The 144,179-nt window shown below is 39.3% G+C and overlaps 3 protein-coding genes and 1 long non-coding RNA gene across 6 annotated transcripts; 2 read left to right on the top strand and 2 right to left on the bottom strand.

Annotated features, from left to right (window-relative positions):
- Window positions 1-51,866: 51,866 nt before the first annotated feature.
- Window positions 51,867-55,809, top strand: ankrd34c (ankyrin repeat domain 34C). Its single transcript, XM_063005307.1, has 2 exons — window positions 51,867-51,974; window positions 54,146-55,809. Exon 2 carries the CDS (start codon window positions 54,172-54,174, stop codon window positions 55,648-55,650), a length of 1,479 nt encoding a protein of 492 aa, XP_062861377.1. The 5' UTR covers window positions 51,867-51,974; window positions 54,146-54,171; the 3' UTR covers window positions 55,651-55,809.
- On the bottom strand, window positions 54,540-68,845 carry LOC134323690 (uncharacterized). The gene is made up of 3 exons (XR_010014080.1): window positions 68,768-68,845; window positions 68,014-68,132; window positions 54,540-54,590 (listed from the first exon to the last, which is right to left on the bottom strand). It is a non-coding gene; the product is annotated as an uncharacterized LOC134323690 (long non-coding RNA).
- On the top strand, window positions 67,941-91,254 carry idh2 (isocitrate dehydrogenase (NADP(+)) 2). 2 transcript variants are annotated; one of them, XM_063005308.1, is made up of 11 exons: window positions 67,957-68,134; window positions 72,166-72,257; window positions 73,895-74,060; window positions 75,785-75,945; window positions 76,088-76,231; window positions 82,759-82,895; window positions 83,015-83,166; window positions 83,365-83,477; window positions 90,174-90,271; window positions 90,491-90,583; window positions 90,869-91,254. In XM_063005308.1, exons 1-11 carry the CDS (start codon window positions 68,023-68,025, stop codon window positions 90,951-90,953), a joined length of 1,353 nt encoding a protein of 450 aa, XP_062861378.1. In that variant the 5' UTR covers window positions 67,957-68,022; the 3' UTR covers window positions 90,954-91,254. The 2 variants fall into 2 exon arrangements, with proteins under 2 accessions (XP_062861379.1, XP_062861378.1); XM_063005309.1 differs by lacking the exons at window positions 90,174-90,271; window positions 90,491-90,583; window positions 90,869-91,254 and adding an exon at window positions 84,730-85,010 and having other exon boundaries at window positions 67,941-68,134.
- Window positions 91,255-91,270: 16 nt separating this feature from the next.
- znf710a (zinc finger protein 710a) lies at window positions 91,271-110,975 on the bottom strand. Of its 2 annotated transcripts, none has more exons than XM_063005305.1 (5): window positions 110,920-110,975; window positions 102,575-104,116; window positions 100,202-100,393; window positions 99,931-100,105; window positions 91,271-92,795 (listed from the first exon to the last, which is right to left on the bottom strand). In XM_063005305.1, the coding sequence occupies exons 1-5, from the start codon at window positions 110,962-110,964 to the stop codon at window positions 92,632-92,634; spliced, it is 2,118 nt and encodes a 705-aa protein (XP_062861375.1). In that variant the 5' UTR covers window positions 110,965-110,975; the 3' UTR covers window positions 91,271-92,631. The 2 variants fall into 2 exon arrangements, with proteins under 2 accessions (XP_062861375.1, XP_062861376.1); XM_063005306.1 differs by having other exon boundaries at window positions 102,605-104,116.
- Between the last annotated feature and the right edge of the window lie 33,204 nt (window positions 110,976-144,179).

Here is a 144,179-nt window from a genome sequence, read left to right as displayed (position 1 = left end):
AGTAATTTTACTCGTATTTCAGTAAAAAATTTTTATTTACAATATTTGAGTACTCTCTCCACCTCTGCCCAGTACCTGAGTGTTTGGGATATTATTCAGAAAGCCCTTTCTATATATTCTGAGAGGAATTTGAACATGTTATCATTGTTCTTCTTATCATTATTAAATTTATCTCTCAGGTGTTTATACATTTCACATTCATAAATAAAGTGATCTAGATTTTATTCTTTTTGTTTACATCCTACACATCCTTCTGCTCTACCAAATCTCTCCGCCACTGAGCTAACTCTGGTGTCCATATTACTTCACCTCTCTTAATTCTTAATATCAAGTGCATTGTCTGTTTTATATATTTTAAATTCTTGCTCTTTTTGATTAAATTGTTCTTGGTAAATTTGTTTTCTTTAGCGATCGCACCTTTCTGTTCTCTGTATCTTGCACTGGCTGACAGGATGTATTTTCCTTCCACTTGGTGTCGCTCTGAATCACGTTTCAGCCCAGTGACGTTGCTAATACGTTGCTAAGTGAAAAAATAATGAGTTGCGCAAAGACTCGGCAAAACAGGTGCGAGTGAGAAAACCGCGCGGGCCGCAAAAACAATGAACTTTGACGTTAAGTCGGGGGCCACAAAATATCGGCCTGCGGGCCGCAATTGGCCCGCGGGCCGCGAGTTTGAGACCCCTGGTCTATACTAATCAAAAGCCTGAGAAAATAAATATGTTTTCAGTCTAGACTTAAACATTGAGACTGTGTCAGAATCCCGAACAGAGGCAGGAAGATTATTCCAAAGTTGTGGAGCTTTGTAAGAAAATGCTCTTCCACCAGCCGTGATCTTTTTAATTCTAGGAACTATAAGTAACCCTGCATCTTGTGAGCAAAGTGGACGCGCTGGGTTGTAGTGATTAATAAGTTCACTCAGATACTGTGGAGCCAGACCATGTAGCACTTTATAGGTTAGTAAAAGTATTTTGTAATCAATGCGGAATTTAACTGGCAGCCAGTGTAGAGATGATAAAACAGGACTAATATGATCAAATTTTCTAGTTCTAGTTAGCACTCGAGCTGCTGCATTTTGAACTAACTGGAGTTTGTGTATGGATCTACCAGAGCATCCAGTTAGAAGAGCATTACAATAATCTAACCGAGAAGTTATAAACGCATGGATCAGTTTTTCGGCGTCAATAACAGATAGTATATTTCTTATTTTAAAAATATTACGCAAATTATAGAAAGCAACTCTAGTAATATTATTAACGTGTGTATCAAAGGAGAGATCTGAATCTATTGTGACACCTACGTTTTTTACATCTGAGCTAGGAGTAACAGAGAAAGTGTTTAGGTTTAGCACCAGGTTAGACAACTTGTCTCTTGTAGCTTTAGAGCCAACAAGTAAAACCTCTGTTTTATCTGAATTAAGTAAAAGAAAATTACACGACATCCAGTTTTTTATGTCGTTTACACAATCTTCTATCTTACTGATTTAGTTATTGTCATTTGGTTTGGCTAATATATACAGCTGTGTGTCATCTGCATAGCAGTGAAAATTTATGCCATGTTTTTGAATAATTTCACCTAGTGGAAGCATATAGAGTGTAAATAATAGCGGTCCCAGTACCGACCCCTGTGGAACACCACCCTTTACTTTTGTAGTTTCCGAGCATTTATTATTTACATAAACAAATTGAGAGCGGTCAGTCAAATATGATTTGAACCAAGAGAGTGCGAGTCCTTTAACACCTATTGTATTTTCTAGCCTATCCAGTAAAATGTCATGATCGACAGTATCAAACGCTGCACTAAGATCTAATAGAACAAGAAAAGAGACACATCCATTATCAGAAGACATTAACAACTCGTTAACTACTCTAATTAATGCGGTTTCGGTACTATGGTTGGGTCTAAATCCAGATTGAAATTTTTCATGAATACAATTTTCATTCAAATAAGAACATGACTGTTTGGAAACTACTTTTTCTAATATCTTAGAGACAAAAGGAAGGTTTGAAATTGGCCTATAATTAGATAGTACATGTGGATCAAGATTAGGTTTTTTAATCAGGGGTTTAATAACAGCACTTTTAAACAATGTAGGTACGTACCCAAGGCTAAGGGATGCATTGATTAATGTAAGCAGGGGCTCTACAATAGCTGGGAGTAAATCTTTAAGTAAACGAGTTGGAACAGGATCGAGTATACACGATGATGACTTTGATGATTTAATCAATGCAGTTAGTTCATTTTGAGAGATTGGATTAAAGGAATTTAGTTGAATTACCTTGTTACTATTATCACCACTGCTGCTCAGAGTCCATACTTAACATTGGCAGGTGACACACTTTGACTCTAAAGTCGTATTTTTTTTATCATTAAAGAATTTTTAAAAAGCATCGCTGGTACAGTCGGGTGGTATATAGGATTCAGTTTCATTGACGTTTTTAGTTAATTTGGACACTGTCTCGAAAAGGAATCTAGGATTGTTCTTATTTTTCTCTATTAGGGACGAACATTATAACGATTTAGCTTTTATAAGGGCATGTTTATAGTCAGTTAGAGCATCGTTCCAAGCAATCTTATACACTTCCAGTGTAGTGTGACGCCACTTGCGTTCTAATTTTCGTGCTGCTTGTTTAAGTGCACATGTGTGGTCATTGTACCATGGAGCAAGTTTTTTCTCCCTAATCAGTTTAGTGGGTCTATGTTATCTAAGGTTGTGCGCAATACGGTCTCTAGGTGTTGAGTTGCCTGATCTAGTTCTTTAGGTTCTGATGCTGATATATTTGATAATTCTGGTAGGCAGTTTATGAACGCTGCTGCAGTTGCAAATACTCTCTCCTTATCCTTCCTGACTGATTCTTCTCTAGTTTTGCATTTTGCTACTGTCCTTGTCACTCACTACTGGTAGCATGAGGTGGTATCTGCAGCCCTTTCAGGTTACACAGGTAGTCCAGCTCATTCAGGATGGCACATCCATACATGCTGTAGCAAGAAGGTTTGCTGTGTCTCCCAGCACAGTCTCAAGAGCATGGAGAAGATACCGGGACACAGACCATTACACTAGGAGAGCAGGACAGGGCCATAGAAGGGCATCAACCCAGCAGCAGGACCGCTATCTGCTCCTTTGTGTGAGGAGAAAACAGGAAGAGCACTGCCAGAGCCCTACAAAGTGACCTCCAGTGGGCTACTGGTGTGCATGTTTCTGAACAAACTGTCAGAAACAGACTTTATGAGGGTGGCATGAGAGCCCAACGTCCTCTAGTGGGACCTGTAATCACAGCCTAGCACCGTGCAGCTCGATTGGCATTTGCCAGAGAACACCAGAATTGGCAGGTCCACCATTGGCACCCCGTTCTCTTCACAGATGAGAGCAGGTTCACACTTAGCAAATGTGACAGACGTGAAAGAGTCTGGAGACGCCATGGTGAACGTTATGCTGCCTGCAACATCACTGGGCATGACCGGTTTGGTGGTGGGTCAGTGATGATATGGGGAGGCATATCCTTGGAGGGTCACACAAACCTTCACGTGATAGCCAACCGTACCCTGAATGCTGTTAGGTCCCAAGATGAAATCCTCAGTGCCATTGTCAGACCTTACGCTGGTGCAGTGGGCCCTGGGTTCCTCCTGGTGCAAGACAATGCCCGGCCTCATGTGGCCAGAGTGTGTAGACAGTTTCTGGACTATGAAGGTATTGATGCCATTGACTGGCCCTCATGTTTCCCAGGCCTGAATCCAATTGAGACTGTCTAGGAGCTCACTGATGCCTTGATCCAGGTCTGGGAGGACATCCCCCAGGACACCATCCGCCGTCTTATCAGGAGCATGCCCAGACATTGCTGGGAGTGCATACAGGCACGTGGGGGCCATACACACTACTGAGTAACATGATGAGTTGGCGAAATTCACGGAACTTGGATAAGCGTATGATTTCAATCTTTTACTTAAATTTTCGGTATGAATTTGAGTCCAGCCCTCCATGGATTTTGGTTTCCATTGGCTCTTGTTATGTCATTTAGTTCTTAACTAATTACAAAATTTTAACCTGAATCTTTCATTTATCGAGATCTGGTGTGTGATTTAAGTGTTCCCTTAATTTTTTGAGCAGTGTATAAGCAGCAGAAATAATGCAGGGTTTTTATGCAGGGTTGCTGGACTTAATCTCCATGACAGGGTGAGGAGTTCGGCAGTCCGATGGAGCCTCAAAGTAGAGCTGCTGCTCATTTAGATTAAGAGGAGCTAGTTGATGTGGTTTGGGCATCTAAGAATGCCCCTTGTTGGCACCCACTAGAGCTGTTTTGATTAAAGATACCAGGGCAGTCCCAGTGTCCAGTGAAGTGATTATATATTAAAGTTGGCTTGGAAACATCCCCCAAAAAGAGTTTAAATCTGTGGCTGGGGATAGAGAAGTCTGGGCTGACCTTCTTAGCCTACTGCCACCAGGATACTCACCAGGAAAAAAAGATGGAAAATTAACTGAACTAACAGGACCTGTTATGTGTGGATATGACTATACAAAAGTGTATGAATAAATGTGTGGGTTTTTACTTTGTGTACCCTGGTTACCTTCCACTACACATATGTGAATTGGTTTTTGAAAATTACCAATTGGACTGAAAAAGTAACTTTAGCACTGTGAATAATCCACCTTGCTCTTAGTGTTACAGAGATGAACAGTGCAATGATAGGGTAATAAGGGTAATTAGGGTAATACGACATTTGTGTGCTAATATATTTAGAGTAATTGTCTGTGGGGAACAAAACTACACAAGCAATCAATATGATTTAAAAAAAAACACTGGTGACATACTGACCAACAATACTTCAGCCAAAAGATGAGTAAAAGTCATCAGCAAAAATATATCAGACTGATCAACTGTTGCCTCCATTCCACCGTTCCAACATATCATTTATATTGTGCTTTTGTGTATTAAATATATATATATATTAGGGCTGTCGAAGTAAACGCGATAATAACGCATTAACGCAATCTCAATTTAACACGATTAAAAAAATAGTGGAGTTAACGCGAATTCTATTTGGCCCTGCGAGTCATGCGTAGTTCATGTTGAGGCTTGCCACCGTTTTTCATTTGCGGTTTGTTAACATAATGTAACCGAGCGTCGTAGTGATGCACTCGCTTAATAAAGAAATAAATACACGGTATATTCACAAATTGTCAGGAGCATAGCACTTTATTAACTTCTTCTGTTACGGTACCGAATAGCGGACAGCTAGAGTCATCGCATTAGCCAAGCATGCTATTCCATGAACTATGGAAGCCCCAAAGGGTCAAAACACACTCACTTCGTGTAGAAACGTCCATCAAACCATTGTCACGATACAACCACAGAAAAGTCTGTTACAATAACTACGCCTTATCCCACCTGAAGCACCGCTGATCTACAATGTTTGCTGATGGAGAAATTTTAACCTACAATCTGACATATATACGAAGTCTAGGGTCTCTGCTGGATAGTATTACTGTATGTGAGTGAATAAAACTCCCTTACAGTTTTCTCTTGTCCCAGCAGTTTTTAACATAAGTACATTTAGCATAAAATGTGTTCACCATTTTAATTGTAACATTTCACTTAAAAATCCTTGTTTTCTTCTTTTTTTTAAAAATGTGATTAATCGCAATTAACTATATGAAATTCTGAGATTAATCGCGATTAAAAATTTTAATCGTTTGACAGCCCTAATATATATATATATATATATTTATGTTTTGTATACAGTATTACTCTACTGTACCTTTATTTTTTGGCAGATGTTTGATTCCTGAAGCATCATACCATAATCATGATTGCTAATTTACTTATCCTTCACAGTCATAAGTTAGAAGAGGTGTTACAGCTGTTTGTTTAAACAGCTTCAGAGTAATATGAAAAACACAAGCTGGTAACAGGCTCATCCAGCTGCACAAAGATGTGAAATGCACTTTACTGTTAAACGAGCAGAATTGCTTTCCTACATTATTTACAGAGTGGTCTTATACTACATTATGTTTTATATTTTGCCCTAGCACATTTGGTGCCTTAGGCGAGATGCACATAATTAAACCCCCACTCCACAGCACCTGACTGAAGCTAGACTTTTATATTCAGAAACTGCTAACATAACAATAATTACATTTAGGTATTGGGACTGTACTGTTCAAATCACTTTAATGCACAGCTACAATAACTATAGACTATAAAAAGTTCTCACAAATTAAAAATTGTACTATTACCAATGTACTACAACATAGGGAAACAATTTTGCTTAGACAGTTTACCTCCTAAATGGGCAGCACGGTGGCTCAGTGGGTAGCACTGTCACCTCACAGCAAGAAGGTCCTGGGTTCAATCCCCAGGTCTGGGTCCTTTCTGTGCAGAGTTTGCATGTTCTCCCTGTGTCTGCGTGGGTTTCCTCCGGGAGCTCCGGTTTCCTCCCACAGTCCAAAAACATGCAGTCAAGTTGGAGACACTGAATTGCCCTATAGGTGAATGGGTGTGTTTATGTGTATGTGTGTGTCTGCCCTGCCATGGACAGGCGTCCCGTCCAGGGTGTTACTGTGTGCCTTGCACCCATTGAAAAGCTGGGATAGGCTTCAGGAAACAGCTTACACATTTTTTTTATTATATAGGTATACATATACTGACACATAAAAATGTCAGTAAAATGCATGTCTCAGTGCAGAAACCTTCATTTTGTTCATAACAAAACCATTATGTTTAGCATTTTAAAAATGCTAGAATGATGTAGTGCAATAAATAACTACAAACAATTATGAGTGTAAAAGAAAGAGCAAAGAAAAAAGAAAAAAGAAGGCACAGCTGACTTCCTCCATCATTACTTACACCTGTAGGATGCAGTCTCCATAGCAACAGGATTTGGCAACAGCATGCTGAGCTGATATTTGAGGTGGTGATCTTAAACACCCTCCTGTCTCTACTTTTTACTGCAGTGTTGCTGGGAAAGGCAGAACTCACTGCGTAGCAGAGCTCTTGCTGCAACTGTATTAATAACACAAGAATTGACCTAATATTCATATTAGTGCCATGTTTTATATAAGCAGAAAACACAGCAATCCTTTTTAAAAATGCAACAGCCATTTGTTAGCACATCTAAAAAACATGATTTTGATACATATGCATGAATGATGCATATGCATATTGAGCAAAATTGTACGTGGTAAAAAAAAATGCTTGCAAAATACAAATTATTTTAAAAACAATTTAGCAAATCTTGCAAAATCTGCAGGGACAGACACTGAATAGCCTGCAGTTTCCACCAAAAAATCAAGAATACTGCAGTGTTTGCTAATTAACACCCCCAACTGAATTGTGTCAGTGGGCACAGTGAAATCAAACTGTTCTGTATACAAATGCATGCACGCATAAAATCCTATTATGACACAACTACAAGCCCTAAAATTTGCAGGAAATTATGCAAGAATGCCCATATATTTCACCTGACCATAGAGGTCATTGCAGTAATTGCTCTTACTTATAACGTCTATGCCAGTCAGTCTTTCCTATAGCTTACTCAGCTGCTTGGAGATGCAGCTTCATCGTTTGCTTGTTTAATGAGGCTGATGATCATGCAGCGACACATCAGTGCAATGAATTGCATTCGAGCACCACCTGGTGGAAAGGACCACTAGGCAAGCAATGTGAAAACGAGTCTGTGTTGTTTGGAAAATACTGTATTTTAGCCCTTAAAAATGATAACCAGCACAACACAACAGATCTTGTAATACCAGCTGCGCAGTTTGGTCATTATTTTACACCTAAATGGGCTTAAAAACACTGTTGCAGTGTTTTGTAGGAGCTTTTGTCCCTTACACTGTCTGACCAATTTCAACCTTTCATATAGTATTACACTGGACTTAAAAAAACAGTGCCAGTGAAGAATTTATTTATTTTTTAATCTTTTGAGGAGCCATGCCTTTTATTTTTCAATCACCCTTCCCTTCATCTTGCTGGACAAGCCATTTTGTTACAATTTTTATTTGCCATTTTAGGGGAGAACACAAGACCGATCTTCAGTTATTAGAATTGCTTAGTTGCAGTTATAACTGATAAAGGTGAAACAGTGCTATTACAAAACGTATTATTTTTTAAAAATATAATAATTTTATAAAAATAATATTATAAAATTACTATATTATAAAAAAAGGTAAAACGTTTTGTAAAAGGTAATGAAAAGAAGAATCTGTGATTTGTTCATTCTATTGAATGTCTATTTAACTGGTATATATACCGATCAACTTTATTGTATTTTGTAAATTTTGTAAACAAAAAACACTAAAAAGTTGGGACAGGCAAACTAAGAGTGAAAAGTTATTAGAATATGCAAGTTACAGCATTTACAATAAGCAGGTGAATTGGTAACAGGTGATGATATCATGATTGGGTATTAAAGGAGGATCAGTCTTTACAGTGGTGTAACTAGGAGCTCATATATACAGTGTATCACAAAAGTGAGTACACCCCTCACATTTCTGCAAATATTTTATTATATCTTTTCATGGGACAACACTATAGAAATAAAACTTGGATATAACTTAGAGTAGTCAGTGTACAACTTGTATAGCAGTGTAGATTTACTGTCTTCTGAAAATAACTCAACACACAGCCATTAATGTCTAAATGGCTGTCAACATAAGTGAGTACACCCCACAGTGAACATGTCCAAATTGTGCCCAAGGTGTCAATATTTTGTGTGACCACCATTATTATCCAGCACTGCCTTAACCCTCCTGGGCATGGAATTCACCAGAGCTGCACAGGTTGCTACTGGAATCCTCTTCCACTCCTCCATGATGACATCACGGAGCTGGTGGATGTTAGACACCTTGAACTCCTCCACCTTCCACTTGAGGATGTGCCACAGGTGCTCAATTGGGTTTAGTCCATCACCTTTACCTTCAGCTTCCTCAGCAAGGCAGTTGTCATCTTGGAGGTTGTGTTTGGGGTCATTATCCTGTTGGAAAACTGCCATGAGGCCCAGTTTTCGAAGGGAGGGGATCATGCTCTGTTTCAGAATGTCACAGTACATGTTGGAATTCATGTTTCCCTCAATGAACTGCAGCTCCCCAGTGCCAGCAACACTCATGCAGCCCAAGACCATGATGCTACCACCACCATGCTTGACTGTAGGCAAGATACAGTTGTCTTGGTACTTCTCACCAGGGAGCCGCCACACATGCTGGACACCATCTTAGCCAAACAAGTTTATCTTGGTCTCGTCAGACCACAGGGCATTCCAGTAATCCATGTTCTTGGACTGCTTGTCTTCAGCAAACTGTTTGCGGGCTTTCTTGTGCGTCAGCTTCCTTCTGGGATGACGACCATGCAGACTGAGTTGATGCAGTGTGCGGCGTATGGTCTGAGCACTGACAGGCTGACCTCCCACGTCTTCAACCTCTGCAGCAATGCTGGCAGCACTCATGTGTCTATTTTTTAAAGCCAACCTCTGGATATGACGCCGAACACGTGGACTCAACTTCTTTGGTCGACCCTGGCGAAGCCTGTTCCGAGTGGAACCTGTCCTGGAAAACCGCTGTATGACCTTGGCCACCATGCTGTAGCTCAGTTTCAGGGTGTTAGCAATCTTCTTATAGCCCAGGCCATCTTTGTGGAGAGCAACAATTCTATTTCTCACATCCTCAGAGAGTTCTTTGCCATGAGGTGCCATGTTGAATATCCAGTGGCCAGTATGAGAGAATTGTACCCAAAACACCCAAATTTAACAGCCCTGCTCCCCATTTACACCTGGGACCTTGACACATGACACCAGGGAGGGACAACGACACATTTGGGCACAATTTGGACATGTTCACTGTGGGGTGTACTCACTTATGTTGCCAGCTATTTAGACATTAATGGCTGTGTGTTGAGTTATTTTCAGAAGACAGTAAATCTACACTGCTATACAAGCTGTACACTGACTACTCTAAGTTATATCCAAGTTTCATGTCTATAGTGTTGTCCCATGAAAAGATATAATGAAATATTTGCAGAAATGTGAGGGGTGTACTCACTTTTGTGATACACTGTATATATATATATATATATATATATATATATATATATATATATATATATATATATATATATATACTGTATATATACACAGTGGGGGAAATAAGTATTTGATCCCCTGCTGATTTTGTAAGTTTACCCCCTTATTATGGAAGGTTTATTTTAACAGAGAGAGACAGAATATCAACAAAAAATCCAGAAAAAAAACATTAAATAAAAGTTATAAATTAATTTGTATTCAATTAAGGGAAATAAGTATTTGATCCCCTACCAACCAGCAAGAATTCTGACCCCCACAGACCGGTTATGTGCACAAAAGGCACACAAATTAGTCCTGTCCCTGTATAAAAGACTCCTGTCACAGAATCAGTTTCTTCCGTTCAAATCTCTCGACCACCATGGGCAAGACCAAAGAGCTATCAAAGGACGTCAGGGACAAGATTGTAGACCTGCACAAGGCTGGAATGGGCTACAAGACCATCAGCAAGAAGCTTGGTGAGAAAGAGACCACTGTTGGTGCGATAATTCGAAAATGGAAGAAATACAAGATCACAGTCAATCGCCCTCACTCTGGAGCTCCATGCAAGATCTCACCTGGTGGGGTAAGAATGATTCTGAGAAAGGTGAGGTCAGTCCAGAATTACACGGGAGGAGCTTGTCAATGATCTCAAGGGAGCTGGGAGCAGAGAAATGCTGGATATGACCCCAAGAACACCATCCCCACCGGGCATTTCTTTGCCTCCAAACACGGCGAGTGGAGTTGATGCCAAAGAGCTCAATTTTGGTCTCATCTGACCATATCACATTCTCCCAAGCTTTCTCTGAATCATTCAGGTGTTCATTGGCAAACTTCAGACGGGCCTGTACATGAGCCTTCTTGAGCAAAGGGACTTTGCGGGCACTGCAGGATCTCAATCCATTACGGCGAAGTGTGTTACTAATGGTTTTCTTGGTGACTGTGCTCCCAGCTCCCTTGAGATCATTGACAAGCTCCTCCCGTGTAATTCTGGGCTGACCTCACCTTTCTCAGAATCATTCTTACCCCACCAGGTGAGATCTGGCATGGAGCTCCAGAGTGAGGGTGATTGACTGTGATCTTGTATTTCTTCCATTTTCGAATTATAACAGTGGTCTCTTTCTCACCAAGCTTCTTGCTGATGGTCTTGTAGCCCATTCCAGCCTTGTGCAGGTCTACAATCTTGTCCCTGACGTCCTTTGATAGCTCTTTGGTCTTGCCCATGGTGGTCGAGAGATTTGAACGGAAGAAACTGATTCTGTGACAGGAGTCTTTTATACAGGGACAGGACTAATTTGTGTGCCTTTTGTGCACATAACCGGTCTGTGGGGGTCAGAATTCTTGCTGGTTGGTAGGGGATCAAATACTTATTTCCCTTAATTAAATACAAATTAATTTATAACTTTTATTTAATTTTTTTTTCTGGATTTTTTGTTGATATTCTGTCTCTCTCTGTTAAAATAAACCTTCCATAAAAATTATAGACTGTTCAAGTCTTTGTAAGGGGGTAAACTTACAAAATCAGCAGGGGATCAAATACTTATTTCCCCCACTGTATGGTTTAACTGCATATACAAATGCTATATCAGAATGAATTAAAGGTACTCATTCACTTTTAATATTTTACTTAACTAAAATACTGTAATATAATGATAATGACCTGGTGAGTGCAGCCAATGAAGGGGGTGGGGGGGTGGCAGTGCGGTGGGGGGTTTAGTTCATGTTGTGGAGGGCCCCCATCCACCATGGGCCTCAGTGCACCTGCCCCTCCGGTAGTTACGCCCCTGAGTCTTTACAAGCAAAGATGGGTCGTGGCTCACCGCTTTGTGCCAATTGCCAATCAGTTTAAAGAAAACTATATGTATAGAGCGGTATTGCAGAATGATCACTGACTAGAGCTCAGTCGTTTTTGTCTATGATACTAGACAATGTTTCATCAGTAAATATCAGCTACTGAATGAGTCTGCATTTAACCTTTTCATTCCATCATTAGAGCAGAGAATGAAAACACCTAAGATATAATTATTTACAGTTGGGAACAAAAAACAGGCAGTACTGTTTCATGTTGTTGTGCATGCATCATCCTGAGTAATGACTTTAATAATCAGAGGGATGGTTTGTCTGAAGCCTATCCCAGGCAGTAATAGGCCCTGAGGAATACCACATAGAAACAGAGCAAACTCCACACAGCAAGCATCAGCTGACAATTAAACACAGATCGTCAGATTATTTAAGCTTCTTATTGTTTATGTACCCTGAACACAACCTTGTTTTTATAATTATGTACAACTGTTAAATGAATAGCATTGGAAGTATGTCCTCAAACAGTAAGTTATGTTGTTATGGGCTAAATTTAAAATAAGAAGGAGGAAATAGAGGAAGAAAGAAAGCAACATAAAAAAAAAGAAAATATAACCCGTGGCCATAGCAACAAGTGTTGCTCATCTTAGCCAAAAAAAGAGTGCCAAAAAGCATGTGTAGGCAAATATGGCATGGTCTGTATTCTAACACAACAGAATTAGATGTGAAATGAGGAATGTAGCATAGCATGAGTAAAATGCAGTGCCTAATCACTCCCAACATTTTTTAATATCTGCTTTGGGTAAACAGTTGATGTTTAGTTATGGTTTTGCTAAAAAGTACTTCTCAGTTTATGATTTCTGATACCACCATCTTTTGTAAATAAACATACAGCACTGGAATCATGAAGACTGAGTATATTTCTATGTAAAGCTTTAACAGCCCACCACTCAGCTTGTCCCCGTTTCAGCAGCAAGGAATTGGCTTTTTTTCTATTTTATTTAAGCATTTTATCCCATTTTCACCCAATTTAGTGTAGTCAATTTGTCTTCCGCTGCTGGGGGATCCCTGATTGCAGTCGAGGAGGATATATTGCTGCTCACGCCTCCTCGGACCCGCGTGCAGCCCTTAGCGGAACCCTTTTTCACCCATGCATTCTGCACAGGCACCTCTCTATCTGCTAATCAGGGTCCTTACACAGCGTTTGAAGACCCCACCCACATAGTCCGGTCATCCCACCCTAGCAGAAACGTGCCTGCTGCAGGCACTGCCAATTATGCCCGCTAGATGGCGCCCAGCCGACTGGTAAGGAATTGACTATAGACTGGGCCTTTCCTCCCTCAAACATGGGCAATTGTGCCTGTTGAGCTAGTGCATTACAATGCACCACCCAGGTGCCATACCCAGAAACTGTAAACTACAAAATAATTTTAAAAGGCTTATAGAACATTTTCAGCTTTTGAAGTTTTTACCTACTTTTTTGTTTTAATAACACATATTTTTATGTATTTTAAAAAACTCTAAAAGTGAAGATGTTTTAGGCATGCAAAATGAATCTGAGGTATGCAAACAGTTTATCTAAAATAAACTGTCATCTTTTTAAGAATATTGCAAGACACCACTAATTACTGTCTTTTTGTAAAAAGTATTAAATTTTATGGTTTAATAGTCATTGAGGGAACATAGTGGTGATGTACAACACACGGGCTAAACATGACTGTCAAATTATATTAATGTGTCAAATCAAATTAGCAGTATAGTCCATACACTTATTTTACTAATTAACACATTTTTGCAAATGACAACACTGAGGGAACATTCATGTCATATATAAATGCAAACACAGGACAGCATACTTGTAATGGGTTGATTACCTAAGTTCATTACCTCACACAACAGGAAGCATAAATCAACCCGTTGAAGTTCTAAGCTCTCAGGATCTGTAGCACTCATCAGGGTTAATTCACTATAGCTGAATTTGGGCCTATATAAAAAAAAAGACCAGTCTGATGCTGAGTCATTTGAGTAAAGCTAAGTGGGTATTGTAGTCAGCCAGTGTAGCATCCTGCCTTCTTTTTAAAAAATAAAAAAGTGATTCTTGCCTTTTGCCAAAAACATTCTGATCCATTACCAATCACTAGAGATTGATTATCCTACTTCTAGTTTAAGTCTTGCTTGAAGCAATTGAATCCCTGTCTGATTCTTTTTCTTTTCCTTTTTTTGACAGGGCTAAAAGAGTAGTGTTTGGCTGCATTAATCTGTTGGTTTGTTGGTGGACCGAGTAGCTGTCAGATTGTTTTGGACAAAAAAAGCCAATATCTCTAGAACTATAAGGGAAGATTTGAGTATCCAATTTAATTAGAATATCTTAAGTATAATATTTTAATTACGGGGGTTCTTCAAAAAGTTTCTGCATTTTCTTAAAACTCTATTAATTTAAAATTTAGACATAAGTTGTTTATACTGTATATAAATGATATCTGTACAGTGTCTAAATTGTTCAAATTTGTTTTATTTGCTGATGATACTAATTGATATTGTAAGTTTGGAACAGCTTCTGAATACAGTGGAAAGTGAATTGAAAGTATTAAAGAAATGGTTTTATATTAACAGGTTATCATTGAATTTAAACAAAACAACATTTATACTGTTTGGAAATCGAAAAATCAAGAACAAAGTTAAAATTATGATCAATGATGTTGAAATAGAAAGGGTGTTTGAAAACAAATTTCTGGGTGTAATAATTAATCATAAATTATGCTGGAAACAGAACATAAATAATGTGAAAACAAAAAAGTCTAAAACTGTTGCAATATTGTATAAAACTAAAGATATTTTGAATCAAAATTCACTCTATATATTGTACTGTTCTTTCATTGTTCCATTTATGACTTACTGTGTGGAAGTATGGGGAAACACATACAAAACCAACACTAAACCAATATTCACGCTACAGAAGAAAGCTTTAAGAATTATAAATCCATCAGATTATTATGAACCAAACAACAAACTATGTATCAAATTGCATGTTTTAAAATTCAGTGATCTAGTCGACCTTAATACTGCACAGATAATGCACAAAGCACAAAATAATTTACTTCCCAACTGTATTCAGAGGTTGTTTGAAATCATAGAGAGCAAATAACAGTTCAACAGATAATTTTTTCAACATGGACTAGAAATTATTACTCGGTTTGTTCACTGAAAACATGACAGGTACAATTTTTGCATGTTTATACGTTAGGCAGAAAGTGCAGAGATCCTAACTGCAACATTTTTCTTTGCATAATTAAATGCAATTCCTTGGGCGTCTCTTTTGGTAAGAGGGAAACCTCTTTTGGAGAGAAGCTAGGTATTGCTTCCTTCCAGATGCATAGCCAGAGTCAGAAGCTTTGCTCCAATGTGTCTTTGTAAAGTGGTCCTTAATATGTTCCAAGACCTGCTTTCTCTCAACTGTTTCCTGATACTTATTAATGGCACTCCCCATTTTGTTCTTTTTTCAGTAATTATACTGACATCTTCATTCAGTTTGCTGTCTCTTCAGTTCTCTCTTCTTGTCTCTCTCCTGTGCCTGTCTTACTGCCATAGCTACTACTATCTATAATGTAAAAAAAAATCAAGGTTTGTAAACACACGCTGCAACCAGAGCTGGGATCTCGAATACATTGTATTGAATCTTAGCCCTGCCTTGCCGGCGGAGGATGAGCGGCCACATGAACAACGATTGGCCTGTTGTTCAGATGGGCGGCACTAAGCCGGATATGGGTCTCTCTCTGTCAGACTGGTGCAATTACGACCTCTGCTGGCTGATTAGAGACACCTACACAGAGATGAGGAAAGAGTGCTCTTAGGGTGTGTCTCTCCGTACACAACGCTAGGTGGCACAACACTCGTCAATGTGTGGGTGATAAGATGCATGTGGCCTGCTGCCCACGTGTCAGAGGGGGCGTGGGTTAGCTTCGATCTCCTCGGTCAGAGCAGGGATCGGCATAGGCGGAGAGCAAGCATGATGCAATTGGGCAATTGGACGCGCTAAAAGGGGGAGAAAAACGGGAGAAAATGCATAAAAAAAAAAAAAATAATAATAAAGAGCCAGTCAAAACATTGGACATGCTTTGTTGGTAAGCTTACTAATAATTGCCTAGTGATGAGTAAAATTTGCTATGTCATGTTCACCTACCATATGATTTCTCAGCCCTCTTACCGCCACTCTGGAAAAAAACAGCCCAGTTAACTATGTCTTACAACAGCATTTTTGGGACACTGTTATTTCTTTCCATTTGACATCAAGAATAAAGTTGTAATATAGAGAAATATAGAGATTTTATTCTCAAAGTCAAAATAAATTAGTGCAAAAGTTATGAAACATAAATTAAGACAATATTTCAGCCTTAGAAATGCAACCAACATATAGGAGGTTAACACCTGAAAAAAAAGCTCAGTTTTAAAGCAAATGCAAATCCTTCTTACAAATAATGGCTTTATCACACATGTTTCGTTCACATTGGGTGTGTTCGAAAACATAGTGAGCTCTCTACATAAACAGCATTTTACGTCATCCTATGCACGCTCCAGAGAAGTAGGCTGTTCGAATTCCTAGATGCCTTAAAATGCTGTCTAATAAGTCACCTTAAATCTTAACGGTATTTTGGCAGAATAACGAGGAAGCATCCGCAGGGAGGGAGATGTCAGTTGACATGCTAGCGCGCTGTGCCACCCCATCCCATTGGTTTGAATGGCATGATGCTAAATGTGTTAGCTTAGTAAGCGAAAACTGGTGGAATCGCTGTCTAAGTAGTGCGTTCGAATAACCTGTCAATGACTTTTTAGAATCCTCTCTACTTAGGCAGCTGCCTATGTAGGCAGTAAGACAGCAAGGCAGCTCACTAGGTTTTCGAACACACCTATTGTTTCATTCTGTTCTTTTATATTCTTAATTAAATAGAGTGGATGATTAAAGCAATTGTCTGCTTAATTCACATTTATAAGAACAGTCAGAGTAATTATACTTAAACGTGTGTTACATTTAAACATATCCTTGTAAAAGAATTACTATTAACAGTTTTGTTTAGGGGCGGCACGGTGGGTCAGTGGGTAGTGCTGTCACCTCACAGCAAGAAGGTTCTGGGTTTGATCCCCAGGCGGGGCGGTCCGGGTCCTTTCTGTGCAGAGTTTGCATGTTCTCCCCGTGTCTGCGTGGGTTTCCTCCGGGAGCTTCGATTTCCTCCCACAGTCCAAAAACATGCAGTCAGGTTAATTGGAAACAGTGAATTGCCCTCTAGGTGAATGGGTGTATGTGTGTGTGTCTGCCCTGCGATGAACTGGTGCCCCGTCCAGGGTGTTACTGTGTGCCTTGCGTCCATTGAAAAGCTGGGATAGGCTCCAGCACCACCACCACCCAATATTTAGACTTTAATATTAAAATAGTAACATTTTATTCTTTAGATATATTTAAGTTGAATATATAAAAAATTGTGGCCTTCAAACGCTGTTAGAGGACACATTAAACTAGGCAAAAATTTTTGAGTCTGAGGGCCAAGGATTAAGAGTCATGATTCACTGCTGGAGCACACACAAACAGAAACACACACACAGAGCTCTCATCTCAGTGATTACTGAGATGCTTAAGCAAATATACTGTCATCCATGTGAATGGAGGATCCATCCAGATCTGGATTAACTAATTTATTTTTATAAAGCAGTAGAGCGGAACCACACTAAGAAAACCAGGCTTTGCTAAACACACATTGAACCATGCATGCACTTCTGCCTCTGCTCCTGGACAATAGCATACAGAGGATATGTCACTGAAAATCAGGAGCCTGTAATGGCAGGCCATGCAGAAAGGCATGAAGGTAGTCCCTGCAAAGCAGCTCTTTTTTTAATCTGATTCACTGAGTACAATTCTCCCACATGTGTGTAATAAAGTTTCAGTGTCTGGGAATTAAAATGTAAACCTTTACTAGAATGTGATGTAGTTTGAAAAATTGCTGACTAAATCTTATCTTGTAAGATTATTAGGGTTCCTAATAGTACTCTAGTTTTCTCATTTATTCCAAAGCAGGCCTTTAGGGTGACTGACTACTCTAAAATGCCCTTAGGTGTAAGTGAACAAGAGGGTGAGTGTGCAGTTAGTACCGTGTGATAGATTTGCAACCTGTACAGTGTGCATTCCCACCTTGCGCCAGTGTTTACAGGTAGATTTATTAACTAATGCCAACCTAAGCAGATTAAAAAAAAAGATAAATGTCAAAGGCAATAATGGCAGAAAAATCACTATGATTTTACCTCATAAAATACCAGATGTATGTACATAAAAACAGAATCTACCTGCCAAATTAAACAGCCAGCTAGCTAATTGCTGAAAAATTATGTTAGCTCTTATATGTTACATAAACAATTGGTATTTAAGCGTTGGAGCTTGATTTACTGGTGTAACACAGTGTTCTCATATTTTTTGGACCTGTTGCAGCAAAGAAAGTGATTCTCTCGATGGAGTTGTTGTAGTCCAAATGAGAGCACACCTTTTTTAGTAAATAAATAACAGCATTGTCCATGCCTACCTGCTACTAATAAGCAAACTGCATCCTGGAAAGGCCCAAGTGAAGGATGCTTTACCAAGGTAGAGCAATACTAAAACAAATTTTTAAAAGGGGTTAAGAAAATCTAACTAGGCTGAATAGGAAGCTTCCCTTTCGAGTGAATTAATGCTCAACAGTGGTTATCAGTTTAAGAGAAACTGACAGACTAATCTTAGAATAAAGTAGTAATATTTTGAGAATAAAGTCAAAATATTTCAAATGTAAAGTCGAAATATAATGGCCAAGGGTGTGCAACAGGAAGATAGCAAGTAACCTTTTCATGTCAAAATGAGGGACGTTGAGAATAAAGTTATACTTTTGAAGTTTCACAAATAAAGAACTACTCAATCTGGCTGAATAGTATTGAATGGAGTCCAGTGCAGGATTCTTTTTTTTATTTTTTTTATGCATTTTCTCCCTTTTTAACGCGTCCAATTGCCCGATTGCGTCATGCTTCCTCTCCACCAATGCCGATCCCTGCTCTGATTGAGGAGAACGAAGCTAACCCATGCCCCCCCCGACACGTGGGTAGCATGCCGTATACATTTTATCACCTACACTTTGACGAGTGCAGTGCAGCTCAGCGTTGTGTATGGAGAGACACACCCTGAGAGCACTCTTTTCTCATCTCTGTGCAGGCGCCATCAATCAGCCAGCAGAGGTCGTAAATGCACCAGTCAAGAGAGAGAGAGACCCCATCCGGCTTAGTCATGCCCATCTGAACAATGCCAATCATTGTTCATGTGGCCGCTCAGCCTTAGACAGCAGGCAGATCTGAGATTCGATACAATGTATTCGAGATCCAGCTCTGGTTCCAGCGTGTGTTTTTACCGCTGAACCACCTTAGCGGCCCAGTGCAGGATTCTTAACCAAGGTAAAACAATACTAAAATATTTTTAATATGGGGACAAGAAAACCACACTAAATAGAAAAGTCCCCCCCCCCCCCCCCCCCCCCCCCCCTCCCTAAGTAAATTAATCAAGTTTTTGCAATCAGGACAATCTCAACCAGTCAGTTACACTCATAGTCACTTCAAAAGAAATTCAGAAGTCCTTTGCAAAGATGGGATAACTTTTATCTGAACAATCATCTCTGCAGTACTACTTATGGCAGAGTGGCACAATGGAAAGCACTTGATGATGGGTATATAACAGTCCACTTGGAGGACTCTGGCAACATGAGTAAAAGGATTATTTGGTCTGATGGGATAAAAAATTGATTAAGCACTATGTCTGTACATCAACTGGCTAATACCAGGCTAATACCTAGAGTAAAACCATCATCATACATGGGGCAGGAATTGGAGACTAATAAGAATTAAGGAACGTATGAGTGCAGCTAAATACAAGAACATCCTTGAAAAAATCTCTGGTGCACATGCAAAAGTCTGAAACATACAGCGAAAATGATACTGAAGTTGCCAAAAAAAGCCCAGACTTAAACCCCATGGAACATTTGTCGACAAACTGAAGATGACAGTTTTCCGATTATTACCATCCAATCTGATGGAGCTACAGAAGATCTGTCATGAAGAATGGGGAAAACTAAATAGGATAAACTGCCTCAATACAGGTGTGCAGCTTTAGAGATGTCTAAAAGACTTGCTGCTGATATTGTTGCCAGTTATATACATTTAAAATTAAATCCACAAGGCAATGATGTGTGCTAAAAGTTAAGAGTTCTGAATTCCTGCTGAATTCACTGTATACAAAAACAGTGTTATTTGGTTGGAAGAGTAATTATGTCATTTTTGTGCTTCTTTAAATTAACTGCCATCTTCTTCTGAATTATTTGGAATATCAATTGCAAGCCAGGTTTATATTTAACATTGGTGCCTTCAAAGGGGCATGCCATTAGGTAATGTGACTACTCTAAATTGCTACTGTGTGAATGATTAAATGAGCGTGTTACACCCGGCAATGGATTAATTTCTGGAAAAGTTTTCTTTACACAACCCTATCCGGGGTAAACCTTTGATATGTTTTATAACTGCTTTATCCAGGTTAGGGTCATTTTGGGTCCAGTTCCACTGGGAAACACTGCACACAAAGTAGGGACACGCTGGACAGGGCATCAATCCATCACAGGGCTTCTGCCACCCCCCTCTCCTCAGACATAGTCCATCTACATGTCTGTCTAGCCGATAGCAATGCTAAATTTGGAATCATTGGTGGGCTAGTGTAATAAACCACTGAATCACATAAGTGCCTTTTTCTACAATTAATGAAACCATTATAGTTTATACAGTATATATTAAATCCAGTTCATCTCAGAAGAAACTTTGTTAGACACCATAAACTTAATTCTTCCTCCTGAGAATAAAAATCTAAATGACTGCCTCCAAATAGGTTTTTTTGGCTCATGGGTGTCTCCTACATTAAATGTTCTTAGACTTGTTTTATAAAGCTCACACTGACACATTAAATTAGTGTTTTGTGTGAACAGAAACACCCATGCTCTGGGCATTTGTGGTGGAACAAAAGTCAAACCTTCGAGTGTCAGAAGCAGCTACCAATATGCTTGAATTTCTGACAGACAGCTTAGTCAGGCCACTATGCACACTTTGTTATCCTTTCCATACACACACTCTCATGCACACACATACGCATGCTTACACAATCACAAATACACACGCACACTCACACTCCTACACACACACACACATACATTGAGCCCTTTTGACTAAATGAGTACGAATTCTGAAATACACAATTCAACATATTGTGAAAAGTTTTCCCAACAAAAGGAGAGGCAAGATCATGGTCAGTGATCCACATACTTTTAAATATTTAGTTTATTTAAGTCAACTTTTGACGTAAATAACTATAGTAACAGTTTTGCACCCTTTAATTGCATACCCATACACTGATAGACATTAGTACATGACCAGTTTATTAAATAACTTTACCAATACTGTCTACATTTGTGCACATGACATACACTACAAATTGTGTTCCTCGCAATTACTAATTTTACTTTAGTACGGATACTGTATTACTGTCAACAGTATAATCATCTGCACTTTAATGGCTTCGTAAATCAAAAGGTTTATTGGACTGCACTGCCATAAAAACATACTGAAGGTGAACTAGCTGCTTTTAGTTGCTCCTAGTTGCACAGTCCCTATAACAAAATACCTTTCTTTACTTTTATTTATATACACTGATCAGCCATAACATTAAAACCACCTCCTTGTTTCTACACTCACTGTCCATTTCATCAGCTCCACTTACCATATAGAAGCACTTTGTAGTTCTACAATTACTTACTGTAGTCCATCTGTTTCTCTGCATGCTTTGTTAGCCCCTTTTCATGCTGTTCTTCAATGGTCGGGACTCTCCCAGGACCACTACAGAGCAGGTATTATTTGGGTGGTGGGTCATTCTCAACACTGCAGTGACACTGACATGGTGGTGGTGTGTTAGTGTGTGTTGTGCTAGTATGAGTTGATAAGACACAGCAGCCCTGCTGTAGTTTTTAAACACCTCACTGTCACTGCTGGACTGAGAATAGTCCACCAACCAAAAATATATCCAGCCAACAGCGCCCGTGGGCACCTCTACAAGGTGGACCAACCAAGTAGGAGTGTCTAACAGAGTGGACAGTGAGTGGAGTGGCTGGTGTGAGTGGGTATTTAAAAACTCCAGCAGCGCTGCTGTGTCTGATCCACTCGCACCAGCACAACACACACTAACACACCACCACCATGTCATTGTCACTGCAGTGCTGAGAATGATCCAACACCTAAATAATACCTGCTCTGTGGTGGTCCTGTGGGGGTCCTGACCATTGAAGAACAGGGTAAAAGCAGGTTAAAAAGTGAGTGTAGAAACAAGGAGGTGGTTTTAATGTTATGGCTGATCAGTGTATTTTGCCAATATACATTTCATACAATATACATTCATCTTCCTACCGTTAAGTAACTGCTTTGTTTTTTGGCAGTGTGTTCAGGGTTATTGTCATGTTGGAAGATGAACCTCTTACCTCTTGGATGTACCTGGCAGCATTTATTTTTCTTTTAATTCTGACCAATTGCCCTATTTCTGCTAAGGAGAAACATTTCCATAACATAATGTTGCCACCACAGTGCTTTACGGTAGATATGGTGTATTTTCAGTGGTGTGCTGTGTTTATTTACATTCTTTTTGGAATTCAGTCCAAAATGTGAAGGTCCCATCTGACAATAAAACATTTTGTCACATGGCATTAGATTCTTCTCATGCTCCTTTTCTGCTACTCTGCCATACTGGCCAGCTTTGTGTAAAGCTCGTGAGATTGTTGTCATGTGCACACACCAACTATTCTCAGCCATGCAGACTTGTAAGTCCTTCAAAGTTGCAGCTGGCCTTTTGGTAGCATCCTGTTCAATTTCCTTCTGACTCAGTCATCCTCAGTTTGGCTGTCTCTGCTTGCTTTACCTTCTTCTTAAGAATGCTCTGAACAGTACTCTGAGGTAGATAAAGCCGCTGAAATCTTTTGTATCCTTCTTCTAACTTGTGCCTTTCCACAATTTTATCACAATGCCCTTTGAAAGCATCTTTACAACCATGGTGATTTTTTATTCTGAAGTAATCAAAACTACTACAACTGATTTCTAGGGTATGCCAATTAACCTGGTGTGTTATCTGGAAGGTAATTAGTTGCACCTGAGCAAGTTTAGAATGATTACTGTAAGAAGCTGCTTACATATCCAAACCAGGTATTTTACTAATTAAATTATAATAATTTTTTCAAGTGTAATCACCTTGATGATGAGTGTTTTGTGTGTAATAATGTGTAATTAAAGGGGCGGCACAGTAGATCAGTGGGTACCACTGTCGCCTAATACCAAGAATGTCTTGAGTTCTATTCCCAGGTGGAGCGGTCCAGGTTCTTTCTGTGTGGAGTTTGCATGTTCTCCTCATATCTGTGTGTGTCGGTTTCCTCCAGGGGCTCCAGTTTCCTTCCAGTCCAAAGACTTGGAGTCAGGCTAACTGGAACCTACTAAAATTACCCTAGGTGTGTGTGTGTGTTTGCCCTGGGTGGCACCAGACCCATTGTGACCCTGACCAAGACAAAATTGTTAATTCATCAAAAATAGCTGTGAAGATGAACACCAGTTCACTCCAACACAACATAATATAGTCATAATGTTTATACCCAGGCAAACTAATGTCCAGTAATGACTGTAATAATATATGTGTAAGAACATATATTATGCATTTTCAAAATAATTGTTTGAACTTTAAATAAATACACAAAATATGTGTACTCCATTACTGCATAAGCCTGGTTTCAGTTTCAACTATTTAAATCTGAATTCACAGTAAATAGTCCAAAAATATAGTGATTTATCCAGACGTTGCTATCAATAAATGTGCAGAATTTTGAATGAGCAACGCGATTAATAATAAGTAGAAGAATGTGGGTTAAATCTTGTACTGAGTTTGCTGTTAGACATGCGCAGTCGAACCACACCTGCATGGCTGTTTTTGTCATTCCACAGTAATCTAGACACCTACGACTTCATTGGCTGGGCATAGAAAAGTGGACCTGCCTGTATAAGCTGTGGACCAATAGGAATTAAGAGAAAGGTGGAAGAGGGTGGTGCATGTATGGAATGAAAAAAGCTCAATAGGGTGCGTTCTCAAAACTTCTTCAGTGTGACAGGAGACGATGTGCGAGTACGCTTCTTGGGGACAGGTGAGCAGCAGAAGTAAAAAGGTTTGTTTAAATGACTTTAGGAACTACAATTTCTTATCTAAGTCAGCTTATTTTGCTACTATTACCAATAGTGTACCGCTTTGTATTTTAACCTGCTTGCTGAATATTATCCTTTTATATCATTAATGAATAACAAAGTTAGTTTTCATTCTGACCTACATTAAGTATATTATTTTCTGTTGCAGTTCATTTTTCCTCCCTACCAATTGCATTTTTACAAATATTTTGAACCCTGTTTGCAGGTCAGGATCTACAGAAGATTACATCATACGAGTATAGACTTTAAAAACTGACATGTGCTAATTTTAACTGCATTACAAAATAACATAACTGTTACTAAAATAACTAACCTAACTATAACTGAAGCTAAATCAACATTTGACATGTCAACCACATCTCCTTATCATTTTTCCAGCCCAGCTTTTTTTCTAGTACTTGTTGGACGGAGAACTGATAAGGGCATGTGCTTGATGCTACCTGCCTGTTTATAGTGTGCTTTAAATGAAGCAACAGAACCCAGAGCATCTCAGGTCTGAGGCTGTGAGTTATGGATAATGTTAACCAAATAGCTCTTACAATGCCTTTTACAGGTAGAATGTGTCTTATGATTTATGTTTGCAAAGATCTATGACAACTTAGCAAACTGCTAAACAATGCTTTGCTTGTTTACCTGTCAAAATAATTCAATTTACAATGATCTTTTGCATAAAGTAGTTTTATTTCATTTTGACAAACTTGACAAAACACAATTCCAAAATGTTACCTCTCCTTTTAACAATGTTATGGGAACTAAGGTCACTTACAGTTGTAGTGGTTAATTTTTTTTCATTATTCTTGCTTGATATAACACTTCAGCTGCTCAACAGTCTGGAGGTTCCATTGTGCCACTCTTTATCAATGAGAGACAGGTTTACACCGCATGCAGGGCAGTCCAGTGCATGCACTCTTTTACTATGAAGCCACACTGTTGTAATTTGTGCAGAATGTGGCCTGGCTTTATCTTTCTGAAACAAGTATGGATATCCTTGGAAAATGATGTTTTCTGTGTGGCAGCATATTATTTAAATATGAATTATTATGTACAATTCCAAATTATTGGTTCTTTTACAGATGTGCAAGTTACCAATGTCATTGGCATTAACACATGACCATATCATCACACACAATGGCTTTTAAACTTTGTATTAGTAACAATTGAAATTGTCCTTGGAACTGTCTCTGTCTCTTTGGCTCAGAGAACACAGCAACTAGAGTTTTCAGACGTATTCCCAAACTCGTGCCATTGAAATACAAGCATCTCCAGGTATAAGGATGACAAATACTGATTACTGGGTTTTAGGTTTGCCTCTTACCCATATATATTTCTTAGCCAAGTCATGCATCGAAAACATTCGATAAAATGTTTAAAAAAATAAAACATATTTATTTTTCTATTTTTATTTGCATTTTACCTAGTCCCCTACTGTTTTGGAATTGGATGTGGACTAATTCTGAAATCATATACTGACTATTATTTGTTGTTAATTTTCAGGTTTGAATAGGAATCATGAGATTAAAAAAAAAAAAAAAAAAAAGATTTTAAAGCTCCAATCACTGGTCTTACATTGGTTGTTGGTTGTACAGTACTGTCCTATATACAAAAATATTAACTTTTTTATGTCTTTGAAAGCAGTGTGTTAAACAAGTCAGCAGCCTGAATAGCCAGTTAGGTGTCAGTTGAAGCCTCAAGGCACACAGTGATCATGCAAATTGAGCCATCTCACTCTTGCAAAATGAAATTACAGTTAAATTTGCCATAGTTTGACAGCAGTAAATGTGATAATTGTTTTTTATATATTTTTTTTCATGTGCAACAAAAATTCTGTATAACTAAAGTAATTGTGTATTTTGCTTGGAATAAATATGGATCAATAAATTACATTATTCTGTTATCCCTTTATGTAAGTTCTCAGTGCTTACAAATAAATAAAAAATTTTGCATAAACCCCTCAAGGTTTGCCTTTTTTTGCTATGCTTTTAAGAAAATTGTGGCAAAGAACTTAGTGACGGGACTTATGAACAAGACCGTAAAATTATAATCTATAATTGTAATCTATTACACCAGCATGCTCTCAGCTAGGTCTCTACCCATGACTGGCTGTCTGTGGGGTAAATGGCCATAGACCTGTGATGGATTGGTGGCCTGTGTTTCCCGGTGGAACTAGACCTGGCATGACTCTTAACAGGATAAAGTGATTTATAAAAATGAAAAACAAGACCACAAATTGCTATTTGTGGGGTAGTAGCAAAGTCACTACTATGGCGCTACCATTTAAAAAAAATAATTGGTATTGAAAGGTTATTGAATAATATAAAACTATCTTTACATTCAGGTAGTTTCTCTGGCATGTGGCTTCAGGTCCTGTTCACTGTCTGTGTTAACTAAGTTTAAAATGTTCTTGTAGTGTTCAGACGGGTATCCACTTACCTCACAAGCACAAGCCAGTAGGTAGATTGGCAGCTCTAAATTTTCCTAGATGTAAATGGTTGACAGTCCTGCAAATTTATAAATTGTGTTTTATTTGTAGCATTTAAATATTTATTAACATAATGTTTTACACACTTTGGTTACATTCATGAAAGAAACTGTAGTTACTCGTTACATAAGATTCATCAGTTCACAAGTTTAATGTCAAACACAGTAATGGACAATTTTGTATCTCCAATTAACCTGACTGCATGTCTTTGGACTGTGGGAGGAAACTGGAGCTCCTGAAGTAAACCCACGCAGACACGAGGAGAACATGCAAACTCCACACAGAAAGGACCCGGACGACCCCAGCTGGGGATCGAACCCAGGACCCTCTTGCTGTGTGGTGACAGTGCTACCCACTGAGCCACCGTGCTGCCCGTAGCATTTAAAAAATATATAAAAACATCATTACATACAAATAAAAGCATGATAATTGGATCAGAAGTACAGAAATACATTTTGGTTTTATTTCAATCATAATATGAAAAAGTTAAACCTTTTTCTGACATTTGTCACAAACGTGTGTTCAGTCTATGATGCAGCTTTAAATTTAAACACAAGGGGGTATCATCCCCCTCTTTTTGGATATTTTGTCTTCTATTGTACAAACAAACATGATGCTGCTTAATGAGTAATCCCAGTTATATAAATTGAAAGTACAGTCTCGATGTCTCGGACAATGATGCATTAGGGTCGGCCAGTCACGAAAGGATTTATGGTCTTTTGTTTGCATATTTTGAGTGGAAATACATCTGCATTATTGAAGATGTGTGTACTAAAAACTATTTCTAAAGTTTCTTTTAAAAAACAATTAAAAATGTTCAAAATGAATGTATGTTGTTTTAAACTGTGACTTTTTAAGAATCAGCAACTCTTTGCTGGTCCACAGTGTAATAATGCTGTGCAATTGCATGCCTTCCTTTACTGGCCAGGCAGAGTGCATTTCCAACTCTTTATTTAGGCAGCATGTAACCATGATGGCAGAATTAATTAAAAAAGAGATCTGTTGGTAATTAAAAAGCTGCTGGTAGAAGGATGGTAAACTACATACAGTGAATACACACAGTAAATTAATTGCATATGAAAATACACTCTTCAGTGGTCAGCTGCAGGGGCTTGTCTACCGGTGGTTTGGAGTGGGTATTGTCCACCCAGAGTTAAGAAATGCCCATTCAAAGGTAAAATGTAACTATTCAATAAAACCTCTTTTATAAGAATTTTTGGGCGTTCATAATATTCTATAATTTTTCCTATAATTTTGCAAAAATACACTGCATTTCTACTGGCCGATTTGAATTTGTAGGTGTGCTTAATCACAGAAATAGGCCAAAGTCACTATTAAGTCTCATACAAATTCTTCACTTGACTTGCAATTCATCCCTAATGACTCCTGACTGTAAGTGTTTCCATTATCATCCAGGCAGTTGTTCCTGATGTGACGGGTGGGACCCAGTTCCCTTGTGATGGCACTAAATATTAGTAAGTCAGATAAATATAGCCATATGCAGTTGTCCATCTTAAGAATGTTTTTAGGAGTTTACCTGTTTTAACAACCTAAATGGACTGATTCTGTGTGAGATTGGTTTTGGAACTGAACATCGCAGCAATTTTACAGTAGAATCGCCTCATGCAGGTCATTTGACCGCTGTGACATATTACTGAAGGCTCCTCTCCTATTTCTCCTATTTCCTAGAAACATGTTATTACCTAGCATGCTTACTTCTTCATTTACAAAAAACACCCCGATACAAAGTAGCTGAAATGTCTTTTGCTTCTATGTGTGATATTGCCTCTAGCCTCGCGTTCGGCTGTATTTTTTCCTGCCTTTCAAGGCAACTTTTCTCTCAGCAGATGTCGCAAAGATTCGCTCATACTTGTCTGTTTCCACATACAGTAGACCTAAAATCATACCATTCTTTGTTGCAAGTTCATAGTCAATAGATTGCTGTTTTGTGTGGAGGCTTGGCACAACAACAGCAATCGGATTCCGCCGTCTCTGAAGCAGCTGTTCATCCCAACTACCAGTCAGAGCTATGGTTTTCAGTGCAGAGTTCAGAATATGTAGTCATTAATGTTAATTATTTAAAACAAAGGCTTCCTAGGCTTCTTGGACTGTGCTCTTACAATACTCTTAGGGATCACTGTCACAACTGAATGTGGATAGCCAGGTGATGTATTTACAGACCAGCTGCTGTCTTACTCGCAACGCACGTGTCATTTTGTACAGGCTAAAAAATAAATTCTATTAAAGTTGGCTGAAATAATCTAAAGATCTAGACTTCTTTCAAAATGTATGACTTTGAAAGCAGGGTTACTACAATAATAAATACATAAATAAATCCGAACATTATGCTGAAAGAAGAAAGGTTGGACAACAAATGTTCGAATAAAAAAAGAAAAACGCTGACTATCAATATGAAAATAAATAAATGGCTATTAATCAAAAGGTTGAGTATTTGATATTTAGCTCTGCCACACAGCCACTGTTGGGCTCTTCAGCAAGGCCTTTAACCATCTCGGCTCCGGGGGCACTTTACAATGGCTGACCCCAGCTTTCATACAAGCTGGGATGTGCGAAAAAAGAATTTAGTTGTACTGTACACCTGTATATGTATATATGACAAGTAAAGGCTCTCTAAAGCGTAGCCTATTGGTGTACTAACAGTAAATACCTTTTATGCATGCATACAATTGTCTGTTTTACCATCGCTTTATCCTATACAGGGTCACAGTGGGTCTGATTCACAGAGCAAAAGGTAGGAAGCACCCTGGACAGGTCGCCAGTCCAACACACACATTTACACACATTCATGCTTAGGGCAATTTTAGCATCTCCAATTAACCTGACTTCATGTCTAAGGGAGGAAACCGACACAGACGAGAACATGCAAACTTCACACAGAAAGGAACAGACTGCTCCACCTGGGAACCGAACCAAGGACCTTCTTGCTGTAAGGTTACAGTGCTACCCAACGAACCACTGTTCTACCCTCTTACCTATTTACATTTTGATTTAGTGTTGGCTTGAGGACAAGCGCTTTCAAAGCAACCTATACACTTCAAAGTAACTAGCACTAACAAACGGGTAGGCATTCATGGAATAGTTTATTAGCAGATCTTGCCTGGCAGATGCTAATGGGTAGTATTTTCATGGATCCTGCTAGTTGCTGAGCAGAATCAATCACATCATCATGTTTTCTTCTCTCTCTCTACTGTGCATGGTTACACAAAAATTAACCATGGCTGGAAAGATGCTTTCACAAGAGCTCAATGATAATTCATGGAAATGTACAAGTTAGGAGGGTTCAAAAAGATTTCAGTGGCTTTAACTATCCCTCTGAGTGCTATTTAGAGTATTATCAAGAACATGGATCAGGGAAGATACCAAGAGGCCAATAGCAACTTTGAAGAACATACAAGTCTTGTATGGCTGAGATTGGTCACTCTGTGCATGTGAAAACAATCTTAACAGCTTTTTACAACAATAACTTGATTAAAAAGTGCCATGTTAAATCTTCTGACTTAGAAGTTCTGTTGCTAAGCTTTGGCATCTCACATATTAAGTCTCTACTGGTGTATGATCGCCAATCTCTCCTGGATCTTAGACATAATGTCAGCTATCTAAATGTGTTTAATTATGATAGACAAAACACTCTGCCCCCGCTCCTATCGGATATTCCGACTCACCTGTACCGGGCCTCGGCTCTAATCCCCCGGTGGAAGCGCCGTCGCCGCCGCGGTAAACGTGCCGGTCGGTTAGTGAAGCTGAAAGTCTATCTGGCAAATTCTCCGTCCATTTCCCGGACAGGACATGAATTACCCCCTCCATTTAGTGTGTCCCGGCGCTTTCTGGAGCCCATCGACATCTCCCTGGTTCCTGTCACCGACTTGGATGAAGGTTTCGGGCCCCGCCGCCCCTGCTCTCCTCGGCTCCGCCAGCGTGGGGTGAATCCAGGTAATTTGAGGACGTTGCTCCGGGCTTCCAGATTCGCTAAACCACAGGCCCCAGTTCCCGCCAGGATCGGTTTGGTGAATGCCAGATCACTGGCAAATAAAACTTTTATCCTAAAGGATTTCTTCTGTTTCCGAAGCCTGGATTTTCTCTGTGTGACTGAGACTTGGATTGGTGCCGGTGAGTACAGCGCTCTTGTTGAACTTTTACCGGCTGGCTGTAATTATTTTAATTCACCGCGGACGTCAGGCCGGGGAGGAGGAACGGCGGCTGTGTTTAAAAATGACTTTAAATGTAAACAGCACGCTGTATCATCTTCTTTCTCCAGTTTTGAAGTCACCTTATTTGAGGTGGGTCGCGCTGACCTGGTGCTGTGCGCTGTCATCTACCGACCCCCTAAATACAATAAGGACTTTGTGAATGACTTTTCTGATTTCCTGGCTGGACTTATGCCAAATTATGATCGCATCCTTATTGTCGGGGATTTTAACATTCATGTATGTTGTCCTGATAAACCGCTGGTGAGGGAATTTTTAAACATCATTGACTCTTTTAATTTAGTGCAGTATGTGTCCGGTCCCACACATGAACATGGTCATACCTTAGACCTTGTTCTTTCTCATGGTTTGTCTGTGTCAAATTTAGAGATCTGTGACAGTGGGTTTTCTGATCACATGCCTGTTTTATTCGATGTTGTTTTATCCTGTGCTGCAGTTAAATCTTGCGTTCCTGCTCGGCTTTGTCGGAGTGTTAACCCCCTCACTGCTGGTCAATTCTCTGCTGCTTTCGATCAGCTTTGTCCCCCTCCTGACTCAGCCTCTGTTGATACGGGGGAGCTCAGCTCCTGGTTTGATGTCTCTTGCAGAACCATACTGGACTCAGTGGCCCCATTAAGAACCATACAGCCGAAAGTTAAACCCGAGCCCTGGCTTAATGACAGAACTCGTGCAGCAAAGCGGGAGTGTCGCAAAGCTGAGCGCAAATGGAAGAAGGACAAGCTGCAGGTTTCATTTCAAATCTTAAAAGATTGCTGGCGTTCTTACCAGAACACTATCAAAGAAGCCAAAAGAAAATATTTGTCAAATATTATCATGGCAAATTGTCATAATCCACGGGTGTTATTTAAAACCATTGACTCTGTTCTTAAGGCCCCTCAGCCCATCTGTTCAGAAGCATCCCCTGAAATGTGTGATAACTTTCTGCACTTTTTTATTGACAAGATTGTCGCAGCACGAGCTCCTACCACAGCTCCTGCCTTCGACCCCTCTGACTCTGTCCCTTGCCTGACTGTGTTTGATAGTTTTGAGCCGGTGACTCTGTCGCACTTGGAGGATGTGGTAGGCCATTTAAAGCCTTCTGGTTCTCCCTGTGACGATATGCCTCCTCACTTTTTTAAAGAGATTTTTCATAGTATAGGGCAACAGGTTCTGGCCATTATTAACAGCAGTCTATCCTCTGGTGTTGTTCCTGTGAGTTTTAAACATGCTGTAGTGCAACACCTGCTTAAGAAACCTGGCCTTGACCACACGGTATTGGCTAATTATAGGCCTATTTCCAAGCTGCCCTTTATTTCAAAGATCTTGGAGAAAGTTGTTTATGCTCAGCTGAAAGTTTTTCTGGATGAGCATAATATCCTGGAGGTCTTTCAGTCTGGTTTTAAAACCCTGCACAGCACAGAGTCAGCGTTGCTTAGGGTTTTCAATGACATCCTCCTGGCCAATGATTCTGGTGACCATGTGATCCTTGTCCTGTTGGATCTAACCGCGGCTTTTGACACGGTAGATCATAACATTTTAGTCTCCCGGTTGCAGCACCTAGTGGGCATTTGTGGTAGTGCTTTGGAATGGTTTAGGTCCTATCTGACGGACAGAACTTTGTGTGTGAGTTTTGCTGGTTCAGACTCCTCCCCAGCTCCCCTGCCGTATGGGGTTCCACAGGGCTCAATTTTAGGACCCCTCCTCTTCTCACTTTATCTGCTTCCACTGGGCTCCATTTTGAGAAAGCATGGCATCTCATTTCATTGCTACGCTGATGACAGTCAGATATATGTCCCGCTGAAGAAGAAAGATGCTTTCTCTATTAAGCCACTTCTGTTATGTCTTAATGACATTAAAGCCTGGATGGCCTTAAATTTTCTGAATTTCAATGAAAAGAAAACAGAAGTGATGGTGTTTGGTCCCAGTGGTTCCTGTGAAGCCCCTCCTGTTGATTTGGGCCCTTTGACACAGCATGTGAAGCATACAATCTCTAACTTGGGTTTTAAGATGGACAGTGATTTTAAATTGGACCGTCAAATTGGTGCAGTAGTCAAATCCAGCTTTTTCCATTTGAGGCAGCTGGCAAAGGTGAAGTCAATCCTTTCACATGAGCACTTTCAAACAGTGATCCATGCCTTCATCACATCTCGGCTGGACTACTGTAATGCACTTTATTTTGGAGTCAGCCAGTCCTCCCTCAAACGTCTCCAGTTAGTGCAAAATGCTGCGGCCCGACTTTTAATGGGATCACGTAAGAGAGAGCATATAACCCCCATTCTGGCCTCCCTCCATTGGCTGCCCGTGCATTTCAGAGTACATTTTAAGATTCTGTTGTTTGTTTTTAAATCTTTAAATGGACTTGCCCCGCCTTACCTCGCTGAACTGCTCCATCCCCACACTTCTGCTCGGTGCCTCAGGTCAGCTGATCAGCTGCTCCTGGAGGTACCAAGGTCAAAGCGTAAGCTCAGAGGGGATAGAGCTTTTTCAATCGCTGCCCCTAAATTATGGAACAACCTACCACTCCATATTAGACAGGCCTCTTCACTGGCTATTTTTAAAACTAGTCTTAAAACCCATTTTTATTCCTTGGCTTTCAATCCAGCATGAGACTTCTCATTGTTTCTAGTGTTTGTTTTATGTTTTATAATTATCTATGTACAGCACTTTGTCACAGCTGTTGTTGTTTTTAAAGTGCTCTATAAATAAAGTTGAGTTGAGTTGAGTTGAGAAGATTCTAATGCCATGTGACAAAAGGTTTATTGTCAGATAAGACAAAGATTGAACATTGTGGACTAAACTCCAGGCAGTATGTTTGGAGAAAACCAAACACAGCACACCATCAAAAATATACCATACCTCACGTAAAGCATGGTGGTGACAACATGGCTCTTGGAGGTCGTGATTCATGGCGATCACCTTGTGCTGTACCTAAATTAGGAGAGTCTGTCCCGGATCTGGCTGTTGCACGTGTGTGCAACACGAAACTTTAGAGCAGCCAGTCTGACCCAGACGGGAGCAACCTCTGCCACAAAACCTGACTGATCTGAGTACACAGTTGAGTTCATTTAAGGTTTGTCCTGCAGAGGGCTGGTGTGCCTACAGGTTTGCTGTCTCTCTTTTGTGTCTCTCTGGAGGATGGAAACCTGCAGTCACACTGGCCCTCAGTGGGTAAGACTGGACATACCTACTGTATGTTCTTGTACCTTTTCTTTGTTGAAACTGTATTTGACAAAAGTCCTCAAACTGTTTTTTTATTCACATTTAATTTCAGATTACTAGTTTACAAATATCTGTAGCTATACATGTGAGAAAAGGTTGTGCAACCTCTTAAAAAGGTAATTAACTGTTAACCACTAGCATTATTATACTGTAAAAGTATAAAATTACAGCTATATTCTGTATTGATAAAAAATAGTATGTTCCCGTGTATTTCTGCAACACTAAGATACTGTTATTTTTACTGTAACTTCCTGGCAACCCTGCTGCCAGTTCTTTACCATTGTTTTTTTTACAGCATTCTTATTAAAAGACTAAAATACATCTCATAACTCCTACTCCCCAGATGTGTGATAAAAGCATTTAAAAAAAGCAACCATCTTGAAAGAAGAGTATTTACGTTACAGCCAGCTGAGTGAGTGATTATTGTGTGTGGGGGCTGTATCCTAGGAGATTTGTGAATATCTAATTAGGAGTTGTTGCTCCTTTTACAAAGCGGCCACTTTGATGTCATTCAGGGTTGAATTTTCAGATTATTGTCCTGCCCAGTAAAGCAGCAGGACTAAAAGATTTGCATTTGTTTCTTATAAACATCCATTTTCTTTTGCCTAACACTATTCATAAAGTCTCTTTTGGCAATATTGAAACAGAAAATCTAACCTTTAAAAAATAGCAATTACTTGTTGTTACCTCTTGTCTCGCCTTCAGGCATGCAGAAGGAGAATTCACTAATAAAGAAAAAACATACCGATTAATGTGTATTTCAGAATAATCATAACAGCAGAAATACACATTGTATATACATCATGTACACATGATCTCAACAGATTTAAAATCAGGTATAATCCATAATTTCCCCACTAATTTAAGTAAATGTTTATACACTTTAACCTGTTTATGGGTCATGACCTTTAGTATTTTATGTATATGATACATGGCCAAAATTGTGTGGACAACCCCACCTAACAACTGGGTTAATGTATGTTAGATGCACATACACTATATTGCCAAAAGTATTCACTCACCCATCCAAATCATTAAATTCAGGTGTTCCAATCACTTCCATGACCACAGGTGTATAAAACCAAGCAGCTAGGCATGCAGACTGCTTCTACAAACATTTGTGAAAGAATAGGTCACTCTTAGGAGCTCAGTGAATTACAGCGTGGTACCATGATAAGATGCCACCTGTGCAACAAGTCCAGTCATGAAATTTCCTCGCTACTAAATATTCCACAGTCAACTGTCAGTGGTATTATAACAAAGTGAAAGCGATTGGGAACGACAGCAACTCAGCCACGAAGTGGTAGGCCACGTAAAATGTCAGAGAATGCTGAGGTGCATAGTGCACAGAGGTCGCCAACTTTCTGCAGAGTCAATCACTACAGACCTCCAAACTTCATGTGGCCTTCAGATTAGCTCAAGAACAGAGTGTAGAGAGCCTCATGGAATGGGTTTCCATGGCCGAGCAGCTGCATCTAAGCCTTACATCACCAAGCACAATGCAAAGCGTCAGATGCAGTGGTGTAAAGCACGCCGCCATTGGACTCTAGAGCAGTGGAGACGTGTTCTCTGGAGTGACGAATCACGCTTCTCCGTCCGGCAATCCGATGGACGAGTCTGGGTTTGGCGGTTGCCAGGAGAACGGTACTTGTCTGACTGCATTGTGCCAAGTGTAAAGTTTGGTAGAGGGGGGATTATGGTGTGGGGTTGTTTTTCAGGAGTTGGGCTCGGCCCCTTAGTTTCAGTGAAAGGAACTCTTAATGCTTCAGCATACCAAGAGATTTTGGACAATTTCATACTCACAGTTTGGGGATGGCCCCTTCCTGTTCCAACATGACTGTGCACCAGTGCACAAAGCAAGGTCCATAAAGACATGGATGAGCAAGTTTGGGGTGGAAAAACTTGACTGGCCTCAACCCAACAGAACACCTTTGGGATGAATTAGAGCAGAGACTGCGAGCCTGGGCTGCTCGTCCAACATCAGTGTCTGACCTCACAAATGCGCTTCTGGAAGAATGGTCAAAAATTCCCATAAACACACTCTTAAACCTTGTGGAAAGCCTTCCCAAAAGAGTTGGAACTGTTATAGCTGCAAAGGGTGGGACGACATCATATTTAACCCTGTTAATTAAGAATGGGATGTCACTTAAGTTCATATGCGTGTGAAGGTAGACGAGCGAATACTTTTGGCAATATATTGTATTTCGAACAGATGTACATAGGTAATAATAATTGTTTCAAACTTTGTGGCAGCAATTTGGGAAAGACCCTTCACATAGCATGACCATGCTTTTGTGCTCAAAGCAAGGTCCATAGATATATGGTTTGTCAACTGCACAGAGACTTGTTTTCAACCTTATCTCTCAATAACTTTGGGGTGAATGGGACTTTTACTGTAAGGCAGTGCCTGTCCTCACTTTATTTATGCTTCATTAATTGAATGGTCAGAAATTCTTACAGACATACTCAAAAATCTTGTGAAGTCTTTGCAGAGCGTTATAACTGAAAACAAGGAGATACATAACAATAATGTCAATAAAGTAAAAGGCTAAAGGGTGGAAAGTTTAGCAATGGACAGATGATCTCCAGTTTGTCAACAACTGTGTAAGAAAAATAACTAGTAAAACCACATGTGCACAAGATTACTTTGGCAAACCTTTGTCAAGCACTATAGTATAGAGTTACATTCACAAATGCCACTTAAACCTTTACTGTACAAAAAGCCTTATGTTAACCATGTCCACAGTCTGCGCTGAAATCTCTGGGCTTAAAGGAATCAGGGATAGACCAGATAATTTGATAAATCATAGTTGCCTAAAAGGATTTGTTGCCTTGTACAACTGCCAGAGGTAGACAATAGAAAATAATAGCATATTCAAAAGCATTTTGGACAGTGCTGAATAATAAGTATATGCTTGTGTTTTTTTGCTCATTTCATTCAAGTGTTCTATCTTTGTATGCTCATTGCTCATGGACATTTTAATAACATTTTAATGGGAAATTAAAAATCATTTTTTTGTGAAGTTAATTTTAATTTGTGCTGAGTTAAATACCTGAATAAGTATTTTTGTTGTATACTAACCCTAATTCCAGAAAAACTGGGACATTTTGTAAACAGCAATAAAAAGAAGAAAATTTGTTAATTCTTCTAAACCTTTATTTAACTGATAAAACAAGAATAAAAATATTCCCAATGTTTTTACTGATTATCTTCATTGTACAACCCAAAATCAGAAAAAGTTGGGACAGCATGAAAAATGCAAATAATAAAAGTTTTTTACATTTACTTTGACTTTTATTTGATTGCAGACAGGATGAACCTGAGATATTTCATGTTTTGTCTGGTCAACTTTATTTTATTTATTAATAAACATCCATTCCTGCATTTCAGGCCTGCAAAAGTTGGGACAGTAAAGCATTTACCACTTTGTAATGTTGCCATTCCTTTTCACCATATTTAAGAGACATTTTGGCACCAAGGATACCAAATGATTTAGTGTTTCAGCTTTTATTTTGTCTCATTCTTCCTGCAAACACGTCTTAAGATGTGCAACTTTACGGGGTCGTCATTGTCACATTTTTCATTTTAAAATTCTCCACGCATTCTCTATTGGGGACAGGTCAGGACTGCAGGCAGACCAGTCCAGTACATGTACCCTCTTCTTCCGCAGCCATGTCTTTGTATTGTGTGCAGCATGTGGTTTTGCATTGTCTTGTTGAAAAATGCGTGGACGTCCGTGGACAAGATGATCTTGAAGGCAGCACATGTTGCTCTAAAATCTTAATGTACTTTTCTGCATTAATGCTGCCATCACAAAAGTGTAAATTCTCTGGCCATCTTTGCTCATCAGCCTTTCCTGGATGCTGCTTTTGTACCAAACCATGATTACAATCACCTGTTGACATCACCTGTTTGGAATCACATCATTATTTAGTTGATTATTTACCTCATAACTAGCCTCATTTTGGAATGTGTTGCAGGCCTGAAATGCAGGAATGGATGTTTATTAATAAATGAAATGAAGTTGAGCAGATAAAACATGAAATATCTCAGGTTCAAACTGTCTGCAATTAAATAAAAGTCAAAGTAAATGTATTTTATTTGCATTTTCCATACTGTCCCAGCTTTTTCTGATTTGGGGTTGTATTTTGTAAATATAAACACATTTAGATTTTGATGCATGCAACACAATCCAAATAGTTGGAACAGAGGCATGCCCCTGTGTTTTTATCACCTTTCCTAGTATTGAGACTTTGAGAACGGAGGACACTAATTTTGCTGATGGAACCTTTCTCCATTCCCTCTTGTTATGAGATTTCAGCAGCTCAACAATCAGTGGTCGCATTATCTGATTCTCCTCTTTATGCTGCACCATACATTTTCAATAGGAGTCATATCTGGACTGCAGGCAGGCCAGGCATGTGTCTCTCTAAAATCCCAATATACACCTTCACGTTAATGATATCTTCACACATAAGCAAGTCACCCATGCCATGGGCACTGATGGGCACTAAAAGGTGGTAGAGTGTGCGTGTATGTACACAATAACTGGTGCACTGCAGCGAAACACACTGCTCACCAGATTAAGAGTATATAGAGTGTAGACCATTTTGCATGTGGAGAGAGTTTTCTGCCATCCTGATCACAGCTGTGTACATACTACAGCAGGCTAATGCTAAGCTAGCTCTGGAAGAATTGTCTCGAACTACAACCCCAAATCAGAAAAAGTTGGGACAGCATGGAAAATGCAAATAAAAATGCAGTGTTCCTTACATTTACTTTGACTTTTACTTGATCACAGACAGTTTAAATCCAAGATATTTCATGTTTTGTCAGCTCAACTTTATTTTATTTATTAATAAACATCAATTCCTGCATTTCAGGCCTGCAGCACATTCCCAAAAAAGTTAGGACGGGGGCAATTTAAGGCTTGTATTGAGGTGAAAAAACTAAATAATGATGTGATTCCAAACAGGAAATGTCAACAGGTGATTGTAATCATGGTTTGGTACAAAAGCAGCATCCAGGAAAGGTCTTTGATGAGCAAAGATGGCCAGAGGATCTCCAGTTCAAATGTGTGAGAAAATTATTGAAATGTTTAAAAGCAATGTACCTCAAAGATTGGAAGGGATTTGCATATTTCTCCCTCTACAGTGCATAATATCATCAAACGATTCAAGGAATCGAGAGGAATTTTAGTACATAAAGGCCAAGGGCGCAAGCTTAAGCTGAACGCTTGTGATCTTCAGACGGCACTGCATCAAGAACCACCACTCAACAATAGCTGATATAACCACATGGGTGAGGGATTACTTTGGCAAACCTTTGTCAAGCACTACAATACAGAGTTACATGCACAAATGCCACTTAAAACTTTACTGTGCAAAAAAGAAGCCTTATGTTAACCATGTCCAGAAGTGGCGACTTCTCTGGGCTCAGAGGCATCTAGGATGGACCATCACACAGTGGAAACGTGTATTGTGGTCAGATGAATCAGCATTCCAGCATCCAGACTGTTATCAGCAACAAGTCCAAAAACCAGGGGCTGTGTCAGTGCCCTTGGCAAAGGTAATTCACACTTCTGTGATGGAAGCATTAATGCAGAAAAGTACATTGAGATCTTAGAGCAACATATGCTGCCTTCAAGACGTCATCTTTTCCAGGGATGTCCATGCATTTTTCAACAAGACAATACAAAACCACATGCTGCACACATTACAAAGGCATGGTTGTGAAAGAAGAGGGTATGGGTACTGGATTGGCCTGTCTGCAGTCCTGACCTGTCCCCAATAGAGAATGTGTGGAGAATTTTGAAAGGAAAAATGCGACAACGACGACCCCGTACTGTTGCACATCTTAAGACGTGTTTGCAGGAAGAATGGGGCGAAATAAAAGCAATTGGCAAGTGTGGAGAAAAGAAATGGTAACATTACAAAGTGGGAAATGCTTTACTGTCCCAACTTTCTTTGGAATGTGTTGCAGGCCTGAAAATGCAGGAATGGATCTTTATTAATAAATGAAATATAGTTAACCAGACAAAACATGAAATATCTCAGGTTCATGCTGTCTGCAATGAAATAAAAGTCAAAATAAATGTAAGAAACTCTGTTTTTTATTATTTGCATTTTCCATGCCGTCCCAACTTTTTCTGATTTGGGGTTGTTATAAACAACCAGCTGAATGTACAGCCAGAGGCAGTTGTGATTGTAGCAGGAGATTTCAATCACATCGAACTAAAAGCAATGTTCCCAACCAGAGGCGATAATATACTGGATCAGGTCAACACTACACTTGCAGCTGCAGCTTATTCGCACCTTGGCATGTCTGATTATGTCACGCTAGAACTGACACCAGCCTACAGACCTCTTATCTGAAGGTCAAGACCAAATGTAAAAAACTGTGCAAATCTGGAGCGATGAAGCCAGTTTAATGTTACAGGACTGCTTTGAGCACACTGACTGAGTATTTAAAGAAGGTGCGGATGTTGAGGTATATACAGGTCCTTCTCAAAAAATTAGCATATTGTGATAAAGTTCATTATTTTCCATAATGTAATGATAAAAATTAAACTTTCATATATTTTAGATTCATTGCACACCAACTGAAATATTTCAGGTCTTTTATTGTTTTAATACTGATGATTTTGGCATACAGCTCATGAAAACCCAAAATTCCTATCTCAAAAAATTAGCATATCATGAAAAGGTTCTCTAAACGAGCTATTAACCTAATCATCTGAATCAACGAATTAACTCTAAACACCTGCAAAAGATTCCTGAGGCTTTTAAAAACTCCCAGCCTGGTTCATTACTCAAAACTGCAATCATGGGTAAGACTGCCGACCTGACTGCTGTCCAGAAGGCCATCATTGACACCCTCAAGCAAGAGGGTAAGACACAGAAAGAAATTTCTGAACGAATAGGCTGTTCCCAGAGTGCTGTATCAAGGCACCTCAGTGGGAAGTCTGTGGGAAGGAAAAAGTGTGGCAGAAAACGCTGCACAACGAGAAGAGGTGACCGGACCCTGAGGAAGATTGTGGAGAAGGGCCGATTCCAGACCTTGGGGGACCTGCGGAAGCAGTGGACTGAGTCTGGAGTAGAAACATCCAGAGCCACCGTGCACAGGCGTGTGCAGGAAATGGGCTACAGGTGCCGCATTCCCCAGGTCAAGCCACTTTTGAACCAGAAACAGCAGCACTGGACTGTTGCTCAGTGGTCCAAAGTACTGTTTTCGGATGAAAGCAAATTTTGCATGTCATTCGGAAATCAAGGTGCCAGAGTCTGGAGGAAGACAGGGGAGAATGAAATGCCAAAATGCCTGAAGTCCAGTGTCAAGTACCCACAGTCAGTGATGGTCTGGGGTGCCATGTCAGCTGCTGGTGTTGGTCCACTGTGTTTTATCAAGGGCAGGGTCAATGCAGCTAGCTATCGGGAGATTTTGGAGCATTTCATGCTTCCATCTGCTGAAAAGCTTTATGGAGATGAAGATTTCATTTTTCAGCACGACCTGGCACCTGCTCACAGTGCCAAAACCACTGGTGAATGGTTTACTGACCATGGTATTACTGTGCTCAATTGGCCTGCCAACTCTCCTGACCTGAACCCCATAGAGAATCTGTGGGATATTGTGAAGAGAAAGTTGAGAGACACAAGACCCAACACTCTGGATGAGCTTAAGGCCGCTATCGAAGCATCCTGGGCCTCCATAACACCTCAGCAGTGCCACAGGCTGATTGCCTCCATGCCACGCCGCATTGAAGCAGTCATTTCTGCAAAAGGATTCCCGACCAAGTATTGAGTGCATAACTGAACATAATTATTTGAAGGTTGACTTTTTTTGTATTAAAAACACTTTTCTTTTATTGGTCGGATGAAATATGCTAATTTTTTGAGATAGGAATTTTGGGTTTTCATGAGCTGTATGCCAAAATCATCAGTATTAAAACAATAAAAGACCTGAAATATTTCAGTTGGTGTGCAATGAATCTAAAATATATGAAAGTTTAATTTTTATCATTACATTATGGAAAATAATGAACTTTATCACAATATGCTAATTTTTTGAGAAGGACCTGTACATCTTCTATCCTGGCCAATGTACGTTTCTGCATGGACTCTGTCTTACCAACCAAACACATCAAAGTGTTGGCTGGACAGTACAGTGTGTTCTCTGCTCAGGGCCCAAGATTCTGCTAGGACAGGTGGCATGCTGGCTTACAGCAGGGCCAGGAAACACTTAAAGAAGGGCATAAAGGAGGCAAAATACAGGTACAAGCAGCACATACAGGGACAATTTGACAACAGCAATCTCAGAAGCATGTAGAGAGGCATTTAGATTTTGACGGGCTACAAGATCAGCAACCAGCAGATCAGCCACAACCGATCAATACCTGACACCTTGAACCAGTTCTTTGCATGCTTTTGTGCACGCTTTTGCATAACATTATGACCACCTCCTTGTTTCTACACTCACTGTCCATTTTATCAGCTTCACTTACCATATAGGAGCACTTTGTAGCTGTACATTACTTATTGTAGTCCATCTGTTCTCTGCATGCTTTGCTACCCCCCTTTCATGCTGTTCTTCAATGGTCAGGACTCTCCCAGGGCAACTACAGAGCAGGTATTATTTAGGTGGAGGATCATTCTCAGCCCTGCAGTGACACTGACATGGTGGTGGTGTGTTAGTGTGTGTTGTGCTGGTATGAGTGGAAAGACACAGCAGCGCTGATGGAGTTTTTAAACACATTACTGTCACTGCTGAACTGAGAATAGTCCACCAACCAAAAATGTCCAGCCAACAGCGCCCTGTGGACAGCGTCCTGTGACCACTGATGAAGGTCTAGAAGATGACCAACTCAAACAGCAGCAATAGATGAGCGATTCTGACTTTTCTACAAGGTGGACCAACTAGAAGTGTCTAATAGAGTGGACAGTGAGTGGATGCGGTATTTAAAGACTTCAGCAGCGCTGCTGTGTCTGATCCACTCATACCAGCACAACACAACACACCATTACCATGTCAGTGTCACTGCAGTGCTGAGAATGATCCACCACCCAAATAATACCTGCTCTGTGGTGGTCCTGACCATTGAAGAACAGGGTGAAAGCAGGCTAAAAAGGTATGTAGAGAAACAGATGGACTACAGACAGTAATTGTAGAACTACATAGTGCTTCTATATGGTAAGTGGAGCTGATAAAATGGACAGTGAGCGTAGAAACAACAAGGTGGTTTTAATATTATGGCTGATCAGTGTATGTATAAATATTGTGGCATCAGCGAGACGTTAGGAAACATTACGCTCTTTTACTTTTGGGAGATTAGCCCTTTTATTTGGAAAAATAGCTCTTGTGTAAATTACAAGGGCATGAAAAAATGGGATAGATCTGATATATGGCAGATCCCTCCCGCTGATCGAACAAATGAAACTGAACACGTAGGTCACTATGAACAACACTACTAACACTATCACTATCACTTTGAACATATTTTACTCTACACATACGCTCCTAATACAATCTGTGTTTGTTACACAGACACACAGACTGGTTTGAGTTTTTAGAAAAAGAGGAAAGAAGGGAAACTTGTGAGTGGTAGCCCACTCCAACAACTGGCACAGCTCACGCCTTGTGGGTTTAGATCCAAGAAAGGATCTACACATCACCTCTGGGGCAGTTCTCTTGTCCATGGTGGTTCCTTCGTAATGCCAAAAAAAAGTGTCATAACACCAGATGAGTTTTTTTTTAGAAAAAGATAAAGTGTGCTGGCCTTAATACACCAGCAGCAGACCAGAAAAAGCAGTTTGCCAAAAAAAATTAAGTAATTAACACTTTTCTTAAATTCACTAAAAATTATTAACATCTGATGCTATGTTCGCTTTAGCCTCATAGTATATAACTACTAAGCTGGATTGTTGGCAATAGGTAAAATTAAACAGAAACCCCCAAAGTCATTTGCTTTTTTCCATTCTTTTTCCTTTCGGCTGCCCCCACGTTAAAGGTCACCACAGAGGATCATGCTGGTTCGCATAACTGAATTATTTTTAGGCTAGGTTCCCTTCCTGAGGCAATCATGCTTATTTTATGCGGCCCTGAGACCAGCACTGAGAGCGCACGGACAAGTTGGCGCACTCCCCAATGGCTAGACTGTTTGGCCACCCACCCCGTAATTCCCCGCAACCACCCCAAAACATCAAACACATTCAATCATGTTGATCTGAATGCCCAGTCAGCCAATAGCACAGCTGAGTTTAAACCCTGATTTGAGTGAGCTAGTCTGATTTACTAATGTGCCATCTGAGTAACTTGCTTTTGATTCTTATTTTTATTTATTTACTTTTTGTAGTATTTGTGTCTGAACTCAAGCTCTTTTGGCCTAATGAGCACAAATTCCCAAAGACGTACTTCAAAATCTCAAATCTTGTTAGTCAAATAGTGCATGTTACCTGGTAATTGTAATAATACCTGTCAGCAATGACATGACAATTGATGGTGATGTTAATATAACACAGTTTTAATGTTATATAATGTTATAGACATGTTATGACTATTCATGCCAGCATATGGCATTTGTTTGACATGTGATAATGAGGTTTATGTTTCAAAGTATTGTATTAACTGTTTATAGTTTCCTTTTGTACACATGGTTCCCTCTTGTAGAAACGTAAGTAACTCGGATATTATTTTTTATTTTAAACTGCATATTTTCTGGAAAAAAACTTCAGATTTAGAAGCAAAAGCAGAAAGGCAAAGAAAGTGAGAAAGTGTGTGTATATGTGAAAATGAGAAAAGGGAGGGGAAGAGTTATATTTAGAAGGTGGCAAAGCATCAGGTGTGACGTAACATTTCTAAAAATGAAAGCTGCTTCCAGATGTGAGAAATCTGAGTAGAATCTCAGATACCTTCTATATTTTGACTCCAATGTAAATGCTAACAGCAGATGAACCTTCCATTCATTTATATATTTATTAACTTGTTGAATCAGTCTCAGATAATTGTATTCTATTACCTAGTTATATAGCGATTGTTGTGAGCATACCTATCTAACGAAAAGAGAGAGGTCTGAACCTTTTTTTCTTAGAATCTGAGATTATTTTAACCTAACTCATCTGATCTGCAAGCATTGTCATGTATACAGTTAAACCTTTATATGGTTTATAAAGTTATATATATATTAGGGCTGTCACACGATTAAATTTTTTTAATCGAGATTAATCGCGATTAAAGAACAAAATTAATCGAGATTAATCTCGATTAAAATTTTTAATCGTGTGACAGCCCTAATATATATGTATTCATCTTAATTAATCGCAAACTAATAATTAAGCAAAATTTTAACAGTTATGCACAATGTTATTGCAAGAACGTGTTTAACAATAAAACATTCATAAAATATGATAAAATTATTACATCTAAATTCATTGTAGAAAGCACATTATCTGACAAAAGTGAGGATCTTTTCCTGTTCATGACCCTGACACTGAAAACAGGTGCACTAACCATAATGTTTTGATCTAATAGATCGAAGATCTAACAAGCACTTTGTGGCTTGGTCCTAGAAAAGCGCTATATAAATAAACTTTACTTACTTACTTACTTACTTACTAATATAAGGCATCAATAAAGCATCAAAACACAGATATGATTATTTCATAGATCTATTAAGAAAACCCTTTAATACTGTGTTTGTGCAGAAAGAATACTGGGAAATACTGTTCTAAATGACCATTTAAACACCTATAAATACCTGAAACAGTCAAGTTAGCAAACATTATCTATAAGTAATTGACTGTAGCTATATAAAAAAAAGTGTTAATTAAAACAGTCCATGTAAACGCTTAGTCCATATAAATATAAGATACTAATGTGTTTTTAGAAAACTACAAACATCACAAATATAAATCATGTTTATAACCATGTGATAGAATAACTTGAATAAACTGTAGAGATGAAACATCACACAGAGTTTCACTTCTTACCGGAGGGGAAGGAGGCGGAGCTACACGGTTTTGATGGACAGCTCTAGCAGCCAATGAAAATACTCGTTACAAAGCTTGCGTGATTTCATTCATCTTTTCATCAACACGTAAAAAAAGTGAAAACCGCTAAAAGTAGTTTATCATCGGACAGTTCATGCGCTTTACATCCTAATTCATCTGAAATACAGTTAATTACCACAGAGACACACATGTATGTGGCACAAACAGCCAAATAAAAATTGTTAGATTAAAACGACAGCCCTAAAATATATATACACACACACCGATCAGCCATAACATTAAAACCACCTTCTTGTTTCTACACTCACTGTCCATGTTATCAGCTCCACTTACCAAACAGAAGCACTTTGTAGTTCTACAATTACTGACTGTAGTGCATTTGTTTCTCTGCATGTTTGTTACCCCCCTTTCATGCTGTTCTTCAATGGTCAGAACTCTCCAGGACCACTACAGAGCAGGTATTATTTGGGTGGTGGATCATTCTCAGCACTGCAGTGACACTGGAATGGTGGTGGTGTGTTAGTGTGTGTCGTGCTGGTAACTCTTACTTCCTTCCTAACACTGACTTTCAGTTTACTAACATAAAGTGTAGCAAGGCAAATATACATACTCCTGATGGACAAAAGTTTTTGGACACCCCTTCTAGTTTTTAAATGTATGTGTATTAGCCTCAACAATTGCTAACAGCTGTATTTAATCAAACATAATAAGAAAATAGTATGCTTTCAACTTTGCAACAAGTTAGGGAAGGCCCTTTCCTGTTTCAGAAGTACTCTGCCCCTGTGCACAAAACAAGATCTATAAAGACAAGAAAAGCTTGGTTTAAAGAAACTCCACTGGCCTTTTCACAAAAGTGGCTGTTATTATAGCTGAAAAGATCACACAGAGGTCACTATTTGAATACCATTTTTTTCTAGAAATTGGATGTCCAACAAGCATGCCTTTGGCCATAAATGTTGCCATCAAGCAACAAAACAAATATGATTTGCCAACTTGCTGCTATTACTGTAGATTATTTCCTTTTTCCAAGAAAAAAAGAGCTTTAATGGCCAGTAATGGATCATGAAAGACATGTCTTATCAAAAGCTTGTTAATACAAGGAACGTTTCCCACTAAAAAAATATTGTTATAAAATATACTATTTTACCAAAAGTTTGTAGACACTAGATTGTAAGCTTGTTGGACATCCTACTCCAAAACCATGGGCATGACTCAAGACTATCAGTCCTTTTTCTACTTTGCCCCTTTAGTCAAAAGCAGTTGTGAGGTGGCACAGTGGGATATTCCTCTAGCACGGGCGCCACCTGTGCAGAAGTGGATAAGCCTCGTGCAAATCCACTGAAACACGGCCAAAATAGAAGGGGATGAGGACTGTGCACGCCTTGGAAAGGGGCGTGGAACAGGCAGATATACCCTTCTCAAACACAATTGGGATCCCCAGCAGCAAAGGGGGATCAAGGGACAAGATAGGTTTTCTTTATCTCAGGTGAGCAATTTATCATTTATAAAGCGATTTTTATTGTGTTTAAACAGTGTTTTTAGATGTGGCAGTAGTAGATGATTTTTTAAAATGCTAAAAGTTTAAGTAGATTAGTGTATTTTAATTTCTGAAGTCATTAAAATGCACCTTGTTACGGCAGTTGCCCAGTGAGCTGGCAATAAACGGCTCTCTGTTGGAATATATCTTTGTGTGTTATTTGCTTTACACACAAACAATGGCCCTATTTACATTAAGTGTTATTTACATTAAGCAACAGTATCGGATCGGATGACACGTTTTTTTCTTCCGATATCCGATCCAGTGATTTGGGCCAATATCGGACCGATACCAATACAGAGTATCAGATACCATGCCAGCCCTAATTTTTACCACATCTGTTTCCACTCCTGTCATCCAGGAAAGGAATCTGAGGCTGTCATGGGCACAGTCTCCCCAGAACTGGACAGGTTAATATTGCCTGGTCTTTACGTCTGATTCAAAACCCACACTGTAAAGTCAGAATTTGGTGTAAAAAGCAATGGTGTTCAGGCTGTGGGGATTGGTGTAATGATGTGGATTGTTTAAATGCCACACCCAATCTGAGTATTATTATTAACAATGCCTCTCCATCACTACATCTAAATCTGATAAGGTACCTTTGTAATGTGGTAAAATAGGGAATTTTAAATATGAACATGCAGCTTACAAATCTTCAGAAATTAAGTCATACAATCATGACAACATGTGCTTAAATCTCAAAAGAATGTTTTCAATTCCCTTCCAAACTTTCTTTGAGGTACATTGTTTTTAAACTTTTCAATCATTTTCTTATGCATTTGTTGACAAACTGGAGATCCTCTGGCCATCTTTGCTCATCAAATACTCAGCCTTTCTTGGATGCTACTTTTGTACCAAATCATGATTACAATCACCTGTTAACATCACCTGTTTGGAATCACATCACTATTTAGTATTTTTTCACCTCATTACTAGCCCTAAATTGCCCCGGTCTCAACTTTTTGGAATGTGTTGCAGGCCTGAAATGCAGAAATGGAGGTATATTAACAAATGAAATGAAGTTGACCAGTCAAAACATGAAATACAGTATCTTGGGTTCAAACTGTCTGCAATCAAATAAAAGTCAAAGTAAATGTAAAGAATTTCTTTTATTTGCATTTTTCATACTGTTCCAACTTTTTCTGATTTGGGGTTGTATTATAATGTTTTTGTCTGCAATCTTTTATGTATTTGTTTTTTTTATTTAATTGCTTATTGTCACATTGCTGTAAATAAGCCAATTCTTAAACACATAAAACGTGCAGGGAAGAACTGTTAAAAAAGCAACATTTACAGAATTACAGGATGTCAAAATCTTAATAACACCCGGATAAGGAAAGTGGCAATCTTCTCTACTAAGGTTTGACTACATAATCTAAAATCTTTTTTTTTTTTACTGTATGTTGCACTTGCTCATTTCCAAAAAAGGCTCACATGCCGCTGTGCCAAAGAAACACTCATCAGAAGTTGCTTCTGTGCCGTCTCATAGCAACCAAAAAATAGTCCCTATTAGCTTGTAAGGTGGCAGAACTGACTTGGATGTGTATGGTTTATATACAGTAAGTGCACAAAACACTATTAATGCATTTAAATATTTTAAATGTCTGTTATTTCTCCAATCATTTCATAAAATTTGGCTAAACAAGTGTGCTGTTCAGAAATACACTATGAGACCAGAAGTATAGACATACTGTATATGTCCACTTTTGTGCAGGTTTTTCGCTTGACCCTAAAACAAAACTATACGTGTTGGCCTCCAGACCACATTACAAAAATGAATAGAATAAGAAGGCCTGTATTGGTCCTGGTGCATTTTTGCAGTCGGAATCTTCTTAATCAGATAGGTTTGGAAGAGAGTGGATAGTTTGATTTGACAGGAAAGCTACGGTGACTCAAACACTTACTCACACTATATAGCCAAAACTGTGTGGACAATTCTAATTGCAGAGTTCAGGTGTTTCAGCCACATACATTGTTAACAGGTTTATAGAATCATTTACAAGGTCATTTCCATAGATTTGGTACAGTTGGGAAAATGTATCTTTACCTGACAGCCACCAAAATTCATTTGCACCTTCAGAGCAGTTCATCAAGCTCTAATCTACAGCAATACTGATCTGCACGGCTTCATTCCTTGTTTTGGTCATCCCTTGATCCTCCCTTTCACTCCTATTACTTTTCACCCATGCACAAGCTTGACAAAGCTTTGTACAGACACAAGAGCGCTATGGTAACCAAAAACATTAATTAAGACACATCTAAATGGTGTATTACAACCATTACATGAAACATAACACAGCTTAAACCAAACATAAAACACCACAGATTAACACACAAATGAACACATATTTTTACACATATAACAAATTATTTAAACTTTTATTTGCTAATACAGGTTTCTACACCTTCAGAAATCTGATTGTTTGGATGTAAGAATTTTTTTTCTTACATCCAAACAATCAGATATTTGAGCAAAGGTATTTACATCTCCACCAAATACATGCTTGCACACACACAGTCACCAGTCCTAGTAACAAAGTAGCAACCACCTACCAACAGCTTAGCAACATCAGTAAACCTAGCAAATTTTAAGCAACCACCCAGAAACACCTTAGCAACCGCTTAACAACACATCAGCCTTTAAAGCTATACCATATCAACCATATAGCAACACCTTTGCAACCACTTGGCATTATCTAAGTCACTGCCTTGCAACTATTTAACAACAGCCTGTTACCATAGCAATTATCTAGCTATACCTTAGCAACCACCTAAGAAAACCTTAAACACACATTAGTACACCTTGACAACCACCTTGCAATCACCTGTCTGAGCAAAAATATTTACACTTCCACATACCACTGCTGATTTACACTCCCATTTTCTTTAGGAAATGCACCTCTTTATAAAATTTAATTTATAAAGTTTATAAAAATGCAATAAGTTAAGAACAGTAAGTTTATGCCAGAGTATTGAGCAAGGCTGTTGACAAAAAGCTAATAAGTGTAGGGTGCAGTTAGTGAGACAGAAACCGCCAAAGCTATGTAATGGTGATTTGATAAGTGTGTTTGAAAAAACACAAATTCTTCCCTTTTTCGAATCTTTTAAATCAATCAAGTCTTGCTTCAAAAAAAAAAGTTAAATTAACCTTTAGCCAACTATATTCATGGGTCCAAAAAGATTAATGATTTAACCAACCCGAGTGTAAAGCAGTGAGAACAACAATTGAAGACCAGGCCACTCAATATTGTCCATATTGAAAAAAGAAAAAAAAAAACAGTAATGTGATGAAAGGACTGACTGTTCTTGGTATGTGTCACCTAGAATTGAAGAACTGAAAAAAACCTTTTGGCTTGTGACAGTGTTTCATCCTGTCTTCCTCCCTGACTTGCAATGCTAAACAATAAACCATCCCTAAAGATAGCTCATAGCTAAGTTGGAAAGTTAGTTACACATTCATGCAGCGACCAACAGTAGTCACAGGCAAGTTCAACTAACGTTAATGTCTTTATGTTATTTTTGTAAGAAAACGCATGTCAAGTGTCATTTACGTATCAATCATTATAGTAAGTGTACCGTAGTAGATTCTTTTTTTAATATGTAAAAAAATAAATAAATAAAAAGTAAGTTGATCTCAATGACAATGGCAGTACAGGGGAAAAACAAATCAATAGTTGTAAGAGGAGTTTTCAATAAACAATTTACCATATGCACTTTTTTCAAAAAGATAACAATGGACTTATTTAGTCTTGATGCAGACATGAGGTTTTTTTACTCCATTCTCACTTTTTACTGCTATTAATCAGTCCTTAACTGAGAAACATTGAACTGGCATACATTTACAACCATGCTGGTTTAATAGACCTGTAAACCATCTATTTCCAAGTCCATTGTTGCTTATGTTGCTATAATAAATTACAGGAAAATAATATAATAGAGAAAAAGTTTAGAAATTTCAAAGTCGCCACACATGCTGGTTTGCACATAATGCACATTATGCTCCTCTCACAGAGCATGCGCAGCTGACACACACACACACACACACACACACACACACACACACACACACACACAGTGACAGAAAGAGAGAGAGAGAGAGAGAGAGAGTTTTTAATGAGTTCATTGGCTCGATGTGGTTGTTTGTGAAGCAGAAGGGAGAAGTGTGTGAATTTCTGGTTTATGGTTTTTGTACATGATCCACTTTGTAACTCAGTATGAACTAATGCAGATGGTGTGATGCTGTGCTGTCTGATTGCATGCTTTGCCATGAACACAAGTTCCTCCTTACAGTCTCTAAAGCATCCAGGGGCGTGATAGACATGCCGTCACAGTAGCCAAAGCCATGACGAGCCAAGTAAGATAGACACAGGTAATTATTATTATTGTTATTTGTTTGTTTTACTGAATGTAGGATTTAATAATTTCTGCATAATTCTGCTTGTTTGAAATAAAATTCAGCTGATAAAATAATTTAGTACCCAATACTATGTATATGATATTATTATGCGTTTACATATTGTATTTATTAGGGATTAGGTTTATTAGAGAATCTGTAAGAATACACGGAGAACGCGCAAATGATGTTCCGCACATCAGCACAAAGGACAGCGACTCGAAGGCGCCTCACTGTTTTCACGCTTACGTTACATCCATTAAACATCATACATTACATTGATCACTGGTTGTATTCTTTCGGCAGATTAAATAAAATATACTATATATTATATTATAATGTGTAAAAATATATAATCCAGTTAAACGTCATATAATTGCAGATAGAACAGATACATGGTGAATTCCGGCAATATGATTCAAATGGAATTTGATCTGCTTTTAAAGGTAATTAAACGATAAGTCATACTGTTGCCACAACCTCGCCAAACATGTAGCAGCTGCTTTCACTAATCTGCATCTGCTTTAACTAATCTGAGGTTGCCAAATTGTGACATACGTTTTTCAAAGTTTCTAAATGTGTCTAAATTGATTCTATCATTTTTAGTTGTATGTATTTGAATGTATATAGCATTACCTAACTAACAGTGCGCGTTCCATTTTTTATTATGTACACCAAAAATACACGTTTACTGATTTAAAAGTACATCTAAAATTATTAAAAATGTTAGGACATATTATTTTAAGATTTACATCACACTGTAAAAACGTCTTTGCCTTATGACATTCCTAAATAAATAAATAAAAAACATTTTTATATAGAATCTATAAAAGTAACTGTATTGTGTAAACGTGTAAAGGGTTTATTAGAATTTAATCCCGTGTTTTGGTTTAGAATAGACACCTGTAGCTTCACACAACAAAAGCCTAATAATTCTATTTATAACTAAGTGCATTAGTTGTGCCACCTCGTGGTCTGTTAAGAGCATCGTCCACGTTCACAACGGTAATCTTTCACATTATAGAATAATGTGGTTAAAAACATCTAAAAAAAAAACGTAAGGGGAAATTTGGGTTAATTTGGTCATTAAAAATCCCTACCTATTCTTTTCAAAAATTTTTATAGTCAGTTGCTAAATTAAATTGATTACCACAGTAAATCAATTGATGTCTAATATGGACTTTTTCTGTAAGAAAAGACTGCATTAGTGTGCAAACATCTACATTTGTAATAATGTATTTATATAAATAAGTATTTAAAAATATTTAACGTTGTGGATAAAAATGGAACAGTTTCCATTAATTTCAGTTAAACAACACAACACAACACAACACAATACTTTAAACATGTATTTTGGTCATTCTCTTTGTTGAAAAGTTAAATTATAGGAATATGCACATGTTTCTCTACATACTTTTTAGCCTTCTTTCACACTGTTCTTTAATGGTCAGGACTCCCACAGGACCACCACAGAGCAGGTATTATTTAGGTGGTGGATCAGTCTCAGCATTGCAGAGACAATGACATGGTGGTGGTGTGTTGTGCTTGTTTGAGTGGATCAGACACAGCAGCACTGCTGGAGTTTTTGAATACAATGTCCACTCACTGTCCACTTTATTAGACACTTCTACCTAGTTGGTTCACCTTGTAGATGTAAAGTCAGAGACGATCGCTCATCTATTGCTGCTGTTTGAGTTGGTCATCTTCTAGACCTTCATCAGTGGTCACAGGATGCTGCCCACAGGTCACTCACCAGTCACATACCAGCACAACACACACTAACACACCACCACCATGTCAGTGTCACTGCAGTGTTGAAAAAAACAGATGGAGTACAGTCAGCAACTGTAGAACTACATAAAATGGACAGTGAGCGTAGAAACAAGGAGGTGGTTTTAATGCTATGGCTGATCGGTGTATATACATGTGGAGTGTTTGATACTTAAATATAACATTATTATAAAAACCAGACATGGGATAGATTATACATCGGTTAATAAAAGTAGAAAATAAAATATGTAGTCATTTTTGTTATTGTAATTTTTAATTAATATTTTTTTAAAATGTTATAATCTTTAACCAAAGCATCTAGCATTAGTAGGTGACATTTCATGAAGTTAAATCAGCGATTTGTTGTTGCCTTACAGAGCTGAACTGGGGCCAGCCTTTGGTGATGGCGGATATTCTGGCGCTGCAAACAGATGGCAATTCCCTACTTAGGGCAGTGTGGCTTCGACGCCTACGCCTTACCAGGCTTCTCCTAGAAAGGGGAGCCTATATCAATGAAAGCAATGATCTTGGGGAAACACCCCTTATGGTTGCTTGTATTTCCAAACACTCTGACCAGCAGAGTGTCAGCCAAGCCAAACTGGTTAAGTACCTTTTGGACAACAATGCTGACCCTAACATTCAAGACAAGGCAGGTAAAACAGCCCTTATGCATGCCTGCAGTCAGAAGGCTGGACATGAGGTGGTTTCTCTACTGCTGTCCAACGGGGCAGATCCCAGTCTAGAGGACAGTAGTGGATCATCTGCTTTAGTTCATGCTGTTAACGCAGATGATAAAGAGATCCTTAAAGTGCTTCTGGATGCCTGTAAAAAAAAGGGCAAGGAAGTCATTATTATAATGACAGACAAGTCACCCTCTGGCACCAAAACCACCAAGCAGTACCTGAATGTTCCCCCTTCTCCAGAGCTGGATGAGAAGGGTTTCCCTACCCCATGTGCTTGCCCTTTAGACACTGACCTAGGCACCCTGCCCTGCAAGGAAACAGACCCACCTACTGCATTCTCTTTTCAAAGCAAGTGGAAGTCATCCTCTAGTCTGGCAGCTAAACTTCCCAATGGTCCTTTTTCTACTACCAGTAAGCCCATAAATTCCAAGCGGGCACGTCTCCCACAACTGAAGCGCCTCCAGTCTGAGCCCTGGGGGTTGATTGCACCCTCTGTGTTGGCTGCCACAAAGGGGGAGAGTATGAGGGCCAGTAGTGATGAAGATGTTGTAACTGGCATTAATGGTCTGTCTCTCTCCACAAGAAAACCTCTCTCTAAACAAAACAGTGTGGATAACAAAGACATAATGTTTTGGTCTGGAGGAGAGCAGTTAAGTAAAATTAGCTCCACTTCTTCCCTCCCTTCCTCTTCCAAGGTCTCTTATAAAGAATCTTTGCGTCAACACCAACCTCTGACACAACGTAACACTGTCCCATATGAGCAAGAGGTTTCTTCTGGAACCTGTGGTCCTGCTGGCCTCAAAGAAACATCGCACCGGAGGAAATTAGGAAATAACCATTATGACTCAGACTCCCAATTGTATCTGGAATCTGGAGTACTAGATTCTCCCAAGGTTTCTCTGGAAAGGAAAAAGCCTAACACATCATCACTGGCTATGCTAACATGTTCACAGGAGTCCCTGGACAGTAATGCTAGCACTTCCTCTCCAAGCACAGCCAGATGCCGAGCACTTGGGCAACTAGAGAGGCGTGGATCAGGTACTCTGCTGCTGGACTACATATCTCATACACGGCCAGGTCACCTGCCTCCTCTAAATGTCAACCAAAACCCTCCTATACCTGACATAGGGGCCAGCATCAAAGTTTCCTCTACGTTTATGGCAGAATTCCAGTCCATAGCTCCTGTAGCACCGAACTGACCAAAAAAAAGCAATCTCAGGATAAAAAAGCAGCTTGTAAGAAGACAATCTATGCAACTATAGCAGATGAAACAGCTTTTAGACTTTGAGGAGCTCAGCCATCAGTGTGTGTAGCTGTAGCAACTCCTATTTTAGGGAAAAAAAAAGCAAACAACTGCTTAGACAGGACTTCATATGTTTTAACAGGTAGCAAATTGATTTTAGCCATGATAATAGGTTGTTTAGATTCCATGCACAAAACTTGATGCATCTAAATTACTGTTAATTAATGAATATTTCACAAATAGAAATGTCTGGATAGTTTTATCTAACGGTGGAACAACATTTATTTTAGCTTAGATTAAACATTAAGTACCCACATTAAGAGTATGATTACACATTTTTCCAAAGCCACTTATAACTGACGCACGATACATCCAAGTGGTTAAAGGAAAAAGCTCTTTGCTTAAGGGCCCATCAATGCATTAGTACCTGAACCCTGAAACCATCGTCTTTTTTACAAGCTACAATTTGTTGTCCACCACATAAAGACATAACTAGGGCATTCAATTTAAATAATATTTTTACAATGACCTGCAGATATTATGTTGTTATGAACATCCCAGGGTATGTAACATTAAGTCAAAACAAGCTCTGGGTGCAAGAAAACAAACCCCAATACATTTTGTCAGGATGAAGACTCCTCCTCTAAGTTAAATTAGGTTGTGTAACATTCTGTCTACACATTGCATTATCTGGTGTAAAATAAGTGTGTAGCTAATAAGCATAGTGTGCCTTTGAGGAAGTAAAAAGAATTTTTGCCTTACCAATGTTCTATAGGTCAATAGAGTCATTTAGCCAGCACTTCAAACCAGAACTCACAGGTGGTAGTGGGGGCATTGTACGACCCAATTGTATGGCACTACACTTTTATTAGAGCATAATAAGCATATAACAAAACCATGTGTGCCATATACAGTGGTACCTTGTAACTCGACGTCCCCTAAACTCAAAATCTTTGAAACTCAATGCCTTTCATTGGGAAATTTGTACCCTTAAACTCAATGTTTCCCTTAAACCCCATGTGTGTGAGTGACCCAGGTCAACCACACAGCATCCAAAATATTTCCAGAATATATAAATCCATATCCAACTGTGTTTATCTACCTAACTAATGAAAACTGCCTTAGTCGGATAGTTTATTCTCTCGACTTTCGCGGTAAAAAGCTGAAACTGGTAATTCGTTAACTAAGTTGTCACTTATACCGTTACCGTAAAGAAAGAGTTTTTCGAATGCCAGCTCACCTAAATGGCACACATTGAAGAAATCCAAAAAAAGGATGTATTGCTTTGGATTAGAGAAACAACTGAAATTTTGCCCAAAATCTGAATTCGGAAGCTCTGATTGGTTTATACAGCTGTTTTTCAAAGCCTGAACCATGACTAAATCTCTGAAATACATGAGCACTAATTCATGGAGTTGTTTACGCACAGCACTATAATGAAACAGAGTGAGCAAAACGAATGAATCTTTACCATAGATAAGAGCACAGCTCCGTGATTCGATTCCAATGAATAATTCGTTTGGAAAGAATCATTTCACAGACAGATGTGAAGAAATAGGGGAGGGGTAAATTTCATGAGTCTGACAGAGCTTTAAAACCAAAAAGGCACATATGTAATGAATAATGACACTATAAAGTACAAATAATTCAGTTTACATATTTTGTCTGCAGTATAATCTGTTTTTTTTGTGTTGAAAAGCTTTGGAGACCTTTGGAGACCAGCATGGACTCTTTTTACTCCAGCTTCAATAACTCCAGCTTCAATAACTAGTTAGAAGCAAAATAATTTGTATGGTGATTGTAAACAACATTTGCCACAGGAATAAATAGTTGTTAATGGAATATAATATTATAATAATATTATTAATATATTAATATATATAATGCGTATATTATGCATATAAATATATGCAGTTCCATGGGACCACAGAACGCATTACCAGGTTTCCCATACATTCTTATGGGACAAAATACTTTGAAACTCAACATCTTTTAAACTCAACGCCACTCCCAGAACCAACTGAGGTTGAGTTTCAAGTTATCACTGTAGTAGGACCTCATTATAAAGACAATACTAAATAAGGTACTTTACTTTTCACCTCTGTCACATGACATATTGCTGTCGATAAAGTTAATATGTGGTGAAATCTTTAGCCTAGTAAAAGTTAAATCAATTACATATGGCTTCTTAATGTGTTATTTAAACACCTTATGTATGTCTACATCATATGTAAGACAGTTATTGATCTGGATCATTATTGGTGTGAATTAGTCTTTATATCCTTATAGGAGTCTTATATAATTTCATAGAGCCTCCACCACACTGCCTTCCATAAAATTTAAGAGCCTCTACATAACTACAATAAAGTAGAATGAACTAGAACTACTTCATTTAAAATGTCAGTAAAGATTTATTTTTGTGCCAGCATGTGCATTATGATAGAACAAATGTGCCCTTGTGCAGTTAAGTGCTTTAGTTTACTTGCTGCTAAAATGTTTGTAGATAACAGTGACTCAGTATTTACTCATTGACAATTTACAGTAACAGGGCAGTAAAATCTTAAGAGTTTATAGACTTGTACTAAAAGCATATAGACAGTGTTTTAAAAAACTGAGGAGTCAAACATTTCTTGGTAAAACATTTATAGAGTTCATGAGAGGTAGGTGTACTTTTTAACGAGTGGTGTAATGCAAATTAGATTATTGAGTCCTTAAGAGAATTGATTTTACTTGAAGTTTAGAAACTGTCCCAGAGCGTGTTGTGGTTTTAATTTAGAAGGGAGTGTTGGTTTATTCATTTATTTTAGCTGATGTGTCTCTGGTTCTCATGCCATATATCAAGGATTGGGTATGGGTTATGTTAAGGCACGTTTGCACCTGATTCAGATAACTAGACTTTCTTTCAGGGCAGTTTAAAGTTGCTGTTTTTGATGCATTGCTTGTAAAGGGAATCCGTTTTATCTTGGAAATAATATCACAAGAAATAAAGTTTTACCCATTTTAGTAGTTTTAGATGAGTCTGTGAGTTCCCCTATTCCATTAGAGATTACTAATGATAAGCCAGAAGTGTTTCCTGCATGTGTCCTAACTAGAGCTCAGACTTGTAAATTAGATTTGTTGGATTTGTCTGACTCATTTTTATGTACTGAACAAAAGCCAAATATAGAGTTGAGTCCTGTAGTTGAACATTTTAAAGATCAGAATTATTTAATTGAAGGTCAGCAACTGGAAAGTATTGTTGGACATAATCAGATAAGAGAAGCACAAAAGGCAGATAATTAGCTAAATATTTTTTCATTGTAAGCAGCAAAATGGTAATTATGATAAGCAAGTAGCTTATTTTCTGGTATCTTGATGCACAAATGGAGTCCACATAGTGATCCAGAGTTTTAGTGCCTGCAGTATTTAGACAGTATGTGTTAGGTTTTTCTCATGATATACCTTGGTCAGGTCACTTAGGGATTACAAAAACAGATTAGCATGTCATGAAATTATTGAAAGCATAATCAAAGTTTCCCTCAGCTCCATTATGATCTATTCTAGTTATTGGTGAACCATTCGAGCATGTGCTGACCGATTGCTTTGACCCATTGCCAAAGTTAAAATCATGTAACCAGTACAGTATCATGTGCATAGCTACACGTTTTCCAGAGACCATACCTTTACATAAATCACTGCCTTAGCCATAACTCAAGCTTAGGTAAAATGTTTGGACATTGAGTTTGTGAACTTTTGAAGTTGTCACACAGAAACCATTTACTATTTTAGATAGTAAGCAAATTTCAGCAAGGGTTGCATGGGAAGTGGCTAGATAAACATTGGGACGGTATTTAGTCCAGCTCCAATATTTGTTAAGTCTATTGCAGATTAGGATATTGATGGGTTGCTTTACAGTCAGTATCTTTCTAATGGTTACCAAAAAGGTTACCAAATTCTGAAGCCATATTAGAGTTGACTCCCAACTGAGTCATTTGACAAAAATATTTAAGTTAGATTTGTTGTTAAAATGATATTGACTATTACTTTTGGCATCTAAAGCCTCAGATATTTCTGCTTTTGTTACACCAGATTTTCTGCAATACGCAGTAATGGCTTTTGGGCTTAAAATGCACCAGCTATATTCCAGTGGTTCATTAATATTGTGGTGATGTCCATAATTGTTCATCGTATCCCGATGATCTTGTAATTCATTCATCTGCTTGGGAAGATTATGTGCAAACTTTACATATACTTTTACTGGTCATTGAAATGTGATCATGCATATAATAGTGTGAAAGTTGTACTCCTGTACTAATAGAACCTGCCCTTTTTTAATCCTTTTAGGTTAGAGGTTAATACAAGTGCTGTTGGATCCACAAGTAAACCTGTTGCTGTATGTATACTTATAATGATCCTTTTTTGTTGTTTTGAAATGTTTTTAGCCAAGATGTACCTAAATCAGTGATAATGTTCTTGAGGGAGTAGTGGTATTGATTTTATTAAGTTGTGAATGGGTATGAAAGTCTTTTTTATTTTTTTGTTCCTTTGGCACTGTCTATTAGTGTGTATGTTTTCCCTTTCTTTAATAAACTACCTCAAAAGAATTTTTCTGTAGACTAGGTTCATTTATATCCACTGAGCACCACACACTCTGTTACACCCTTGTGTACCCCTAGATAACCATAATACAAAAGGGATGTAATATAAGAATATATGTATGTAAAGAAACTATGTAAAGAAAGTTTGTCATTCTGCATTTCTTAATCACTACTAAAACACAGGTATTCTCTACCCTATAAGCAGGTTTTTTAAAAAAAAAATTTATTTTGTTACTTTGACTTTGACTTTTGTTACTTTGACTTTGACTTTTGTGACTTTTACTTTTTGTTAATAAATATTGTGAAACTAAATATTACTAAATTGTGAAGTAAAATATAAATTAAAATATACATTCACAATATTTCACAGTATTTCTAAAGCATTATGTAGACAACTCTTATCCTACTACAGTTCTGTCATGACGATACGTTGCAGTTGTGCCTGCCCAACCAGACAGAGGGCATCAGGTTTTAGAGAGCCTAAAAAACTAAGAAATCAGCAAAATTTAAAAATAATTTAATTATAATTATAAATGTAATTATAAATATTACATTTTAAACGTATTGGTTTTTTTTTACGTTTTTATTTATGACATGTAAATCCATTTAGTTAGATGCCAGCAAAAGTCTCAAATATGTAAGTACTTTAGCTGCTGTCAATAACCTAAAGCTTAAATAAATCACACTGGTATATGGACCGCCAACCATTGAAATCTTGTAAAGTGTTTTAAAAACATGTAAACCAGAATTTAAGGTTTGTGCTTAGGGGCATTATGCAATAACCATAACAGATGTTTAAGCTGTTATCAGTAAGATACCATAAAGCATGTTATTTTTGTGAGCAGTTTTTTCCTTTTTTCCAAAAAGTTCATAAATCGACTTGACTACAGAATGGTTACTAATCTCACTTTGAGCAGATGAAGTCTAACTATTAACTCTCATGCACCATTACAAAAGCTTGTTAGCACCAAAATGGCTTATTAGAGTGAGTCTGGGGGTTGAATAATAGTGCATGTGGACATATGTTAAGATAAGTAGATGTCCTTTTTTAAGCAATAAAGTAAGTAAATGTATCAAAATTGCATGTAAATATTCTTTTTTAATTGAGACTTTCTGTATATTTTTATTAACATATTTTTTCAATGTCAAAAATTTTCATGGGCAATTGTGTATCCAGACATCCCAAGTTGCAAAAACTCATTTCAGGGAGGTACCCCTGGACCCGGACCTCGACCCCCCAAGCCCAAAAAAAAAAGAAAGCTAAAAAAAACCTCTCGCACACACCAAAGGATATGGGTGATAACAGAACTTTTAGGAACTGCTAACTGAACTACTAAGCTAACTGTTCGCGTCACAAACACAATAATGTGTACTACATAGTGCACTAGATAGTGTGAGAGATAATAGATTTATGTTCCATACATAGTGCACTAGATTGTATATTAGAAAATAATTTATGTTCCTTACTTAGTGCACTAGATAGTGTACTAGATAATAGACTTATGTTTCTTACATAATGCTTTAGGTAGCGTATTAGTTAACGGATTTAGGTTCCCTACATAGTGCACTAAATTGTATATCAGATAACGGATTTATGTTCCCTACATAGTGCACTAGATAGTATTTTAGATATGAATTTATGTTCCCTTGCACTAGATAGTGAATTAGACAATTTGTTTATGTTCCCTACACAGTGCACTAGATTGTTTATTAGATAACGCATTCATGTTCACTACATAGTGCACTAAAAAGTATAACTAGATGATTTGTGTTCCTAACATAGTGCACTAGATAGTGTATTACATAAATAATTATGTTCCCTACATAGTGCACTAAATTGTATATCAGATAACGGATTTATGATCCCTACATAGTGCACTAGACTGTATATTAGACAATTGATTTATGGTCCCTACACAGTGCGCTAGATTGTATATCAGATACAAAAAGTCTGTGTCGCCTGCGTGCGCACGTCTGTGTGTGTGCTCTTGGCTGCTCGTTCTAGATTCCGGGAGATTTTATCTGACTTGCGGGCATATGTATATGCGGGAGACTCCCGGAACTTCCGGGAGACTTGGGATGTCTGTGTATTTACGTATCTTACTTGTCTTTGGACTGTGAGATTAAACTAGTGCAACCGGAGGAAACCTGTGCTGACACAGGGAGAGCATGCAACTCCACACAGAAAGGAGCATGACATACCCTCTGTGTCCGTGGCCTATTTCTCACATTATCAGCACATCATTTTTAGCTTAAAATGTGGTAGTTAACTTTCTAATGAATTGTAAGAGTATTTTGCAGACTGGACAGGAATAATAAATTTAATCTACTGAAGTTTCCTTCAGATATCACGTGATTAGCGCGTTGAAAATGCAAGGGCTCTGCTGAGGGATTTGGATTTAGGCCTAATTCTAAATGCTTATTTTGGCCACTGGAGGGAGCCAAACACTAATGTAAAATTTAAACAGGAACTTCCAACGAGACAGTGGCTGAATTCCATTCCACAGGGTCCCTAAGCAGTGTTCTTGTATTTTCTACACACTAATCACATGATAGAGGCTAAAGTACCTGCTTGTTAAACTCCTTTATATTAAATGCCTTTATATGAAATGCATCATCAGGTAAAAGTCAGATTGTCACACCGATTGTTACTTTGCTTTCTAAAGTAAGTACCATAGTAATGAACTGCAGCCATGTATCATGCTGTGTATTTAATATGAGAATAAACGTGATTTTATAGACATTATACAACAGGTTTGTGTTGTGTTGCTCCTGATTAGCTGTGTAAAAGTTAACAAGGTAAATTTGCAGGTAAGTTTGCAGACACTTGCAGGTAAACCTTACAGTCACCTCCAGCTTAGTGGTAAACCATTACTCGCTAATCCCTACATAGCTTCCCTTCGAAATCCACGCTTTTACTACATATAATTTGAAATCTTAATTAAAAATGTCCAAATTCCCTGTGTAGTCTACTTCACAGGAACTTCTGGGGTGAATAGAATGCACCTAGTGTCATGCAAGCCTGAAACTAATTACAGTGTTTATTACATTCATGCAACGACATTTAACTGATTTGACTTAATTGGTAAGTCTTAAATAGTGTAAATTGTCAAATCATCAAAAATCAGAGTCCAGTATAGACTTGAGGTAGTGGTCAATAATATTTAGGCCCTTAGGCCTTTACCCATGTATTTGCCTGAATAATCCATGTAAGGGTTTGACAAAAGTTTTTATACTGCATAAATGTAAACATTTTAAGTGACTTTTATTTGTTTTCTCAGTACAGGAAAACATTGAAATTATTGTTCAAGATAAATGGTCACTAATTAGCATTCATCAATTGTACTATATGTGCAGCTGCTAATCTGCTTTAAAGCTGTTTTTTGTAAACCATAGGGATAACATTTTGATTAAATAAGCACGCAAGCATACTGACCCATCTAATTTTTTTTTTTTCTAAAAAAATCCTTCCTCACTTCATTAACTGACATGTGACTCTGCCTTAATAACACTGATTTGGAGATTGCATTATGAGATAGTTTAATGCTTTTATGTGCATTGCCCCAAAACAACAAATTAAAAGGCTGTTAATTGTAACCTTAAGTCTATGGGGCCATTGCTTTGCAAACCTAATAGATTCTAGATTGTATTACTGATGTGGCAGGTTACATTCTGCCCCCAATACAACCTACAGGGCCGTTATTTTTTACTTTGTTTCTAATGCCATCTACTGGAAATAAGTGGCGTTGCCTCATTGCTCAAATATATATAGCTGCTATTATCCAATTGGACACATTTAGGATTATTTAAAATGTTGATTGCTAGCCAAGCCTTCTTGATCATGACAGCTGTCGGCTTTTGCATCTTTCCTAATAACAGTATGGATGGTCCTTTTCATCTTTGTCTGAATGTATGAGCTCTGATGTTTCAGTTCATTCCATAATTGTTCAGTGGATTTAGGTCAGCTCTTGGGGATATTTACCATTCTATGTAGATACCACTTCTAGGTAGATAACTGTTAACTTAAAAACAGTCAACACTGTTGCAAAATTAAATGTATTACAAATGAAATGATCTGTTTGTAAAGGTTGTTGGACAAATTGCTTGTGTCATGTACAAAGCAGATATTCTAAACAACTTGCTAAATCTATAGTCTGTTGACATACAATGTATATGGAACAAATATGATTTTTAATGACTTAATGTTACATATATTGATATACACAATAATATATTTTTAAATAGATTTACCAAACATATACCATACATGCACTGTGGGTATACAGTTACTGACTGTGGTCTATCTGTTTGTCCCAATCCTTCAAAGAAAAGGGACCTCCATATTATTTAGATGGTGGATCATTCTCAGCACTGTAATTACTTTTTAGGGGCAAATATATTGTCCTGGGTGTTGTACTGAGTGTATTAGGCAGCAGTGTTACTGGGTATGCTGCAAAAAAAAATCTGCTCCAACCAAAAATATGAAGCCAACAGTGTCATGAGATCAGAAAGAGTTCACTGATAAAAGACCAGTTAAAGATTAACACACATTGTGCATAAAAACAATTAAAATAGCTCTATTCTCTAACATCCACAATGATTAACAGAGTATGTGTTCCTAATAAAGAGGACAGTAAGTTAAACAGTATTTAAAAATCTCAGCAAAAGTCCCTGCACCTGATAGCTACAGATGAGGTAAAGTTAGTAATTGTATACCCACAGTGCTATTTATTTAGTTTAAGGCAGGTGTGAAGAAATGCTGCAAAGTAATCATGCTTTTTAAAAATAGAAGAATTAATAGTTTATTTTGTCAATGAACAAAATGCAAAGTGAATGAACAAAAGAGAAATCATAATCAAATCAGTATTTTTGATGTGAGCACACTTTGCCTTCAAAACAGCATTTATTCTTTTAGGTGCACTTGCAAGTCAGTGATTTTGTAGAATTATAGTCAGGTAAATGATTTACCAATTATACCAACCATGCCATAATGATCATCATTTTTATATGTAGGTTAAAACACAGTCATTAACTGTGTAGCGAGAGAAACAGCCAAAATTTGCTACAAAGGTGAGGTTGTGGAAGACAGTATCACATCACAGGTCATACACCATGGCAAGTCTGAACACAGCAATAAGACACAAGGTAATTATACTTCATCAGCAAGGCCTCTCCCAGACAAAGATTTTAAAGCAGGCTGGGGTTTCAAGATGTAAAGTGAACAAGGCCAAGCGACTCAACTAAGCATGAAAACATGGGAACTGGGGTGCAGAAAAATGGCAGCAGATGCTCTGGAGTAATGAGTCAAAATGTAAAATATTTGGCTGTAACAGAAAGCAGTTTGTTTGCCAAAGGGCTGGAGAGTGGTACAATAATGAATGTTTGCAGGCAACAGTAAAGAATGGTGGAGGTTGGCCGCTCAGGTGGCGCAGTGGTAAAAACACACGGTGGAACCAGAGCTGGGATCTCGAATACATCGTATCGAATCTCAGCTCTGCCTACCGGTAAGGCTGAGCAGCCACATGAACAACGATTGGCCTGTTGTTCAGATTTGGGCGGGACTAAGCTGGATGGGGTCTCTCTCCCATGACTGGTGCAATTATGACCTCTGCTGGCTGATTGATGGTGCCTGCACAGAGATGAGAAAAGAGTGCTCTCAGGGTGTGTCCTCTCCGTACACAATGCTGAGCTGCACTGCACTCGTCAAAGTGCAGGTGATAAAATGCATACGGCATGCTGCCCACGTGTTGGAGGGGACATGGGTTAGCTTAATTCTCAAAAATCAGAGCAGGGATTGGCATTGGTGGAGAGAAAGCATGACGCAATGGGGCAATTGGACACGCTAAAAGGGATAAAAAGGGGATAAAAAGAATAAACAAAAAAATATGAAAGAATGGTGGAGGTTCTCTGCAAGTTTGGGGCTGCATTTCAGCAATTGGATTTGGTCAGAATTAATGGTGTCCTTAATGCTGAAAAATACAGGCAGATACTTATCCATTATGCAATACTGTCTGGTTGGCTTCAAATTTATTCCCCAGCAGGACAATGACCCCAAACATTAAGGCCACTGTCATTAAAAAATTATTTTTAGCGTAAATAAGAACATGGAGTCCTGGAGGTGATTATATGGCCCCCACAGAGCCCTAATCTCAACATCATCGAGTCTGTCTGGCAAAAGGTGGTCACACCAAAAAGTGATTTCATTTAGATTTCCTTTTTGTTCATTTATTTTGCATTTTGTTAACAGTGGCAACCTTCTGTTTATAAGTCAAGTACCATAACTGCTAAACTACAACTGCCTTTTATAATTTTTTAAAGTAATAAAGGGCAGCAGTAGTTAGGCAGTGTTTACATTTATAAACACTGGGATCTTTACTTTAAAAAGTGCTGAATCACTACCAGTCTGACATTTAGAAGGAAACAGCTCAGTTTTACAACAATTTTTGTAACAGTATTCAAAAGCTACTGTAAACTGTAATTATTATTATTATTATTATTATTATTATTAGAGCAGCCTGGTGGCAAAGCTGGTGAAGTGGGTGTTACACAGGGGACATGATATCAACCTGACCTTTGGTCAACACCTGTGAGAGGTTTTGCATGTTCTGCTATGTCTGTATGGTTTTTTCTCCAGGTACTTAAGTTTCTTTCCAGATTTCAAAATCATGTAAAAGTTTGGACTACTCTATATTGCCCCTAGGTGTATGTAAGTGAATGCATGTGTGTGTGTGCATCTGTCTGTGATGCCCTGTGATGGAATGGTGCCCTATCCAGGGTGTAGTCCTGTCAAGTGTCCGGCATTTCAATGTGGTGCACGGCCCACTGTGACCATGATCAGGATGGTTGTAAGTGAATTATAAGAATTATTAGCAACTTTTTATGTTTTCTACCTAAAAATCTGATAATAACTGATTCATCCTGATTAGGGTTACAATGGATCTGGAGCCCAGAAACATACCATTAACAAAGTGCCATACAAGTACAACGCATCACACACTTTTCTATTCACTTAATCACTAATAATGTATAACAGCCAACCAATCTTTTACATTTTTGACTGGTGGGATAAAAAGTACCCACAGAAAACCCACATGGACACACAGAGAACATACCCAACTCTATGTACTAAAATATTTTTAAGTTGATTTACCCTTTAAGGCACTTTAAGAGTTTACGCTGCAGCATTTGCACCACATTCTGTACTGCATTTAGAGATGTTCCACTTTCATATGACTGCACTCATTCCATTCCTTCTCCCTGTATGGAAACTTTACCCTGGCTAAATTTAGCCCTGTCCTCTGCAACACAGCAGTGGAATGTGGATTTGTTCCTGCCAGTTGTATGCTGCCATTTTTGGCATACTGCAGACTCAAATACCAATAATTGTGTAGTCTGGGAAATATTTAGGTTAAAAGATGGCAAATTAAGAGTAGAGGTCAGCAGCAGTTATAAACGTGCAGTTTTAGGACGTTGTGTTTTTAAACAAACGCACGCCCTCTAGTGTTAGGGAGGGTAATACAGCTCATAGTGTCAAGACGACGTCAAAAACGCAGTGTACGTCCTAAAGGTCCTGCAGATAATGTTGACTACTCGCTGACGTAATAGGCGCTGATTGGCTACGGTGTTACCTCGTAGCCCCGCCCTTTCCTTTTATGGTGACGCAGGCGGCTACAGACGGCATATTGCCGGGCGCGGTAATTCATTCGGCTCTTCCATCGGTTGGACTAGACGCAGATACTTACAGTGGTACCATGGCAGGTTACTTGAAGGTCCTCAATACTCTCAGCAAGTCTGCCGCAACTTTATCCAAAAGCCCGGCGGTCCTCGCTCCTGCTACCTGCCAGGCTTTGCAGCAGAGGAACTGTGAGTTAATAAGCAGAAGTATTTAATCAGAACTACATCACTTTAGATGCGTGTTGCTGGGTTTCATTTTGACGTGGCAAACTAAAATTCTTGGCACTTTCATGTTCTGCGCTACTTCATTTACATGAAGAGCACATATAGCTGTGTTCCTGTTTTACAGGCATTAGCTGATGTTATTAGTTACTTAGCTTCCTCCATTTTCAGTAGAATCTGTACTCAGGACCACTACTCTTTTATTGACCTAGTTAACTTGACCGTGAGCGCCAGTAGAGGCTGGCAAGCTTCCTATTCTTTGTGTGTGCATAATGATGTTTCCAAACCGTTTCTGTCGAGCGTATTCAAATTATTCAAACAATCTAAAGCTGTAACGGTTAGCCTTTAAACCCATGATTGTGATGTACCGCGCTACCTCATGAATGACCATTATTATCAATATTATTAATATTTATAATGTAGAATGTATGTTTTTATGTATTATTCGAAGCGCGTAAAGGTAATATGTATTTATTGTTGACTAAACTTGATCGAACAGTAGCTAAATCGAGGGAAATTACTGCATCTGATATCCAGTCGTTAAATGGATTTTTAAAGGCCACAGTTGTGTTATATGTACCGTTATTGTATTTTTTTTACCTGTATGTTGACAAATTTGTTGAAACTGCGCCTACACAGACAGTTTGTTTGTGTCGTTCTACAACGTTCCAATCTCAAGGTCAGCCGTTGGCTCAGAGTGGATTATGGCTGCTCGATGGCTGCTTTTTTTTCCTCCTGCAGACTTCCACCATTTTTGCTTGCATAGCCACTGAAACGGAACCCCCCAATTTTTACTTATAATACATACTCTTATATATTCTCATAAAGGTCACTGACGTGTGTAGGGACGAAACAATTAGCTATTTGTACTGTCAGTCTACACGTTTTTAAGGTGTATAACAACTGTTTTACAGCAAAACCTAAAGTTTTAGGACCTTTTAGTTATAAATAAAGCTGCTAATTACCTAAACCTGTACCCTAAATATATATTTTGAGGTGTTTTTTTTTTTTTACTGAGGGGTTAAGTACAGTTAAACTTTGTGCAACTTAAGGGAGTCTGTTTTCTTGGAAGGTCTCCCCCTTTTCACATTGAAGAGGTTTGCCTAATTTAATTGACAAATTAAGATGACTTTTAAACATTTATGAATTTATATCATAGCTCTTGTAAGGCTGCAGGTTAAAGAAGTTTAAAAAATGTAAATAATATACCCCAGAGAAGACTTTACCAGCATTGTTCCCCACTATCCTGTTTGACTTTGATACACTGTGTAGCTAACTAGGGCACATGAAGGGCAGTTCACTTTTCCGGTGTTAGTGTGGCATGAACTTGGAAAGTTATATCCCCTAATGTCCTTGTTACCAGATGTTACCATACAGGTAGAGTTAAGTTGGATAGTATTTCAAGCCATAATAATCCCAAGTCCTCATTATGATTATACTTTTCAGTAGTTTAAACTACATTGTTATAGCAGGTGCTTAAGATTACGTCCTATATGCATTTTACTATTTCTTTTAAAAGTAAGAGACCTTTTGTTTATGATTTGGCAATTCATTTTGGCACTGCCACTACTCGGATCATTAAAAATGTCATCAAATCCATTTAGAGTAAAATGGGTTAAAAGCCAGTAACACATTATGCAATATGACATTTCTGTATTATACAACATGTCCATTTTGACCTTGCTAAGTTGATAACTGGTACAAGTGCATTGTGGCTCCAGTCACAAGGCAAGTTTTGACTCTACTGATTTGCAAACTTAACTGCTTGTATTAATATGCAGCTTTACACTTTTGGAAAGTAGTTTTTTAATTCAGCATCATTTCAGTAGTATTTTGTTAGAACTGGCTACTGTAAGATGTTTTATGCTCCATTTGTGTTGTAAACTTTACAAATGTAGATATTCACTGAGCATTTCTGCCATTTGGCCAAGTGTAGCATAAGTTAATAAATACTTTGCAGTTGTCCTTGGCAGCTGAAAATCGGATGGATGTCATGTGGGCCTGGTGGCTTGACTGCTGATATGGGCTTTATGTACTTCACTAGCCTTAATTTAATGTAAACACAGGTTGCCTTTCTCCAGTGTATTCAGAGTTTTTTTTTTTTTGAAGTCAGTATCTTTAATGTTAAATCTCCTTTCAGTTGTACGCTTTTATTGTATTGTGCTGTATTCATAAGTTTACTTTGTAGTTTACTTATTGAAGGTCAGCTGTGTTGTGATTTAGAATATGTGTATCTATCCAAAACATAAATGCTTATGGTTATGTACTGTAGATTAGACTGCTTTTCACAATACAAAAGCAATCATCTTGGATGAATGAGCATGCTGAATCAGTTTTGGGTTACTGTGACTGGCAAACAAGTCCTTGTCTAGTTTTGCTTGTTATTTAACAATATTCCAGACATATGTGTCCATAAAAATAGTCTTGAACAGCTCATCTTTGCTTGGTAGCAAGTCTTCTTATACATTTATGCTCAGATTAGACAGAAATCTTTGAGCCACTGGAACATATTCACTGCTGTTAGCAGGGTACTGAAGTGTGGTTATGTAACCATGGCTGTCCACCTCCCCCACCTTTTACTTTGACTTTTTTTACTTTCTTTCTTATTTTTCCCCCAAGTAAAATGTCCTTAATGATACTGTTTATTTAAATATCCCATGCACAAGCATGTCCAATTCTCTTTTTTTTTATTATTATTTAGAATTTGAATTACTACTAAATCTTTACATTTAAGTTTTTAAATGTATTGCTGATAGTGATTAAGATCATAAAAAAAAAAAAACACATCATGTAGAAAGTCAAAGGAATTATGACTCTATGCTGTAAAACAGTTTTAGTTCTTTATGTGGATACGTTTAACACATCTAACAACCAAAAATGTTTAGCCTAGTTTAGCCTGCGGTAGAGGCCAAAAGGCAACTTGTCGAAGATGAATAACATAGCATGCATGCCTAGCAATACCAGACGCACACCTTACCCCGACACTCATGCCATCATTGCACACACTACCATGATACATGTGCACCAGCACTACACACTCCCACAATGATACCCAGACCCATATTACATGCATACCAGCATTACACACACTACCATGTTACATCTGTACCAGCAATAGCTACTGCTGCAGAACTTGAGGCACAATCAGCAGGGAATGTCATGCTTAATTCTGCATAGCTGTGCAAAAGTGGTCAACCTTTATTTAACTAAAAAAATAATAAAGAACTATTTACCAATGTTTTCACTGACTATTTTTAAACTTTTTTTATAGTTACAAAATAAAGGTGATGGCTGTAACACTCACAAAAAGTGGGACAAAAGCATGTTTACCTATGTTGCATCACCTTTCTGAGGATACTACTTGTTGCAGTTTTACAAATGGAATTTTTCCCATACTTGCCAGCTGCTCAACGTTCTGTAGTTGTCTGATTTGCTTCCTCATGATGCAACATTCAGTTTCAGCACACAGGCCAGTCAAGCAAACAAATTCTGTGTATACAAGGCCATGCTGTTGTAGTGCATGCAAAACAAGGCCTGGCTTTTTGTTAAAATATATATGGATTTTATGGGTAACTATGTTGCCTTGGTGGCAGCATATGACTCTCTAAAATCCTAGAATATGCCTCCTCGTCAATGGTACATCTATAATGATATGGTCCCTTTCACACTTTTTGGCATGGAAAGCTCAACATTCCCTATACGGTCCCATCTGACTCCAACTTGTTGATGAGCTCAGGCCCAAAGAACTGCATTAAGTTGATGTATGGCTTTTCGAGCCCATGTGACTATTTAAACAAACAAACAAAAAACATCATGGCTGTTTCTCATGCAGTGATGTCAGATCAGTTCACCAGCTCATTGGGTAATGTTAAACACCAAAATAGTGTTAATTTGGTTGGCAGGTTAATATATACAGGAAGTTAAATGTTAGTTGTAGTAGACATTACTATTATATTTTAAAATGAAAATGATTGACTTGGTTTATGTTTTTTTAACAGATGCAGACAAACGCATCAAGGTGGCTAAACCAGTGGTGGAGATGGATGGAGATGAAATGACCCGCATCATCTGGGAATTCATCAAAGAAAAGGTGTCTTAAAATACTAGAGGGTTTAAAATGGAGAAGGGAGAAATGGACTGCAAGGAAGGGGTGGCAGAATCTGATCTATTTTTACAGCTGCGACATGACGCAGCGAGAGAATGTGTGGGTGTGCAAGAGAAGATACGTTAACACTAACACAAGTGTGGATGGTGAAATGGGCAAATACAGAGTCCTAAAGTTAAAAGAAAATGATGTCGTAGTCTAGAACTTTTGCATTACTCTGTCCTTGAGAAACAAATAGATGGTAAAGCAGTTATTATTTTCTTTGGATCACTGAAGGAAAGCAGAATGGTCACATACACCATTTTATGTAAGCATCAGCATCAATGCACAGTTAATTTATATATACAGTAATACCTCCACTTATGATGTTTTGACTGACATAATTTTCGACTTTATGGGAGTTTTTAGAAATAAGTTCACCATTAAAAACACTCAATCTTTTTTTGGATGGTTATGAAGAAACTGACACAGCAGGGGCAGTACCCACTAATTAGGAAACTGTAAAATTCCACTAAAGGTCAATGGCTTACTTTACAAGGTAAATGTAAAGGTCAACATTTCTAAAATTATGTATTAAATTATTAAAACACTCTCATTTCTGTTGAATTTGTGACTAATATTTGTCAATGTCACCCATCAGGTAAAAAGTTAGTAAAGATTTTTGTTTCTTTACATTACCATCAAATAAAGAGTATAAATTCATTAAAAAGATCGTAAAAACTATTGAATTGTTGTATTACCCATGTCAATGGGGCTGCCTAATGAGTACACATTGAACTGTGGGTTTCCTCTGGGTGCTCCGGTTTCCTCCCACAGTCCAAAGACATGCAAGTAAGGTGAATTGGGGACACTAAATTGTCCATGACTGTGTTTGATATAACCTTGATAACTGATGAATCTTGTGTAATGAGTAACTACCGTTCCTGTCATGAATGTAACCAAAGTGTAAAACATGACGTTAAAATCCTAATAAAACAAAACGAACAAACCACATCCCCAGATGTGCTCTACTGGATTCTTTGACATGTTCGTGGAACCAGTTTGAAATGCCTTTTGACCCTGTGCGTTATAATGCTTGAAGTGATGCAGGTGGTCAGCAGCAGTACTCAGCTGTGGCATTTAATCAATGTTTGATTAGTATTGAATGTGTGCCAAGAAAACATTCCCTACACCACCCTAAATTGGTGACACATGGCAGGTTTGGTTCATTCATGTAATATTTATGCAAAATTCTGTGAATTCAAAGTCCTGGTAATCAGCATGTCACTACAAATTCTCAAACCAGCCCACCAAGGACAATCAACCAGGCATGATCAGACAAGTCTCTGGGATCACAAATTCTACCCCATTCTGATGTTTACTGTTAAACTGAAGCTCATGACCTGTCTATGCTTTGTTGAAATGCAGTGCAGCAGGTTGCCTGGATAACTGCCTAACAACACAAATGAGCAGTTATTCCAGATAAAGTGGTGTGTGTGTGCGCATGTGCGTGCGTGTGTACTTTTTTGATCATTAGCAGTTTCTGAGGTTTAGAGTAGCTAAATAGTCATTATAAACTTTAGGCAAGTGCTACAGTACTTCTTGGTGTCTTACCTTCTTTTAACATGCATCTGTTTTTTCAGCTCATTCTGTCAAACGTTGATGTGGAGCTAAAATATTTTGACTTGGGTCTACCCTACCGTGACCAGACTAATGACCAAGTCACCATCGACTCTGCTTTAGCTACCCAGAAATACAACGTTGCTGTCAAATGCGCTACTATTACTCCAGATGAGGCCAGGGTTGAAGGTGACTGTCTTTTGTACAACTAGCTAACACATGCAAAGTCTTAAACACTGCTTTATTGCACTCTTGCATTGCTGTGGTGATTATAAGCAACATTAATAATCCCACTATTGGGGGAAAAAATGAGGACCTACCTCGAAAACCGTTGGGACCAGACAGTATACACAAGATGCCATATTGGACATACTAGATTAACACACGTACCTGATAAAAGGCAACATATTAGGCAACATATTGTGCAACATGCCAAACACAGATTACAATAAAACATTTAATGCTGGAATGTATCATCTATAACCATGAAAGACAACAGATCTTATCAGCAAAAACCATAAAAGAACTCTTTACCAAGACAAAAGCAACACTCCTAAAATTCCTGTCATTAACAAAACTGAAGCAACACATATAAATGAACATACATAGACAACAGACATAACTTCTCTAAGTCAAATGAAATAAGTAAATAAAAGTCAGATCACAACCTTTCCTGCCATGAACATGGCCCAAAGGGCAAACATGGCGTTAAAAACTAAACACTAACTAATAAGCAACATTAATAAAACTATTAGTTACAGCATTTAGTCTTTTTAGGCAGGAGACTTTCAGCATAACACATCTTGACTTGGTAATCCTCGCCCACTTTTCCTTGCTAAAGTGCTTAAGATGTAGTACACAAGAAGCTGCAGCTCTTTTAATATTGCTGCAGACCTCTTGGTAGTCTCTTAGACTAGTTTTCTTGTCTTCTTATCAGTTTGGAGGTACTTCCAGTTCTTGGCAATGTCACTGTTGAGGTATATTTTACCCTCTTGTTGGTGACCATCTTCACTGAGTTACATGGTAAATGTAATCCCTTTTTGCATCCTTCTCCTGACTGATACCTTTCTACAATAACATTTCTGTGTGGACCATGGCTTTTGCAGTAGGATGCAATGAAGTAAATGGCAGAATGATAATACTAGAGAAGCTGAACTTTATATAGAGTTAACCAAAGTCAGTTTATTTGGTGGTGTGTGTACTAGCAGGCCTTTTTCTTTATCCACTGGCTCCCTGTAAGATAGAGAAATGTGCTTTACTGACTTACTGTCTGCAACCTGAAGTGCTGCAGGGGTGAATACTTTTGTGTATAGAAAATTTCAGTTTGAGTTTCTATTACATTTCATGAAACTATTACATGTCCTTACATTTTCAGATGCAATGGCATCAGTGCAACCTGAGCTGGGTTAAGATAAGGAAAAGGGCATTCCTAGATGCCATTTTGTCATCAGTTTGTATATATGTGTAGATCTCTTTCTGCCTTCTTTATAAATGGCTGATTTCAAGGTTTGAGAGTAGAGTACCCTCTGGTAGGATTGTTTTTGCAAGTCAATTGGAGAGACATTTCAAGTGAAGTTGAGCTTTACCCCCTGCCTGCCAGTGATGAATCTGACAAAACAAAAACTGATGCTGCAAGTTTGATTGGCAATCTCTGTAAAACTGTCATGAAGTTACAGATCTAGCTTTCTACATGGAGTTAATGTTTGTTTTTAAAGAGATTTTTGTGCTTATTTGAATTGTTATCCATACTTTTTTATTAGTTAGATGACTATACTCAACTGACTCACCTGATTGAAGCTTTATCTATGACCTAAAATAGATCACATTTAGAAACTGCCCATAATGCCTCTTGTTGCTATGCACAGAATGGATTGATTGATCTTGATTATATTACATATGTCTCCCTCACACAGAATTCAAGTTGAAGAAAATGTGGAAAAGCCCCAATGGAACTATCAGAAACATCCTGGGTGGAACTGTCTTCCGTGAGCCAATCATCTGCAAGAACATTCCCAGGCTTGTTCCTGGTTGGACACAACCAATTACAATTGGCAGACATGCCTTTGGTGACCAGGTGTTCTAATCTTTGTTTCAGTTAGATTTTTCTTTTTTAGCAAAACATTATTTTACATACCCTTTTTTACTTACTTGAATCGTGTGTGACTGTGTGTGTGTGACTGTGACTGTGACTGTGTGACTGTGTGTGTGTGTGACAGTACAGAGCCACAGACTTTGTTGTGAACACACCCGGCAAGTTTAAAATCACCTTTACTCCAGCTGATGGAAGCAAGGGCCAGGAGTGGGAAGTGTTCGACTTTCCTAATGGTGGATGTGGAATGGGAATGTACAACACTGATGAGGTCTGTACAACTTTTTATTAACATTTTAGTCTTTGTGAAGAATAGTGATATCTGGTCACAAAGTGTTTTGTCTAGTGATGCAAATTTGCTAATTAACCAAGAAGCAATAAAATATAAAACATATCGAGTTTTATTTTAACAAGTCACAAATGCTTTATTTAATGAGAAACCATGTAACATGGTAAATAAGACAAAGGACTGTAAAAAGGACTGTAAAAATGTAAAACAGTAAGGTAAATATAAACATCATAAACTTAACAAGTTCTGCTGTTAGAATGTAGATTTTAAACCGTATCTGGTACTTTTGTGGCATTTAGCAGATGCTTTTATCAGCAGTGATTATAATTTTGGCTGATTACAGTTTGAGCAATTAAGGGTTAAGTGTCTTGGTCAGGGGCTCAACAGTGGTTGGGCTTGAACTGGCACCCCTCTGATTACTAGCCTAGTACCATAACTGCTGAGCTACCACTGCCCACAGTAGCCAACAATTTCTTACAAGGGCCAGCTACACATGCTAATCAAGGAATGGAGATAGCTTGCTATTTTAGACATTATTATTGTAAGATAAGCAACATTTATTCAAGGCTATGCAGCAAAATAAAATAAATAAAATTACACCCAGATCTGCAAGTGCAGTATTTAACATGCAGTCTGACTCAATACTGATGCAAAACAGCTTCCATTTGTAGTTTTAATAAATAATAGTTCTGTGGTTCCTGGGTTATTAATACTAATCCATGTAAAATGGTAATGTTTAGGCTAGAATAGCAACAATTTTTACAGAAAAGTGTCTAAACAGTGCATGCACACTGGTTGGGTGAGGGTAAAACACAGGTCTGTGCTCAGCTTGTGTCTTTTTCAGTTTGGTACTTGGCTTGTGTGTTTCAGTGAGATTTGTAGCTCCACTCTCAAATCATATCAAGCATCAGCGGTTAATGTATCTTAAGCGACCATTTTAATGAACAACATTAACTGAACAGTTACTTTTTTAGTTATCAATTAAATGATTCTTAACATCGCTAGTTGTCATGATTTTTCAGATGAACTTTCATTTATGTATTAAATTATTCTTTAGCAAGTCACTAGGTAATTCTAGGGGATGTTGGTTTTATGAAAAGATTGAGTAAAAAGATGTTGCTACAACTAAAAGCAGCAACAGGAAATTTGTGTTTTTTTTTAATCCAATTTGATTATCTTTTAACTGATAACTGACGAGCCTTTAGTGAAAATATAATACATTTAAAATATAAAACACATATACATTACAGAGTTTCATGTTAATAAGCAACACCTGTGTTCATAGAATAGAATGACTTTATTTGTCATATACAGATGTACAGTACAACGAAATTCTTGTTGGGAAGCTGGGGTCAGAGTGCAGGGTCAGCCATTGTACGACACCCTGAAGCTGAGAGGGTTAAGAGCCTTGCTCAAGGACCCAACATTGGCTGCATGGTAGAGCTGGGATTCGAACTATCAACCTTTCAGTTGATAGCCCAAAGACCTACCCCCTAGGCTACCACTGTCCCGTGCAGTGTAATATAGTGAGAGTGGCATTAATGTAGAACAGTAAGATTGACAAATGTCAGCAGAACCAGTTTAGCATCATGGCTGTTTGCTACAAACTCGCAAATCAAATGGAGATACATTCGGTTAAAATAGTATATTAGGTGTAGTTGAAGTGGCTTGAACCAGCGACCTTCCAATTAGTCCAGTAATTACACCACTGAGCTCCCACTGCTTTGGTGTAAACACATCTTCAAATAGGCATGTGTTCTAATTAATATCGTAAGTGCATGTTAAATATGTTTAAGCACATAGTTAAATTAATTAATTTAGTTTGTGATTTAATAGTCATGATATTAGAGTTGATTTGACTCTGATCTGCCCTCTAGTGGCTGTAGCTTTTAATCCTCAGTGAGGCGACTTGCAGATGAATGTACAGGGGTTGGACAAAATAACTGAAACACCTGGTTTTAGACCACAATAATTTATTAGTATGGTGTAGGGCCTCCTTTTGCGGCCAATACAGCGTCAATTCGTCTTGGAAATGACATACAAGTCCTGCACAGTGGTCAGAGGGATTTTAAGCCATTCTTCTTGCAGGATAGTGGCCAGGTCACTACGTGATTTGATTTGATTTGATTTTATTGAACCATTTCATATTTTATAAATAGATACAATACCTCCTATAAAAAACTGAAACAGTCAGGGATAACACAAAAAGTCCATAGACTTATTTCCATTGTGGTCCCTATACATAATCAGGTCCAACAATCAGCAGCATAGCAAGCATGACATCGTAATATAATCATTATAACATAACACAATATATTCAATTTAATTCATAAACATTATTAAAACTTTTAATTAGCAAACGTTCCCTTTTCATACAACCATTCCTTAACAGCCTGTCTAAACCCTTGCAAACTGTCGCATATTTTAAAAGGCCCTGGCAAACGATTCCACAACGATACTGCTATAAACCTGAAAGAATCCCTACCCACTTTACTTTTACAGCATGGCAGTACTAAATCTGTGGATGATCTTCTTGTAAAATAACCATGAACAATAACCATTGATGCTGGTGGAGGAAAACGTTTCCTGACTCGCTTCTCCAAAACACCCCAAAGTGGCTCAATAATATTTAGATCTGGTGACTGTGCAGGCCATGGGAGATGTTCAACTTCACTTTCATGTTCATCAAACCAATCTTTCACCAGTCTTGCTGTGTGTATTGGTGCATTGTCATCCTGATACACGGCACCGCCATTGGATGCACATGGTCCTCCAGAATGGTTCGGTAGTCCTTGGCAGTGACTCGCCCATCTAGCACAAGTATTGGGCCAAGGGAATGCCATGATATGGCAGCCCAAACCATCACTGATCCACCCCCATGCTTCACTCTGGGCATGCAACAGTCTGGGTGGTACGCTTCTTTGGGGCTTCTCCACACCGTAACTCTCCCGGATGTGGGGAAAACAGTAAAGGTGGACTCATCAGAGAACAATACATGTTTCACATTGTCCACAGCCCAAGATTTGCGCTCCTTGCACCATTGAAACCGACGTTTGGCATTGGCACGAGTGACCAAAGGTTTGGCTATAGCAGCTCGGCCGTGTATATTGACCCTGTGGAGCTCCCGACGGACAGTTCTGGTGGAAACAGGAGAGTTGAGGTGCACATTTAATTCTGCCGTGATTTGGGCAGACGTGGTTTTATGTTTTTTGGATACAATCCGGGTTAGCACCCGAACATCCCTTTCAGACAGCTTCCTCTTGCGTCCACAGTTAATCCTGTTGGATGTGGTTTGTCCTTCTTGGTGGTATGCTGACATTACCCTGGATACCGTGGCTCTTGATACATCACAAAGACTTGCTGTCTTGGTCACAGATGCGCCAGCAAGACGTGCACCAACAATTTGTCCTCTTTTGAACTCTGGTATGTCACCCATAATGTTGTGTGCATTGCAATATTTTGAGCAAAACTGTGCTCTTACCCTGCTAATTGAACCTTCACACTCTGCTCTTACTGGTGCAATGTGCAATTAATGAAGATTGGCCACCAGACTGGTCCAATTTAGCCATGAAACCTCCCACACTAAAATGACAGGTGTTTCAGTTATTTTGTCAACCCCTGTAGGTACCTTTGATTTGTAGAAGTAAATAGAATAGAATAATGATGTATTATCCACAAAGTGAGAACTTGTCTTCTTTGTGAATATTTTAATCCCTTTAGGGACCATTTGACTAACCTGACTCACATAGTTTTTGTTAATGAGTTAGCCGCTGTAGGTTTTGTATGACATCACAGTTTACCTCGAAGCTTAGGCAGGTGTCCAGGTGTTATACCATATATTGGCATACCCTTAATCCCTACCAGTGGCCTCTTGATATCCTCTCTAAAATTCTGAATATTGGAAAGGTTTGACTAGATGGAGAACAGCAAAGGTAATAAAATAAATCCCTGGGTAGACACCACTATTTGTGACCAATCATTTGGTTGTTGTTCTCTTTGCACGGAGGACAATCTAACACGTTCCTTGTTACAAAGAATAATTCTTCTATTTACCTTTACATCTATTGAGCACTGCATTTCATTGTATTAAACGTGGCACTAAAATCTATATAAAGCACTCTGGCTTTACTTAACAAAAGCTGAGTTAAAAACTCCTTTCCATTGATTGCGTTCTTTGAGTACTCTGCTGTCCAAACCATCTGGACCTAGTGCTTTTCTGGGATGTATACAAGCAAAACTAGCTGCACTCGTTTTCTGTCACCCTTATCTGAGGATAAGAAGTGATGCTGCTAGAAAGCCTCTTGCATTCCAGTTTGAAAATCAAACTTTTTATGATATTTATTAAGATCCTCCAGCACATGTGAATCATATACATTAAAAGTTGGCTTCTGTGCTTTCTTGTTTATCTGATTCATCAACTGGTCCATGCTTGTTTGGCATTGCCTGAACAAAACTGGTTCCGCTTCTAAAAGCACATGTCCTCTCATATTTCCAAATAAGGCTTGGGTGACAAGAGATTGCAGTAATGTATATATTTTGATTATTTGACTCTTAGTTACATTAGCCACACAAAAACTAATATATGCAACTAAGATATTAGTTACTTCATGTGTATCATTACAATTTTTAAAGAAGATTTACCAATCTGTATGTTCAAAACAGATCTATCAAATCTCACCACTTTTCCCACCCATATTTTTTTGCAACAACTTCTCCGAAGTTCCTTAGTCATCCGAGAGTGTTGTACTTAAACCTGTTCCAGCAGACATCATGGGGCAGAGAGAAATCAGATGTGCAACAGTCGATCCACAAGCTTTGTCCATTCGACTTGTCGGTAACAAGACCAAACATGTTTTTAAAAGATTCCTCTGTAGTAATATTTAAAACATCAAAACAAACTTCATAACTAAGCTACACAATAAACTGTCTGCCACAAGACCACAGGGTCATGCAGCAGAGCTGTGACCTTGTAAGGACCTAGTGTTAACTGGCATTTTAAAGAGATATAAGCTGCCATCGAGGGGATGTCTTTTCCGAGCAAGTCCATTGAAAAGTCTCATTAATAGGAAAGGTGATGAAACACAGTGCTAAACATGCCTCTGTCCCAACTTTTTTGAGGGTGTTACAGGTATTGAAGATATTTAACAATAGGTTATTTTTACTGCGTCCCGACTTTTCTGGAAAAAGGGTTTGTGGATAGTGCATACAGTATGCACTTTAAAACCCAGTCCCATCCTCACAATGTGGGTGTATTCATTTCACAGGTATTATACATATGACAGTTTTCAAACAGTGAAGCCCTTGTTCACCATCTCTGCCTACACTTAAAATCTCTTATATGATGGCTTTAGCCATTGATGTGTTCCCATATTTTTTATAAAGTCAAAGCTTTTAAAAGATAGTACTTGTTTAATATTGATAATAGATGGTAGTAGTGATGCAATACCAATATCAAAGTTTTTCATAATAGTAGTAGTAATAACCTAAAATGTGTCTCATATCAAACAGATTTTCTTAAATTGTATATAGACATTTTTCCCTGTACTTTCAATCTCCCGTGTCTGCGTGGGTGTTCTCCGGGTGCTCCGGTTTCAAGTGAGGTGAATTGGAGACACAATTGTCCATGAATGTGTTCGCTATAACCTTGTGAACTAATGAACCTTGTGTAATGAGTTACTACCGTTCCTGTCATGAATGTATCAGAGTGTAAAACATGACGTTAAAATCCTAATAAACAAACAAACTAACTGTCAATCTACTCATATCCATTTACCCAGTTGCATCTTCTTTACTGCTGCGGACCCCTACCCAAGAAGGGTTGTACCTAACACGCCCCACCCACATGTGTGCAGTAACCAACTTTTTTTTCACCTGCACAAAGCCGGTTCACACAGGAGTCAGTATTGCTTATGAAAAGTAATGCACTGATCTCCATTATTCCATGTCTGTGCAGCCGCCATCGGCAAACTAGCAGGGTTTGCAGGTGCAGAGAACTCGCTGATGTTTTAATTTAGTATCAATATTTTACATTAGATTGGTGCATTCCAAAAGTATAATATTGTCTTTTACAATAGTAAACAAAATTATTAAAAAGTCAGAAGGTCCTAGGTTTGATACCCAGGTGGATTGTTCTAGGTCCCTTCTGTGTGCATGTTCTCCCTGTATCTGTTTCCCTTGGGAGCTCTGGTTTCCTCCCACAGTCCAATGACATGCATGTGAGGTGAATTGGAGATACAAAATTGAACATGACATTAAACGTGAACTGATGAATCTTGTGTAACCAGTAACTACCGTTTTTGTCATGAATGTGTGTAAAACATGACGTTAAAATCCTAATAAATCTTTCTCTGTTCTAGTCCAGTAATGGTGTAACAGCAAGCTTTTGGCTATTAAATGCATTTGTTACAATTTGTAGATCTAAGCTTTTTATATTGTGTATTATAGTGTAAAAAATCTATTTAACAATCAGAATCTGCTTTAAGTAAATATTTCCTGTCTCTTTCCAAAAGTCTATCACAGGCTTTGCACACAGCTGCTTTCAGTATGCCATCCAGAAGAAATGGCCTCTCTACATGAGCACTAAGAACACCATTTTGAAAGCCTATGATGGACGCTTTAAGGACATCTTTCAGGACATCTTTGAGAAGTGAGTGATTGTTCATGTAATGCATGCACTTTCTGTGTTTGTGAGCTCAGCTCCAGATTCTAACCCACAGAACTAGTAAAAACCTCCTGATGTGACATTTTATGCATTTCTGATTTCAGGAACTATAAGCCTGAGTTTGACAAACTGAAGATCTGGTATGAGCACAGACTCATCGATGACATGGTAGCTCAAGTGCTGAAGTCTTCTGGTGCTTTTGTTTGGGCTTGCAAGAACTATGATGGAGATGTACAGTCTGATATCCTGGCTCAAGGCAAGTCAACAAATTAAACATTGTAGTTGTATATATTAAAACATCAACAACCTGTGTTTAAAGTGGCTAAGATAAACTATTTCTACAGAACAAATTTGATGCTTATAACTTATTGTAATCAGTGTTATTTTTGTGAGTAAATTAACTTTAAATTTTTTGGCATAGTAAAAAAACGGTCATTTTTTGCCATGAATGCAGGTTTTGGTTCTTTGGGACTGATGACCTCCGTGCTGGTGTGTCCTGATGGAAAGACCATTGAGGCTGAGGCTGCCCATGGCACCGTCACCAGGCATTATCGTGAGCATCAGAAGGTGAGAGCAGTTTGCTTTTTTCTGCTGGATGATGGAATACTGGAGCTTAATTTTTGTATAGACTTTCTTGGTTGAGCAAAATGCACAATATTTGCAAATTAGAAAGCAGTAAAGTGTAAGATTTACACTTTGTTTTATTTACTATTGTTGGCCCATGTAATAACCCGGGGTAGAACCCTCAGCTCTCTCATGCTGCTTGTTTGCCATAAGCCTTGTTTGCCATAAGGCGTGAATTGTGTCTGTGGAGAAAGGGATCCTGGTGTTTGAGGACTGGGCTGTAGCTGCCGTGCCTCCAACACAGCACTTTGGCTCCTTTTTGCATAGATGGTAGGTTGAAGAGGCCCACTCCAATTAATGGTCAAGCCGTTTCCAATGAGATCCCTAGAAGGTGCTGGCCTAGGGTCAATTAAGTGCCAACTCCAGCAGTTGTGCAACAGGATGCAATGGTGATATCCTCGAGACCAGACGTTAAGTGGCTCTGTGGACCCCCTTGTTGAAAACCTGATACCACAAAGGATGTTGAAATTAGAGAAGGATCTGTACAGAATCCAGATCATGTTTTCAGGCACTTCTGACACCAACAGTTGAACACCCGATAGTAATCAAAATACAGAGCATCATAAAATAACTCCAACAGCTAAAGTTTTGCCATTAGACTATGCTGGATACCAGGGCATTGAAAACTGTATGCTAAATTATTAACCTCAGACATCCACCAGTAGACTATAAACTATACGAGATACACCACAACATCAGGAACAAACCAAAAATACACTACGGAAAACGTATAGATCAAGTAGTCTACACTAGATGTAGAATAGGCCATTCCAGATTGACACACCAACATCTAATACGAGGAGGAGACCCCACACTTTGTGAAGATTGTCAGACACTGATCACCATAAAACGTATCCTGAATGAATGCCCCAAGTATAACAGTGAAGGGCAAAGACTACAGGGTGGGCCATTTATATGGATACACCTAAATAAAATGGGAATGGTTGGTGATATTAACTTCCTGTTTGTGGCACATTAGTATATGGGAGGGGGGAAACTTTTCAAGATGGGTGGTGACCATGGTGGCCATTTTGAAGTTGGCCATTTTGGATCCAACTTTAGTTTTTTCAATGGGAAGAGGGTCATGTGACACATCAAACTTATTGAGAATTTCACAAGAAAAACAATGGTGTGCTTGGTTTTAACGTAACTTTATTCTTTCATGAGTTATTTACAAGCTTCTCTTTGTTTACAGCCATTGACATGTCGCAGAGGTTAACACGTGAGGAGCGGATAGAAATTGTGTTGATGTCTGATGAACGCAGTACCCGGGTCATTGCAGCAGATTTAAATGCAAGACACCCTACGAGACCACCCATCTCCCATGCTACAGTTAGCAAACTTCTTGCCAAGTTTCGTGAAACTGGTTCAGTGTTGGATTTGCCAAAATATGGATGCATGAAAACTGTCACTAATGAAGAAACATCAGTGGCTGTCCTAGCTTCATTCAGCAAGAGCCCACAGCGTAGCACTCGCCGCATGTCACTGGAGAGTGGCATCAGTCGAACATCCCTTCGGCGGATATTAGCTACTCACAAATGGCACCCTTACAAACTCCAGCTGCTGCAGCATCTCAACGAGGATGACCCAGATCGGCGCACTGAATTTGCAGAATGGGCAAAACAAAAATTGGAACAGGACCCTCAGTTTACACAGAACATTTTGTTCAGTGATGAGGCAAACTTTTATGTGAATGGTGAAGTTAACAAACAAAACCACCGCTATTGGTCTGACACTAACCCACATTGGATAGATCCCTCCAAGACTGTTGGAACACAAAAATTGATGGTATGGTGTGGTATATGGGGTACAAAGATAGTGGGGCCATTCTTCATCAATGGAAACCTCAAGGCCACTGGATATTTGAAATTGCTACATGATGATGTGTTTCCCTCTTTATGCACTGAAGCTGGCACGTTCCCTGAGTTTTTCCAGCAAGATGGTGCACCACCACATTATGGGTGTCAGGTCCGAGCATTCCTAGATGAACAGTTTCCTGGAAAGTGGATTGGTCGTCGTGGGACAGTTGAATTGTCCCCAAGGTCTCCCGATCTGACCCCCTTAGACTTTTATCTTTGGGGTCATCTGAAGGCAATTGTCTATGCTGTGAAGATACGAGATGTGCAGCACCTGAAACTACGGATACTGGAAGCCTGTGCTAGCATTTCTTCTGCGGTGTTGCTATCAGTGTGTGAAGAGTGGGAGAAGAGGGTTGCATTGACAATCCAACACAATGGGCAGCACTTTGAACACATTTTATAAGTGGTCAGAAACTTGTAAATAACTCATGAAAGAATAAAGTTACGTTAAAACCAAGCACACCATTGTTTTTCTTGTGAAATTCTCAATAATTGATGTGTCACATGACCCTCTTCCCATTGAAAAAACTAAAGTTGGATCCAAAATGGCCGACTTCAAAATGGCCGCCATGGTCACCACCCATCTTGAAAAGTTTCCCCCCTCCCATATACTAATGTGCCACAAACAGGAAGTTAATATCACCAACAATTCCCATTTTATTTAGGTGTATCCATATAAATGGCCCACCCTGTACATATGCCCAAAACAATAAAAGAATAAAAGACCCTTACCCAGGATAATACAGAAACAATCATCAAATTCCTCAATAAGACCACTAAAACAACCACAAAACACTGATTCTTGGTGTGAATCACACAAGTGTAAAAACACTGTAGCACATACCCCAGTAAGAAGAGCAAATCCAGTTCAGCCTCAACGAAACCCAAATGACAGCTAGCCCAACTCTTCAATCAAACAGTCAAAGGTTCTACCCAAGTCTGAAAACACACATCTACAGAATACATACATAACTGAAACGTAGTAAGCAACCTTCTTGCCATGAACATTACTAATGTGTCACCATGGCATTAAACTCACAAACAAATGAACCCTAATGGCACCTAATACAAAAGCCTGCCTCAAAAAGGCTTTGTCGACCGCCACACCTATGGACCCAATATAAATAGACCTTCAGGAGGATTGTCCATCTACGTTCAACACACCACACAGCCTCAACCATTGTGGCAATCCATGCCTTAAACATTGTGGCAAGAACCATCACAATTTGCTCAATTTATATCCCCCAAAGTCTGTCCCAGACTCTTATCAATCTGGATAGGCTAATCAAACAGCTAATAGCAAAGTAGACTTTGCTAGGAAAGAACCGACCTAATCCACAAGCCTAACCATATAGTTTACAGACATACTAAAAAGCATTGCCTCATCCCCCAATATTCAGGAAATTGCCTAACCCCTAGTTTAATGATGTAAACTATCCACTAGAAAGCATAAACAGGCAGAAAGAACCTTTAATACTTACCCTGCTTTAGAAAACTCAGACAACCTGAGGAATCACCAGAGCCTGAAGAGTGATTAATTTGGCCAAAAAGCAAAGCTCATTGTAAGTAACATCAAGATCAATACTTCCTTTAACAAAATCTGGATCCTCTTTAGTAGACTCCACAACCTAACCCTAGCAAATGGGACTTCCACCAGAGAAAAAGACATTGTAGAACAGCTTGCAAAGACCTTTAACTCAACTTTAACCCCATTCCTGAAACAAGGAAAGAATCACAAGTCCCCTGATAACTACAGACTAGTAGCAGTAACCAGCATCAGCAAAACAATGATAATGGAGATGATAACAATTGACTAGTATGGCAATTAGAACAAAGTCCAAAGGGACTTTTTAAAGTCACAATTAACAATTGCCTATTAAGCAGTTATCCCCAAGAAATAAGTGCTCAACAAGGATTCATCCTTTTGGTCACCCTGTTTAACCTAAAAATAAATAGTGTAAAAAAAGAAATTACTCCAAGCGTCTTCTGCAGCTTGTACGTTGATGACTGGGGGTACTGAGAAACTCATAACATCGAAAGACTTTGAGTATCAACCAAACTCACCACTGGTCCGTTTCCAATGGATTATAGTTCTCAAGCAACAAAACGACATGTATCCACTTTAGCCAGAAAGAACTACACCCTGACCCAGAAATCCATCTTTTGTTTGCTACTTATTTTATGCATTTTCTCCCTTTTCTTCCAATTTAGCATAGCCAGTTATTCCTCCGTTGCTGAGGACCCCGATTGGAGAGTATATTTGCTTGACACATGCTCCCTCCGACAAGTGCACAGTCCACTGACCCCTTCTTATTTACCCATACTTCGGCCACTGATTCACACACTGATTCTCACATTACTCCACTTGTGTACAGGTGCCGGGCGGCACGGTGGCTCGGTTAATTGGAGACACTGAATTGCCCTATAGGTGAATGGGTGTGTATGTGTGTCTGCCCTGTGATGGACTGGTGCCCCGTCCAGGGTGTTACTGTGTGCTTTGCGCCCATTGAAAAGCTGGGATAGGCTAACCCGCGACCCAAATTGGATGAGCGGTTAAGAAAGTGAGTATACATGTACCTTGGGCTACTAACCAGGGTCTTTACACAGTGTTGAAGACCCCACTTTTAGTTTGGTCTTTTTTCACTCAGCAGACTAGTGGCAAATTTGGTCTGCTCCAGGCACTTCCAATTGTGCAAGCTAGGGGGTGCCCAGCCGACCGGTAGCAGAGCTGACACTTGAACTCGGAGAGTTCAGAATCCCAGCACTGGAGTGCTGGTAGAATATCCCGCTGTGCCAACTGGGCGCTGGCAGAAATCCATTGTAACGGAAACCTTATAGTAGTAAATTCAGCCAAATTCCTGAGACTAACGTTGGACCCAAAGTGCTCTTTCATCCCTCACATCACCTGAAAAAAAAAAAGTGTGCCAAACTAAACATAAAAAGGTGCTGACTGACAAGCACTGAACGGTGTGCCATCGTTTCATACAGAGCACTAACAAGGACAAAATGGGACTATGGATGTTGGCTGTCTATAGATCAGCCAGAAAATCATATTTGATCTCCCTAAATTCAAATCACCACAAGAGTATTACAATAATGCTAGGTGCATACTGAACCACTCTCATACAAAGCTTATATGTGGAGGCCCATGAACCCTCCCTCTAGCCCTCAAATATACAAATAAACTTAAGCTACCCTAACAACCCTAATCACACCAGACTTTTGATCCCCTACATCCTGTTCTGTATGGCAGCAAACCAAATTGCAGCCTACCTTTTGGCTCTTGTATCAGAACCCACCTTAACATGCTAAACCTAGCATAGCCCAGACATGCTTTTGCTTTACTCCACTCTGAAGAATCTCAAGACCCCATATTATAGGTAACATTATAAGAATAATAAGAAAATAGACACCCACCCAGCTACGTACAGTGGTACCTTGAAACCCCACATCAGTTGGTTCTGGGACTGACGTTGAGTTTAAAAGCCGTTGAGTTTGAAGGTATTTTTTTCCATAATGTTTGGGAAACCTGTTAACGCATTCCATTGTCCTGTGGACTTGCATATATTTTAGGCTAATGTAAAATAATGGGGTTGTTTTTGACACTTATACCCTGAAAATAACACACATACAAGGTAAAAATACTGAAATAAAAAGCTGATTCTTACAATTTCTCAGAACCCCAAGCTGTAACACAAGTTTAAAAGTGAAACAGGAGGAAAATCCAACTAAGAACAGATACACATGGACACTTTCAGAGTGAATCTGACGGTTATTCCACACATGCAGTTTTGTCTCATATGAACACTGACGTACAGTATTACCGCACCGCTCAAGCCGAGCGCTGAACAAAGCGACTATTCAGTGTTAATTTGAAATTAAATAAATAAATGTTTAAAAAACAAACTAAACACATTGAGTTTAAGGGAAACGTTGAGTTTAAGGGTACAAATTTCTCAACTAAGGGCGTTGAGTTTCAATGATTTTGAGTTTAGGGGACGTTTAGTTACAAGGTACCTCTGTATTACCTAAAATCAATGCAACTTTAGTGCAACTTAAATATAAAATACTGCTAGATCTGTCGGATAGTGGGGAAACAGTTTATCAGCTAGCAAAAGGAAGAGCAAGTGAGCAGATAATAGACCTCCAACCCCCACCCATAAATGTCTTCACCTAAACCCCCACCAACAGATATCTCCACTTAACCTGCATGTGAAACCATTGGTATGTGAAATTGGACTTATGAACGAACAACCTGTATGAAATCTGCACTGATATGAATTTACACCAAAACCCCCTTGATGCGGCATGTTGTGTAGAATACTCGGTCTATGTGCCTATGCCTTTCCAAACGCTCATACCTGATAGGTGGAGAGAAGGCCTCTGTCGAAGACAGTGGTGTATTATGATCAACTCTTGTAAGATATACGCTCAGTTTACTCACAAATACAAAATGCCTTAAAAGTAACTCATTAGAGTACACAAGGCGTTAAAGGCCAAGTAAACAAACATTACTATTGTTGGCTAATATTCATTTGGATTTAAGGATTTAGGTTAGAGTTCAAGTGTAAAAAAAAAAACAAAAGTCAGCTTTTCTGGCAGCTGCTACATTCAGAAAATGGTACAAATGATATTAAATGCTTTTATAGACTCTTGAGTTATTCAGGACCAACCAGCCTTTTTTCATATGTTTTACTGTCTGTAACATCCAGTGTTTCAAATGTTGATGCTATGGATAACTTTTTCTCCCTTCTCCTATTTCGGGTACATTTGTCTTTAGGGAAGGCCAACCAGCACGAATCCAATTGCTAGCATTTTTGCCTGGACCAGGGGATTGGAGCACAGAGGTAAACTTGACGGGAACCCAGATTTGATCAGGTAAGAACAGTTCTTGTAAATAATTTTGAACATTAGCTAGGTTACATGCTACTTATTGCTTAATTTGAATCACTTTCAGTTTTTAGATTTGACTCATGTCTTAATGCTTGAAGTCAGGGCAATGATTCTTTCAGATCGACTATTAGCTTAGCCCTTTGATGTGAGAGGACTCTCGTATGTGACTATGTATTATGTATACATATAACTATGTATTTCCAGGTTTTCTCAAACCCTGGAGAAAGTGTGTGTAGACACTGTGGAGAGTGGAATCATGACCAAGGATCTGGCTGGCTGCATTCATGGACTCTCAAAGTAATTAACTTTTTTCATTGGTGTACATGCATATAGTAGTGTAAAGATTGAAATGGCTAATAATAACTTGTAATAATAATTGTTTGCTGTGGCAGCAGATGCAAAGACTTGAAACAATTTTGTTCTAACTAGCATTTAAAAGATAACTGCATACAGTTTTACCTTTTTATTAAAAGAAACCTATTTAAAATATTTCTAAACCTTAAAAATTATGCCTAAACCCTAATTAATGCATTTTACTAATGACCGTTGTCCCCTTTTTTTTTTTTTTTTTTTTTTTTACAGTGTTAAGCTCAACGAACATTATGTCAACACCACTGACTTCCTTGATGCAATTAAGACCAACCTCGACAAGGCCCTGGGTAAATGAAGAAGATCTTGAAAAGCAATCTGCTTTTTGTACCTCATTTTTAACTTAAAAAGGTCATGATAACCACAAGCATTAATCCTGGGAGTTAAGAAGAAAAGTTGAAGTTCTGTCCATAGCCGTGCTGTTGACTAATTTATGGCTATACTGTAGGAACAATCAGTTCACTCCATCATCTATTTCTCCTTACAACTGCAAGGTTGTATTTTTGTAAGATGAAGTACTGTATGTCATACTGTATTATATCATGAAATAAAAATGAAGAGCCATTTGTAGAACCCTCTATTAAATGTTGTTGAACCTCTCTTGTTGTACCGTTTAAAAGCATGAGTGTTTTAATTTATTAATATATACTTTGTCCAGAACACAACATTAAACATAGAACTGTATTGACAACATATTCACACCAATGTGCAATCAAAATGAATTTTATACAAAACTAAATTGTGACATGCTTGGCATGATGGCTTAAGCTTCAAGGATACAATTTAAAACAGAACTTTCTGTTTTTAGTTTTTTGTGCTCTATTAACATAATGGGGTGTTGGCTGGCTGGCTGAACGGAGGAGGGAAGGGCATACACATGTAAACGTAAGCAGAAACCGAATACATTGTCATTGTTCTCTTGTTCGCTGCGTCTATGGAACTGCCACAAGTCTGCAGACTGTCGTTCATCATTTTAGAGCACCATGTAAAATTGATGGATGGGATGCACTCTTACAGACACAAGGACAGTTAATATTCCTTTCTAAAGTTTTGTAGGTCATGATTTTCATATTCAGCCCCATATACCAAATATAGGCAGAAAAAGACTAGCTACATTTGTGAGGATTTGGGCAAAACTTGTATGCAGTTTACAATCCTGTTTTGTGGGAAGCATAGGGAGGATTTCCCTTGTCATAAATAATTTCAAATGTCAATTTTAAAAGTTGTACAGTGCTTTTTAAATATGGAACCTTAAGTTTTGCCCTTCTGGATTTAAGAAAAATAAAATTGCACAATAAATACCAACTTGTATGCTTTAAAGGCACAGTACTAACTGTTAAAGAAAGGTGACCCAGGCAAATCCATAACACAACAGGTGCCAAAGATCTCTGCACCTAGTGTCAAACCTTATTCTACTGCTTTACTTAATCACAGATTGAAAATTTTACCACAGTGGAAGATAAACAAAGGAGAATTTACAGCTTAACTTTGGTTTGTGATCAAACTGGCATAAACAGAGGCCCAACATGTAGGACAATGAACCACTAAAGGAAAAAGGACTTCAACGTACTTGTTAATGAGGTACTGTGAGGTACAGTGATTGCAGCTCCACCATGGTTTAAAAAAGAAGGTTGTTTATGTGCCCCTGTATTGTTGCATTGCACCATTAATTTCGGCTCAGATTTGCTGCTTTTAACGTTGCTCCATGGCAGTAGGACATGAACAAATTACACTCTGTACTTATTTTTTCAACTTTTGATGGCTAAATTTTGTATTTAATACTCTATTTAGAAACTTATTAAGCTGAAACTGGTGCCTGGAGAACAAAAGGGGGGGGGGGAAACTTCCTCTTACAGAGAAACCAAAAGTGGTCTTAGTGCGCTGCCACCAGGCAGCCTTTTTACATCAGTCCATATTAAAGCCTTGAGGATTTCACAAGCAATTTACAGATGTATTTTTAATTTTCACAAAGTCCCTTATGCTGGTGTGTAGTGAGTAGGTGCCTTGCTATAGTTGTAGTAGCCCATATGAGCCAGTTTGACCATGTCTTGTGCATTGTTGCTGGCCAGGTTCTCTCTTTCACTGTAGTCAAAGCTTTCCTCCTCATAGTCCTCTTGGCTCTCCATCTCAGGGTGGTTATCTAAGTAAAAATGATAGTTGAAACCTTAATGATGTTTTACTTACAGTGGGGCCAAAAAGTATTTAGTCAGCCACTGATTGTGCAAGTTCTCCTACTTAGAAAGATGAGAGAGGTACACTTCAACTATGAGAGACAAAATGAGAAAAAAAAATCCAGGAAATCACATTGTAGGATTTTTAAAGAATTTATTTGTAAATTATGGTGGAAAATAAGTATTTGGTCAATAACAAAAGTTCAACTCAATACTTTGTAACATAACCTTTGTTGGCAATGACAGGGGTCAAACATTTCCTGTAAGTCTTCACCAGGTTTGCACACACTGTAGCTGGTATTTTGGCCCATTCCTCCATGCAGATCTCCTCTAGAGCAGTGATGTTTTGGGGCTGTCGCTGGGCAACACGGACTCCACAAATTTTCTATGGGGTTGAGGTCTGGAGACTGGCTAGGCCATTCCAGGACCTTGAAATGCTTTTTACGGAGCCACTCCTTCGTTGCCCGAGCAGTGTGTTTGGGATCATTGTCATGCTGGAAGACCCAGCCACGTTCCATCTTCAATGCTCTCAATGTTTCCACCCCCATGCTTCACAGTAGGTATGGTGTTCTTGGGTTCTTCTTCTTCCTCCAAACATGACGAGTTGAGTTTTTACCAAAAAGTTCCATTTTGGTTTCATCTGACCACATGATATTCTCCCAATCCTCTTCTGGATCATCCATATGCTCTCTGGCAAATTTCAGATGGGCCTGAACATGTACTGGCTTAAGCAGGGGGACACGCCTGGCACTGCAGGATTTGAGTCCCTCTCGGCGTAGTGTGTTACTGATGGTAGCCTTTGTTACTTTGGTCCCAGCTTTCTGCAGGTCATTCATCAGGTCCCTCTGTGTAGTTCTGGGATTTTTGCTCACCGTTCTCATGATCATTTTAACCCCACGGGATGAGATCTTGACCCCAAGGGAGATTATCAATGGTCTTGTATGTCTTCCATTTTCTTACAATTGCTCCCACAGTTGATTTATTCACACCAACCTGCTTGCCTATTGTACAGGGTGGGCCATTTATATGGATACACCTAAATAAAATGGGAATGGTTGGTGATATTAACTTCCTGTTTGTGGCACATTTGTATATGGGAGGGGGGAAACTTTTCAAGATGGGTGGTGACCATGGCGGCCATTTTGAAGTCGGCCATTTTGGATCCAACTTTAGTTTTTTCAATGGGAAGAGGGTCATGTGACACATCAAACTTATTGAGAATTTCACAAGAAAAACAATGGTGTGCTTGGTTTTAACGTAACTTTATTCTTTCATGAGTTATTTACAAGCTTCTCTTTGTTTACAGCCATTGACATGTCGCAGAGGTTAACACGTGAGGAGCGGATAGAAATTGTGTTGATGTCTGATGAATGCAGTACCCGGGTCATTGCAGCAGATTTCAATGCAAGACACCCTACGAGACCACCCATCTCCCATGCTACAGTTAGCAAACTGCTTGCCAAGTTTCGTGAAACTGGTTCAGTGTTGGATTTGCCAAAATGTGGACGCATGAAAACTGTCACTAATGAAGAAACATCAGTGGCTGTCCTAGCTTCATTCAGCAAGAGCCCACAGCGTAGCACTCGCCGCATGTCACTGGAGAGTGGCATCAGTCGAACATCCCTTTGGCGGATATTAGCTACTCACAAATGTTACCCTTACAAACTCCAGCTGCTGCAGCATCTCAACGAGGATGACCCAGATCGGCGCACTGAATTTGCAGAATGGGCAAAACAAAAATTGGAACAGGACCCTCAGTTTACACAGAACATTTTGTTCAGTGATGAGGCAAACTTTTATGTGAATGGTGAAGTTAACAAACAAAACCACCGCTATTGGTCTGACACTAACCCACATTGTATAGATCCCTCCAAGACTGTTGGAACACAAAAATTGATGGTATGGTGTGGTATATGGGGTACAAAGATAGTGGGGCCATTCTTCATCAATGGAAACTTCAAGGCCACTGGATATTTGAAATTGCTACATGATGATGTGTTTCCCTCTTTATGCACTGAAGCTGGCACGTTCCCTGATTTTTTCCAGCAAGATGGTGCACCACCACATTATGGGTGTCAGGTACGAGCATTCCTAGATAAACAGTTTCCTGGAAAGTGGATTGGTCGTCGTGGGCCAGTTGAATGGCCCCCAAGGTCTCCCGATCTGACCCCCTTAGACTTTTATCTTTGGGGTCATCTGAAGGCAATTGTCTATGCTGTGAAGATACGAGATGTGCAGCACCTGAAACTACGGATACTGGAAGCCTAGCTAGCATTTCTTGCGGTGTTGCTATCAGTGTGTGAAGAGTGGGAGAAGAGGGTTGCATTGACAATCCAACACAATGGGCAGCACTTTGAACACATTTTATAAGTGGTCAGAAACTTGTAAATAACTCATGAAAGAATAAAGTTACGTTAAAACCAAGCACACCATTGTTTTTCTTGTGAAATTCTCAATAATTGATGTGTCACATGACCCTCTTCCCATTGAAAAAACTAAAGTTGGATCCAAAATGGCCGACTTCAAAATGGCCGCCATGATCACCGCCCATCTTGAAAAGTTTTCCTTCTCCCATATACTAATGTGCCACAAACAGGAAGTTAATATCACCAACCATTCCCATTTTATTTAGGTGTATCCATATAAATGGCCCACCCTGTAGATTCACTCTTCCCAGCCTGGTGCAGGTCTACAATTTTCTTCCTGGTGTCCTTCGACAGCTCTTTGGTCTTGGCCATGGTTGAGTTTGGAGTCTGACTGTTTGAGGCTGTGGACAGGTGTCTTTTATACAGATAACGAGGTCAAACAGGTGCCATTAATACAGGTAACGAGTGGAGGACAGAAGAGCTTCTTAAAGAAGAAGTTACAGGTCTGTGAGAGCCAGAAATCTTGCTTGTTTGTTATTGACCAAATACTTATTTTCCACCATAATTTACAAATAAATTCTTTAAAAATCCTACAATGTGATTTCCTGCATTTTTTTTTTCTCATTTTGTCTCTCATAGTTGAAGTGTACCTATGATGAAAATTACAGACCTCTCTCATCTTTCTAAGTAGGATAACCTGCACAATCAGTGGCTGACTAAATACTTTTTGACCCCACTGTACATTCTACAGTTGTAAAAGCTTAAAAAGTACAATTGAGAAATCTTTTTGTACAACACAAACTAGTGTTTACAGAACTGATGTTTTAAGAACAGATACAAGTCTGATGTTTGACAGTTATAAGAATTAAACAAGTTTACATACTTGTAGGGGGCATGCAGTTTTTAGGATTTAAGGATTACAAACCTTTGTAGCTTATTCCTTATTGTACAGCTGATGTTTTTTCAGTGCCAATATAAATAGGGAAAAATGTTCCATTTATGTTTGCAGCATTTACCAAAGTAACTTTTAATTATCACTGAATACAAGTTCAGCAATTGAGGGTTAAGGGCCAAACAGTGGCAACCTGGCTCTGCTTAAATATTGTATGGACATGTGGTCTTCTGCCAGTATTGGTGGCACACAGGACAATTGCCTGGATGATTATATGTGATGCAAAGATCTGCTTAAACAGGTTTGACCCTGTCCATACCTTGTGAGTGTTTCATTGTTATGGGATTAGAAGCTGACATCAAGAAAGGCTCCTGCTTTGTTTATTTGATCAGCAACGAACATCAGTCAAGCTTTGAGGTTCTGAATGGAGTACGTTCACATTACACGACTTTCAAGGTGTTCTGATTGCTGTACAGTTTACACTACACAACTGGATCTCTTGTAATCGGGGGGTCTTTCAAGTCATGTTTTTTACACTACATGATTGATCGGTGATGGGGTCACACTACACGATTTATCACCAGGAAGAATCACAGACCCGGGATCTGTCTTGTCTCCCAAAGTACGTTTTGTTACAAAAACACGTCAGAAGTGACAAGTTGTATAATGATACCATGTGTAAAACCGTTTTTTTTGTCTTCCGAAAGAAGCGAGCAATGAAAGTGTTGTGCCCTAATATGCAGCCAAAAAACAAAGAATAATAAGAAAGGATAGGTGAAAGAGAGGATTGGGCTATGTCGCGAACAGGGGTTGTCTGTTCTGCAGAGATAGTTAATAATATTTTAAGAGTTAAATAAATACTTTTACAATAAAAACATAGGCTTTATGGTTTGGCGTAGACAGTAAGGGCACAAATACTGTAAGGCTTGTGTGTTTGCCGATGTATTCTGATAGAAGCTATATTTTGCTGTGTGTTGACATTTACAACTCCGCCCCCAGGTTACCCCTGACTCCATATTTTGCATTCTCATTGACTGTAGCTCAACACCGAAGTCACTGCCAGTCATAATCTGATCGTAACACTTTTCACACTACAGGATTTGGAGTCACCGACAGGTCCAGATATTTAGCATGCTAGATTTTTTCAAATTTTTGAGCACGGAGCAAACACCGATTTGCCTTTAAGCTGGTGCATCTGTTGGCGACCTGTTGGCGAGTGAAAATCAAGGCAAAAATCATGAAGCATGAACTAGGCATTAGTAGGCATTGGGTGTTAACATTCTTTGGAGGGTCTGACCTGGTTTGGGGCTGCATTTTTGCCAGTTGTGTTGGTGATATTGTCCAAATTGATCGGTTCATGATTGCTGACAGGTTTTAAAATCATCATGCAATTCCTTGTAGAAAGCACCTGAATAGGAATGGTTTTATTTTCCAGCATGATTAAGATCCCAAGCACACTGCTAATGCACTGAAATCATGTTGGGAGAGAAAAACAGCTGATAAAACACTGACAGTCATGGACTGACCTCCACATAGTCCAGACCTAGGTATTATTGAGGCATTATGTGGTCACCTGGACAGAAAAAAATAGCTTAAATCTAAAGAGAACGCTGAAAAGTATTAAAAGAAGCCTGATAATATACCAGAACATTACTTTAGAAAACTTCTGGACAATCTCCCCAAAAGAGTTAATAATGTGTTTAGTGCCAAGGAGGCTTTTAAACTGGTTGAGAAACAGCCTAATTCTGCTACAAAGGTGAGGTTGTGGAAGACAGTATCATGTTACAGGTCAAACACCATGGCAAGACTGAGCACAGCAACAAGACACAAGGCAATTATACTGCATCAGCAAGGTCTCTTCCAGACAAAGATGTCAAAGCAGACTGGGGTTTCCAGATGTGCTGTTTAGGCTTTTTTGAAGAAGCACAAAGAAACAGGCAATGTTGAGGACCATAGATGTAGTGGTCGGCTGAGGAAAATTAGTGCAGCAGACACATCCTGGTTACTTCCCTTTATAATTGGAAGATGTCCAGCAGAGCCATCAGCTCAGAACTGGTAGAAAACAGTGGGACCCAGGTACATCCATCTACTGTTCGGAGAGGTCTGGCCAGAAGTGGTATGCATGGAAGAATTGTGGCTAAAAAGCTATACCTTTGACGAGGAAACAAGACCAACAACAACTATGCAAGAAAACATGGCAGTTTGAGTGGTACAATAATAAGTGTCAGCAGGCAACAGTGAAGCATTTTAGCAAATGGAGTTGGGGATTTGGTCAAGATTAATGGTGTCCTCAATGCTGAGGAAATCAGGCAGATACATTATCCATCACACAGTATCATCAGAAAGGTGTCTGATTGGCTCCAAACTTATTCTTCAGCAGGACAATGACCCCAAACATACAGCCAGTGTCATTAGGAACTATATTCAGCGTAAGGAAAGAAGAACCCTGATCTAAACATTATCGAGTCTGTCTGGGATTACATGAAGAGACTTAAGCAAAACATTCACAGAGGATCTGTGGTTAGTTCTTCAAGATGTTTGGAACAAACTCCCTGCCGAGTTCCTTCAAAAACTGTGTGCAAGTGTACCTAGAAGAATTGATGCTGTTTCGAAAGTAAATGACGGACACACCAAATATTGATTTGAATTAGATTTATCTGTTGTTAATTGCATTTTGGTTATTTTTTTGTTGCATTTTGTTAATTGGCAAAAAATAAACTATTAACACTTCTATTTTTGTAAGCATTCTTACTTTGCACCATTTTTCCACACCTGTCTGAAAAAGTGTATGTTTTAGTGTGTTTGGTAAACTTCATTCATTTCTTAATATACATCAATTCCTGCATTCCAGGTCTGCATCACATCCAAAAAAAGTTTGGACTAGTACTGAGGTTAAAAAATCTAAAACCAACTGTTTTGCTCTTACACTTGTTTGACACACAGATCAGCCATAACATTAAAACCACCTTGTTTTCACACACACTGTCCATTTTATCAGCTCCACTTACCATATAGAAGCACTTTGTAGTTCTACAATTACTGACTGTAGTACATCTGTTTCTCTGCATGCCGTTTTTAGTCTGCTTTCACCCTGTTCTTCAATGGTCAGGACCCCCAAAGGGCCATTACAGAGCAGGTATTATTTGGGTGGTGGATGATTCTCAGAACTGCAGTGACACTGACATGGTGGTGGTGTGTTAGTGTGTGTTGTGCTGGAAAAAGTAGATAAGACTAAGCAGCGCTGCTGAAGTTTTTAAACACCTCACTGTCACTGCTGGACTGAGAATAGTCCACCAACCAAAAATATACAGCCAACAGCGCTGTGGGCAGCATCCTGTGACCACTGATGAAGGTCTAGAAGATGACCAACTCAAACAGCAGCAATAGATGAGCGATCGTCTCTGACTTTACATCTACAAGGTGGACCAACTAGGTAGGAGTGTCTAATAGAGTGGACAGTGAGTGGACATGGTATTTAAAAACTCCAGCAGCGCTGCTGTGTCTGATCCACTCATACCAGCACAACACACACTAACACACCACCACCATGTCAGTGTCACTGAAGTGCTAAAAATGATCCACCACCTAAATAATACCTGCTCTGTGGTGGTCCTGTAGTGGTCCTGACCACTAAAGAACAGGGTGAAAGCAGGATAAAAAGGTATGTAGAGAAATAGATGGACTACAGTCAGTAATTATAGAACTATAAAGTGCTTCTACATGGTAAGTGAAGCTGAAACCAGGAGGTGGTTTTAATGTTATGGCTGATCAGTGTACATTTCCATAAATGCAGATTTAGCCTGCTGTACAATTACAAGCTCCAGAAAAAAAGCAATGTCTAGTCACCTTGTCCATCTGGCAAGACATCCAAAATGCCATGCTTGACCTTCATATGTCGACTGAGGTTACCCTTCAGATTGAATTTGCTGCTGCAGTACGGACACTTAAAGGGCTTGCTTCCGGCATGAAGATGCATGTGGCCAAGGAGGTTGTACATTCTATTAAATGACTTTCCACACACCTACAGTAGAATAATCAACATGTTAACAACTCCATTTGAGAAAACTCCACTTATGGATTAATTAAAACATCAGTACAGTATGAATAATAATCTCACCTTGCACTTGAAAGGTTTGACTGGTAGGTGAACAATCATGTGGGTTTTCAGAGTCTGTTTCTGGACGAAGGTCTTAAAGCAGACATGGCACTGAAATGGGCGCACACTGGTGTGGATCAGCATATGCCGCTTCAGGTTGGCTGACAGGGTAAACTCACGAGAGCACACGTCACATTTGTACTCCTTCATCCCCTTACAAAGGCACACAAGAGAAGTAAAAGTTTGGTTTTGTTGAACTGGTTAACAAAAGCATTTTTTCACATTTGCTGTTGTTGTTTTTCTCGATGCATAGACTTGCTGAGGTAAAAAATAAAACATAAGAAATAGATGTAGATGCTAGAGACTCTGCTGACTTAATGGTTTAACTGCCTGCATTTGCTTGCTCTCATTAATTAATAATAATAAAAAAGCAAGAAAAAGATTAGTGCAAACAAACACAATGCTGCACTAAAAATAGAACCGTTTCAAAAACAACTGAGGCCCAGCAACTCCAACAAGTGTCCTAAAATCTGTGGTGACCAAAATTACAAGTATTATATGCTTATCAGCCATAACATTAAAACCACCTCCTTGTTTCTACACTCACTGTCCATTTTATCAGCTCCACTTACCATATAGAAACACTTTGTAGTTCTACAATTACTGACTGTAGTCCATCTGTTTCTCTACATACTTTTTAGCCTGCTACTGTCACCCTGTTCTTCAATGGTCAGGACCACCACAGGACCACCACAGAGCAGGTATTATTTAGGCAGTGGATCATTCTCAGCACTGCAGTGACAATGAGATGGTGGTGGTGTGTTTGTGTGTGTTGTGCTGGTATGAGGGGATCAGACACAGCAGCGCTGCTGGAGTTTTTAAATACCGTGTCCACTCACTGTCCACTCTATTAGACACTCCTACCTAGTTGGTCCACCTTGTAGATGTAAAGTCAGAGGCGACCGTAATTGTAGAACTACAAAGTGCTTCTATATGGTAAGTGGAGGTAATAAAATGGACAGTGGGTGTTACAAGGAGGTGGTTTTAATGCTATGGCTGATCAGTGTAACTAAACTACTTTTAAAGTTTACATTTGGGTCCAAACCTCTCCTATGAACACTGTCTGTAAGACATGTTCTTCCAGTGTCTGTGTAGGTTCCCTTTCTGGTACTCTCTAGATGCAAATCAGTAATTAATTAAGTTTGTTCATCTATAAATTGTTGTATCCTTTATGGTACATTTCCACCTGGCACCAAGAGTTTATGAGTGAAATAAGAGCCACCATGGATATTTTAAATACAAGGTCATGATGATATGGTATTTTTGGCCAGTATCACCCTCAGTATCCGAGATCACATTGAAACATCTAAAGCTTTCTTAATAAATGAAGTATTATAGAACATATTATAACCCAGGATTATCTACAAACCCAATCTCAAGTAAATTTTTGTAAAATGTGAAAACACTGGAATTCTTTTCTTTCTACTTTTATCAGGTAAATAAATACTGTATTTAAAATAATTAACAAATCACAGACCAAGTGCATTTAACAAAATGTCCCAACTTTTTTAGAAATGGGATTTATATTTGCCGTTTTCATATTTCAGAAAATTGATAGAAATGTTAACTACATAATCCTGCAGTGCAATTATTTATTGGTTCTGGGAGTAAAAGAGAAAAGGGTTCTAAGCTGCTCAGGTGGCACAGTGGTAAAGTACGCTAGCGCACCAGAGTTGGGGTTTCGAATACATCGTATCGAATCTCAGCTCTGCCTTTCAGACTGGGCTGGGCGGCAGCATGAACAACGATTGGCTGTTGTTCAGGGTTAGAGGGTAAGAAAGTTGGATCATAGGTCCTCATAACTGGTGCGACTGCGGCCCCTGCTGGCTGACTGATGGTGCCTGCACAGGGCTGAGGAATAATGCTGATGGGGATGTGGCCCTCCATACACAGTGCCCGTCAAGTGTATGAAGTCGACTCGTGCAGGTGAAAAATGCAGTCTGTACTGACTGTACATGCCGGAGGGGGCGTATGTCAGTCGAGAGGCGTCCTCAGTCAGCGGTGAAGGGTCGAATCAGTATAGAGGACGCAATCAGGGTAATTGGACACGACTAGATTAGGGGGAGGAAAAGGGTTCTAAAGAAACCACAGTATGGATTATAGACTGGGACAGGGACTGTGAGCGGGCTAAATTCACAATTAAAAAAAGGTTCTGGCCATCCGAGTCTCATGACATGCTGTGAAAAATGTTGTCATCTCACTGTAAGCATCTACTTTCAGCAAGTGTGGCATCATGTTGCAGTTATCTCATAGAAATACAAACTAATTGTGAACAACCATTTAAACAAACAGGATAACAGTAATGTAACAGAAAGGCACTGGGCTAAAAAGTACCTTGTGCTTGAAGGTCTGCTGTGTGAGTACCTTGTGAGTGAGCATGTGCTGCTTGAGGTGGTGAACCTGCACAAACTCCAAGCCACACTCAGAACAGATGTGGGGACGTGCATTCTGATGCTTCATCAGGTGGTTCTGTAGCTGGCTACGGTAGGCAAAACTCTTGTGACACTCAGTGCACTGGAAGGGGGCAGGCCCCTGGTGACTGACCAGGTGCCGTCTGAGGTGGGCGTAGGTTGGGAACTCCATGGAGCATTGTGTGCAGACATGACACCGGCCATTCTCGTGCTTGGCCTCATGTGTACGCAGTTCACTAGGGTAGGCGAAGCCACGGCCGCAGAATCGGCAGCTGTACGGCTTGACATCACTGTGCTGCAGCATGTGCCGTTTAAGGTGGCTAGTCTGTGTGAAGGCCTTCTTGCATACAGTGCACTTGTGAGGCCTTGTGCCCTGATGCGTGAGCAGGTGTGTCTGCAAATGGCTCGGCTGCTTAAAAAGCTTTCCACAGTGCACGCACTCATGTGGTTTGATGCCGCTGTGGCCCAGAATATGTGTTACTAGGTTATATTTTGATGTGTAGGACTTCTCACACATGCGACACTTCCAACGCTTTAAGCCCTCACCAACATCCACACAGTAAGACTCATCAATCTGTACATTAACGTCTAGCCGGTCAATCTGAACCCGACGCGCAGCTGGATTCTCTCCATCAGCCCACGTTGCTGCCTGGCTGCTATCCTCATAGTCTGCTGGTGCCAGATCCAGCTCAGGAGTTTCGTAGGTCAAAACGCTAGACTCGTAGTATCGTCTCATTGCAGGGCTCACCACCTCCTCAGGAGTTTTTAAATTTAGCACTGTGTCCTCCTCTTGTGGTTCCTCTTTGGTGCCTCCTTCATGAGACTGGACTATTACTCTTTCCTGTGTGTTATTAATATCATGAGAGGTTGTTTCCAAGTTTTTATTATTCTGCTGGCTGTTTAAATCATTAGCACTCACAGGGTCTTTGTTTTGCTCCTCTTTTAATGGCACCCTTAGTGGTGCAAGATCCAGCACTTCCGATTCAGTGTCATTGTAAGTGGAATAGAAACAGGGGGTGGAATAATCCACTTTCTCTCCTTTTACACAAGTCTGTATGTCCAGTGATTTTTCTGTCATATCCACTGCCTTATTTTTTTCATTCTGAGATGTCTTGTTCTCTTCCCGAGGTTCTAAGCTCCTTCTGTCTTCTCCATAACCTGCCTCTGACTTACTGTTCACTTTATTTGGCTCAGCCAGGTAATCTCCATTTGCACCGATCAATTGGTCTGCATACTCATACTCCATTGCTTCTGCCGGGGGAGGAGGAGGACAGTCACGTGCTTCTGCATTGCAGAAACCATTGGGGGCGATAGTGGCTCCGAAGATTTCATTCTGAGATATGAGGCCCAGAACAGCAGCCTGGGCCAGAGAGAGGACCACCACTGGGTCAGTCTGTGTACCAACATCCATTACATCCTCCATCACTTCTGTGTAGCACCGCACCAGAGGAACCTCCTGCTCCTCCTTTGAAATAAACAGAAAGCACACTGTTAAAACACTTGTAATTGTAAATCCAGTGAAACACATTTGCCTGGAAACTGTAAGATACTGTCATGGCAGCACTGCACTAAAATCCTAGCAATCACAGCAGTCATGTAGCTTTATAATAACAGAACAGCAATGTAAAATAAGAATGCAGTAATGTAAGAATTTATATTTTGTATGCTTATGCATATCTTACACAATCACTAATTGGTGAAAATGAGCATTTATTGTACCTAACAAAGTTTAGCTGATGCACCCACTCAGTCTTTCTACTTATAAAAAAGAAAGGTTATAAGTATGACTAGCAGAGACGTTCAAAAACAGCACATCCTAATTTTCCATGTTTTCTTTACATTTGGCCACCACTCTGAACTGATCGGCAAGCCTTGATATAGAGCGTTATATAGTAATTAATTATAACAATCCTTATTTCACGATATTCCTTGTTATACAATTTTTTTGTCAGAGGGAGAGTGACAGAGCTTTAGATAGATGAGATCAACCACAGCTATGTAAAGCACAACGCTTCCTTCCTCAACAGCTTTTAAAAGAACACAGCACAAAGGGAGTTTAGGTCCAACCAGGATGCACACATCCAAAGACTGTCCACAGCATTTCCTGTGAAGTCCAGCAACACTTTTGCAAATCTGAAAGGCTACAATAAAGCGCTACTTTGGTGTATATCAGGTGATTATAAAAAGGCTACATTAAGGACTTACTATAACGGTGCTGATAACTCATTAATTTATTGATTTGCAGTAACTTCTTTATTCTGGTCAGGGTCAGAGTGAGTCTGGAGCCTATTCTGATAAAACTGGTTGTAAAGTGGAAATGTCTGTGTGGATTTTCTCTGGTTATTTTGGTCTGTTTCAACCTACCAAAACATACCAGTAAGTAAGCTGAATTCTGTAAATTGCCCATAGGTGTAAATAAGTGAACCATACAAACAGTGTGTGATTGGCATCATGCTCATTGTGCCCAATATGGAGTTTGGATCTACCATGATTTTAACAAGGATTAAGCAGTTTATTGAACACCACTTTTCGCCGTTAACACCACAACACCCTGGACTACATACTGGACCTATTATTTATTATTTATCATTTGCACCGTTAATACCATCAACACCCTGGACTACACACTGGACTGTTATTATTTTTTATCATTTGCACCTGCACTTTACACAACTGTTTTACATATACTGTATATGTATAGTTATAGTTACTTACCAACGTCCTTATATAGTTATAGTTATCTATTTACACATATTTTATTATTATTACTGTTATCATTATAATACATACCTAACTAATCTTTTATTATTATTACTGTTATTATTATAATATACACCTAACTAATCGCATTTTATTCATATGCTTATTATTATTATTGCTATTATGTATATAGTACTATGTACATAGATATAATTACATGTACATTGATATAATTCCATATATGTAAATAGCTATAGTTATAACTATATATTAATATTACTCATAGATATGTAACTTTACTGATATTCTCTGTATTCTTGGTACTATTTGCACTTCTGGTAGATGCTAACTGCATTTCGTTGCCTTGTACCTACCTATCTATCTACAGTGTATCACAAAAGTGAGTACACCCCTCACATTTCTGCAAATATTTTATTATATCTTTTCATGGGACAACACTATAGAAATAAAACTTGGTGTGTAGCAGTGTAGATTTACTGTCTTCTGAAAATAACTTAACACACAGACATTAATGTCTAAATGGCTGGCAACATAAGTGAGTACACCCCACAGTGAACATGTCCAAATTGTGCCCAAAGTGTCAATATTTTGTGTGACCACCATTATTATCCAGCACTGCCTTAACCCTCCTGGGCATGGAATTCACCAGAGCTGCACAGGTTGCTACTGGAATCCTCTTCCACTCCTCCATGATGACATCACGGAGCTGGTGGATGTTAGACACCTTGAACTCCTCCACCTTCCACTTGAGGATGCGCCACAGGTGCTCAATTGGGTTTAGTCCATCACCTTTACCTTCAGCTTCCTCAGCAAGGCAGTTGTCATCTTGGAGGTTGTGTTTGGGGTCGTTATGGGGTCGTTAGCAAGACAGAGATGTTGCTCATTCCTGGAGATCTGTCTCCAACCCAGGACCTAGTCATTTCTCTGGATGACTTCCAGATTAGACCATCTGATAAGGTAAGAAGTCTTGGTGTTGTCCTGGATAACCAGCTGACCTTCTCTCCTTATATAGCCAACATGACGAGATCGTGCCGGTTCCTCCTGTACAACATCAGGAAGATTCGGCCATTTCTCTACAGAGAAGCTACCCAGATTCTGGTGCAATCACTTGTAATCTCTCGGTTGGACTACTGCAACTCCCTCCTGACAGGAGCCGAGTTGATGCAGTGTGCGGCGTATGGTCTGAGCACTGACAGGCTGACCTCCCACGTCTTCAACCTCTGCAGCAATGCTGGCAGCACTCATGTGTCTATTTTTTAAAGCCAACCTCTGGATATGACGCCGAACACGTGGACTCAACTTCTTTGGTCGACCCTGGCGAAGCCTGTTCCGAGTGGAACCTGTCCTGGAAAACCGCTGTATGACCTTGGCCACCATGCTGTAGCTCAGTTTCAGGGTGTTAGCAATCTTCTTATAGCCCAGGCCATCTTTGTGGAGAGCAACAATTCTATTTCTCACATCCTCAGAGAGTTCTTTGCCATGAGGTGCCATGTTGAATATCCAGTGGCCAGTATGAGAGAATTGTACCCAAAACACCCAAATTTAACAGCCCTGCTCCCCATTTACACCTGGGACCTTGACACATGACACCAGGGAGGGACAACGACACATTTGGGCACAATTTGGACATGTTCACTGTGGGGTGTACTCACTTATGTTGCCAGCTATTTAGACATTAATGGCTGTGTGTTGAGTTATTTTCAGAAGACAGTAAATCTACACTGCTATACAAGCTGTACACTGACTACTCTAAGTTATATCCAAGTTTCATGTCTATAGTGTTGTCCCATGAAAAGATATAATGAAATATTTGCAGAAATGTGAGGGGTGTACTCACTTTTGTGATACACTGTACCTGTCTGTCTGTCTGTCTGTCTGTCTGTCTGTCTGTCTGTCTGTCTGTCTGTCTATCTATCTATCTATCTATCTATCTATCTATCTATCTATCTATCCAGTTGTTTTCTTTGTGTGGTAGTTTGCATAGTTTCACACATACTGTTTACTCTAAATATGTGACTGAGTAAGTCAATAGATGAGAGATTGATGCCATTTAGTAGACTGTCCAAGGTGTGACTTTCATGTGCTCATGGTTTCCTGGGAAGGTGCTGGACCCACAGTTTAGACCAACAAGGGCTACCCTGCTAAGACACATAGATATGCGCATATGCAAAGTGTCTGCATCTGGACATGTGTATAAAGGACAGTAGAAGTGACTGGCATTTAAAATGAGACAAAGAAACAAGAAAAGTAGAAGAAAGGCAGAGAGTAAGAGGGAAAATCTGGATAGCTTGATAATCATGTCAGTAGGCAATCACACTATTGTTACCCGAAAGTATTCTTATTAGTGTGATTCTTATTAGTGTGATTACACTATTGTTATTCAATAATCTTCTTCTTGTTCTTCTTCTTATTATATATTATGACAAAGCCAACATTCTGTGTTCAACATTCGTTGCAACTGCAGCAGGCAATCTCACTATTGTTATAAATTAGTATGATTATTATTCTTGTTATTATTATACACTTTTTTGTCCAGCTTTCTTCATCCTAAATTTTTTGAGATGCTGTTTCAACTCTAAAACGTCCGGCCCATTAAAGACACCTTGGCTTATACACAGCTTTCGGATACGCGCACCCACAGCTTGTCCCATTTTTTGAAATGCAGGTATCTACTGAATTTCTGCTCAACCAAAAGCTTGGAGACACACACATGGTCAGCTGTCTGAGCAAAAGTATTCACATACCTACCAACTACATACTTGCACAGACACATCTTTTCATTTACCCTAGCAATCACCTAAAATACCTTAGCAACCACACACAAACACCTGCCCGAGCAAAAGTGTTCATACCCCCACAACTGTGTGCTTGCACACACACTCACAGACACCTTTCTGAGCAAAGGTAGTCACACCCCCCATCAACTATGTGCTGGCACAGACACAAACACATTCACCTGCCTGAGCAAAAGTGTTCATACCCCCACAACTGCGTGCTTGCACACACACTCATAATCACCCGTCTAAGCAAAGGTATTCACACCCCCCAACAACTATGTGCTTGCACACATACAAAGTCACCTGTCTGTGCAAATAGAGCACCTTCACCAAATATGTGCTTGTTTACACTCAATCAGCTGTCTGATTTAGCAAACACCTAAATAAGCAAACACCTGAGAAACAATTAAGCTGTTCCATTTACTCCTATTCATTTGTTGAAAGGCATATCTATCTACTGAACTTCTGCTCAATCAATATACACAATTATAGATGTATCTCAGGGCAGGACCACCACCACAAATTCAAAGTGATTTTGACCCAAACTTTCTTTTAATTTTATTTCTTTTTCTCTCATTCCTCATTTCACCAATTTACCCCAATTCCTTACAAAAACACTATCTTTCCTTTAACTGACACCACCAAAATTCATGTACACCTTCAGTGAAGGTCATCAAGCTCTTATCTACACACATACTGACCAGCACTCCATAATTTGTTTTCCTCCCATTAATTTTCATCCATCCAAGTCCTAGAGTTTCATTCACCTGACATCAACCTAGCTGAATGCAGTCTTTCAGTGCCTGTCAACAAGCTCTAATCCACAGCCATTCACCACAAACCCACTGACATTACACATACATAAATTCAATCAGATATCTGAGGAAAAGTATTTACACCCACATACATACAGTACATACAATCACTAATGTGACCAAAAGTATTCACCCCACATATATACATACAGTCACCTATCTGAGCAAAAGTATTTACACACCCACTAACTACAAGCTTGCGCACACACACGATTGCATTATGCAATTATGATATTGCTGTCCAATAGTCTTATTCTTATTATTGTTAGTGTGATTGCAATAGGCAATTACACTATTGTTATCCTATAGTCTGATATTGATAGTCCTCTTATACTTATTTTTACTATTGTTATCCAACGGCATGTTCTTCTTCTTATTAGTGTGATTGCAGTAGGCAATTATTATCCAATAGTCTTATTATTAGTATTAATATTATTATTATTGTTAGTGTGATTGCTGTAGGCAATTACACTATTGTTATCCTATAGTCTGATATCAATGGTCTTCTTATACTTATATCGATGGTGTTTTAACTATAAAATGTCTGTTCCATTGATGACACCATGGATTGTATACAGCTTTTGAATATGTGCACCTGTTCACCCGCCATGCCGTTTTATCCTCCTTGTTTGTCTCATTCACATCCATTCATTTTTTAAAAGACAAGTCAATCTACTAAACTTCTGCTTGACCAATAGACATAGTTTCAGATATACTATCTCAGAGCAGGCCCACAGCCACAAATTCAAAGTAATTTTGACCCACACTTGTTTATTTCTCTATTTTTCCCTTATTCCTAGTTCCTTCTTTTTACTCCTATTTATTTTCATCCATGCCCAAGCCCAGGGGTTTCATTTACTTTACCTGTTCGAGCAAAATCATTCATACCCCCACTAAATACATGCTTGCACACACAATCACCTATCTGAGTAAAAGTGTTTACAGCTCTATCAAAAACATTCTTGCACACACAATATCACAAATCTCACTAAAAGTATTCAAGCCTCCCAGTTTTGTCTACCACTGCTGAGCTCCAATCAAACTCGCATTTTCTTCAGGAAATGCACCTCTATATTTTATAACTGCTGCTTTTTAAAGCAGACAGAGGGAGAAAAATGCAGACAGTGACAGGGCATCTAGGTGAGTGAGTGTGATCAAGAGAAAGAAATTGAATGAGCAGGGGTGTGAGTAAAAGAGTGAGAGAGGGAAGGGTGATTGAGGAAACGTGAAGGAGGAAACAGAGGAGGGGATTGGGGGTGAGTGAGGTAGACAGGCAAGAGAATGAAAGATAAAGACAGATAAAAAGGAAAAGAGTGAGAGGAAAAAGCCGGGTAAGGGAGGGCGAGCGGGGGAAGAGAGACTGTGAAACTGAGTGAGAGAATGAGAGAGAGAGAGAATACATGAGAAAGATAAAGAGAGAGTGACAGAAAGGGGGAGTGGGAGGGGTTGTGAAAGACTGAAACAGAAAGAGAGTGAGCGAGAGTGAGAAGAGAGAGCTAGTGAAGGGAGGGAGTAAAAAAGGGAAGGAGTGGAGAAAGAAATGACAAAATGAAAGGCTGAGAAAATGAAAGAAAGAGATGAAAGAATGACAGAGCCAGTCAGGCAGGAAAGCAGAGGAGGGTAAAACAGTTTAAAACAAAACCTGAGATAATCACACAATGAATGTATGAATACCTAAATGTAAAGGTGAGGTAATAGACAGACTAGTTTAAACTGATATCAGAGTAGCCTCTGGAGAGACTGCGAGAGGAATTTAGATACACAAGAATAACAGCATAGACTTCCCTTATCAGCACAGTATTCTGTTGACAACCTCCCCTAGATTAAGAGAAAACTGAAAAACTTTTTAACAACAATAAACAAACTTGAAATGACGTAGAGCTGCACTGTACTTTCATGATTAGTAAATCTTGTGTGTTAAAGTTCATGTCTAAAAGTGCAAGCTGCGTACTCACCACATTGCTCCTGGTGTGATGTTTAAGGTGTTTCAGAGATCTCATCCTTCAAGTGAAGTGTGGAGTGGAAAGCCCACCTCCTATTTATAGCTGAGGGAGAGAAAGGGGTGGAGCCTGGGCTTATCCTCCTCCTACTGTTGCCATTATCAGAACTGATAGTCCACCTCTCTCTCTCTCTCACGCACACATACAAATACATTTCTTCTTTTCTCTTTCCATTTGTATGTCCTTCTTTCTCCTTTCTTTCTCTCTCACTCACACATGGCACACACTCACATACACTTGTGTATTACGCTCTGCCGTGCACTGTGTACACACTCAACACTACATTACTCTTTAACAAACATATTTTTTCTAAATAGCCCAAACAACAAATAAATAGCCTATTCTTCATATACGCATCTACACACATGCTCTTTTAAATCACACATTTCACCCAGGCCATCAAAATATAGACACACCTTTCTAATCACTGATGCAATATACTTCCTGGAGTATCTGAGCTGTAGTAGCAGTGGATCTGTTTATTTCCAAATTTCACATAATTAAGCTGCAAGATGTTACACAATGTCTGAAAGCCAGAGAAAAAGGCGACAAAAGAAAGAAAAGGAGAAAGAAAAGAAAAAATCAGTTTGGAAAGAGAGGAAGGGAGGGAGGGAGACAGACATGGTGGAGAAATAGAATAAGAGGAAGAGGGAGGGGGAGTAAGAGAGAGAGAGGTATGGGGTGACAGAGAAATAGAAAAAGAAAAAGAGAGGAGGGGTGGGGGAGGGTGAGAGAGAATGCAGCAAAAAAGGAGGAAAAGAAACTGGGGGAGGGAGGGCAACAACATAAGAAAAAATGAGGTCAAAGAAAAGACAGACAAAAAGAAAGAGAGAGGAAAGGGGGCTCTTAAATGGGTAGGACTAAAAGAAATACATGGAGCTGAAGCCTGAAAGAGAGAATGGGGTGAAGGAATAGAAGAAAGGGAGGATGGTAACATGTGAAAATAAATAAAAAAAAGTCCATCAGCAGGCGAAAGAAGTGCAGAAAGAAAAGGATAGATAAGAACAAATATAATTGTTTAGTATAGAGTGTGAACACAGCTGGCTGGTTACTGGGTTAATCTCAAAGCCAGTCACTACAAGTAGCAAAGTTATTAGTTTAAGTGACACTACGTTTTAAATAAAGTAGCTTGAAAGTAGTTTCACAAATTGACATAATAGCACAATACTACTCCTGATAAACTTTACATGGTTTTATATTGTATCATACACAAATTAAATTTTATATGTACAGATTGTGGGAGAAAAATAAATTAAGGCAAAAAGCTTTAATGTACTCTAGCATAGATTCTAGAGTCTGGAGTAAAGGATAGGGCTGGCACTGATCTGATTGGCCCAAATCACTGGATCGGATATTGGAAGGAAAAACCTGTAATCCGATCCGATACTGTTGCTTAATGTAAATAACACTTAATGTAAATAAGGCCATTGTTTGTGTGTAAAGCAAATAACACACAAAGATACGTTGAAATGATATGTTGATCGGCAACTGCCGTAACAAGGTGCATCTTGATGACATCATTAATATGTGCCACTGATCTACAACTCATCTGCAACAGACATTCAGAAATTAAAACACACTCATCTACTTAAACTTTTAGCAGTTTAAAACTACTGCCACATCTAAAAACACTGTTTAAACACAATAAAAATCACTTTATAAATGATAAATCGCTCACCTGAGATAAAGAAAACCTATCTTGTCTTGACTTGGAGATATCTCACATCCTCAATGATTAATCCATTAGTGTTATGAAATAAAACAAACTACACCGTTTCCCGTTTATCCTCTTCAAAATCCAGCAGGGTTTAATAATCTAAAAATGTGACAGAACTTTAACGGAAAATCTCAACTCTGCGTCAGTTCTAATTGGTCCATCGCGTTTGACTGACATCCACATCTTCCAATTGTAGACACTTTGGACGACACGCCATAAAGCGAGATGTGTCACGTGAACAACAGCTCGAACAATATATTTGCTCAGTTGGTGTTTTGTTGGTACTGTCTATCAAATCTATCCAAATCTTTGAAAGGTTTTCACTGTGGTTAAGATCTGGTGTCTGTGAAAGCCGTAGCATAATCACATCATTTTTACTGATCACCATGTGGATGTATGCGTTAACAACCTGGAAGAGACCACTCACATTAGAAAAAGAATGTTTCATCAAACTGATTAGAATAACCTTGTACTGATTTGAAATAACCCTTCTTTCTACATTGTGGCATACAGTGTATCACAAAAGTGAGTACACCCCTCACATTTCTGCAGATATTTAAGTATATCTTTTCATGGGACAACACTGACAAAATGACACTTTGTCACAATGAAAAGTAGTCTGTGTGCAGCTTATATAACAGTGTAAATTTATTCTTCCCTCAAAATAACTCAATATACAGCCATTAATGTCTAAACCACCGGCAACAAAAGTGAGTACACCCCTTAGTGAAAGTTCCTGAAGTGTCAATATTTTGTGTGGCCACCATTATTTCCCAGAACTGCCTTAACTCTCCTGGGCATGGAGTTTACCAGAGCTTCACAGGTTGCCACTGGAATGTGGAATGCTTTTCCACTCCTCCATGACGACATCACGGAGCTGGCGGATATTCGAGACTTTGCGCTCCTCCACCTTCCGCTTGAGAATGCCCCAAATATGTTCTATTGGGTTTAGGTCTGGAGACATGCTTGGCCAGTCCATCACCTTTACCCTCAGCCTCTTCAATAAAGCAGTGGTCGTCTTAGAGGTGTGTTTGGGGTCATTATCATGCTGGAACACTGCCCTGCGACCCAGTTTCCGGAGGGAGGGGATCATGCTCTGCTTCAGTATTTCACAGTACATATTGGAGTTCATGTGTCCCTCAATGAAATGTAACTCCCCAACACCTGCTGCACTCATGCAGCCCCAGACCATGGCATTCCCACCACCATGCTTGACTGTAGGCATGACACACTTATCTTTGTACTCCTCACCTGATTGCCGTCACACATGCTTGAGACCATCTGAACCAAACAAATTAATCTTGGTCTCATCAGACCATAGGACATGGTTCCAGTAATCCATGTCCTTTGTTGACATGTCTTCAGCAAACTGTTTGCGGGCTTTCTTGTGTAGAGACTTCAGAAGAGGCTTCCTTCTGGGGTGACAGCCATGCAGACCAATTTGATGTAGTGTGCGGCGTATGGTCTGAGCACTGACAGGCTGACCCCCCACCTTTTCAATCTCTGCAGCAATGCTGACAGCACTCCTGCGCCTATCTTTCAAAGACAGCAGTTGGATGTGACGCTAAGCACGTGCACTCAGCTTCTTTGGACGACCAACGCGAGGTCTGTTCTGAGTGGACCCTGCTCTTTTAAAACGCTGGATGATCTTGGCCACTGTGCTGCAGCTCAGTTTCAGGGTGTTGGCAATCTTCTTGTAGCCTTGGCCATCTTCATGTAGCGCAACAATTCGTCTTTTAAGATCCTCAGAGAGTTCTTTGCCATGAGGTGCCATGTTGGAACTTTCAGTGACCAGTATGAGAGAGTGTGAGAGCTGTACTACTAAATTGAACACACATGCTCCCTATGCACACCTGAGACCTAGTAACACTAACAAATCACATGACATTTTGGAGGGAAAATGACAAGCAGTGCTCAATTTGGACATTTAGGGGTGTAGTCTCTTAGGGGTGTACTCACTTTTGTTGCAGGTGGTTTAGACATTAATGGCTGTATATTGAGTTATTTTGAGGGAAGAATAAATTTACACTGTTATATAAGCTGCACACAGACTACTTTTCATTGTGTCAAAGTGTCATTTTGTCAGTGTTGTCCCATGAAAAGATATACTTAAATATCTGCAGAAATGTGAGGGGTGTACTTACTTTTGTGATACACTGTACATCATCTGACCTCTTTCATCATTTTTGCCTTGTTTTTCTCTTTAATGTATGTACCTGTGTATACACCGATCAGGCATAACATTATGACCACCTTCCTAATATTGTGTTGGTCCCCCTGTGTATTCTGACACCTTTCTATCAGAACCAGCATTAACTTCTTTAGCAATATGAGCTACAGTATCTCGTCTGTTGGACTGGACCACACGGGCCAGCCTTCGCTCCCCATGTGCATCAATGAGCCTTGGCCGCACATGACCCTGTCGCCATTTTACCACTGTTCCTTCCTTGGACCACTTTGGATAGATACTAACCACTGCAGACCGGGAACACCCCACAAGAGATGCAGTTTTGGAGATGCTCTGACGCAGTCGTCTAGCCATCACAATTTGGCCCATGTCAAACTCGCTTAAATTCTTACGCTTGCCCATTTTTCCTGCTTCTAACACATCAACTTTGAGGATAAAATGTTCACTTGCTGCCTGATATATCCCACCCACTAACAGGTGCTGTGATGAAGAGATAATCAGTGTTATTCACTTCACCTGTCAGTGGTCATAATGTTATGCCTCGTTGGTGTATGTTGCTGTGAAGTCGTTAAATTGAGAGTTGACCCAAAATTTTAAGTTCATTTACACATTAAAATAACTTAATAAAATCAAGTTAGTGTAGCAACAAAATTTTATCGAAGTCTGTTATTAATAGCCTTATTTTTTCTTTACTTTTTTCTTTAGGTTTAATTTACTGTATGAATCAATCAGATCTAGGCTCAAAACAAAACGTAACTCGTGCTCTTATAACAATTGAGACTATTAATTAATCTGCTCTTAAATTAATTGACATTTAGTTGCAAAAAAGTGTGTGGAACTATACACCGATCAGCCATAACATTAAAACCACCTTCTTGTTTCTACACTCACTGTCCAATTTATCAGCTCCACTTACCATATAGAAGCACTTTGTAGTTGTACAATTACTGACTGTAGTCCATCTGTTTCTCTGCATGCTTTGTTAGCCCCCTTTCATGCTGTTCTTAAATGGTCAGGACCCCCACAGGACCACTACATAGTAGGTAGTATTTGGGTGGTGGATCATTCTCAGCACTGCAGTGACACTGACATGGTGGTGGTGTGTTAGTGTGTGTTGTGCTGGTATGAGTGGATCAAACACAGCCATGCTGATTAAGTTTTTAAACACCTCACTGTCACTGCTGGACTGAGAATAGTCCACCAACCAAAAATATCCAGCCAACAGTGCCCCATGGGCAGCGTCCTGTGACCACTGATGAAGGTCTAGAAGATGACCAACTCAAACAGCAGCAATAGATGAGCGACTCTAGGTAGAAGTGTCTAATAGAGTGGACAGTGAGTGGACACAGTATTTAAAAACAACAGCAGCGCTGCTGTGTCTGATCCACTCATACCAGCACAACACACACTAACACACCACCACCATGTCAGTGTCACTGTAGTGCTGAGAATGATCCACCACCTAAATAATACCTGCTCTGTGGTGGTCCTGTGGGGGCTCCTGACCATTGAAGAACAGGCAAAAGAGAATGTAGAGAAACAGATGGACTACAGTCAGTAATTGTAGAACTCCTATATGGTTAGTGGAGCTGATAACGGACAGTGATTGTAGAAACAAGGAGGTGGTTTTAATGTTAGGGCTGATCGGTGTATATTAAATAAAGTAACAAAGCTAAAATATATAGCTAAAGTAATAAAATATAAATAATAAAAAACAAATTACAATAACAAATTGTTTGGCAGCTTTATTAATTGTTTGTATTTAGGAGACCTAGCAGAACAATAATGGATGTAGCTATAGTGTAGTGTCGTTTTTTTGGACACACAACTAAATTAGTTTTTCTCACCAACTATTCACAAAGAATACAGCGGTACCCAAACGTGATTTGAAACGTAGCCACTTTACTATTGTTGAAATTGAAAGAATGAGGACTTCCGGTTAGTTTTCTTTTGGAGAAAAACCTGGCCTTGTTGTCTCACAATAGGCCATCCCCTTTCACATTCGAGAGTAGAACACACCTGAGTAGCTTTACCGATGTGCACTGAGTGAAGGGTGGGGAATATTTTTCATGACTAAAGAAGAGGCGGAAAAGGAACAAAGGAGAAAAGAAATTGCAGACAGAATTTGTTAGAGGGAATGAGAAAGAAAAGAGGACTTTGTATGTGTGTGTGTGTGTGTGTGTGTCTGTGTGTGCATAAGAGCAGCCTTTTCTGCATATGTTGTGTGTAAAGAGTGAGATGAATATGCAAGAAGGGAAATAGAGAAAGCAAGAGAAAAGATTGAGAGGAAGGAGAGAGAGAAAGAGAGAGGCAGGTATTTAGAGAGGGAGTGGAATGAAACAGAGATAAAGAGAGATTGAGAAAGGCTGTGAATGATGGGGGTTGTGGCCAGAAGTTGAGAGATAGAGAAAAAACTAAAAACATAAAGCCACAAAGAAGTTGCATAAAAGAAGAAATGACTGGGGACATGTACATAAAACAACACACAGCCATGCCTGTTGGTAGTAAGGAAGAGAGGGATCAACAGAACAAGTTAAGAAAAAATAGTAGTACACTGGCTCCCAGCAGGCATCTCTGAGAGAAAAAATTAAAGAGAAAAAACAAAAGCAGAGACCTGTTCACTTTCTCTAAAGTAGCAGGCTTATGCGAACCGACCCTAAACATACACTGATCAGCCATAACATTAAAACCACCTCCTTGTTTCTACATTCACTGTCCATTTAATCAGCTCCACTTACCATATAGAAGCACTTTGTAGTTCTACAATTACTGACTGTAGTCCATCTGTTTCTCTACATACTTTTTTAGCCTGCTTTCACCCTGTTCTTTAATGATCAGGACCCCCACAGGACCCCCACAGAGCAGGTATTATTTAGGTGGTGGATCATTCTCAGCACTGCAGTGACAATAACATGGTGGAGGTGAGTTAGTGTGTGTGTTGTGCTGGTATGAGTGAATCAGACACAGTAGCCCCGCTGGACACTCCTACCTAGTTGGTCCACCTTGTAGATGTAAAGTCAGAGACGATCGCTCATCTATTGCTGCTGTTTGAGTTGGTCATCTTCTAGACCTTCATCAGAGGGCACAGGACGCTGCCCACAGAGTGCTGTTGGCTGGATAAATTTTTTGGGTGGTGGACTATTCTCAGTCCAGCAGTTACAGTGAGGTGTTTAAAAACTCCATCAGCGCTGCTGTGTCTTATCCACTCATACCAGCACAACACACACTAACACACCACCACCATGTCAGTGTCACTGCAGTGCTGAGAATGATTCACCACCCAAATAATACCTACTATGTAGTGGTCCTGGGAGAGTCCTGACTATTGAAGAATAGCATGAAAGCGGGCTTATAAAGCTAGCAGAGAAACAGACGGACTAGAGTAAGTAATTGTAGAACTACAAAGTGCTTCTATATGGTAAGTGGAGCTGATAAAATGGACAGTGTGTGTAGAAACAAGGAGGTGGTTTTAATGTTATGGCTGATCTGTGTATACTAGTACATACAGAAAAATACAGATAGAATAATGAACACTTAATACTCTTTTGAGTGTGTGTGTGCTGTTTTGAGTTTCTGCAGGTTACAGCAGAGGAAAATGTTCTTAGAGGCAGAAAGGGCAAAAATGGCAAAAGTGTATATGTGTACAGAATAAGAGATATTTTAAGTTTTCTATAGGCTGCATTATTTGTGTATGTACCTGCTTTTCTAAAACAACAGTTTTCTTTTACTCTTGTGTACACTTCTCTCTCCCATACTACTTCTCAAAGTAGAAGAGGTAAAAAGTAGTAGTAGTCAAAAGTACTGTAGTGAGCTAAAAAGCCAGGAAGCAATATGGAGAGGAAGAAAGGAAGAACAGAGGATAAAAAAGAAAGAAAGGGAAGAATAACAGAATTAAAGATGTTTACCATAGTTGCACAACTTAAACTAAAGACTCGAAACCTGTTTACATTACTTTACTAGGCAAAAGAAGGCTTATAGTAATCATGTCCAGAAGAGGGGTGCTTTGGTGGGGCAGAGATCTTGAGCTCTCCAGTTCAAATCTCAGTTCTGCTATCAGCTTGCTGGGCACCTACACAGACACACACCTGAAATACTTTATTGCCTGGTATCTTCAGTTCCAAAACATCTTTCAAGTGTTGTGAGAAGGAATGGCAACCTTAAACAGTGGTAAATATCCATTTTTTTGGAATGTGTTGCAGACCTGAAATGCAGGAATGGATGTACACTGATCAGCCATAACATTAAAACCACCTCCTTGTTTCTACACTCACTGTTCATTTTATCAGCTCCACTTACCATATATGAGCACTTTGTACTTTTACAATTACTGACTGTAGTCCAACAGTTTCTCTGCATACACTGTTAGCCCCCTTTCATGCTGTTCTTCAATGGTCGGTACTCTCCCAGAACCACCACAGAGCAGGTATTATTTGGGTGGTGGATCATTCTCAGCACTGCAGTGACACTGACATGGTGGTGGTGTGTTAGTGTGTGTTGTGCTGGTATGAGTGAATATGACACAGCAATGCTGATGGAGTTTTTAAGCACCTCACTGTCCCCTGCTGGACTAAGAATAGTCCACCAACCAAAAACATCCAGCCAACAGCGCCCCATGGGCAGTGTCCTATGACCTCTGATGAAGGTCTAGAACAGAGGTCACTAACAGGCGGACCGCGGTCCGGGTCCGGACCCAGAAGCTGTCCCATACGGACCCGGACCTACAGCCAAAACAGAAAGTTATGATTTGAAACCTGACGGAGCGCTTCCATTGTAACCGGCGCAGCTTTTGCAGTCTTCACGGTAGCGGTTTAGTGGATGAGAAAACGCACAGACCAATCACGTGACACCACTCAGCCAAACAAGTCTGTGCATTCCAGCCGTAAACACTGCGACTCTACAGTGCAGACAGATGAGAGAGTTAGAGGCGAGTTACATGTGAAAAGACGGTGGAAAGAAAAAGAAAGACAGCGAACGTAGAACAAACGAAGGGAGAGATACTGACGACTGTGCAGCAGAAAGTTGAGAAAAGACCAGTGAGACAGGAGACAAATGACGCTCTCCAAAAAAGAAACGTGTACAGCGAAATTACAGCATTTAATCCGTGATGGAGAGACTAATCTCTGTCCTTACTTCCCACTAGAGCACAATTTATTTTAATTTATTTGATAAGAGAAAGGTTTGATAAGGTGGGGTGGTCCGGGTCCTCTCTGTGTGGAGTTTGCATGTTCTCCCCGTGTCCGCATGGGTTTCCTTCGGTGCTCCGGTTTCCTCCCACAGTACAAAGACGTGCAAGTGATGTGAATTGGAGACACTGAATTGTCCATGACTGTGTTGGATGTAACCTTGTGAACTGATGAATCTTGTGTAATGAATAACTACCGTTCCTGTCATGAATGTAACCAAAGTGTAAAAACATGACGTTAAAATCCTAATAAACAAACAGACATTTGATTTGACAGTCAGTTATTGATTACATGCAGATGTTGATACAACTACTAGGCTACTTATATATAATATATATCAATATATATGTTATATGTTATGCAGTGATAGCTCAGTGGTTAAGGTACTGGACTAATAAACAGATGGTTGCCGGTTCAAGCCCCACCACCACCAAGTTGCCACTGTTGGGTCCCTGAGTAAGGCCCTTAACCCTCAGTTGCTCATTGTGTAAGTCGCTTAAAATAAAGTCGGATAAAAGTGTTCGCTAAATGCTATATATATATATACAGTGTATCACAAAAGTGAGTACACCCCTCACATTTCTGCAGATATTTAAGTATATCTTTTCATGGTACAACACTGACAAAATGACACTTTGACACAATGAAAAGTAGTCTGTGTGCAGCTTATATAACAGTGTAAATTTATTCTTCCCTCAAAATAACTCAATATACAGCCATTAATGTCTAAACCACCGGCAACAAAAGTGAGTACACCCCTAAGAGACTACACCCCTAAATGTCCAAATTGAGCACTGCTTGTCATTTTCCCTCCAAAATGTCATGTGATTTGTTAGTGTTACTAGGTCTCAGGTGTGCATAGGGAGCAGGTGTGTTCAATTTAGTAGTACAGCTCTCACACTCTCTCATACTGGTCACTGAAATTTCCAACATGGCACCTCATGGCAAAGAACTCTCTGAGGATCTTAAAAGACGAATTGTTGCGCTACATGAAGATGGCCAAGGCTACAAGAAGATTGCCAAAACCCTGAAACTGAGCTGCAGCACAGTGGCCAAGATCATCCAGCGTTTTAAAAGAGCAGGGTCCACTCAGAACAGACCTCGCGTTGGTCGTCCAAAGAAGCTGAGTGCACGTGCTCAGCGTCACATCCAACTGCTGTCTTTGAAAGATAGGCGCAGGAGTGCTGTCAGCATTGCTGCAGAGATTGAAAAGGTGGGGGGTCAGCCTGTCAGTGCTCAGACCATACGCCGCACACTACATCAAATTGGTCTGCATGGCTGTCACCCCAGAAGGAAGCCTCTTCTGAAGTCTCTACACAAGAAAGCCCGCAAACAGTTTGCTGAAGACATGTCAACAAAGGACATGGATTACTGGAACCATGTCCTATGGTCTGATGAGACCAAGATTAATTTGTTTGGTTCAGATGGTCTCAAGCATGTGTGGCGGCAATCAGGTGAGGAGTACAAAGATAAGTGTGTCATGCCTACAGTCAAGCATGGTGGTGGGAATGCCATGGTCTGGGGCTGCATGAGTGCAGCAGGTGTTGGGGAGTTACATTTCATTGAGGGACACATGAACTCCAATATGTACTGTGAAATACTGAGCAGAGCATGATCCCCTCCCTCCGGAAACTGGGTCGCAGGGCAGTGTTCCAGCATGATAATGACCCCAAACACACCTCTAAGACGACCACTGCTTTATTGAAGAGGCTGAGGGTAAAGGTGATGGACTGGCCAAGCATGTCTCCAGACCTAAACCCAATAGAACATCTTTGGGGCATCCTCAAGCGGAAGGTGGAGGAGCGCAAAGTCTCGAATATCCGCCAGCTCCGTGATGTCGTCATGGAGGAGTGGAAAAGCATTCCAGTGGCAACCTGTGAAGCTCTGGTAAACTCCATGCCCAGGAGAGTTAAGGCAGTTCTGGGAAATAATGGTGGCCACACAAAATATTGACACTTCAGGAACTTTCACTAAGGGGTGTACTCACTTTTGTTGCCGGTGGTTTAGACATTAATGGCTGTATATTGAGTTATTTTGAGGGAAAAATAAATTTACACTGTTATATAAGCTGCACACAGACTACTTTTCATTGTGTCAAAGTGTCATTTTGTCAGTGTTGTCCCATGAAAAGATATACTTAAATATCTGCAGAAATGTGAGGGGTGTACTCACTTTTGTGATACACTGTATATACACTGTATATATAGTTAAACATTCCGGACCTTTTCTTCAAGAAATTTTCTCTAACTGGACCTCTTCAAATTTTAGTTGAATACCCCTGGTCTAGAAGATGACCAACTCAAACAGCAGGAAAAGATGAGCGATCGTCTCTGATTTTACATCTACAAGGTGGACCAACTAGGTAGGAGTGTCTTATAGAGTGGACAGTGAATGGACATGGTATTTAAAAACTCCAGCAGCGCTGCTGTGTCTGATCCACTCATACCAGCACAACACACACTAACACACCACCACCATGTCAGTGTCACTGCAGTGCTGAGAATGAGCCACCACCTAAATAATACCTGCTCTGTAGTGGTCCTGACCATTGAAGAACAGGGTGAAAGCAGACATAGATGGACTACAGTCAGTAATTGTAGAACTACAAAGTGCTCCTTTGAGGTAAGTGGAGCTGATAAAATGGACAGTGAGTGTAAAAACAAGGAGGTAGTTTTAATGTTATGGCTGATCAGTGTATATTAACAAACGAAATGAAGTGGACCAGGTAAAACATGAAATATCTTGGGCTTATACTGTCTGCAATAAAGAAAAATAAAATATTAAATAAAATTAAATGTAGGTTTGTAGTTTGTATTTTCTATACTGTCCCAACTTTTTCTGATTTGCGGCTGTATATAAAGAATACTTCTTGAAAAAAAAGGAAAAGCTTTCTCATAAGTGCTTCTGAGTGCAGGCTGAAACAAGTTTCAAAAAGCTTGGAGCTTTCATTGTAAATCAAAACAGTAGGAGTTTTCAGCTGTTTGGTGCATTAAGTTGCTTCCTTAATTTATACCTAGGTTATGTTGTTCTTTTGAGAGTGACAATTTTACACACTTAGCAAAGGTGGGTGACTACACAAATACACAAATACCTGTTCATGTAGTGAACAAAAATAGAAGAATATGTGAAAACAAAAAAATGATAAAAAATTATAAAATAAGTAACATCCGTATTGGTAGTGACCAAGTCATCTGTTGTAGTGTGTGCAGAAAGAGGCCTTGCCTTGTCTTGACATAACCGTTGGCCTGGGAAAAGACATTTCCTTGATGGCAGCATATGTCTCTCTAAAATCCATATACATGTATACACATCCATGTCAGTGGTTCTTTCACACATATGCAATTCACCCATTCTACTGTATGAGCACTAATGCATCTTTTCATCTTTGGAACGGAAAGCCCAACATCCCTTTTTTCTAAAAACAAGCTGAAACATGGACTCATCTGACCACAGCACACAGCACTTCTTCTTTCAGTCCATCTGTGATGAGCTTGGGCCCATAGAGCTTGGTGGCATTTTTGCCTAAAATAAATTGACTTTATCTCTGCTTAAGCAGCAGGCTGTGTTAAGTGTGTTGCAGGCATTCAATTTAAAAATAATACAATCAAGGTGGTCAGCCAAAACTTTAAATCTTTAAATAAAATGGGAAATATTTTATTTAAAGTTTTGTCAGTTACATAAAGTTAACTGTTAATACTTTTATTCTAATACCTCCTAACTCTGTCCACAGCATAATAATCATACAGAGATAGTTAAAATGTAGATGTAAGTCAATATTTCTATGCTTATATGCTTATATAGTGTGTTGAGTGATATCCAACAATTCTTTTGGAATTGCAGGGGTAAAAGCCATTAGATGTATAGTTCTTAGATACACTGATCAGCCATAACATTAAAACCACATCCTGGTTTCTACACTCACTGTCCATTTTATCAGCTCCACTTACCATATAAAAGCAATTTGTAGTTCTACAATTACTGACTGTAGTCCATCTGTTTCTCTGCATGCTTTGTTAGCCCCCTTTCATGCTGTTCTTCAATGGTCAGGACTCTCCCAGGACCACTACAGAGCAGGTATTATTTGGGTGGTGGATCATTCTCAGCACTGCAGTGACACTGACATGGGGTGGTGTGTTAGTGTGTGTTGTGCTGGTATGAGTGGATCAGACACAGCAGCGCTGCTGGAGTTTTTAAATACAGTGTCCACTCCCTGTCCACTCTATTAGACACTCCTACCTAGTTGGTCCACCTTGTAGATGTAAAGTGCTAAAAAAGATCACTGCAGTGCTGAGAATGATCCACCACCTAAGTAATACCTGCTTTGTGGTGGTCCTGGGAGAGTTCTGACCATTGAAGAACAGCATGAACGGAGGCTAACAAAGCATGCAGAGAAACAGATGGACTACATTCAGTAATTGTAGAATTACAAAGTGCTTCTATATGGTAAGTGGAGCTGATAAAATAGACAGCGAGTGTAGAAACAAGGAGGTGGTTTTTTTCTATTATATTTTTTCTATCTTAAAAAGAGACTTTATGGTTTTGAATAAATGTGCATAGTCTAGGCCAGTTTCAGCTTCTCGTTCCAAAACATGTCATTGTCAGCACAGTGCAAATTATAAAATATATAAAACGGGTTTGTGTATTTAAGCTAATGCGAACCATTACTCAGGTGTTTGGTGATTAAATTCCCACTCATTTTTTTCCTTTTCACCGAAGGCCATTTGCGAACCAGAATGATACACTGTGGTGAGCCCTAAATCCGAGTCAGCCAAAAAGAAAAAAAATCAACCTTCCCCATGTAATTTGAACTATGTTTTTTCTTTACTTTTATCTATTAATGAAGGTAGATCCATAGGACTGATAAAAACAATGCTTTACATACATGTGCTGCCATCGTGATTCTGCGTAATTGGTACAGGATGTAATGATATCTGTATTTTTTGTATCTGTATTTTTGGTTCAGCAGTAAAGCATAAGAGCACTAGGGGGTTCTTATTGTAGGGTTTTTTTTTACTGGAGGATATGTGCTTCTTTTCAGTGACTGGTCTTAGCACACATCAGGCAAATAAAGGTGTGGTCTATAACATTCTGAGTACACAAGACATTTTTGAAAGGAGAAAACGTAGCCGCTCAGGTGGTGCAGCGGTAAAACACGCTAGCACACCAGAGCTGACATTTTGAACTGTTGTTCATACAGGGTGGGTAGCTGGATAGGGACCTTATAACTGATGCAATTACGACCTCTGCTGGCTGGTTAATGGCCCCTGCACAGTGTCGAGGAATAATGCATTGATCAGGATGGCTCTCCGTACACAAAGCTGATCCGCATATGAACTCGCCTTGTGCAGGTAAAAAGATGCAGTCCGCTACTGCACACGTGTCGGAGGGGGCGTGTGTCAGTCTCGCTCTCCTCAGTCAGAAGTGAAGATCAGCATCAGTAGAGAGGAAGCATAATACAATCAGGTAATTGGATACGACTAGATTGGGAGGAAAATTGGGAAAAAGGCAAAAAACAAAGAAAACGTAAAACAAGCGAAAATTTTTTTAAACCCTATTTTAAAGCAGGACCTGGGTAATTAGCATGATACATTTACTTGTGTAATTCATAACAACATTCATGCAGAATGTAGCAGGTTGCACCCATTCACACTTTAGCTATGAAAGACCCATCACACGTTGTGTAAAGTAAAACAAATCCTACACAGTGAATTTGGTGGAATGTCACTTTGGGTCTAAACTTTTACCCTAAAAGCTATTTGCAAGTCTCACCTGTTAATATACATATATACTTTTAATCATAACCACTACCTGATTAATTCCTAGTTATGGTTAACAGAGGTTTAGGTCTTTAGATATGTAAATGTTAACAAAACTGTTAATAAAACATTCTTGTATCTGGTAATTTTAATCATTTACATGGAAATGATGACAACCTTTTTAGTCTGTATTGCACATACACCGACCATGCATAACATTATGACCATCGAGAGGTGAAGTGAATAGCGCTGATTATCTCTTCATCACGGCACCTGTTAGTGAGTGGGATATATTGATGTGTTAGAAGCAGGACATATGGGCAAGCGTAAGGATTTGAGGAAGTTTGACAAGGGCCAAATTGTGGTGGCTAGACGACTGGGTCAGAGCATCTTCAAAACTGCAGCTCTTGTGGGGTGTTCCCGGTCTGCAGTGGTCAGCATCTACTGTATCAAAAGGAAGGTCCAAGGAAGGAACAGTGGTAAACCGGCGACAGGGTCATGGGCGGCCAAGGCTCATTGATGCACGTGGGGAGCGAAGGCTGGCCTGTGTGGTCCGATCCAACAGACGAGCTACTGTAGCTCAAATTGCTGAAGAAGTTAATGCTGGTTCTGATAGAAAGGTGTCAGAATACACAGTGCATCACAGTTTGTTGCGTATGGGGCAGCAAAAGGGGGACCTACACAATATTCGGAAAGTGGTCATAATGTTATGCCTCATTGGTGTAAATGACTAATTTCTTTCCTAAAAATAACAATCTTTTGGATAACTCATGAACTGGAACACGTTTTGATCTTAGTTTACTTTGAAGTCCAATGACAATGTATGAAATTACTTAAACTACTTAATTTTTTTAAATTGCCACTTTGATTTTTAATTGCCATTTTGACTGTGTTCCATTAATGCTGGTACTTATATTATTGAAGACACAATACCGCAGCACAGTGTTGCAAAACTTCAGGGTTTTAGGGTTTTCAGTTTGATTTCACCTTTAGGCAGTATCTGTAACAATTTTTGGGGTGTCTTGGTGTCACAGTGGTTACCTCACAGCAATGTTCAAGTCCCCAGCCGTGCAGCCAGGGTTCTTTCTGCATGGAGTTTGCATGTTCTCCCTGTGTCTGCACGGCTTTCTCCCACAACTGCAACTCTAAAGACATGCAGCCAGGCAAATTGGAGCTTCTAGTAATTGTCCTAAGTGTGTGTTTGTCCTGTGATGGACTGGCAACCTGTCTGGGGAGTTTTCTTTCGCTCAGTGAATTAGACAAAATACAATAAAAGAATAATTAATAAAATAAGAAATAAGAATTTTGGTATGTTTATAAAGGTACTGCTATGTTTACACAGGTACTCTAGGCTTCTAGGCTACTCAAGGAGGATGGGTCCCTGTTGAGTCTAGTTCCTCTCAAGGTTTCTTTCTTGTAATATTTAGTTTTTCTCTTGCCACTGTTGCCCTCAGGCTTGCTCAATATCGCTGTAAAAAAGCAATATAAATAAATTTGACTTTACTTAACAACCTTAGCAATACTTCTGCTTTGTGTTTAACATTTTCAGATAATTCTGACTCACTGTGATCCTGATCAGACCAAAGCGTTACTAAATGTGAACAAATTGACAAACTGAAATAGGTTTGGAGGCACTGCAGATTTTTTTTGCAACCTTCAGAGCAGATATTTACAAGATTTTAAACTGTGTCAGTAGGAATTTGTGCCTATTCAGTCAAACCAGAAACTGCAAGTTCTGGCAGAGATGATGGAATAAATGCCTGGTTCTGACTGCTGTTCAACTATTTATTCCAAAGGTATAGGGCTGAAGTCACAGGGCACAGTTTGGCAGAGACATGAAAAGGCCTTCCCCAAACTTTTGCTGATAATATGGAAGCATTAATTTTGTGTAATGGATTGTATAATACACCTCATAGCTAATAAATCAAAATTAAAGAGGAGTGTCCACATACGTTTGGTTATGAAGCCCACATACACTTTCAGCTTACTGAGTGTTGCACTGTTAAAATACGCATTTTATTTGTATTTATTTCTGGGAATGTTTTTACAAAATGCAGTTACTGAAGTATTCAAGTTACACTGTTTTAAAACATATCACAATAAGCAGGTTAATTGGCAACAGGTATTATGACTGGATACAAAAAGTGGAGCCATCAAATGCTTGGCTTTTGAAACAACTATGCAGCTCTTTTATGTAAAAAAGCCATGCATCAATTCTATTCAGAGTTCTCTGTGCCCAAGCTCAAGTCATGTGGACCAAAAACAGGGGATACTTTTGCTCCTTCCACAGATGTTGGATTGGACTCAAGTCTGGGCTCTGGCTGGGCCACTCAAGGACATTCACAGACTTTCTCTGAAGCCAGACTTTCTCCTTTGTTAACTTGGCTGTGTGCTTGGGGTCATTGTCATGTTGGAAGGTAAACCTTCGCCCCAGTCTGAGGTCCAGAGCGCTCTGGAGCAGGTTTTCTTCAAGGATCTCGGTGTAGTTAGCTGCATTCATCTTTTCCTTTATCAGGACTAGTCACCCCGGTCCTGCAGCTGAAAAACATCCCCACATCATGATGCTGCCACCGCCATGCTTTACTGCAGTGATGGCATTAGGCAGGTGACGAGCAGTCCCCGGTTTCCTCCAGACATGATGCTTGGTATTCAGACCAGAAAGTTCAATTTTGGTTTCATCAGACCAGAGAATCTTGTTTCTCATGGTTTGAGAGTCCTCTAGGTGTCTTTTGGCAAACTCCAAGTGGGCTGTCATGTGCCTTTTACTAAGGAGTGGCTTCCGTCTGGCCACTCTACCATAAAGGCGTGATTTGTGGAGTTCTGCCTGGATGGTTGATCTTCTGATAGGTTCTCCCATCTCCACAAGGATACGCTGGAGCTCTGTCGGAGTGACCCTCAGGTTCCTGCTCACCTCCCTGGCCAAGGCCAGTCCTCCCCATTTGCTCAGTTTGGCTGGGTGGCCAGGTCTAGAAAGTTTTTTGGTGGTTCCATACTTCTTCCATTTACCAATGATGGTGGCCACGGTGCTCTTTGGGACCTGTAAAGCTGCATCATTTTTTCTGTAACCTTCTCCAGCCTTGACACAATCCTTTTTCTGAGGTCTGCAGATAATTCCTTTGACCCCATGGCTTAGAGTTTGCTCTGATATGCACTATCAACTGTGGGACCTTATATAGGCAGGTGTTGGCAATCCCCAATCATGTCCAATTAATTGAATTTACCACAGGTGAACTCCACTTAAATTGTAGACACGTCTAAAGCAGTATCAGTGAAAACAAAATGCACCTCAGCTCACTTTTGGGTGTCATATCAAAGGGTGTGCACACTTGTGTATATATGATATTTTACATTTTAATTTTTAATAAATTAGCACAAATGTCTAAAAACCTGCTTTCACTTTGTAGAAATTGTAGGCTATTTGTGTAGAATTTTGTGACAAAAACTCAATCCATTATAGAATGAGTCTGTAATGTAATAAAACATGGAGAAGGTGAAAGGGGTGTGCAGACATACCGGCTTGACTGTATGGATGTCTGTGACATGGGTGACCATGACATGGGTAAACAAGCCTCTGTCCCAATTTTCTTTATTTCTTTAAGCTGTTGCAGAATCAAATTGTTTATATTTACAAAATACAACTAAGGTGATCAGCAAAAACAGTTCTTTTCTTTGTACTTTTGTCACTTAAATAAAAGTTCAATAAAATTTGAAAAAAAAAAAAAATAGAATAGAAAGAATACTGGAACACAGGTAAAGGAACTGTAGTGCAAGGTATTTATACAAAAGAGTGACCAAAATACACAAACAGTAATACACAATACTAATACCTGCCACCATACAATATAACTAAGCATAGAAAAACTAAAAAGAAGTCCTAAATTTACAAGTCAATCTATGTCCCCACCCTTAGCTCTGGTCATGAGTTTTGGATAGTGATTGAAAGAACGAGATCATAGATACAAGTGGCTAAAATGAGTTATCTCTGGTGGGTTGCTAGACATTATCTCCATGATTGTGAGGAGCTCAGTGTGATTGTGAGGAGCACAACTATGCAAAAACAGCTTGGAGTAGAACTGCTGTAGTTCGGGCATCTGATAAGAATGCCTCCCGAGTGCCTCCCATTGGCACGGCCAACTGAGAGGAAACCCAAGAGTTGACCCAGGACCCACTGGAGGAATTATATCTGCAGGGGTCAGAGATGCTTGGGCTTGGTTGCTTGCCTTGTTGCCACCACTACCCTGAAATCGAGAGTGGAGAAGATGATAAGCTAATGTGATTTTGCTCATTTGTTGCATTGACTTTTTATTAATAATCAATGCTCTTCTGAGGAGCTGTCCTGCTTGTTTTAATGTTTGCAGGAGCTGCTTGTGCAATCTACATAACAGTATGTGCAATTCCTGACAAAATTATGAGAATATCTGCAAGTGAGTTTAAATGTAAATTATTAAAAAACTGTTCTAGCAAAAGTCCTGAATTAAATTTAATACAGTAGCTGTGGTACATCCTACACGAAAAATAGCAGTGTGTAACGCTATTTGCATGGGCTATGACGGACAAGAGGGGCAGACACACTTGCAGAGATGTATATTCACCAAAAATGTTTAATAATAACTAAGACAAAAGATAAACAGGACTAAACAGATTAAACAGGACAGAACATACTAAATGGACTAAACAGACTAAGCAAAGACAGGCTAAACAGATTAAACTAAATAAACCAAACAAACAGACCAGAGAAGACAGATGGGCACAAGGAGCAAGGCACAACAAGGAGCAAGGCACAACAAGGAGCAAGGCACAACAAGGAGCAAGGCACAACAAGGAGCAAGGCACAAAGAGCAAGGCACAAGGAGCAGAACAGGGTTCAGAAACCTGCCAGACAAACAGTCACAAAATAGTTCTTAAAGTCTGTGTTCCAGCTCACCTCTTAAATAGAGGGCAGCTGGAGCTAATTAATCACAGGTAACCAATCAGGAACGGGGGTGTGGCAGGAGACTGAGGAGAGAGAGAGGCGTGGCACACAGGAGCACCAGGCACACAGAGGCTCAAAGTGTGACATAGTGTAAGGAAGTGCAACCTCTTATTGTCAGGAGGAACAATTACTTTACAAGGGTGATAACAGTGCTATATTTGACTGTTGATAATGGGGATCTACCATAAAACGCTTTATTTGCTTTTCACTATATGTAAGAAGACCCTTGTAATTCACTTTTTTACAGAAACATATCCCAAAAGATTTGGAAACTATACATATGCTTTTTTTTTTGCAAATGTCATGTGAACATTTGTTCCTGGTTAGCAGTGGTTACCTCATTTCTACCCTCAATCATCTTTTGTTTGTTTGTTTGATTTGGATTTTAACGTCATGTTTTACACTTTGGTTACATTCATGACAGGAGCGGTAGTTACTCATTACACAAGATTTATCAGTTCACACAAGGTTATATCGAACACAGTCATGGACAATTTAATATCTCCAATTTACCTCTCTTGCATGTCTTTGGACTGTGGGAGGAAAACGGAGCAGCCAGAGTAAACCCACCCAGACACGGGGAGAACATGCAAACTTCACACAGAAAGGACTCAGACCGTCCCATATGGGGATCAAACCAAGGACCTTCTTGTTGTGAGGCGACAGTGCTACCCACTTAGCCACCGTGCTGCCCCAATCATCTTTTGTGGCTTTCTGAAATAGTATTGTGTATTACCTTTCAGCAGACTAGACACACACTTAACACTGAAAGGATTCAACACTGTTCCAAGTTTTTTTCATTTTGAGATAAAGGCATCCACTCTGGTTTGGTAGAGTCCAAGAACTTTTTGTAACCCTTTTAATGCCTTTTTTTGTAGTTCTTCTGGAATTGTCTAAGATTGTGATATTCTGACTTTATGTTTGTAAGATCTGATTGTTATTTTAGAATTAGAAATCACTCAAGTGGCCGCTCAGGTGGCACAGCGGTAAAAACACACGCTGGAACCAGAGCTGGATCTCGAATACATCGTATCGAATCTCAGCTCTGCCTACCGGCTATGGCTGAGTGGCCACATGAACAAAGATTGGCCTGTTGTTCAGATTTAACATTGCGGGATTGCGGATGGGTTTTTCTCCCATGACTGCTGCTGGCTGATTGATGGCGCCTGCACAGAGATGAGAAAAGAGTGCTCTCAAGGTGTGTCCTCTCCGTACACAATGCTGAGCTGCACTGCACTTATCAAAGTGCAGGTGATAAAATGCATACGACATGCTGCCCACGTGTTGGAGGGGGCGTGGGTTAGCTTTGTTCTTCTCAATCAGAGCAGGGATTGGCATTGGTGGAGAGGAAGCATGACGCAATGGGGCAATTGGACACGCTAAAAGGGAGAAAAAAAGGGAGAAAATGCATAAACAAAAATCTGGTTCTATACTGTATTAGGTTATATATTTAGGTATGTTTACAGTGGCATAGCTTGGGTTGATTTTAAGAATGTTTTTGAGTACACCTTCTCACATCAAACTAAGTTGTTTACCTGTTTATACCCACACTGATGTGTTAAAAGTGATACAATCATGTTTTATTTAGCAACCTCTTACTTTTGTTAAATCTCATCTGCATTGAATCAATTTTGCAAGAACGGGGTGAGCCAAAACTGAGTGGGTCAAAATTCCTCCACAGTTATGTAAAAAAATCTTAAGCACTTTTTTTTTTACATTGGTGATATAGGTGTTGTATAACCCTTTTAATTTAATACATTAATTTGCCATTTACTTGTTGTTTCTCTTGTGTGTTTCTTTTGTCTGATATTACATTTTCTTTCTGACGTTTGTTTGTGGCACCATACACTAAAGATGTAAAAAGTAGAGCAACCTCCAAGTCCTAAATAAAATAATTATCATTGAGGAACAAAACGTAGAGACATAATATTACCAAAAAGATTGTGCTGAAAGAGTTGAGAGGACTGGGGAGAGCTGGGAAAAAAGAATAAAAAAAGAAAAAAAGGGAGGAGAAAAGAGCATTCAGCGACTAAGAGAGGGGGAGAGTGATTGAGCGAGGGAGGTAGAGAGAGACAGCAATAGATGGAAAAGGGAAGATGTAGGGAAAAAAGGAAGAAAATGAGAGAGCATACAGGAGAAAGAGGCGAGGCAGGTGAAAGAAGTAAGAAAGCAGAGAGAAAAGAAGAGTGAGCAAGAAAGCAGAGAGAGATCAAAAGGGAGGGTGAGAGAAAAACGGAGCAAAGAAAAATAGAGAAAAAGGAAAGGGGGGGGGTAAAAGATGAAAATCACAGAAATAAGAACCCAGTGTCTGTCTATATAGACAAACTAAATGTAAATGCAGTCTGGGCCTTAAGGTGTATGTCTGCTATGGTCTGTATAGAACCAGCAATACACATCTTACAGTTGTACTAAATTTACTGTACTGGTTTACCAAAGCACATGGTTCAACAGCGCCTATATTCTCCTCTCGTCCATCTCCCTGCCTGTCCAGACTCACACCTCCAGCTGACTTGTGGTAAAGAAATGTGCCCAACTCATTCCCTCATGTGAAAGAAATTCCCACCTCAGAATTCCGTATAATGATTAATAAATGGTCAAGTTGCATAGGGTGACCTATATTAGAGCAAGGGTTTGCTTTCAACAAGAGTACTGCTACAACAGATGAGAGTTCGTTAGTGTTTTGCTACACTGGTAGAATCACAGAAGCTCTAATTACTACAGTGAAGTTGTAATGCCTGGAATCACCAGAGGTCTCTGAGCACCTGGCTGCGTCCTAAACCCTATTTGCAGGTCTCTGTACAGGTTATAAGGAGCCATCATCCCCTTCTTCCAACTCGCCACTTCTTTGTATTTCTCTCACACCTCACTCTAACAAATTTCAAGCCGAATTACTTTTTCCTCTTCTCTTGAGTTTCATTCTTTTAAATCAAAACCCCTTTGTCTCTCTCTCTCTTCTTTTGTACCTTCTTGTTTCCATGGTTACCCCTTTCACCGCGCCGTACACTATCTCTCCCTCCGTTTCCCTCTCCCACTCCCTCACTCTGTTCTTATCTTTTCTCATTTTGCTTTCATCTCTGCCTCCATTCCTCCTGCTTTATCCTGCACCCTCCTCACTCTGGCTTTTATCTCTTTTCACTTTCATCTGTCTTTCACCTTTCTCTCCCCTTCAAGCCTGCCATTCCATCATGCTGCATTTTTTTTGTTTCTTACTTATGGAGTAGTGAAGAAAATAATTGAAAAAAAGTTTCATCTGTTGCCCTAACCATTCTGCATTTTAATTATTTTTATCCTGACCACTTTTTTATTTAACTTTATTTAACTGTTGTTTGATACATATGCACTAGATTGCTTTCTTACATACTGGTTGCAGCACTGTGAGTTCTTTAGTTCCCAGCCAAGTCAACTTATTAAATTCTTCAAGACCATTGTTTAGCATCCACAGAACAATTACTGTACTGGAGTTACTGCTTTAGGTATGTGGCCAAATTGTCTCTTCCTGCTGTTAATTTCCTATTTTTGTTAAGTTTAAATTTGTTTATGTTCAGTAACCACTTCATCAAGATGATGGGTCTCTGAGCAAAACACTCACCTGTGTATGTACTTACTTGTATGAGCATTTTATTTAATTTTATTATTTTGGAAAGTGTAAAAAAAACCAGAGTACCCGGGAAAACCAACTTGGACACGTACCAAACAGAATAGAGCAAAGATTAAACCTAGTTTTTCAGAAACCAGGTGCTTTGTTACACCGCTCCAAGTTTATTGCTTTGGTACTGTAATACTCATCCTTAGCAAATGACTAATCCTGGTCAGGGACACAGTGGGCCCTAAAGCAATCATGAAGATACTGCAAGCGAGACAGGAATACACCATTGAGAGGGCCAGTCCATTACTGGGCACCACACACTTTAATGCAGATGTAGTGGCCATTTAAAGTAGCCAAACTATCTACTGGCATGAATACCAAGGTAGACACAGGGCAAACATGTGAGACTAGTAAAAACTTCTGTTGCTCAAGCTCAACTTGTTTTGCCCCACCGCAACCTCAGTAAAATAACATAAAAAAAAAATCCATGGTAGTTAATCTTTGGACTAGTCTTCTTTATAGAAGAACCTATTGAGATGTATTGGTTGAATCCTCATTCAAAATACACTCACTCACTGTCTTAACCGCTTATCCAATCAGGGTCGCGGGTGGTGCTGGAGCCTATCCCAGCTTTTCAATGGCTGCAAGGCACACAGTAACACCCTGGATGGGGCGCCAGTCCATCACAGGGCAGACACACATACACACACATACACACACCCATTCACCTATAGGGCAATTCAGTGTCTCCAATAAGATGGTAAGATGGCGGACGTAGTATGTATGAGGTTGCGTGCATACTGCACACTTGCGTACTGAAAGAGCTTACTGCTTTACTAGCCGAGCAGTGTATACGTCCTCGAATCTAGTACGTACTGTTTAAGTATGCAATTTCGGACGCAGCCAATGTGTGTTATTGCATTGCCCCAAGTGATTTCGCAAACATCCGTGAATTAGTGAGTAGGCGTATGATATGGTGTGATGAACTAGTGCTCTGTGCAGGGTATGTTGCCAGAGCATACAGTTCTGACCAGAATAAAGCAATATAAATAGTGTTTGCACAGTGGTGCAGCATGTTGTGTGGGTGCCACACAGTTTCAGGGTTTTAGGTAACTGAGCTAGATAAGTCTTTGGGTACTTTGTCTTAATGACAGTGTAACGGCCACCTGTCATCCCCTTTGTTTTGCTTTGCCTTGGTTAATTCTCCTGCATGCGCATTTATTCTTTAGCAGCACAGGTACAGTGTATCACAAAAGTGAGTACACCCCTCACATTTCTGCAAATATTTCATTATATCTTTTCATGGGACAACACTATAGAAATAAAACTTGGATATAACTTAGAGTAGTCAGTGTACAACTTGTATAGCAGTGTAGATTTACTGTCTTCTGAAAATAACTCAACACACAGCCATTAATGTCTAAATGGCTGGCAACATAAGTGAGTACACCCCACAGTGAACATGTCCAAATTGTGCCCAAAGTGTCAATATTTTGTGTGACCACCATTATTATCCAGCACTGCCTTAACCCTCCTGGGCATGGAATTCACCAGAGCTGCACAGGTTGCTACTGGAATCCTCTTCCACTCCTCCATGATGACATCACGGAGCTGGTGGATGTTAGACACCTTGAACTCCTCCACCTTCCACTTGAGGATGCGCCACAGGTGCTCAATTGGGTTTAGTCCATCACCTTTACCTTCAGCTTCCTCAGCAAGGCAGTTGTCATCTTGGAGGTTGTGTTTGGGGTCGTTATCCTGTTGGAAAACTGCCATGAGGCCCAGTTTTCGAAGGGAGGGGATCATGCTCTGTTTCAGAATGTCACAGTACATGTTGGAATTCATGTTTCCCTCAATGAACTGCAGCTCCCCAGTGCCAGCAACACTCATGCAGCCCAAGACCATGATGCTACCACCACCATGCTTGACTGTAGGCAAGATACAGTTGTCTTGGTACTTCTCACCAGGGCGCCGCCACACATGCTGGACACCATCTGAGCCAAACAAGTTTATCTTGGTCTCGTCAGACCACAGGGCATTCCAGTAATCCATGTTCTTGGACTGCTTGTCTTCAGCAAACTGTTTGCGGGCTTTCTTGTGCGTCAGCTTCCTTCTGGGATGACGACCATGCAGACCGAGTTGATGCAGTGTGCGGCGTATGGTCTGAGCACTGACAGGCTGACCTCCCACGTCTTCAACCTCTGCAGCAATGCTGGCAGCACTCATGTGTCTATTTTTTAAAGCCAACCTCTGGATATGACGCCGAACACGTGGACTCAACTTCTTTGGTCGACCCTGGCGAAGCCTGTTCCGAGTGGAACCTGTCCTGAAAAACCGCTGTATGACCTTGGCCACCATGCTGTAGCTCAGTTTCAGGGTGTTAGCAATCTTCTTATAGCCCAGGCCATCTTTGTGGAGAGCAACAATTCTATTTCTCACATCCTCAGAGAGTTCTTTGCCATGAGGTGCCATGTTGAATATCCAGTGGCCAGTATGAGAGAATTGTACCCAAAACACCAGATTTAACAGCCCTGCTCCCCATTTACACCTGGGACCTTGACACATGACACCAGGGAGGGACAACGACACATTTGGGCACAATTTGGACATGTTCACTGTGGGGTGTACTCACTTATGTTGTCAGCCATTTAGACATTAATGGCTGTGTGTTGAGTTATTTTCAGAAGACAGTAAATCTACACTGCTATACAAGCTGTACACTGACTACTCTAAGTTATATCCAAGTTTCATGTCTATAGTGTTGTCCCATGAAAAGATATAATGAAATATTTGCAGAAATGTGAGGGGTGTACTCACTTTTGTGATACACTGTATGGGGTTACACCTAGTGCCTCTCTGTTATAAGATGCTCACCACCCTGTGGCAGTCAGTAAGGAGTTTGGACATTTTAAATGTTTAGTCTTTTGGTACCCATAACGAAAGGGTAATAAAATGTACATTTTCTTATTTCTTACACATCTCAGCCAATTTTCATTTTACATTTACATTTTTGGCATTTAGCAGATGCTTTTATCCAATGCGACTTACAGTATTGTAACAGTATACTGTCTAAGCAATTGAGGGTTAAGGGCCTTGCTCAGAGGCCCAACAGTGACAACCTGGCAGTGGTGGGGCTTGAACCAGTGACCTTTTGATAACTAGTCCAGTACCTTAATCTCTAGGCTACAACTGCCCAACAAATTCAGCATATGCACTTAGGTATGATATGTCACAAGGAAATGAATAACAATTGAACTGTCACAGCTGATAAAATAGGGACCACAAAGCAAAATGGTCCCGCCGACCAGGCATTGACCCTCGCCTCAGGTCAATGTCTACAAGGAATGTTACATGTTTTCTTTGTCTCTGAAGAGTTTTCCTCAGGTACTGTGCATTACCCTACCTCCATAAACATGCAGAAGATGAATTGGCTACTCTGAATTGCCCCTGAATGTGATTGAGTGAAAGGATGGGTGAGCGTGTCTCGCCCTGTGATGGATTGGCACCCTGTCCAGTGTGTATTGCTGCAACCCTGACAAAGATAAAACAGTTACTGAATCAAATGGATGCCTACAAACAAATAAAATATATAAATAAACATAAAAACAAATATAAATGTGGGATCACATTACCGGAACTGTACCATGCTGTATCTATGTGGCAATTTAACACTAAACATATCTTCATGTAATGTCCTTATGTTACTAAAATGTGTCATTTGTTAATACAAGCAAGGATGTACAGTGTAGAAAAAAGTCACTACAGCCAAATCTAGCAAGTAGGAGGAAGTTTGTGCTCTTTTTTTCTTCCCCTTTCCCTTTAAGTACTGCAATTGTTGAAAAAGGAGAATAAAGAAAAGCTGAATAGAGGAAGAGGAGAAATCGAGGTCCCAGTGAGAGGGGGTTGGGAGAGAAAAACAACAATGTAAAGGAAAACAGAAATGAAAAGCAGCAAGAAAGAAAGGAAGAGAAGAAAGGAGGATGTCAGGAGGGAGGGGAAACTGAGGCAAAGCAAAGCAGAGAAAACAAGCTCTGCAGAGAGAAAAAAAACATACAGAATAGGGGGAGAAAGTGTGGGGATTCAACTGTCTGTTTTAAAACATTCAAATCAATACAATGGTGTAAAATTTTAGTAGATAATATTATTTTAAACATTGCAGTCAAATGTTGCTATATGTACAAACAATAAAGAAATTAGTCATCAGTATTGCAGCACAATGTTGCAGCAATACAAATAGCAATCATTTGTTTATATGATTTTCAGTGGATCTGGAACATATGTAAACACTGGCTTCAGTTCATAGATAGAGAGATAGATAGATAGATAAGATATATAAATAGATAGACAGACAGACAGACAGATAGATAAATAGACAGATTGATACGTCATTGATCCAGAAGAAAATTAAAGCCCCAGTAGCATTATACAACAATGAAAGTACACACAATATAGATTCAACAGTACAAATACAAAAAAAGAACATACACATCAACAAAGACAAAAAGGTACATGGACTTTTCAAATATTGGATAGCTGTAGCATATATTGGATAACTAGCAAATCCAACACTGCAATAAAGACATTGCATATATATATGGAGACACTCAACTCATACACACAAGTCTCTAGAGTTCAGTTATATATGAAGGAAGAATTGAATGCATAAAGTATTAAGTAAGAATTAAATAGAAATTAAATAGTAAATAGTAAAGTGACAAGTGTTGCACATTAAGTTGGGACAGTACAGACATGTTGGCCTGTTGGTTATGGAACACATGACTACCAATATTAATCTACTAGATGATAAAACAGGAAAGAGGCTAGGCATGAACAGGACCAACAGTTTACTATGTGTGTTTGTTGTGTAGGTTGTGTAGTTCTCGACAGGAATTAATAAAGGATAACTACTGTTACAGTTAGTAACCCAAAAAATGTTCATTTATTTTCACCAAAGTTGCCACCTTATGTTGGTTGGGGTTGCAGTGGGTACGGATATAATTTTGTGAAACACTGAATGCAAGGCAGGAATAAATCATTTACAGGTCATTATACACTCATAATTGAATGTTAGCATGTAGCAACAGCTGAATGTAGCAAGTATATATTACCATCTTGCATAAGGTGTTTCAAAGTTTGCTTTCAATTTCAAAAATTTGCTTCATTCCCACTGCTACCCCAACTGATCTATACTTATTATTTGAATAATAACTAAAAAACCTGGAGGAAAAGATAGATAAAACACCAGACTTTTTCATTTTCATCAACTTCTTCATGCTACATATGATGCCACCTGCATGGTAATAGTAAATACAGTATTATAATAATATGTGGATTTATTGTGATATTATAGATATTATAGGGCCTGTTTATTAAAGAAATAGTCACAAATGCCTGTTAATGAAAAACCTAGAATCAAACTGGACTGTGCCAATTCATGGCAGGGTGACACTAATGCTCCTATTAACTTAGTTATACCTAGGGGTAATTAAGAGCAGCCAATACACCTGCTGCATGTTTTGGGAGGAAACTCGTAAAAATAAACAAATAATGTAACTTATGTCAGGCAAATTAATTTCTAATTGTTTTACAATTAGTAATATCATGTAACATCAATGTCAACCACAAACAAATGACTCTTAATGTTCCACCTTAAAGCAAAAAAAAAATTCTTTATGGACTGTAAAAGCAATCAATAATAAAAAATAAAATCTCTTATTCACAAAAACATTTAAAACACTGGCATTTGGTTGAGTGCATTATTACTGATTCAATGATCTCTCATAATCCCTGTTTATCTAGAAGTAGTTGGAACCCACCTGTTGAAAGTTAATTGATTGGACATAGTACACCAAATTGTAATTCGGCATTCGAGCAGGTAGGGCCCTGTTTAGGGAGTTAGGAAAGAACCCAAAGGTCACTTTAAAGGAACTCCAAGTCCTGTTCATAAATGGCAAAACCTGTTGGACAAACATCTGTCTCTGCACCACTCCATTTATCAGACCTGTAAGACAGGCAAGATAGAAGCCACTACTGAGTGAAATAAAGGCATGTAAATAACTCAAGAGGAACAAGAGGAAATGGATTATCAGTTCTGATAAGATGAAAACTGATCTCTTTGGGCAGAACAACAAGCACTATATCTGGCAAAAACGGGCATTTCACATCATCTAGCTTATACAATGCCTACAGTGAAACATGGTGATGGCAGCATCATGTTATGGGGTTGTTTCTCAGCAACAGGGACAGAGAGACAACCTCTCTAGACAAACCTACTCTACATGCAAACTCAGACCTAAAATGGCAGTTCACTGACTTGCCATAAGAAATACGATAAACTGCCAATTTTTTTTGGTAATATTTAATAATGCCTGTCCATGTATTCCACAGACCTCACATACATCACCAGTCATACAACATGAACATTCTCTATAACATAATGTAGCCATCACCATGCTTCATGGTAGGTATGGAGTATTTTCAGTGGTACGCTGTGTTTGGTTTTCTCCAAACTCATTACACCTTGGTCTCATCAGTTCTTCAACATGGCACTTTTTAGGAGCCCAAATCTACTAATCTCAGCCAAACAGACTTGTAAGTCCTTAAAAGTTGCTATTGGCCTCTTGGTAACTTCCCTGATTCCTTCAATATTTTCCCAGCTCAGGCATCCAATTTGGAGAGACAACCCAAACTTGACAAGGTGTTAGTGGTGCCATACAATTACCACTTCTTGATAATACTCTAAGAAAGGCACGGCTTATTATGAAGACCTTTTAAAAACACCTTTCAAACTGTGGTGATGTTTTCGGTTACCACACACTACTAGTGGTCAAATCATTAGGGAACAGCTGGTTTTATTCTGAAGTAATCAGAACAATTACAGTTGTTGTCAGGTGTGGGCCAGTTAGCTTGGTGTATAATCTGGAAAGTGAGACGAATCTTGGCTGTGCTGTGCATTAGCTGGATGCCTAATTAGCTGGATTGTGTCTGTCAGGGAGAAAATTGTTGGGCAGGGGTTCTTCATTGCTGCTGCAATTATGTCCTCTGCTGGCTGTTTGAGGAGCCTGCACAAGGGGAGGTTGATTGAGCATGGCAGTGCATGGCTCTCCATGCTTGATGCTGTGCTCTATCATACCCTGGCCTTTTTGATGCAGTGCTGTCTGAGAGATTGAAGATCACGGGCGTTCAGCTTAAGCTTGCCTTTACGCCCTGAAATTCCTCCCCAATCCTTGAATCGTTTAATGATATTATGCACTGTAGAGTACACTGTTTTTAAACATTTTAATAATGTTCTCATGCATTTGTTGACAAACTGGAGATCCTCTGGTCATCTTTGTTCATCAAAGACTCAGCCTTTCCTGGATGCTGCTTTTGTACCAAACCATGATTACAATCACCTGTTGACATCACCTGTTTGGAATCACATCATTATTTAGTTTTTTCACCTCATTACTAGCCTTAAATTGCCCCCGTCCTAACTTTTTTTGGAATGTGTTGCAGGCCTAAAATGTAGGAATGGAGGTACAATGGGGTCAAAAAGTATTTAGTCAGCCACTGATTGTGCAGGTTCTCCTACTTAGAAAGATGAGAGAGGTCTGTAATTTTCATCATAGGTACACTTCAACTATGAGAGACAAAATGAGAAAAAAAATCCAGGAAATCACATTGTAGGATTTTTAAAGAATTTATTTGTAAATTATGGTGGAAAATAAGTATTTGGTCAATAACAAAAGTTCAACTCAATACTTTGTAACATAACCTTTGTTGGCAATGACAGAGGTCAAACATTTCCTGTAAGTCTTCACCAGGTTTGCACACACTGTAGCTGGTATTTTGGCCCATTCCTCCATGCAGATCTCCTCTAGAGCAGTGATGTTTTGGGGCTGTCGCTGGGCAACACGGACTCCACAAATTTTCTATGGGGTTGAGGTCTGGAGACTGGCTAGGCCACTCCAGGACCTTGAAATGCTTTTTACGGAGCCACTCCTTCATTGCCCGAGCAGTGTGTTTGGGATCATTGTCATGCTGGAAGACCCAGCCACGTTCCATCTTCAATGCTCTCACTGATGGAAAGAGGTTTTGGCTTAAAATCTCACGATACATGGCCCCGTTCATTCTTCCCTTAACACAGATCAGTCGCCCTGTCCCCTTTGCAGAAAAACAGCCCCAAAGCATGATGTTTCCACCCCCATGCTTCACAGTAGGTATGGTGTTCTTGGGTTCTTCTTCTTCCTCCAAACACGACGAGTTGAGTTTTTACCAAAAAGTTCCATTTTGGTTACATCTGACCACATGATATTCTCCCAATCCTCTTCTGGATCATCCATATGCTCTCTGGCAAACTTCAGACGGGCCTGGACATGTACTGGCTTAAGCAGGGGGACACGCCTGGCACTGCAGGATTTGAGTCCCTCTCGGCGTAGTGTGTTACTGATGGTAGCCTTTGTACTTTGGTCCCAGCTTTCTGCAGGTCATTCATCAGGTCCCTCCGTGTAGTTCTGGGATTTTTGCTCACCGTTCTCATGATCATTTTGACCCCACGGGATGAGATCTTGACCCCAAGGGAGATTATCAATGGTCTTGTATGTCTTCCATTTTCTTACAATTGCTCCCACAGTTGATTTATTCACACCAACCTGCTTGTCTATTGTAGATTCACTCTTCCCAGCCTGGTGCAGGTCTACAATTTTCTTCCTGGTGTCCTTCGACAGCTCTTTGGTCTTGGCCATGGTTGAGTTTGGAGTCTGACTGTTTGAGGCTGTGGACAGGTGTCTTTTATACAGATAACGAGGTCAAACAGGTGCCATTAATACAGGTAACGAGTGGAGGACAGAAGAGCTTCTTAAAGAAGAAGTTACAGGTCTGTGAGAGCCAGAAATCTTGCTTGTTTGTTATTGACCAAATACTTATTTTCCACCATAATTTACAAATAAATTCTTTAAAAATCCTACAATGTGATTTCCTGGATTTTTTTTCTCATTTTGTCTCTCATAGTTGAAGTGTACCTATGATGAAAATTACAGACCTCTCTCATCTTTCTAAGTAGGAGAACTTGCACAATCAGTGGCTGACTAAATACTTTTTGACCCCACTGTATATTAACAAATGAAAAGAAGTTGAGAAGACAAAATATGAAATATCTTGGGTTCAAACTGTCTGCAATCAAATAAAATTCAAAGTAAATGTAAATTTTCCATACTGTCCCAACTTTTTCTGATTTGGGGTTGTAGAATATTAACCTTATTTTGGATGTTTGAAAATTGTGCAGTGTTCACCTTCTTTCAATACCTAATACTTAAGTATAGGGTCTTTTGTACTTGTTGCTTAAAGTTACAGGTGTAATAGGAATAGGTAGGTTTTAGTTTAGTTTTAGTAATATTTTTACCTAACAGCAGTAAGATGTGTATATTCAACAAACTGGTATTGCAGCATTTTACATATCATCCACATACGCTGCTTGTTGTATAAATGTATAACTGGCAATAACTACATTAATGGCATTATTGTTAGACTTACCTTCTTTGTGTCTACCTGATTTAAAAACATGTAACTTTTCTTGTTTTCAAGCAGTGTAGTATTCTTTTTACCAAGCATCACATGGCCAGATTTTCTAATAATCAACATGTAGAGTTAAACATGATCCTGCAAACTGACATTCTTAGCAATATGGAAATGTTTCAAGACAACACAAAAATGTTATATATAACATGGTAGAGCATCTTTAGCAACTAATGCTATTTAAAGCGCCTGCATTAATCTCTTTTATAACTCTGCTGCAGCATCTTGTGAAAAACAATGTAACAAATGTAAGCAAGG

The sequence above is a fragment of the Trichomycterus rosablanca genome, chromosome 11, assembly GCF_030014385.1.
Source record: "Trichomycterus rosablanca isolate fTriRos1 chromosome 11, fTriRos1.hap1, whole genome shotgun sequence".
NCBI classification, from domain to species: Eukaryota; Metazoa; Chordata; class Actinopteri; order Siluriformes; family Trichomycteridae; genus Trichomycterus; species Trichomycterus rosablanca.
Note: the sequence above shows the minus strand (reverse complement) of the source record. Positions and strands in the feature narration are given on the sequence as shown.

Excerpts from the sequence above, each read along its gene's own strand:
- ankrd34c (XM_063005307.1), top strand. The coding sequence starts at position 54,172 with ATGGCGGATATTCTGGCGCTGCAAACAGATGGCAATTCCCTACTTAGG.
- idh2 (XM_063005308.1), top strand. The coding sequence starts at position 68,023 with ATGGCAGGTTACTTGAAGGTCCTCAATACTCTCAGCAAGTCTGCCGCA. Across the intron at positions 82,896-83,014 it reads TTTCAGGACATCTTTGAGAA|GAACTATAAGCCTGAGTTTG; the intron begins GTGAGTGATTGT and ends TTCTGATTTCAG. Across the intron at positions 83,167-83,364 it reads GTCTGATATCCTGGCTCAAG|GTTTTGGTTCTTTGGGACTG; the intron begins GCAAGTCAACAA and ends CCATGAATGCAG.
- znf710a (XM_063005305.1), bottom strand. The coding sequence starts at position 110,964 with ATGAGATCTCTGAAACACCTTAAACATCACACCAGGAGCAATGTG. Across the intron at positions 104,117-110,919 it reads ATCACACCAGGAGCAATGTG|GAGGAGCAGGAGGTTCCTCT; the intron begins GTGAGTACGCAG and ends TTTATTTCAAAG. Across the intron at positions 92,796-99,930 it reads TGTCTTGCCAGATGGACAAG|ATAACCACCCTGAGATGGAG; the intron begins GTGACTAGACAT and ends ATTTTTACTTAG.